At 55.8% G+C, this 139922-nt stretch overlaps 3 protein-coding genes across 6 annotated transcripts; 1 reads left to right on the top strand and 2 right to left on the bottom strand.

Moving 5' to 3' along the window:
- Positions 1-2815: 2815 nt before the first annotated feature.
- Positions 2816-8451, bottom strand: SSTR3 (somatostatin receptor 3). Its single transcript, XM_074983872.1, has 3 exons — positions 8193-8451; positions 6266-6434; positions 2816-4776 (listed from the first exon to the last, which is right to left on the bottom strand). Exon 3 carries the CDS (start codon positions 4745-4747, stop codon positions 3506-3508), a length of 1242 nt encoding a protein of 413 aa, XP_074839973.1. The 5' UTR covers positions 4748-4776; positions 6266-6434; positions 8193-8451; the 3' UTR covers positions 2816-3505.
- Positions 8452-12920: 4469 nt separating this feature from the next.
- On the bottom strand, positions 12921-35008 carry RAC2 (Rac family small GTPase 2). Of its 3 annotated transcripts, XM_075008659.1 has the most exons (7): positions 22782-22921; positions 19312-19383; positions 17481-17598; positions 16170-16232; positions 15177-15336; positions 13844-13980; positions 12921-13747 (listed from the first exon to the last, which is right to left on the bottom strand). In XM_075008659.1, the coding sequence occupies exons 1-6, from the start codon at positions 22814-22816 to the stop codon at positions 13850-13852; spliced, it is 579 nt and encodes a 192-aa protein (XP_074864760.1). In that variant the 5' UTR covers positions 22817-22921; the 3' UTR covers positions 12921-13747; positions 13844-13849. The 3 variants fall into 3 exon arrangements, with proteins under 3 accessions (XP_074864760.1, XP_074864768.1, XP_074864754.1); XM_075008667.1 differs by lacking the exon at positions 22782-22921 and adding an exon at positions 34964-35008 and having other exon boundaries at positions 12921-13980; XM_075008653.1 differs by having other exon boundaries at positions 12921-13980.
- On the top strand, positions 33497-57337 carry CYTH4 (cytohesin 4). Of its 2 annotated transcripts, XM_075008640.1 has the most exons (13): positions 33497-33562; positions 40125-40207; positions 43322-43386; positions 43897-43963; positions 45516-45634; positions 46189-46269; positions 47239-47351; positions 48116-48264; positions 51845-51956; positions 52297-52373; positions 52749-52820; positions 55401-55555; positions 56120-57337. In XM_075008640.1, the coding sequence occupies exons 1-13, from the start codon at positions 33544-33546 to the stop codon at positions 56190-56192; spliced, it is 1185 nt and encodes a 394-aa protein (XP_074864741.1). In that variant the 5' UTR covers positions 33497-33543; the 3' UTR covers positions 56193-57337. The 2 variants fall into 2 exon arrangements, with proteins under 2 accessions (XP_074864741.1, XP_074864731.1); XM_075008630.1 differs by lacking the exon at positions 33497-33562 and having other exon boundaries at positions 39491-40207.
- The last annotated feature ends 82585 nt before the right edge of the window (positions 57338-139922 follow it).

Genomic DNA, 139922 nt, shown 5'->3' on the forward strand with positions numbered 1-139922 from the left:
CCTGCATGCCCTGAATCTCCTCTCTCCTGTTGCATCCTCTCCTGGCTGCTACGCTCATTCCTCTCCCTGCCCACAGAAGGCCATACCATCTCTATACTATGTCTTCCAGAGGTGCTTTCTGCTTCAGAATTCCCCAGCATTCCCTTTGACTTGCTGTGATGCCATACTCTAGCAGGGGCAAGACAGCTACCTATTACAAAGCACCTATCATTGTGGGATCTGGGCCTGTTCTTCTCCAGTGCCTGTTGCCTCTTGTACCATGCCACAAATGGGAGCTCTGGAAGTTCTTCCTGACTCCGTAGGGTGCCTGTGGTCTCTTCTCTTGCTGGTGACCAGATGACCGCAGGAATTCTTTCCACTGTCAGAAAGAGGATGGCGAGAGGCTGTTCTCAGCAGCGAGGGATGGCAGAACAGGGAGCAGTGGTCTCAAGTTGCAGTGGGGGAAGTGTAGGGTGGATATTAGGAGAAACCATTTCACTAAAAGAGCAATGAAGCACTGGAATGAGTTACCGAGAGAAGTGGTGGAATCTCCATCCCTCCAGGTTTTTAGTCCCGGCTTGGCAAAGTCCTGGCTGGGCTGACTTAGTTGGAGTTGATCCTGCTCTGGGCAGGGAACTGGACTCAATGATCTCCTGAGGTCCCTTCCAGCCCTAGGATTCTATGATTCTATGAATGGTCTTTTTGCCCTAGCTATAGGGTAACCATATTTTCCTATCCCAAATACAGGACGGGGAGATATGGGGCGGGGGTCTCCCCACCTGTGGCTGCCAAGGGCTGCCGCCCTGGCTGACCTTCCTGCCTGTCCCATGCCTCGGGGCACTGGGATGGAGGCGGCAGCCACTCTGGTGCTCCTCCCAGCTTCCCAAAGGAGTGGGGAGCTGGCAACCAGGCGGCAGCCACAGGGGTGGGCTCCTGGCTTCCCCGCACCTCAGGGAACCAGAGAGGAGGAGGCAGCCACCCCCGCGCCCCCATACCTCCCCCTCTGCAGGGCCCCTGATGGCTCCCTCTGGTGTGGCCAGAGAGCAGGTGAGAATGTGCTCTCCCCGTGTTCTCCATCCAGCAGCTGTGCCCACACACCAGCAGGGAGCCAAATACGGGCCAATTAGCCCCTTTGTTAAAACACACACACACACACACACACACACACACCCCTTATAGGACTGGAAGGGACCTTGGGAGGCCATTGAGTCCAGTCCCCTGCACTAAAATAAGTCAGGGTGCCCTTCTGGTGCCTGAAATACGGGCTGTCCCACCACAAACGGGCCAGATGGTCACCCTAGCTAGCTACTGTGGATGTGCTCCTGCTCTAGACTTCCTGAGAGTCCACACGGATTGAGCCTCCTGAGGGATAGGAGAAAGGAGGAAACATGAAGAGCCACCTCAGTGAGTGACTTATGAGGCAAGAGATCCATGACTGAGGCACTCGCATCCCATGATGTTCCTCCACGTGTTCCCCTTTTTCAGCCCAGAGAAAGGAGCGCATTTCCCCGAAGCAAGATGTGCAATGGCTGCCACAAGGGGCGGGGGGATGCTTCAGGAATCAGAAAAGGGGATTTGTGAGGATTTGCCATCACTTGTGGATTGTCGGGTGCCACGACGCCAGGTTCAGGGAGGAGAAAGGTGCGTCTGGGGAGGGCTCTTACTCACAGCAAGGCCAGTGCTGGGACCATAGGATCTGGAGATCCACCCCAACCCCATCCCCAATCACAGACAGCGCAGCCCCAGGACAGCGGGGTCATTACCCATCCTTGGTAGTCCAGCAGTGGCCCAGCCCTAGTACACACCTCACCCAATCCTGGGTGCTTTCCCTGGGCTCAGTTTCCCTTCTCTGACCAATCAGTTCTCTTTTAGCCACATACTAATTTGGAGTGAATTTGCTTCTCCCGTCTCCTCAGGGATGTGATTGCGTTGTGCTGCTGATCTCACCAGTAAAGCCTCCTTTCTCTGCTGCCCCCGCTACCTTTTTAACTTTGGCAGTTTGCTTCCAATCTCCTTCTGGGGGTTTAGTTCCTTGGCTTCTCCCTAAGGCAACACAACTAGCCCCAGCTAATCTCACCCCCATCCCCTTTTCAGAGATGGCCTTTGAGCTGAGAAGCGTTACTGCCTCAGAGTGCCACGGTTTTCGTACCTCCCAGGAGTCTTCCTTGGCTCTTGGAGCACTTTCTCCTTTTGGTTCGTCTTCAACCCCCTCCCGCAGTGTCCCCTCAGGGCCCCTGGAGGAAGGTTGCCCGGAACCCTACTGAAGGCTCTGGATTAAAGTTGCTCTTGCTGATTGCCGTAGCTTAGCAACAGCATTTATAGAAAAGTTCAAGGTATAGGGAGAGGCATTTCTCAGAGCCTGCAGGAAAGGAGCAAGGCAGAGGGAGAGATGCTCTCACACACCTCCTATATGCCATCATGTCTCCGCGACATATATGCAGGCAAATCCACCTTCACGCCTAGTCACCCCTGCCTGGACACCCCAGGCACACCCCAGCCAAATCAACCCCCCACACCTGCACGGCCACACCCACAGAGGCAAAATCAATCCCAACACCTGTCCAAGCATCTCACATACACACACCAGTCCCAAACCCCTGTAAATACACGTGTTCAGGCACACGCACAGCTGTCTACCAAACACCTGTGCAAGCATTACCATAGTCACAAAAATTCCTCCCCTCGCTGCCGCGTAGCTGCCCTGGATGCTAGGCACTCCTGTGTCTCACACACTCACCCTCGTCCTCCCAGCACAATCGTACTCGCGCACAGACTGGGCCTTTGAAACTGCTCATGGAGTCCTCTTTATGTTTATTCACCATAAGATGGAGGAAGAGGCTAGAAATTACAGCTTGCAGAAAGTCTTACCCCCAACCCATGGTGTCCTGGTCTCCTCCCATCATCCATCCAAGACCCTGAAACCCCTGGGATCTAGAGATGACGAAGGGTATGTCTCAGACTGCCTCTCCACCCTCAACCAGCCCCATCCGACCTGTCTGCACCTGGGCCATGAGAATCCTTTGAAGAGCCAGGATGTTTCATGTGCAATTGGGATGGTGTCAGGAGGTGAGGAGCTGCCCCCAAGGGATCCTAGAGCAGCTGCAGGGGCAGAAGGACAGCTCTAGGGGCACAGGCAGTAAGTGTTGGGACAGAGAGAATGTCCTGCTTCAGGGAGTATGGTTCCCATGGACACTGGGACATCTTGGGCAGTAAGGACATGAGAATAATTAGCAGCCATATTCTGTGTTGGTTGTAGGGGGATTCAGTGCTGGATCCTCTCTGAAGCTCCCCCACCCCACCACACTCCCTTATCTGGTCCCCGATTCAAGCCCCACCCAGATGTTGGTGCCCTTCTCCCCCGCAAAGAAATTTCTGACGTCGCAGGCAGCGCTCTGCCCTTCCACGCACTCCTCAAGCTCTCCCCATCTTCAGGTGGTGTGTTGGGCCACGCTGCCTCCCTGCCCGCAGCTCCCACTAGGTTGGAGTGTCCAGGGGACAGAGGGACAGCACCCCTCCTTTCCATTCACTATAGATAACTGATGTGCAGCGCACTGGGTTTATCACAGCTCCCAGGCTCCTCTGGGAGCGGCTTCTGCTCACTGCCTCCTGCTGCTCCACTGGTCAGGGGACGCTCCTGTCTGCCATTGCCATTCTGGGCAATCTTGCTGACCCCATTCTCCTCTACCTCCTCCTCTTCCTCCTCCTCCTCCTCCTCCTCCTCTTCATCTTCAGTCTTCTCCGGGGGACGTGCCACCACCTCCTGGCTCTGCACGCGGCGGGACGGCCTCATGAGGGCCCTGCGGAAGCCCTGCTTGAAGCGGCAGGAGAGGAAGCCGTAGATGATGGGGTTGGCGCAGCTGTTGGCGTAGGGCAGCACCACGACGAGGAAGTAGACCCCGAAGAGAGAGGGCTCCTCAGGCAGCGGGCAGACCACGTTGATGATGTTGAGCACATAGAAGGGCAGCCAGCAGAGCACGAAGACGGCCACCACGGTCACCACCATGCGAGTGACTCTGCGCTCGGAGCGCTTGCGCTTGGACGAAAGGGCCCGCACCCTCCTACCGGAAGATCGGACCTTGACGAGGATGAGCAGGTAGCAGAGGCAGATCACCAGCAGGGGGCCAAAGAAGCCCAGCGCGGCCGTGTAGATGATAAAGCCAGTTCTCCACATGGAGGCTGGCTCAGGCCACTGGATGTGGCAGGTGCTCATCCCCAGGGGCACATTGGAGAACACCACCACCGGCAGCACCACCACTGACGACAGCACCCACACGGTGGCACTGACAGCTTTGGCCACCCGGGCCGTCCGCCACTTTAAGGATTTCCCTGGGTGGACCACGGCCAGGTAGCGGTCGACGCTCATCACGGTCAGGCAGAAGATGCTAGTGAACTGGTTGATGGCGTCCACGGCCATCACCAGGCGGCACATGAAGGAGCCGAAGGGCCAATAGGACAGCGCATTCTGCGCAGCCAGGAAGGGCAACCCCAGCATGAAGAGTTCGTCCGCCAGTGCCAGGTTGAAAATGTAGACGTTGGTCACCGACTCGCTCACCGAGTGGTGCAGGACCACGTAGATGACCAGGGAGTTCCCAACCAGCCCGACCACACAGACAATGAGGTAGACCAGGGGGATGAGGATTCCGCTGACATCCAAGCCGGGGCTGGCAGCTGTGGATATGTTCCCCGGGATAGAACTGGTCCAGCTGGTGGAGGTGTTACCCTCCTCCGAAGCCACAGTGGTGGGGAGGGTGAAACCAGAAGAGTCCATGGCAGAGGAAGGTTGGGGCGGAAGATCAGCTGGAAAGTTGGAGGCAGGAGGAGATGAAGAAGAAAGGTATTTACACTGTGAAAACCAGAGCCAAACAAGCCACATGTAGGACAGCAGGCGTAAGGGCACGAGGGCAGAGACATGGGTGGGAAGGAGATAGGGGCAGGATTCAAATTCTGGAGCGTCTGTAGCACTGGGAGAATGTCAGACCAACTGGAAGGGACTTCCCAGGGTGAGGGCCCATGGGTGCCATCGCAGGCCTCTGTTTGCTATTGAAAACAGCTCAGGGCACAGTGGTCTTAATTTCAGGGGGGCCCAATTCTCGTGTATGCTGAACCTTCTTTGTGTAGCCCGGGAGCATGTTTTTTCTTTACATCCTGGGAAAAAGCTCCACAGGAGGGTCCCTCAGTGCAGCCACCCTACCCAGACCTAGCCTCTCTGCTGCCTGTCTGCTCTCTGCATCATCACTGCTGCTGGGCAACTGGACTGGATCTGTAAGTCGCCGTGACATTAGTGGCCACCCCTCACTGCTGCGGCTGAGAAATCCCCAGGAAGTCCTGAGCAAATGTCAGAGGCTTGGCTGAGTGCCCTGGCAGAGGGGGAAGTAGGTTTGCTTCATCCCTGCCTATGAAGGCAAGAGGAGATGGAGAATTTATAACATTCCCATTGGAGGCAGATGGAGTTATACAGTCAGAAACCACCTGCTCTTTCTCTCTCTACTCCCCAGCACCACCCAGCCTGCTCAAATCCAGGCTGCTAATGGAAGGGGCAGTCCCTGCCTTGCCACTCCCTAGCACCAAAGCAAACTTCAAGTCCTCTTAATCTTTTGCTGCCCAATCGCCCATTGCAGCAAGCTTTGGCATGGAAACGGCACTCCCTTGCTCAGCATGAACCCTGAACAAACAGGCCTCCGTGCATCTGCCAGCTCTCCACCGACATTAACAGAGATAGAACAGGGAGCAGAAGGGACAGGATTCTCATTTGTCACCTCTCTGGGGCAGGGCTGCGGCCATCAGCACAACCTGGGCAAAACTTAGAGACACAGCCCCGTGCCTCAAGCTAGGCTGGGGGAGCTTATGGTGGCATGGCTGCAAAGCTCTTGGGTAAGCATGGATCTAGAAAGGCCCTTCTGAAATTTTAAAGAGAGTCTCATGCCTTTGTCACTGCCTGGCGTATTGACCCCACTGCCTGTCTAGTGCAGCAAACAGCCATATGTGGCAGGGTGAGAAGGGGGCTTACGTGGAAAGGGAGGGATGCTTAACCTCGGACTAGGCAGCATCTTCCCTCTCAGTCTCACCTAAGAGTTTGGGCAGGAGACCCCCTCAACATTTCAAAGCTTAGCCGAGCTTCTTTTCCCTAGTAACAAGGGCTGGGAATTTCATAGGACATGATTTCCAGTCCCGGACACCTCCAGCAGCTCAGAAATACACTGAGAACTGTTTTCCCTCATGGTGTTTTTCAAACCATACAAGACATGCAACAGTTTAAAAATCTACACTCTCCCCTCAAATTACTCACATTTCTGGAAGCCTCAGGCAGAGTCTGAGGTTCGTGGTGGGTTCTTATAGTATGGGAATGTGTTCTGAGGTGCCCACAGAGACACCTCCTCTGGCCACTACCATGCCTTCCACGCTGCACACCTTCTGCTTGTACCCACATTCCAACGGGCATCCTTTGCCATGAGTCTCTGCCAAACACAAGTGAGACATCTTTACTTTGTCCTTCTTATCTGCCTTGAATGAGCTGCTCGTTTCTGACGGGGATGGAGAGGAAATGCCCAAGGAGCTGGATTGTGCAGGAAAGTCCAAGGAGGACGTAATGGAATGAAGCTGAGCCATGGGAAATTCAGGGTGCATAACCAGAAAGGTTTCCTGACAGTGAAGTCCATTGGCTGTAGAATAACACTACGATGAAAGCCCCATCACTTGGGCTGTTTAATAGGAGGCAGGCAAAGCCTTGAAAATACACTGCTAGGGACCACTCTGCAATGTCTGCGGAAGATGGGCTGAATATTAAACACATCCTGCATCATGGCAAGGGGTTACACTAGGTGATCCTTGTTGTCCCTTCTAATCCTGAGGTTCTGTGATCTGATCCTTTCCAAATTCTAACTTCTATACTTTGAGCTTTCCCAGAACCTGCTCAGTAAAGTACATAGGTGTTCAGTTTTTCAGCAGAGCAGCAGGGTTAAGGTTAGAGTTAGGGCTTATGGGGCCAGGTAGTATGATAGAAGGTCTGTCCACTGCATGGTAAAGCCCAGATCCGTGGGAGCTTGGATTGTGGTCTCAAGCTTTCCACACCTGCACTTGAGCAGCCGCACTGCATTGTAAGCCTGGGTTTACAATCCCTGAGCCCGAGTTGCACAGCCACGCTAACGCATCCATACTGCATTACTCATGCCTCCTGGCTTGGGTCTGCAGCTTGACCTGCCTCCATGCTACACAACGACAGGGCTTGGGCCTGAGTCACAGTGGGCCTCCGGCTCAGCTCCAGCCAGGTGCTGAATGCTCACTGGCTTGGGGCAAGCTGATTGATGTGTGGATGGAAGGAGACTTGGGTTCCAACCTGAGTGAGAGCCCAGTCTTGGTGTGCTGTATAGACGTACGCAGAGACTTGGGCTAGGCTGAAGGCCGGAAGTAAGGAGTAATGAAATGTACCTCCCATACAGAGCAGCAAGTAGAAGCAAAGGATCTGAGTGAGTGCCCAGACGGCAGGCACAGCATCTCATGTGAGCCTTGCTGGGGCTGGACCTCTGGGATAGGGGTGCAGATGTGGTGGACCCAATGGTGGACCCAAACTATTGGGAGATGCCTGGGAGCAGGATCAAGACCCTGGTTACTTGGCTGACTTTGGGACAGGGACTTTTTGCTCTGTGGTGCCGGACAGGGCCTGGAGGTGCTGCAGGAATGCAAATCACTGACAACAATGGCAGGAGTGTGTTTGTGCTTACGGGTTGGGGTCCCAGGGAGGTGGGGGGTGTTCACAAGTTCAATGTCAATTGCTATCTTTAATCAAGAAATCCAAAGTCTGTAGGAATAAGGAACCTCCCCGCCACCCCATCCCACACTTTGTCAGTGGGAAACAGAGGGAGAAAAGGGGGTGTGGGGAGCAGAAGGAGGAACCAGCCAAACATAGACCAGCTTTGTAATTGATGAGAAACCCACCTAGAATTCCCTGAAACAATGTGCATAGCATCCCCCTCAAACCCTGCACCTTCTGTATCCCACCCACCTCACCGGCACCCGTTCATTCCTACTCCAGTTCCTGACTTCCTCAGCCCCTGCCCTGCGTGGCCTTGCCATGGCCATCACCGGCACTCCACTCTGTGAGGACAGAATGGGGCAGGGGAGGCAGCAGGTTCTGTGCTGGCTGCAGAACCAACTTCTGCCCATGACAGCGCCTGGAGGAGAGGATGGAAAGAGGAGGCAGATTGCCTGGTACTTACACGTCAATGGGATTTACATGTTCCTCCATGCGCCGGGAGAATATGTGTCATATTGTTCCTTCCCCTTTGAAGAAATGCCCGAGCAATGGAATCCCTGTGTAGTTTGTGTCCTTTGTGGGGCTGGAATTCCTTGTCACACTTCTCTCCAGAGGTATCTGCTACCCTCATCTCTTCTGCAGCTCCAGAGGTGGTGGGACTTTTCTGCCTTCTTCCAGCACTGCCACCTCTGCCTGATCGCACTTTCCCATCTGGTCTCCAGGGCTTACCTGCTGCAGGGACCAGACCCAGCTGCCAGCACTGCTCAGTGGAGCTGGGCCTCTCCTCTCCAGCACTCCATCAGCTGAAGTGGGGGCTTGGCAGAGGGGGTGAGGTAGATCAAGTGTGTCAGTTACTCCCGGGAATGATCCCACCAGCCAATCAGAACAGCCTTGGGAGGTGCGAGGTCGGGGGTGGGGGGAAGACGCGATCATGAGAATGAGAGAGAAAGAGAGAGTGAATGGTAGGGGAGGGAGGAGGAGAAGAGGGGAGTGTCACAGTGGTTATGATGGAGGGAGGGAGGGAGGGAAGGAGAATGAGGGGGCGGCTGTGACAGATGGTGACGGAGGGCGAGCAGGAGAGGGAGAAGGAATGAGTGGGAGTGGAGGAGAGTGAAAGCAGGAAAGGAGAGATGCAGAGTGCGGCTGTGTGCAGTGAGAACGCAGTGCAGGGGAGGCAGGCTGGCTGGAGCAGGTGGCTGAGCCCTGCTCTCCAGAGGGAAGTTTGCTACTGGGCCGCGTGGGGGCAGGGGTGTTACAGGCACGCAGGAAAAGAGCTCCCTGCCCTGAGAAGCTTACAGTCTAGGCAGGCACAATGGGTGTCCCCCAGTGCACCATCGCCATCACAGCACATTGGTATTGAAAGGGTTTGGGGAGGGGTGAACCCCAGCTGTTGCTGCACCTTTCTCCCTTCCTCTGTCCCACAAGCATTTCCCATAGGACAAGCATAAGTGAATGTCGAGGGGAGGGGGTCCTGCCACCTCCAGCCCATACCAATCTGCACAGTCCCAACTCCCTGGAGCCCCCCGCCACCCTTCTGCATCCTGGGGATCTGATCTCTGGCACAGAAAGGCATTGGCTCCTAGGGGAGAAATCCAGCCCATCTGCAGTTACGCTCCTCTGGGTAAAAACAATAACCCCGTTCTTCCCACTGGTCGTCCCACCAACAGGTCTCTTGTCCCATCTCCTTTCCTCACCTCCGTTAGAAGAGTGATTTCCCTTTGTTTCCTGTTCCACTCTGGGGGTGCACGTCTCTCTTGCTCAGCCCCCGGAAGCCTTCTGGCTGCCATTCGCCCCTCACCCTTCAGTGTTTCAGCCCGAGGGTCACGTTAGACCCGATAGGAAGGGGTGCAATGCCACAGACAGACTGTAGAATCATAGAAATGTGGGGCTGGACAGGACCTTGAGAAGCCATCAAGTTCAGCTGCCAAGCTGTGACAGGGCCAAGTAAACCGAGCCCATCCTTGGCAGGTGTTTGTTCAACTTCATTAAAACCTCCAAGGATGGGGTTTTACAACCTGCCTTGGAAGCCTGTCCTAGAGCTTAATGCCCTTGATTGTTTGCAAGTTTTTCCTAATAGTTAACTTAAATCTCCCTTGCTGCAGATTAAACCCATCTTCTGCAGACATAGAGACTAACTGATCCCTGTCGTCTTTCTAACAGCCCTTAATGTATTTGAAGAGTAAGCAGCAGGAGAAATGTAGTGCTTTACAGACTAACAAAATGATTTATTTGGTGATGAGCTTTCGTGGGACAGACCCACTTCTTCAGATCAATTTCATTTCTAATACAGACTGACATTTGTAAGTACAGAGGACCAAAAAGGGGGGAAAAATGCAATAAAAACTGACAAATCAAATAGGACTGAAGGAAGGGGGTGAGAGGTTGTGGGGGGTGTTAATTGTTCTGTCTGAGATCTTTTTTTTCCTCTCTTTTTGGTCCTCTGTACTTATAAATGTCAGTCTGTATTGGAAATGAAATTGATCTGAAGAAGTGGGTCTGTCCCACGAAAGCTCATCAGCAAATAAATCATTTTGTTAGTCTTTAAAGGGCTACATGTCTGCTGCTTTGTTTTGTTGGAGTACAGGCTAACACGGCCACCTCTCTGTTACTATTCAATACTTGAAAACTGTTCTCAGGTTCCCCCTCAGCCTTCTTTCCTGAAATTTCTCTTACCTTACTTCCCAATTCGCATTTTCTAGACCTTTCTTCATTTTTGTTGTTCTCCTTTAGATTCTCTCCAATTCGTCTATATCTTGCCTAACGTGTGGAGGGTGACCATATCGCCAAACACGGGGCACTCTGGGGGTCGGGACGACACCTTCCAGGTGCCTGAAATACAACCGTGCAGGCCAAAATGGGTGGAGTGGTCACCCCACTCAGGTGGTGGCTGCCCTGTGGGTGCTGCCACCTTGCTGGGGGGGCGGGAAGCCGGGCTTCCCAGCTGAGGGGAGCATCTGCAGATGCCGGCTGCCCCATGCCTGGGGATGCTGGGAACAGGACGTCAGCTCCACTGGCGATGGTCCCGGCTTCCTCAAGCCATGTGGAACCAGAAACCGGGTAGCAGCTGAATATGGAGCAATTAGCCGCTTTGTTAAAATAAACTGGGATGCCTTCCTGGGGCTGTCCCTGCCAAAACGGGACGGATGGTCACCTTATTAGCGTGGCACCCAGAATTCGGCCTGGTACTCCTGTGGAGCACTACCTGCCAGGACTGAGTAGAGCAGGACAATTACCTCCTGCCTCTTACATACAACACCGTTGTTCATGTACCCCATATTAGCCTTTTTTTTGCTACTGCATCACACTGTTGACTCGTGTTCAACTTGAGATCCACTATAGCTGCCAAGCCTGTTCAGCTGCGCTACCCCCTACACAAGCATCCCCCTTTTATAGTTATGCTTCTGGTGTGTCCTTCCTGTGTGCTCATCTTTCTTGATTTTCCTCTGATTGATTTCAGACCAATGCTCCCATTTGCCAGTGTCCTCTGGAATTCTAATCCTGTCCTGCAAAGCCCTTGTAACCCCTTCCACCTTGCAACCCCTCCCAGCAGGCTGGCAGCCTGCAGATGGGGAGCTCAGTTCTGGGCTCTGCTGGCACCTTTGGGTGCCAGCTGAGCTGCAATAAAAAGCTGCAATGCTGGCTTAGGGCTGGCTTACACTTGAAATGTAGCTCAATATAGCTGTGTCCCTCGGGGGTGTGAACCAGTCATTGTTTAATGTATCAATTAGTTCCCAGACCTCCTCTGTCAACAACTTAGCCTGGGACAGTCTCTGATTTTCAGCCACTCTCACGACTTGGGGGCCTGACACATGGGTTTTGGAAGCTTGGGCTTGGTGATAGATTCTGGCGTTTATAGCCCCCCCGCCCCACCGCAGGCATGAGTAGGGAGCCTGAGACCAGAATCCATTGAGTCCTGCCTCCAGTGCTAACACCAGCTGTGAATCAGGCCCAGGCACCTCTGTTCACAGCCCATTAACGCCACAGGCATCTGCAGAGCCCACTGCCACAGAATGTCATGGGGTTGATGCAGAAAACGTAGCACCGCAGGCTATCCCTGAGGTGGGTTTGCTTCTCTGACCTACCCTGACTTTAACCTGTTGACCTCACCACCACCGGGGTCTAACCCTTTCTGGTACAGCCCGTCGCCATTATTAACCTGTGAAACTTCCTGAAGCAAGATAGAACTCATGGGGAGCTTAAACACAGGCTTGTGTGGCAGAGAGGAAACGTGGTCCAGTCCAGCCCCCTGCCCTGTTCTCCTGCCATCGTCTTTGGATTTTTCTTTACCATTGTTTTATCCTGTACCCTTCTCCAACCTGTGAGGCCCTTGGTAGGGGGTGTAGGGAGCAGGGAAAGCTGGCTGAGGCCATGAGCTGCAACCTGGAGTTGTCCAGGAGAAGCCGTGCTCTGAAATCTGCTCTAACAGCCATCACACGATGCTGCTTTTCCTGTTCTTAGCAGCAACCAAGGTTCCCAGCACCCCTGCAGTGAATCAGTCATCCAGGTGCCGGCAGATGCAGATTCTATCAGCCGCTAGGGCAGCTCTCGTCTAGTTGACTTCAGCAACTTGTGGGCTATTTGCCTAGGCTGGTGACTCATTCCAGCCCCCTGCATCTTCCTGGCTGTGTGAGTGAGTGCCGGGGTATGTATGGCTGTCAGCATCACCGACGGTGTGTCTAGGTCCCTGTGTCTTGGGGAAAACAGACAAGTTCTCACAGACAGTACTAGCGCATGCTCTGAGGGATCCGTAAGTTCAGGTGGTCGCAGCTCCCTTCTCATGCCCCTCACTAGGGCTTGCTGGCCTTACCTCTCCTTGGCCTTCGGAGAAGAGACAGGCTTGCCTGGGCTCTATCAGCCTAAGCCCTTCAGCTGGGAGGTCCCCGAGGAGAGGAGACTCACTATCACAGACAGGTAGCTCTGCAGAAGGCTCGCCATAAGTAAATGCAGGCACCTACCACCTCAGCCTGAGGTAGGGGGACTTTCCCCTTCAGCTGACTCTGCCTTCAGGACCCCCAGCCTCAGTCTCCAGCTTAAATCTCCGCTGCGGCAATGCCCTGCCACTCTGAGTGCTGAAGAAAGGATTCAGCCGGCTGGCTACAGTCCCTCCCGGTGTCCAAAGTTTCCACCGCCGCAGCGTGAAACCCAGAGAGTCAGGCTTGCAGAGAAGGGACACAGGACACGGAGAGCAGGAAGGTACAGTCGGTTTATTAACTCTCATTCCCTATTTGGAACTGGACAGGAAGGGGGGAAGGTTGTGCAAATGGACGTGCTAGCACTACAGATTCACACTGGTCCGTCTAGGCAGCAGAAACAAACAAGGGCCATGACCACCAAGCGATACCAGCCCCAGGTGCTGAAACCTTCAACCTCAGCGGTGTCGGCAGAGCCCAGCATCAGCAGTGAGCCGGGAGGTGGGGCTGGTAGCTGTGTCCAGGACAAGAGGAGGCAGGTTGTGAAGCCAACTTGGCCTCTTCCAGCCTGGACTCCTCACCTCAGGCAGCCATCCAGCCCAGCCCAGCTCAGCTGTGGCGTGAGGCGGGAAGAATGCCTTTTCTCTCCTTCACCTGGCCTGCTGCTGTCTCCTCTCCCTGGCCACTCTGTGCCCCTCCTGCCGCCCTGTGGCTGTGGGGAGGGGGAAGAGCAGGGGAAGCAATGTGAAGGAGGAGGTGAGGCAGCAGCTGCCTGGTGATGGGCAATGACAAAGCAGCCCCTCGTGGCCAAGCAGGAAAAATGCAAGGGGAGGGGCTTTCTGCAGTTTTCTGTGCGTTGAGTTGATTTTTAAGGGCAGGGACTTAAGTGCCACAACCCTCCATGACAAGTTGCCCCAGCCTCCAGGGCAGCACTGAGCTACCAGGTCAGAGGCAGGTTTTGGGGTCCCAACGGGGGAAGCCGGCAGCAGCAACCTCTCTTCAGGGTAGAATCAGGAAGTCCAGGAGGAGAGTGGCATGGCAGCAAGGGGAGTCCTCCAAGGGGGTCTTTCTTCAGGGCAGAGGGCTCCTCCCCAGAGGGATCAGGGTCCTTTCAAGGGAGAGAAGGGGCGAGGGGATCCCAGCAGAGCTGAATCCCCTTTGTGCCGACAGCCTGGGGGCTGGAGGGGAAGGGGGCCCTTCTCACCTAGCCCTACAGGAGGCTGCACCCCCGTTTTTTCGGTCTGGTAGGTTGGGGGCAGAGAACCGCTCGGATCGCCTCGTCGAACACCGTTTTCAGGCCGCGCTGCGTCAGCGCCGAGCACTCGAGGTATTTCACAGAATCTGCCGGGGGGGAAAACACAGCGCCATCACGGGGGAGGAAAAGGGGGTGGATCCAGGCTGTCCCCACCCCAGCCCTGCAACTGTGAAGGTCCTCCTGCAGAAGAGACACCATTGATGAAGAAATCTTGGGGGGCCACTGCCAGCCAGAATAGCTGCGTCTCTCTGGCTCTGTCTGTCTGCTCTGGCCCTCCTCACAGCAGAGGCTGAGCGCCTCAGTCTGTGACCTGTCAACCCCTGTGCAGCAGGGCAGCGTTCCTAGGCCCATTTTTCAGGGGAGACCCCTGAGGTGCAGAGGTGCATGGCCCCAGCCCTGCCACAGCTGCTTCACGGCCATGGGAGGCAGACTTGATGGCTCCCCAGCCCCAGTCGGGCTGTCAAGATATGGGTCCAGGCTGGCGGAGCTTTGAGAGGGGGTGGTGAGAGTGCCGTGTGGTGAGCAGGCGTTAGCTGGGGGTGAGTGCTTGTGGTTAGCCCCCTCTTCTGTGAAAGGTCAGCTGAAAACATCTAATGTCTCCCTAGCCTGTGCCTCTGCATCTCCCCCCTTCATCTCACGTAGCCGTGTCTCAGGCTTAGGGCGAGGAAGCTGTACGGTACAGCAGAGAGAGACGGACACTCAGATCTGAACAAAACAGGGTGGGGCAGAGCTACCATCTTCCCCGAGTCACTTGCACAAACTCCACAGCACGGGGGCAGGAAGAGGAAGCAGCGGTTGGGTCTCTCTGCGACGAGTTAAAGACTTCCTTGTCCCTCCTACATCCGGACTTGGGGAGGAGGGTGCTGGCTACAGAGCGGCTGTGGCTTTCACAGCAAAGCCTGACCAGCTCGGAGAGGCGGGGGAGGGACAGCTCAGGGCGGGAGTATGGGTTGGCGAGAGATCCTGGCTGGAAAAGGGTGGAAGACAATACCCTGAGGGTGGGACTCCCTGACAAAGGGTGTCATGAAAAGAAAAGCCTGGGCCTGCCCTCCCTGAATCCCCGGCGCCTTGCTCTGGCATACACCCCTTGGCATTTCTTCCACACTCCCTCAGAGGTAGGCCTGGGAGCTGCTCCCACCACAGCTGCCTGGGATCCAGCCCATGTTGCCCATCTCCTCCCAGGCCCTGCCCAGGAAGCACACGCCAGGCTGGCGGAGGGCACACAACCCCTGTCATCTCCCCCCGTGGTGTCAGCGTGTTGCCGGTCTGGCCTTTCCCCTACCTATCTCCTTGGCCAGCGCGAGGCCCTGTGGGTACGTGATGGGCGACAACTTCTTCTCCTTCAGCTTCTCGATCGTATCCTTGTCATCGCGCAGATCCAGCTTGGTGCCCACGAGGATGATAGGGGTGCTGGGGCAGTGGTGTCGCACCTCAGGGAACCACTACGGGCAGGTTGAGAGCCGGGGCAGGGAGGAACGAGAGAAAGACACACGCCCACACACCGAATAAATCCAGCTGCCACTGTTTCCTCCCGCCCTCTCCTGCTTGACAGTCTAGCCACCTGCAGGCCAGACGCCATCCAGCTCCCTGGTGGGATCCAGAGGCAACGCCCCAACACGGGAGCTCACAGTGGGACTTCCTTCCCCGCCCTGGGCTGACACGTCAGAATGATGAAGGGCACGTGCTACACAAAAGCCTCAGGTTGTGGCCTCAGCTGCCTCCCGTCCCTTTCCGGGGCAGCTGAAAGTTGTCGGGGGGAAACACCCTGTTGGTCTCCCCCATAAACTGAACATGGGGGGAATAGATCCTCATGCCCCATAAATTACCCAGGCACAAGAGCCGTGCTGAGCTGTCCTTGGCTGAAAGGTGCCCTCTGAACACGCAGGCTGTGTGTGTGGGGGCGGGGGGTGCGAGGCACCCCAGTGGGAACAGAGAAGAGCGTCTTGCCTGCTCTCATGTCCTGGAGCAACCCAGTTGGTGGGCCCTACAATCTAGCCTGTTTTGTTCATTAATCTCTCTTAGGCTGACCCGGAGGCTGCGGGAGGCCAATATTCTAGCTACTCTTGAGAGAGGCACAAAGGAAAACCAGCTCTCAGGCTCCAGATAATCCATCAGCTGTTACCGCCCACGCTCACGGCCCAAGTGCAGCTTTTTCAAGGCCACTGCGCGTTCACACACTGGCTCCCGCTGGCTCCTGGAGCTGTGCAGGGCAAGTCGGACAGGCCCCTTCTGCCTCTGTAGAGAGGTACCTGCAGGCCACTCGCGATGACCTTACCTTGGCGCGGACGTTTTCGTAAGAGGCCGGGCTGACCAGAGAGAAGCAGATCAGGAAGACGTCCTGTGGGCACACAGCAGCATTGTGGGGTTAGGTTGTGTGAGGCGGGCCCCTGCCAGTACCATGCTGGAGCATTCTGCCCAGGCTCGGAGAGGGGCAGGCTGGTGAAAGGTGCTGGAGTGACAGCGCTGGGGGGTCCAGCTCTCTTGTCATCCGCCCCTCCGGAAAAAAATACAGCACTGTGCACTTTCCCTCCGCGCCTCCCAGTCTGCACAGCTCGGCCCTGACCCCTGTGAGCCACTGCGGGGAAGAGAAGGTTGTTTGGTCTCCTGGCCCAGTCAGACCTTGGTAAAAGCTGAGAGTGTTAACAAGGGACCCAAACAATGGTAGATGTGGCAATGGAGCGTCTGTGAGGTGGACTCTTGCCCTGCTATGAAGTGGAATGACATTCCCTCGTTCATTCCCCCCACGCCCCAAACAACCATCCGATGGGGGCGGTTTTGATTTTTGCCCAGGTGGCGCCAGATTCAAACCAGTCACTATAAACGCAGAAGGGAGACCAGGTGGGTACTCGGGTGCTGAGAAGACACCTCTCTGGTGGCCCCATCAGAATTTAAATGTTAAAAAAACGTTAAAAAGAGCCAGAACAGGCCTTGCATTTCTAGCCCTTCCAAGCTGTGAAGCAAACCCATTCAACGTGAATGGAAGCAGGGCTGTCTTCTGACTCTGAATCTGATGCGTGCTAACTCTGGAACCTACTGATGGCCCTAATGAACATAATTAGCTATTTCTCTGCTGATTGTTTGAGCAGCCGCATCCAGCTGTTCTGTGACTGTGGATGGAGTGTGAGCCGTGCACCCCCATCCCACCCTCCCTTGACCCGTCAGACCCTGTTTAAGGGTGAGAAGTTCTGTTGCATGGTCCCAGAACCCTCCAGGCTCACAGCAGGGACCCAAGGAGACATCACAGCCTCCCTACCTCATTTGCAAATCCCCTCAGTCTTTCAGACCCAGGGAGAATCACTGTAGTGCTGAGTGATACCGTACGGTATGTAGATGGAGCTCCAAAATATTCCCCATGTTTCCCTCATCCTTTTGGACTGACCCCTGGATTCAGAGCAGACAAATAAGGGGGGTGGGGTCTGCAGAAGCTGGTGAGCTCTCAGAAAGGGGCAACTTCAGAGAGGACCCCTAGCTCCATCACAGGCCAACAGCAGGTCCCACTCCTCCAGCACAGGAAGGAGATGTCGCCAAGGGAACACGCCCTGGATGCAACGAGTGGGGCGGAAGGGCAGAATAAGGAGCGACCCACCGTCTGTGGATAGGAGAGGGGCCTCAACCGGTCATAGTCCTCCTGCCCAGCTGTATCCCACAGCCCCAGGTTTACAGGCTTGCTGTCCACCATCACGTTGGCAGAATAGTTATCGAACCTGCAATGCACAGAGAGGGAGTTGGGAGAAGAGCACTGAGGGGCACGAGGCCATGCCACCGGCCACCTCCGCCTCACGTACCTGGTGGGGGGGGACACAGACACACCCCTGTAGTGCTCCAGAGCTGCAGGCTCACCATGCGCCTACACCCATCCCGCAGAAACCCCCCTCCCATAGCCCACATTCCTTCCCGACTCCAGCCTCTCCCATTGCCTTTGGGGCACCATCCCGCCTGTGAACCGCAACCTCTTCCTTCCCAGGAAGCTCCCCTTCCCGAGCCCTCTGCTCTGTGCTCTCCAAGCCGTCATCTGCACCCTTTTGTTTAGGAGCCAGATTGCCCTCTTAAGCCTTCCCTGTGCCACTCAGGACCGTGCAGCCTGCCAGGCCCCCATGGATTTAGTCAAGCGGACGCCGAGGTTTGCTCCCCTTCTCTTACGAAATGTGCTGTGGTAGCTCCAGTGCCTGCAGCCAGTGAGGCTCCCATGTTTTGGGGCAGAGCAGCCCCCGGCAGCGTGCTGGGACACAGGCTCGCTGACGGCTCAGACGACAGTGCCATCCGCGCAGGTGCTTCCTGTCGGCCTCCCGCCCCGAATGCGAGTTTTAGTTTTCCGTACATAGAGAGCAAACAGAAGCTCTCAGGTTAAAGAGAAGGGAAGGAGCCAAAGGAGAGTCCGCGTGAGGGAGCGCACAGCGCGCAGCTCTCCTCTGGGACAGGCTGCCTCAACTCAGGGCACAAAATGGCTGCTCTCTCCGGACACAGGGCAGGGGTCCTAGATACAAACCAGCAGGTCCAAGGCATTGCACGGCCATCCACACCGCAGCCTCTGGCATACAGGCAGTGACAGCACCGCAGCACCAGCTGGCTGCCAAGAAGACCGGCATCCCATGGCCAAAAGCTTGGCGTAAACGGACCCTGCCAATGGCCAGGGTTTCAGGTGCTGCCAGCCCAGTCTGCACAGGGATTTATCTCCAGCTTCCCAGGATGCTTCGCTTTGCTACTGTGTTATAAAAGCAACAGGCACCTGTCTCTTCCAGGGAGCAGGAAGTTAAGGGCCAGATTCTGACACTCTTCCCCCCTCCCACACAGGTGGAGGGGTCCCAGTGACTTCAGTGGGACTTCTGGTGCAGTGAGGTTCTCGTCACTGCGAACGAGGGCATGTGCTCACATACACGCCAGGGGTGCCCAGGGAGAGGGACATCAGCTTGCTCTGGGCCTAATCAAGAGCTGTAGCGACCTGCCCTTGGGGCCATCCTAAATCGCACCCCTACTTCAGTGACCCATGGGAGTTTGCAATGGTGCAGATCTGTCCTGGCCTTGCGCCTGCCTGCCTGGACACACTCCTCATCTCCTCTGCCCTGAGCCTACAGCCAGGGCTGCACCTGAGGAAGCGGAGTTGGTTCGGTGCCAGGTTTGACATCCCCTGTGGCAGGCTTATGTCTGCCTTGAGGTCCCTTTGGCTCAGGCTTGCTGGTGCAAAGGGGCCATGGGGCTGCGATGAAGTAGCCCCTGGCCTATTTCGCGGCTGGCCACCTGAAGGCTGGGATTAGCCAGATGCCAGCCAGCCCCAGGGCCTTCACGCCAATTAGCTTTCTAGTGTGGAAATTTGACACAGAACTGTGGGTGCAGACGGCTGATCCTCCCAAAGGCTGTGCCCCTCTGCCCTCTCGCTTGCTCTCCTCCTGGCCCCCCAGCCCTGGTTGCCGGATACTCACACAGTGGGGATGTATTCGCCTGGGAAGGCATTGGTGGTATAGCTGATGAGGAGACAGGTTTTACCCACGGCTCTGAAAGAGACAGAAAACACACAGTGACAAAGTGAGGTGTGTGAGGGTTTGATTCCCTTGGCTGGGTTGCATGTGCTTCCTGATGCCTTTAGTAAACCAAGGTGGGTGCCTCAGTTTCCCTAGGAACAGCATCAGTGCATAGTGGTAATGGGGGTTTCAGTGTGATGACTTCTCACATGTAGACAATGGGCCTCCAGGCTCTTTGTAACTTAGGCAGCCAGGTGACACCTTTCTTCCCCAGGGAACAGGACAAAGGATGGAGAACGGGCCTGGCTGGTTTGAACTGGAATTGAGCTGTTGAGTCTCGTCTGGCTGGAGAGGGAGGAAGGATGGCCAGGGCCCTGGCTCCGGGACCATCCTCTGGGCCCCCTCTCCCCAAGACGGATTGTACTGACTGCTCCTGTTTCTGTGCTGACACATCTGTTCTACGCTGTGTCCCTGTCGACTAATAAACCTTCTCTTCTACCTGCCGAGCGAGAGTCACATCTGGCTGTGGATGGGGTGCAATCCTCCCCTCCGTGGCACACACCCAAGATCTGTTACTGTGAGTCTTGCTGGGGAATATCAGCATCCCCCGCCCTGGCCAGGAAGCCAGACATAGCAGAGGGCTGGGGAAGACCAGAGAATCCAGATTCCCAGCCCCAGTCACTACACAGCCAGGTTAGAGTGCAAGAAGGAGAGGGAAGGAGAAAAAATGTTACCTTGTTACAGTGTTCTAGTGCCTCCTAGCCTGAGGGTTAAGGCATTTTATAGTCCTTACACAGCAATCACTCCGCTGAAATGCAGCCCCTCTGGGGTGGAGCACAGCAGCTGTTTCTCAACAAAGAATTTCCCACAGGAAGTGGCGGGATGTATGCATCTCTTTCAGAGAGCAGTGGCAATGCAGGGTAACAGCCTACAGCTGCCCGGATGCCAGCCCCAACAAGACAGCACCCTCTTATACCACACAGCAGCAGTGCTGAGTAAAGGACACCTTACGCTGTCCATGCCATGTTGGCTTTCCTGGGCCTACCTACCCAGAGTCATTACACACTCCGTCCAGCTGAAACGGCCCTCACTGGCTGGGCTGTCGGCAGCGAGGCTGCTTTACGCAAGCAGCCAAAGCTCTCTCCCACTTAAGCGTTAAGGCCAGAAGAAGCCACCAGCTCATCTAGCCTGACTTCCTGTATATGGGGGTATGTCAACACCGCAACTAGACACCTGCGGCTGGCCCCTGCCAGGCTCACAGAGCCGGATTGTTTCGTTGCTGTGCAGACTTCCGGGCTTAGGCAGGAACCCCTAAAGCCTTACGAAGGGCTCGGACCACTGAGCTCTGGCCTGTGTGGGAGAAGTCATGCTCTCTGTGTCCAGAAATGCCACTGGGACCTGAGACACCATCCCTGGGTGTTGGCGTTTCCTGTCCAAAACAAAAAGGGTTCTGTGGGGGGCCAGGCAACCAACTGAGAAGGAAAAAAAGAGCTTAAAGAGAGGGAAAGGACTCACAGCCAAGACAAACAAGGGAAAGATCAATGAACTGGCCTTTACCATCTTGACCTTCCTGGGTGACTTAGGGGAAGTCACACAACTTAGGGGAAGTCACACAACTTAGGGGGAGTCACACAACTTTACAGTGCCTCAGTCTCCCCATCTGTAGAGATAATGGAGATAACGAGAGTGACCTGCCTCCCAGGCGGGTGGCAGCATCTTAAAGCCTTGTGAGGAGCTGATGAGAAATCAGGTGTGATTATTAGGCAGGGGAGACGGGTGGGCTTGCTCTCACCACACACAACACGTTAGTCTCACCCCCAAAGTCTCCTGTGGGGGGCTTTCTTCCCAGCTCCTAGTGACTGTACTCTGCCAGGTGGCCAGGGGGCAAGAGCGAGCATGGGTGAGTCACAGATTCACAGCCCCCACTGCTGCGTTGTGAAGACTCAGGAGGAACCGGAGTGGCTGTACGTGGCCACACACATTTCTGTCCTTCTACCTTTCGCTTCTCCTTTTCCTCAATCCCTCCCTCACCTGACTCTCTCCCCCCACCCTCTCAGCAGAGGTGGGTGGGGGGCAGCTCTCCAGAGGGGAGGGGAAGCAGAGCTGTGAGCAAGGCTGTGGGGTTGATGGGGTTAGAGGAGGAAGCAATGGAACTAGCAGTTCTGGAGGACGGCTCGTGTGCTGGGGGCTGAGTACGGAGAGGGACCTGGGACTAGCAGAGCTCGGGGGAGTTTGTAGGGGCAGCAGTAATGCAGGGGGCTCAGGCTGGTAGAGTTATAGGGCAGAGCACTGCTGTGGTGTTGGAGGGGTGAGAGGTTCTGGAGGCAGCCGTGGGGTTAGTCCCAGAGTGTTTCCTGGGTACGTTGTTTCAGGCAAGGCTCTGTAGCCCTCAATTTCTGGTCTTTACGGTACTTTCCTGACACATACTAACATTTGTCTGGGGTTTGTGCTGTATTTCTTTGGCCCTCCCCCACCCTCGCCGCCTGCCCCGGCCTCCGAGGTGCTTTCTATAATTTAATCGCTTGTTTGCAAAGTTCCTCCTGGGGCCATTTAGCAGGAGGAAGTGACTGAGGGGCACAGGGCCTCTGCCAACTCACTTCATCTGCTCCCGACAGCTACCCCAGATAAAAGCATCACCAGCTGCCAGCCTGCAACTGACTCTTGCAGTGCCAGACTCGGCAGGGGCCTCAAGAAGCTCCCTTGAGCCTCGGTGGCTTGTCTCCCAACTGCCCTGGGTACTGCCTTCAGGAAGCGGCCACTGGCGAAGGCCTCAGCAGGGCCAATTCCCCCCCGCCCCCGACAGCAGGGTGCATGCTGCCTAAGCAGTGGCTAAATCAGGCAACGCATAAGAGTGCACGCAGATGACCGGATTTCATTGCCTCATGCACCTGGGGCAGAAGGAGGACGTTGTGCCTCTTGGCAGCAAATATCTGCTGTGTCCCTCGGAGTCCCACTGACTGACCCCCTGGACAGCTCGTGTGGGTTCTGAGATCCACAGAAGGGCACTCATGGCACTAGCCCTGTGTGAGTCCTTCCCCTCCTCTCCCCTACCCCAGGGGGCGGGGTTGTGGTGTGGCCCAGGAGAACGGAAACCGCAATCTCCCCCACTGTGCCTTAAACCTGACTCCCCTTCTACCCTCAAGAGCTGCGGCAGGGCAAGCACTGTCGTGGTGACAGCTTGATCTAAGGGAGGTCGGTCAGATCTACACCTAGGTCATCGTTCAGCGGGGCCTTTCCACCTGCTCCGGAAAGTGCCCTTCCCCGACCCCGACATAATGCACAGCCCCTGGCGCAGGCTGCCTCCCGCACGACCCGCTGACAGGGAGAGCAAAAGCAGTTCAGAAGAAGGCGACGGCAAAGAAGGTGAAATTTCACCCAGATCCAACCTTCCCCCTTCTCGCCCTCACCTCCCCCAAAAGAAGGATACGTACCCATCTCCCACCACCACACACTTGATGGCCTGCATTTCTCGGGCCTCACAGAGGAGGGCGGCTCCTGGGGCAGGAGAAGACAGGCAGAGCTAAGGCTCTCAGGTGCCCCGAAGAAAGACTGTACAAATGCAATGTCAAACCTTGCAGGAAGGGAGCAGCAGATCGTGGGGAGGGAGGAAGTGGAAGACAAAAAGTTACTTAACTCTCCACGTCAGTCCCCCCTCCCTCAGCAGTCCAAGCCACTGCTAAAGGCGGGGCGTGCACGAACGCACGTTAGGGTTGCCAACTTTGTAACTGCTGGGAACCTACCACTTCTGCCCTGCTCCACCTCTTTTCCCCAAGCCCTGCCCCCACCCACCTCTTTCCACAAAGCTCTGCCCCAGCTCTCCCCAAAGCCCCAACCCCGTTCACAACCCTCCCCACTCCCTCCATTACTTGCTTTCCATGCCTCCCTCCAGCTCAATCCCACCTCTCCAGGGACTCACCCGCAGGGCCACACTGGAAGAAGCTGAAATGCAGCCTGCCTGCCTGAGCGTGGCGCTGCAGGGTTCAGGCCCCATAGTGAGTGGCCAGAGTTGGGGCAACCAGGACACAGCTGGCCAGTGTAATGAAAGGAGAAGGTTTATTTCCTGTAGCCATATGGTAAGACCTAAAGCCTATGTCAGGGATGGGCAACCGCCAACAGTGAGAGTAGCTTACAAAACAAACACAAAAACAAAACAAACAAATAACAAGCCGTCCTGGAGCACCTTAACAACTAACAATTTTATTTCTTAGGTGCAGAGCTTTTGCAATTGAGGTGGACTGAGGATGTGACTTCCTCCTTCTCAGCTAATGGCTGCTGCTCTTTCTCTTACCTCAAAATAACAGCCACTATTTCAAAATGACTTTGGCAGCATCTAAATGACACACGCACTATTCCAAAATAAATATGAAATAGCAGGTGCATTATTTCGATTCTGGTAAACCTCATTCCCTGAGTAATAACACCTAGGCTACGTCTACACGTGCCCCAAACTTCGAAATGGCCATGCAAATGGCCATTTCGAAGTTTACTAATGAAGCGCTGAAATGCATATTCAGCGCTTCATTAGCATGCGGGCGGCAGCGGCGCTTCGAAATTGACGAGCCTTGCAGCCGCGCGGCGCGTCCAGACGGGGCTCCTTTTCGAAAGGACGCCACCTTCTTCGAAGTCCCCTTATTCCCATGAGCTCACGGGAATAAGGGGACTTCGAAGTAGGTGGCGTGCTTTCGAAAAGGAGCCCCGTCTGGACGCGCCGCGCGGCGGCAAGGCTCGTCAATTTCGAAGCGCCGCTGCCGCCCGCATGCTAATGAAGCGCTGAATATGCATTTCGGCGCTTCATTAGTAAACTTCGAAATGGCCATTTGCATGGCCATTTCGAAGTTTGGGGCACGTGTAGACACAGCCCTATTTCCACATAGGCCATAATGGGCTCCAATGGTATTATTTTGAAACAGTGCTGTGGACCCCTGGAAATGCTATTTCAAAATAGTGTTATGGAGTCAGTTATGCTATTTCGAAAAAGCTGGGTGCTATTTCAAAATGCATTTTGTGTGTGGTTGGTTTATCTTGAAATAAGCAATTAATATAATATAATATAATATAATATAACATAATATAATATAATATAATATGTGAGGGGGTGACGCGATTTGAGAGGTCCTGCCACCGTGCAGAGGAGGAGAGGCGGAGAAGAAGAAAAGCGAATCAAAAATTGCCCCATGCCCCTTCAACAGCTACCAACCCCGGCCTTTTCTGTGATAAGATCTCTGGCTCCAGAATTAAGCTGATCAGCCATCAATGGACTCACAAATAGTAGGGTGATATGAAGACGTCCTAGTTGTTATTGAGTGATCACCAAGAATATAATATAATATAATATAATATAATATAATATAATAAATTTCAAAATAGGGCTGTCATGTAGCTGTAGCCTCAGTCTGAGACTATTTACACTGATATTGTTTAATATCAAGCTGTTAAGAAGACCATGTCCTAATAGCACCCAATATCACCAGATATAGAAACAGATTTTAAGATGGTTAAAGAAGTTTGATCTCATTCAGCCTGACCAGAAACTACTTACCAGTAGCTGGGGTTGTGAAATCCTCCTTTCTTAATTGTCCTATTGTTATGGTCCCCACTCCTCCATTGTTTGTCTGTGCACACGCACATTTCATAGAACTGAAAGGGACCTTGGGAGGTCATCAAGTCTGATCGCCATCTGCTATTTAATTGATGTTGCTAGGTGTAAATCAATATATTTGGTTAGACAATAGGCTAGGATTGGTTAGTAAAATTCAGAAAAATAATTGGTGAAATAGGCTTCAAGTTTCACTATATAAAAGGTGGTCTAAATGGAAGTTCTTTGGGAACCAACTCCAGGACACAGCCTGAAGATCGGAGCTGCGACGTAATCCTGTGCCAAGGCCACCGTGCAGTCACTGGAGTTCCCCAGAGGAACCTGATCGGCGTTCTCACTAATTTTGCCCACACCTAAGCGGAATGAATTTTGTTGTGTGCACTGATGTGGTGGTGGTATATGACGCATCGCCTCCATATTTGTGCACGTAACAGAAATCATTATCACAGGCGTGGGGCCAGCCGTTTCTGAGGATGGGAGGGAGCTCAGGGCTGGGGCTGAGGTTTGGGGTGCAGGGGTGGGAGGACTCCAGCTGCGGGTGTGGGCTCTGGGTTAGGGCTGAGGGTACAGGGCTGAGGGTTGAACCGGAGGGTTGGGATGCAAGGACTCTCGGGACAAAGGGATTGGGGTGCAGAAGGAGGCTGCAGGCCGGGGGTGGGACTGAGGGATTCTGAACACAGAAGAGGGCTGCAGATTGAAGCAGAGAGTTGGGCTGCAGGAGGGGGTGAAGGCTCTGGGATGGGCCCAGGGATGAGGGGCTGGGGATGCGAGAGGGGGCTCCAGATTTGGGGAGGGGCTCAGGGCTGGGATTGGGGTGCAGGGTCTGAGATGGGGGGTGGGCTTTGGGGTGGGACCAGGGGGAGGGTTTGGAGTGCAGGAGGTAGCTCCAGGCTGGGGGACTCAGGGCTGGACTAGAGGAGTGGGACTCAGGCGTATCTGGGCAGCTGCAGGGCAGTGGTGCTGAGCAGGCTGCCTGGTGCCTGCCTGTCTGGGGCAGTGCTCCATGGTGTGCAGAGCCCTGCGGTCCCCCTGCCTAGGAGCCAGACCTTCTATACTGGCCCCAGCACAGAGCTGCTGCTGCTGCTGCCTGCCGGGCCGGCAAGCAGCAGCAGCAGCTGTGGGGCCTGGGGGAAGGCATCTCTCCTGGCTGCAGCCAGGGACCCCTGTGCCGGGCTTCATGGGAAGGTGCGTGGGGGCAAAACTTAGTGGGAACGTAGGCCCTGAACCTGACTGGCCAACAGGAGAAGTCCCTCTGTCGTACCACACGTGGGCACTGTTGCGTGTAGGGTTGTGCAATGGCATATTGTCATGTGAGGCTCTCCCGCAGGTAAAAGCTCCCCCGCCAACCTGCGGCGCCAGAGCCCTAGAAACGGGTGGGGGCAAGAGCCCTAGACTAGAGTGCGTGAACGACAGAGTTTTGTGCAGGCAGTGGCAGAAGGAGGGGCAGACAGGTTCTCCCCCCTCGCCCCCACCGCCAGGCAGCACATTCCTCTCAGAGCCCAAGCTGGAAGCCAGCCACCGCTCTCTGTCTGCAGCTCCTCCGGGTGGCTCCAGCCTCAGGGGCTGCTTTCTCCAGCCCCCTCTTCCCTCCCTCGGGTGGAGGCCACTTGCTGCCTGCACACCGATGGGTTCGCTGTTCACCCCCCCACCCCAGTTCAAAACCAGACACCTGGCAACGCTCCGGCGCATGCCGCTTACAAGCAGTTCCTGCCCCCGATGAGTCAAGCACTTTTCCTACACTTTCTGTGCCCCCTTTGAGAAGCAGAGGGCACTGGGCTGCTTCCAGACTGGGGTTACATTAAGGTGGAGAAAGGGGAGGAGGAGGCACCGTTCCCCCGTCTTTGCAGAGGGTAGAGTCCCCTTTGCATCCCGGCCTCCCCAGAGCTCTCTTTCCTTTTCGCTGGGTGCAGGGAGGAGTCACCAGACGTGGCAATCTGCTGTGAGTGCCGGAGGAGAAGCCGGCTCCAGACTGAATGGTTTCAGGGCCTTGTCAAGGAGAGGGACAAAGGATCGCAGAGAAAGCTGAACGAGGAACCTTCCTAGAATCAGGAAAGCAGCCTCATCCCTACGGCTACTCTGCCTTGCCCTCTGCTCAGCTTCTGCCTGGAGCCTTCCTCACCTGCTCTGCCCGGGCTTGGTGCTGTGCAGAAACAGCACCCGCAGCCTCAGATTCACTTGGAGGTGGATCAGCAGCAGCCACTCTGGATGGAGGAAGAAGAGATGGTTCAGCTTGGACAAGTCTCCTATCCATCTCCTTTCCCCTAGAGCAGGGGTGAGTAAACTTCATGCCCTGCATCCCCCAGCTGACAACAACAGTTATTGCACAGCTCTGGGAAGGGGACAGGAGCCTGAGCCTACCCAGGTCTCTCCGCTCCAGGTGGAGAGGGGAGGAAGGGGATGTGAGTGGCAAAAATAAAGCCCAAGGGCTTCGGCCACAAGCAGGGCCTGGAACTTGAGCTCCACCACTCAGGGCTGAAGCCTTTGGGCCAAGGGTCAGGCAGAGTGCTGAAATTTGACCTTTTGACCTCTATAGATCGCCTGAGTGCCAGTGATACTTTTTAAAGTCACTAACAGTCCCACTTACAACAGCTTCATTCACAAATAAATCAAGAAGCAGAACTTTGCCGTTTAGGTGGTCGCTGGCAGCACTAGCTGGTCTTTTGTTAATCCACAGGTGGTATGGCTTTGAGCAAGCTCCCAGCTGCGTGGGGAAGGAGGTACGAGGCTGAGCTCCCACCTCATGTGCCAGTGAAAATCGGCTCATGTGCCACTGTTGACACCTGAGCTGGGGGGTTGCTGACCCCTACATGAGGCTTCTGCTTCAGCCCTAGAGCCAAGCAAGTCTAAGCCATCCTTGACAAGTACCAGAGAGGTAGCCATATTAGTCTGTAGCTTCGAGAACAACAAGAAGTCCTGTGGCACCTTAGAGACTAACATATTTTGGAGCATCAGCTTTCGTGGGCAAAGACCTGCTTCAGCAGATGTATCTGCTGAAGCGGGTCTTTGCCCACAAAAGCTTATAAGCCATCCTTGGCACCCTCTAAAGTGTACAGCTTACAGGGAAAACTGGTCCTTACCCACAGTTTAACAATGCATGCATTAGGCTGACAAGTATCAGAGGGGTAGCCGTGTTAGTCTATAGTGGCAAAAACAAGAAGAAGTCCCATGGCACCTTATAAGCTAACAGATTTACTGGAGCCTAAGCTTTTGTGACGCATCTGCTGAAGTGGCTCTTTGCCCACAAAAGCTTATGCTCCAAAATATCTGTTAGTCTATAAGGTTAGTTTATAAATGCCACTTCTCGTTGATTTTGCTTTAGGCTGTTTCACGAAAACCATTTTGTTGGCTTCACTGATCAGGGAAAGATGGTCAGGCTACGGGCTGAAGAAGTGGGTCTGTCCCACGAAAGCTCACCTAATAAACTATTTTGCTAGTCTTTAAAGTGCTACTTGACTGCTTTGTGTTTTCCCCATTAAAACAGTATCACAACCCACTTTGGGCTCCCAACCCACGGTTTGAGACCAGATGCTCTAGAGGAAGATCAGGCTGTCTCAGCTGATTTCTTATCCTGTGCCTGTCACTGAGGGATCTAAGGGCCTCCTTTGCTGTCTTCATGCTGTATGGAGTCCCAGTCCATCTTAAACGGGAGACATTACTAAACAAGTCTGCTACAACTACCGCACCACTGGGTTTCTGCGCAGCTTGAGTCTCAGCTTTGTCGGCTTCGCTTTCCAAGGATCAGCCCCTGCCTGGACCTTTATACAATCCACAGAGACATCTAGCGGCAATATTACATAACTGCAAGTGATCAGATCATTACAAACTCCTTCCAGCCAATTTGCCTTGTGCTCCTTGGCTTCCCTTTCACCCAACCCACTTGCATTTTTCTTAACCAAGGGCTGCTCAGCTGGTTGGTAAGAATGTGTTTCTATAATAAAAGGGGTAATTAGCTTAGTTTGGAAAACACACACACTCCACGGAGAGCTAGGCTGTGAGCCATTCAGTGAAAATGTAAGGACTCAAATAAAGCAGGGGTTAGCAGTTTGAGAGCCAGGCGCACCAGCTGGGGCTTGAGGCTTTTAGCCCAGCAGGACACGTCAGCCCAGGATCAGGGCTTCAGGCCTGCAGGGCACACCTGTTGGGGCTTGGGGTTTCAGCCTCAGTCCTCCTGAAGCCACAGTAGGTGCCTCCTCGCCACACAGGGCAGAACCACCCCCCCCACCCCCCCGCACACACACACAAGCTCCCTGCCACAGCCTAGAGGCCCTGAGCTCCCCACATTGCAGGCTGGTAGGCGCAGAATGGGGTTGTGGGGGGAGGGCTCTGCACACCACATTTTAACCGTAAAATAGCTGTATTCAGCTCGCAAGCTGCCGTTTGGCCAGCCCTGCTATACATTCTGACGTGCAGAAAGAATAGCAAATACCATATGCAGCCAGCCCACTCCCTTAAGACCCAAAAAGGTCACAGAACCCAGGAGTCCTGTGTTTCACAGTTCCTCTGCTGTCTAACAAATAGCTGGGAAACCCCCTGGCAAAGCATGTGTCTCCATCCCCCTCTAGTGGCAGGTCCACTGAGAAAGTAACTGCCTTCACTTCTGGGGTGAAGGACTGTGCTGTGGGATCAAAAGATCCCAGCCCTGCTGGTGAACAATAAGGTGGTTGCAGGAGGGGTGGGGGACAGCCAGCCAGTGCGGTTCCATGAGGTGAAATGACTGACTTGTAAACGTTTTCAAAACTTTGAAATTTACACCCTGTAAAAGCTGCTAAAAGACCATTATGGTTGCAGGCAAACAAAGCTGTGTTAAGAAAGGCCCACCCTAGAGTAGGGAAATTGGTGACATCAGTTGCCTGGAGACCTACTAGTCCGGGTGCCTAGGGCTTAGAAACCCATAGGCAGAAAAGGGTTATGTCCTGGACCAGCTGTGTCATCAGTAACAACAAGAAGTCCTGTGGCACCTTACAGAGTAACAGATATTTTGGAGCATAAGCTTCCGTGGGCAAAGACCCACTTCAGCAGATTTCGTTATCAGTGATTTACCTTGTGCCCCTCTCCAGCCACCTTGGGGTGTCTTGGCCAGGGTTTGCTGCCCTGTATGTTAGGAGCATGTCTTGTTTCTCTCAGAGTTTGAGGAAGAAGCTGGGAGGAGGAGGAGGAGGAGGAGGAAGGAATGTGTACAGGCTCACCAAGGCCTTGCTGCATCATCGCCGCAGCATGGTGACCCAGAGGAGGCAGGGCTGCTGCCAAACCCAAAGGGGAGCAGGGTCAGACTGTGCGGGAGATGGGGGCTCAAATATGAGGCTTTCCCAGTCTGCAAAGGCTAGGGAAAGGGATGGCCTGAATCACCACATCACTCCCCTTTCCTGCCAAACCAGATGTCACTCTACCCCACTGCTCAACTGTTATCCCAGCCCTTCCCTGTTACCTCAGCGTACCCTGCCCTGCTGTCCCTGGACAGCTGCCCATGCTGGGCACAGCACCCTTCAGCAGAGCACACACTGAAGGAGCTCTCCCAGAGTTGGGGGATGTAGGAATGACTGGGAAAGGGAACTCCTAGCCCAGCACAGAGACATGGGGAAAGGGGGAATTGGAAGCCATGGAGAGGCCTGTGATGGGCAAGGGAAAGGGAGTAGATCAGGGGGAGAGGGATCTTGCACCCTGCCACAGAGAGCTGAGCGAGAGGTGTCTCTCCCTACCCATCCCAGGGAAAGAGACACGTACCTAGGGCTCAAAAGGCAATTACTTCCCAAGGAGGGATGCAGCCTCCTCCAACGCACCCCTCCCCATGGGACTGGGGCACCCTGGACTGCATGCCAGGCCTGGGCAGCTAGATGGGTTCCAGCCCCAGCTTAGGCCAAGAGCAGCCCCAGGGTTATTCCCCTTTTGCCTGCCTCCCTTACCCACCCTCACCTTCCCATCCATTGCCTGCTGCTCTTTCCCTTCCTTGACTTCCTCCCTTCCCGCCTGTGGCTCTTTCCTCCTTCACCTCTTGCTCTCTGTGGGCTTGGACTGACCGAGGCGTTCCTTTCGCCGGGGTGGAATTCAGGCATAGGGTCACTAGGGCAATGTGTGTGTGGAGGGGGGTTCCAGTCATCCCTGGCTGTTAGGCTGCATCACATAGACCTCAGAGGTTTCCCCAAGCTTGGCCGCCTCCAACGAGGAATGGCCCTGGAAGTGGGATGGCAGAGGGGTACCCCGGCTGAGTTGGTGAGGGGCACCACAGGGCAAAAGTGAGGGGCATTGTTATAGCTGCGGAAGAGAAGGGAGAGCTGATGGCCAGGGCTGAGGCACCTCTGAAGAGCAGTGTGGGGTCCCAGGACTGGGATCGGAAGGGGTGCCGCAGGTCAGGAAGCAGACTGGCAGAGCTGTGAGCAGCTTGGGGAGGGGAAGGGATAGCTCAGTGGTTTGAGCACTGGCCTGCAAAACCCAGAGTTGGGAGCTCAGCCCTTGAGGGGGCTGTTTAGGGATCTGCAGTAAATAGATTAAAAACAACCTGTCAGGGATGGCCATATAGGGCCGGCCGTGAGCGCAGGGGACTGTACTTGACGAGCACTCCAGGCCCCGTCCAGTTCTATGACACAGGATTGGAGAGCAGCCCTGAATGAGGCTTGTGATCAGCGCCTGTGGGACTCGAGTGTACTGAAGGTCGGACTGACATGTGGGTCTTGTGCAGTGGCTCCCCCCTGCGCCCCCTCCCCCCCGGTGAGGGGGACCTGGAGATCTCAGCTTGCATTGAATAAAAGCTCCAACAGTAAGTTCCCAGCCGTTTGACTAGAGAAAATGGCCTTTCACATGTCAGCCTGGGGAGGTGGGGAACTGTCACTGCTTCTTCCTAAAAATCATGTTTATTCATGTGCCTGCTTGGGGTTAGTCCTTGTGGTGCCTGTAACCCACAGCTGTGGGGCTTTGGATTTGGGGCCAGGACTCAGACCCCACCTGAGTTGCCCCAAGTTCCCTTCCTGCTCAGAGAGCCCCAGTCCTCCAGCTCCCTCAAAAAAACTATCATTGATGGCAGGGGCTGTGCACAGTCCAGCCCAAGCCACCGGGCTGTGGGAGCCCAAGGAGCACCCGAGGAGTTTTCCGTTCTGCTCTTTTTATATAGCATGAGCCAATTAGCTCTGAGGCTGCCCCTTGGAATCATCTTCCAAAGCCTCCCCAAAGCCCTTAGGCCCACCCTGTGCACGGTGCAGTGAGTATGGCAGGCAGGGACAGGGGAACTGGCTTTGCAGGCAGCTCAAGAGAGGTTATGTTAATGCAGTCGCAAGGGGGCTGGGCACAGCTGGTGGAAGGCAGAACTGTAATGGCACAGCGTGCAGTAGGGACGTGCACAGGCAGAGCAGGGGTGATCTCAGGGCAGGAATTGCAGCGGGGGCTGCAGGGTTGGAGTCAGGGGCACAGAGGGATCTGCTGAAGACGCAGGGAGGACTCCACAGCAGGAGTGAGGTGCTCTGGCAGGACTGCGTGGTGGAGACACCTGCCAGACACCTGGCACACTGTGCTTGGCCTCACCATCCTCAGCCATAAGCCTGACAGAGAAGAAACTGAGCGCAATCCTGTGCCCAGGCCACCAGCTCGCTTCTACACTGAACTGTCAGTCCCAGGGAGCCGCTGGCCCTGCAAGAGGATCAGAATGGGGATGCCAGCTGCCAGGCTCCCCCCTATGGATGCAGTGCCCTTCCCCTCCCCCCCACCCCCAACTGTGTCAGGGACATCGCATTCAGCAGACAACAGACGTGGCAACTCTGCGATTATTACCTCAAAGGGAAGTGTGCAACCTTCCGGGGCAGGGGGAGGGGAGGAGACAGCTTGACACTGACAGCCTGGTGGCTAAAATCCTCTACTTCTCTCCAGAACAGACAGGCACAAGCAGGGCCCAGGCAAGCTCCCTCCGCTGCCCTGCCAGGGCCAGGCTTCCAGAGGGGAGGGAGCCTTTCTCAGGGTGAGAAGGGAGCTCACGCTCCACCACCCAGGCCAAAACTGCTGAGGAGCCTGCCCAGAAGGCTGCTGGCTTGGTGGGGGAAGACAGCAGCCCAGGGTGGATACAAGTCCTGAGGCTGTCAGCAGGGGGCGTTGCAGGACCAGCACTCACCCATTTTGGAACTCTCACCCACCCACCGCCTATTGCTGATTTTGGGTGAGGGGTGGCTTAGAGCAGGGGCAGGGGGTAGATCTTTCTCCCAGCCTTACACCATCCACTAAACAAGTTGGCTCTTGGAGCGCTCAGTTTCCCTCTTCATCTCGCCCTGGTGAGTCAAACCAGGAGACAGTGAATCTTCATCTCAGCCCCCAGCAAAGACCTAGCCAGCTGCTCCTGTTAAAGCAGCCCAGTGTTTGCTGGTGGCTTGGTTCATTTTATTTTTAGAAAGTAACCAGCAAGGGTTGGCGCACCCTTCGCACATGAGTTCATCGCTGCACTCACCAATATGAGCAATTCGGGGAGGAGATGGGGGTGGAGCTGCTAGACGGCAGTCCAGCCAGCTGACACAGTTCTAGCTCCGGGGTTGAAGTTGTGCTAATTCTGGCGAGCACCCACAAGAGCCGTGGGGGAAGAGAAACTGACGGCTGTTGAAAGAATTCTCCTTTCAGCAGGTCTCAGGATGAATTTTTGTCCCACTGGTAAGTCTCCTTTGGCCGTCCTGTCTTGTTGCTGCAGGAGCTGCTAAGCCAATGAGTGCCACCGGCTGGAGTGAGGTGCTGGGGTGTGGGGAAAGGGGAGACAAGGAGTTCGCCAGATGCTCTTGTGGGATTTACAGCCTGCAGGGGTTCTGCGGTTTTCACCTCCCTCCCTCCCAGTTACACAGGACCTGATTCAGGTCCCTGGAGATGTCACTGGGAGGAGCTGACCCACTGACAGTAGTGGGACCTGGGTTAAACCATTACTAAGGTTTGTACAGAGAGGACATCTCCAAGGGAGAAGGTTAAATCCCTCATATCAGTGACTCTCAGACTAGCTAGACAGCAAGAAGCATAGCTTATGCCTGGCCCAGGCAAAGGATCACAGGCGCATGGTAATTGGATTGGGGACCAGCACACGACTGTATACAGCAATTTCTTTGATGCAGCCTTGGTGCGACAGGAACAGAGGTGCAGAAGCATGGAATGCGATTGCAGCCATGAAATTACAAAAGCCTTTGCTCCCCTGCCCCAGCTGGGGCCAGCGCAAAAGGCGTGTGTGTAAGTCCCCAGCATCCTGACTTGGCAGCGTGTGGCATGGGTGTAGATGACTGCCCGTGGGACATGGTAAGAGTAAATCAGGAGCAGAGGAGCATGGGAAAGGCCTGCGGCTATTACCTTCTCCCCATCAGCTGGAAATGGGGGAGGCAGACAAGGGAGCCTAAGCACCAGTAGCTCGGCTCAGTAATAGAATCAACATCTCCCTGCGAACAACAGGATCAGGACTGAATCCAAAAAGAGCTAGAAAGGCAGAAGTGACAGAGAGGAGGTGAGTGAGATCCACTTATTTCCTCGTTCTGTAAGTGGGGGATCCCAAGGGGCGAGCTCAGAGACAAAGGGATCATAACTGGCATCCTGCTGGCAAAGTCAGTTGTCCAAGGAAAAGGGGAATCTCAATCTTAGTAGGGAGCCAGGTGAGCGGCTTCACCTTGCGTGTTCCTATGTGGCAGAGAGCTACACCGGCAAGGCCATGGGCTGGGCTGGGCTGGGCAATGAAGCCTGCAAGGAAATGAAGGCGTCCGCGAGAACAGTGCTGAGGCTGGGAGACAGACCCATTGCAAGGGTGGAGGGTGAGGAGCTCAGGCGTCTGCTGCTGCTTCTCATCCTCTGAAAGCTCAGCCTCATGCCAAGGCAGACCAAAGGCTTGTGTGGTGTGGGTCCTGCATTTAGCCTGGCTTCTAGTACTGCCAGCACAGCGTTGTACCCATTGCTAATGGAGGAAGGAAATTACAGCTGCATGGTTGGTGTCTGCAGCAGTGTGCACTTGAATGCCTTGCTGCAGCAGTGTGTGATGTTAGGCATAGCTGACTTGTTAAAGCCTCGGGGTCACTGTCCGGCACGTACCTTGCGGGGTCACCAAATCTGCACCGTCCACACAGGAGGCTGGTTTTGAACGTGCGGATCTGAGCGTGTCCTGGGCAGATGAGAGGAGCTCATGAAACCTTTGAGGGTTCCCACTGACTGGTGCATTGCAGCCGACTTAACCAGTTCCGCTTCCGCGTGGGTGAAATCGACGCCTGGGCAGAGGACCCATCCGTGGCTTAGGCATCTTTTACATCCCAGTTAAGTCCTCAAAATAGGGCACGTGGAACTTAGCTGGTGCCTAGACTTTGAGTGCATCCTGTGTACTGACAGGGCAGGGATGGTGTCCTTGGCCTCTCTCAGAAGCTGGGCATGGGTGACTGGAGAGAGAGCTGTCCTGTTCACTCCTCTGCAGCACCTGGCATGGGCCGCTGTCAGAAGACAAGACACTGGGCTAGATGGACCGTTGGTCTGACCCAATCTGGTCGCTCTGATGTTCTTACGACATGAACGTCACCCTATGATTGCATTGCTATGGCCAGGTTCAACCATAAGGGATTGGAGTGGCCAGTGGGACGCTCCCTTCCCACGTTCTCTGGCCCCATTTTCTAGAAAAGCAGGAAATGAAAGAAAGGAGAATCATTGTGCTGCCGTCAGCCACCTCCACTGCTGCAAATGTAAAGCCCAGCTACCTGTGCTGGGATCAAAGCACGTTATTATTTATTGTCACTGTGTGTCGGAGCAGTAAGCATGGCTCAGGACCCTCCGGCACTAGGGGCTGTACAAACACAGAGCACAGGTGGCCTATGGAGCTTACAATCTAAGTAGCCCAGTTGCCCTCCTTTAACCCTGTTTTCCAAGGGACAGTTCTCCAAATAAGCCACTTGATTCTGACTCATTTCAGGCTTTGGTAGGCAACAGGGTCCATGTCTGGTTATTTGCTCTCCTTTCCCCACTGATTTAACCACAGAACCTAGAGCAGGCACCACAGCACTTGAACTAGCCACCTTGTGCCTTCCCCACCCCAACGCAGAGTCTGGGAATGTCTGCTACGGCAGCACGAGGAAAGGGAGGCGCAGGCATTAAATTCACTTGCTTGTTAAGTCACTTCCAACTGGAGCTAGACACCTCATCTGCTGAGGCACATCTGAGAACCCCCCTTCACACCGCTCTGCATTGTAGGTGCATTGCAGGGGAGGGATAGTGGCTTGAGCACTGGCCTGCTAAACCCAGGGCTGTGAGCTCAGTCATTGAGGAAGCCCTTTAGGGACCAGGGTAAATAGACATCAGGGATGGTGCCTGGTCCTGCCAGGAGGGCAGGGGACTGGACTAGATGACCTCCCGAGGTCCCTGCCAGTTCTAGGAGATGTGCATCTCCTATCATAATTTATTAAATCCCTTTAGAAAGCTGACCCACCTGCCCTGTTTGTTGCTCACTCTCCTCTTTATTCCTCCTGTTGCCCCTTCCGTGGCTGACTCCGCCTGCCCAGGACTTTCTCCCTGCCCCCTCCTTGCTTGCCCTTTTCTCTTCCAGCCGAGGCCATCAGGTGAGGCATTTGTTTCTTCAGCTGCTGGGCAGCATTCACAAGGAGAGGGAGCCCTGTTATTTCCAGACCCAGCTTGGCCACATGGGTCGGTCTGCCGATGTGGGGGCGGGGGGCAAAAGGGGCAGGTGCCCAGAGCCCAGCGATTCAAAAGGTGCAAGGCTCGTGGCCACCATTGTTGCTTCTGAGGCAGCAGCAGTGAGCAGAGCCCTGGGCCCTTTAAATTTCTGCTGGAGCACCAGGCAGGGCACTCTGGGCAGCTCTGAGGTCTGGCGGGGAGGGCAGTTGGCATGGTGCTGAGGGCTGGATCTTGGGTTCATGACATGCTTCAGGCTGAGGGTTTCAAGCTTCATTGCACTGCAGCCTCCTTCTGGCAACAGACCCCAGGGGGACAGAAGCCTGAGCCTCTTCACCTCAAGTGGGAGAGCCACGGCCAAAGCCCAAGGGCTTCACCCCCAGGCAGAGCCCTGTAACCGGAGCCTAACTGCCCAGGGCTGAAGCTCTCAAGCTTCTGCTTAGCCATGGGCACCAGTGAGTCTAAGCCAGCCTTGGAAACCCCATGAAGACATGGCCCTGACTCACAGTCTGGGAACCTGTGCTTTAGGCTGTTTTAACAAAGAAAATCAACCCTAGCGTCAGCCTCACCACTCAGAAAGATCCACCCCCCACCCCCCAAGTGGTGCAAGGCATCTAAAGCAGCACAGCAGCTACAGCAGCAGCACAGCCACCAGGCTTCGGAGCATAGCTGTGGCCAGGCTAGAGAATCTGTGGCCCCCTATGCTTGCAGCTACCCAGACGCTCCCACAGCCACAAGCGGGGGGAATAGGCCAGAGCAGCCCTGAGGCTGCTGTAGTTCACACTAGGGGCCAGCCTGGTCTTTTGTTGGCCTTGGGATAATGGTCATACACGTGCATCAAGCCACCTTTGTCTCCTTCCCCTCCTGAGCAGCCCAGGACTGGAATTTTGAAGTGGATTGGGGGCAGGCAGTTTGCCAGGCACTAGCCCATCTCAATTCACTTGTCAAGCCTGCAGGTCTGCTTGGCACAGATTGCTAATGCAGTCCTAAGATGCATGAGGAGAGGTATTTCCTGTAGCGAGAGGGAAGTGTTAGGAACACTATACAAGGCACTGGAGAGGCCTCCTCTGGAATATTATGGGCAATTCTGGTCTTATGTTTAAGAATTTGGAACAGGTACAGAGAAGGGCTACTCAGCTGCTCAGAGAAATGGAAAACTTGCCTCAGAAGAGGAGCCTTAAGGAGCTTGGCTTGTTTAGCTCAATGCAGTGCTCTCCATGCATACAACAGAGGCATAAACACGAGGGAGAGAAGCTACTGAAGTTAAGGGCCCCTGCTGGCACAAGGACCAAGGAATATAAACTGGCAACTGGTCAACTGAGGCTTGAAATTAGATGGCAGCTTCCAGCCATCGAAGGAGTGAAGTTCTGGAAGAGCCTTCTACAGGGAACAGTGGGATCAAACAGCCAAACTGGTTTTAAGACTGAGCTTGATATGTTTATGGAGGGGAGGGGAGGAGCGGGGACGACAGCACGGCCTACAATGGCACCTGGCTCATCCATGACGGCTATTAGCAGATATCTCCCAGGGCCAGTGATGGGACACTAGAGGCGGGGGGAGGACTCTGGGTGACTAGAGAGGACTGTTCCTCAGATTTCTGGCTGGTGGGTCTCACCAGCATGCTCTGGGTCTAACTGATTGCCCAGTTTGGGGTTGAGAAGAAATTTCCCCCCAGCTCAGAGTCCGAGAGACCCAGGGCGGGAAGGGGGTAGGCTTCACCTACCTCTGCAGCACAGGGCATGAGTCATTGGCTGCTTTGAGCTAGAATAAATGAGGGCTTCTCAGTACTTGGAAGTCTTTAAATCAAGATGTGAGGGTGTCAGTCACTCAGCCAGAGGTCGTGGGCCCACGACAGGAGTGAGAGGGTGAGGCTCTGTGGCGTGCGGAGTGCAGGACATCAGACTAGATGGTCATGGTGGCCCCTTCAGCTCTACAGCCTATGAGAACAGGCGTCTTCCCACCTACCAGCATTTCATAGGGACTTGGACAATGCAGCTTCCTCCAGGCCCCCAGCAAGGCCCCCAGCAAGGCCCCCAGCAAGTCTGCCTCCAGAGCTGAGGGATATGGTCCTTCCCAGCCCTGGGCTCCAGACTCCCAGCCACTCAGCTGCCTTCTGCCTCAGCAGCTTTAACCCAGTCAAGGCAATCTGTGTGCATTTATACAACTGTTGGCAGGAAGCTAGGGAAGGGCTACAGCTTGGGGTGACTCGGCCCCCTTGGTCCGTGTCGGATGTCTCCATGGCAGGTGAAACCTGGAAAAGGCCAGACGAGTTCAGTGAGCCATGCTGGGGGCAGGGGTTAGAACATGGGATAAGTCTCTAAGGGGCCCATCCTGTCCCAAAGTCTTCCGGGACGCTGCAGGAAATGAGAACCTGTGCTCTGAGATCACTGGTCTTTCTCCCCCTTCTCTTTTTCTCTCCCAGGCCACAGCCGATTCCTTCCCCTTTTCTGCCATATTTTTAGCGATTGTTCCGTGAGCATGAAGCATGCTAAGTTTCCAAGGCAGCTGGTGAGACTTCCTCTTTCCCCTCGACATGGGAGGCCTAGGGGATTTTGGGGTGTGCACCTGACACGGGGGCAGGGAAGGGGCTGGCCTGCCGAAAGAATACAGCCCTGGGATTCAGAGTGAGAGCTCCTGACACACCGGTGAGCAGAGGTTCATTTGTGGCTTCTCTGGAGTCCGCACCTCCCCTCGCTGCTGACGTGGACTCTCAGTTTCTTCTACTGCTGCTTCCTATTTCTCTTCTGAGCCTGGCTGTACGCTGCGCTCAGGCCGGGATATATTTAGCAGTTCTGCCGTCACTCCATTTCTTCTTCTAGGCCTCGAATGATTCATTCTGTGGTCTTCTCGTCTCTGGCATCACTTGTCTTTTTGTGAGCAAGGGGGAAGCAAGAGCAGCCCTCGTTACATCTGTGCATAGCCCGGGGTCTTCGGAAGATTTCCCGCCCCCTCATCAGCCCCATCGCTCCTCTTCCTCCCTCCCCCCATCAAAAATTCCCTCCCTTCAAAATGGAATAAATTTAAATTCTCTCTTAAACCATTTCTGTGCCCCATTTGCATTTGTTTTTTTGCATCTGTTTCTGTGTTTAATAGAATGGCTTCAATTTCTGAGAGCGAAGCAGAGAGAGAGATCAACCCAATCGCCTGTTTTAGTATTTAGGTCACTGCTTTATCAACTTTATTTATCCTGGTCTTGTGCGCAGAAGAAGCTTGTTTGTATGAGAAACCACAAAACAAATGCTGTCAAGACTGAACACCTCGACTTGGGAGAGCCCCGGCAGCCAACAGGGGGTTGTCGCAAGATCAGGACTGAGGGACATCAACATTGAGGCGTGATGCCCAGGACTGGTGTGGTCAGCAGGAGCGTTGATAGGGATTGGCTGGGTTTTGGTGCCAGGACTGGAACTGCAGGGTGGGGTGCAGGGCCAGAGTCTTAGCCAAATGTTAGGGGAGGGAGCAGCTGAGGCCTGCAATGGCAGGGCATTGCTTGGTTCTGCCCTCCACTTTGGGATGTGGGGCTCTGCTTGCCTTGAGACAGCTCCCAGTTCTCGCTGGGATTTATTTTTCCCTTTTGTATTGCCAGAGACATCTGATCTGAGCAAGACTGAGGAGGCTGAACTGGAGGCTATCAAGCAGCACAGGAAGGCACTGCTGGAGGACATCCAGGTATGCGCCACCCTGCCCCTCCCCATCTCTGGACAAGGAAGCCCAGAACCTGGTCTCTAGGGATACACTTGACATCCCATCTAGGGCAGTCCCCTGGCAGGAGACAGTTTCCCAAGCATGATCAGATATGAAATTCTGCGGGACACATGGCACTGGTCCCACTAATAACAAGCATCCTGCCTGGGGAACTCACTACTGCCTGAGCTCATCCAGGCAAACTCTAGACTCAGACCTTTCTAGAAGGCTGGCAAATTTTATGAGCAGTATTACTGGCAACCCAGAGCCTCAGCTGCGATAAATCAAGGTCGCTCTGGTGACATGAATGGATTTTTGCCCATTTACAGCTGCCGTCCCGATATTGGTAGTTACTATTAGTTAGCATGTATTACTTGTCTGGGACCTTAGCTGAGAATGGCACCATACCAAACCAAAAGAGACCATTTCTCTTCTATTCCCAGCCCACTGCCATGGCATCTGAGCCCCTGCCTGGTCTCAAGCTGTCTGGAGTGGCCCACAAATAACCACAGGACTCTTACAAATCAGGGTGCAGATCCCAAGCTGGTTGTGTGCTCTCTCATTAGATTTAACCAGCGCACAGAAAGCACACTAAGGACTTGCCAGACACCCACCACATCTGCAAGAGATGCAGCAAGGACTGTCACTCTCATGTGGGTCTTCACAGTCACAGTAGACGCTGTAAATGAAGTCCTAAATTGAAATCATAAAAGGCACGATCCATAGTCTACGTAGACTGAAGGATGTCTACTACATTAGATTTAACCACCCATCAAGTGTGAACACCACTGGCATTATACCATACTTAACCTGGCATTACAGGCAGGCCTCTTGGGCACTTCATTCTCTCCTGCCACCCAGGCAAGCCTGCCTTTGTGATAGATGGTCCCTTTTTACCAACATTCACAGTATTCAGGTTACTCCGAGTCCCAGAGGGCCAGCTCCTTACGCCAGCTCATTTGTACTTTCGATCCTACACCAAAGACAACGCCTGTAGCCTTTATTTAACTAAAGGTATATTAACTAGGAAAAAGAACTAAGGGAGTTGTGACAAGGTTAAAGCAGGTAAACACACACACACACGAGTTACAATCAGGTTTCAAAAATAGACGCTGCTGTAATGCGCAAGCTCTGTCTGTCCCTTGGGGATAAGCCAGGTAAGGCGCGTGGGGATCCCTTAGAAATATTGCCCTCTCCAAATGCCAAGCTGCACAGCAATAACAGTTCCTTCTGGTCAGGGATTTGTAGTCCCTTCCCCCAGAGTTCAAACAGTGATGGGTCAAGTGTTTGGGCAGGTCCCCTCTTTGTGGGCATTTGGGCGGGATGACAATCAACACAGTCTGATGTTCTCCAGTGGTTCATCTGGTGTTTGTTGGTCTGCCTTTCTTGGGAGGACTATGACTCCTCTTGTGGTGAACTGGTATTTCACACCTGATAATGCTTCTTTCCTGGCTGTGGGGATTTCCAGTTTCATAGCAAACAATCGTATCGTTACCAAGCAAACACTGAAATATTACCTTCTACCACAGGCTACGGATATTGTCAGTGAGATTAATGCAGGCAGCAACTCACGAGCATAAAGTCCAAACACATCTCTCAGAACCTAATGCCCATTTTTGCAAGTGATCCAGCCTGGTTCCCCGCTATGCAGCTGTCCATTTTCAGTGAGGCGCAGAGGCCTGGTCAGGAGCTAGCACCTGGCCTGCCAGCATCACACCCCGAAGAGCTTTTTGATCCAGATCAGTGGAGCTCTGCTGAATTGCATCAGCCGAGAAGCTGGCCCCCAGTCTGTAGGTGCCCAAAGGCCCAGGTGACGAGTGCAGCGCAAGGCCTTAAGAGAATAGAAGGTTAAGCCAGGTTCTACCAGGTAAATAATCCCATCTCATGGGCCCTGGGGTGAAGTGATTGCCAGAGTCAGGAATGCAGCCCCCTGCCCCACCAGGGACAGCTTTGCACAGCTGGCCATGTGCGTTGTTTATTTGCCATCTTCTGAACCAGATAGCACTGCCAACCTAGGTGATAGAAAACCTGAGAAGATGGGCCAGAAGGCTGAACTAGGATGGCAGGAGACAAGATGCTGGCCTGGATGGGTCAATAGTCTGAATCTATCGTTTCCCCAAAGCTGGTTAGTAACCCGTCACCATCTGATGGGGCAGGGCATGCGTGGGTAACTGAGTCCCAGGGTGGAGATTCATCCCTTGGGAACTTCTCCAGTAACCTTTGTGCATTATCACTGGGGCTGAGCAGCTGGTAAATCTCAAATTGCCTGTTCAGAGGCAGGAAGAGGTAGTGCTGGGCAATAATCATAACCATGAACCATTTGTCTTAAAGTGGCCAAACTCAGGGCTCCCTTGTGCTGGGCACTGTACAGACGTGCTCCCGGACAGTCCCTGCCCTGAAGGACGTCCAAACTAGACTCATTGGGCATAGGATGGGAGGAGACACTGAGGCATGGAGGGAACCCCGAGAACTTGGCCCCCTTTGTCACCCAGAGGTCGCTGACTAGGGGCTGGGAGCTATCAAGTGTCCCAAGGAGCTGAATTCCATATTTAAATGGCGGATTCCAGTGAGGAACGTCCCCCTGCGAGCTCATCAGTCTGCGCGGCAACTGCTGAGTAACAGGGGCACAAGCTGCTCTCTCCCTCTGGTCCAGGATCAACACCCCCACACCTCTGCCTGCTTGATAGCTGGTTCCACCATGTCTCTGCATCCCCTTCCTGGCTGTGTGATGTGGCTACACCGTGGGAGGGCACCAGGGAGAGAGGCAGGGTGCAGCACCCAGGGTCCATTCCTAGGTAGATGTGGGTGTGGGCCCCTGTTCTCTTGCTCTGGGCTCTGTCTGCCCTCGACTTGTCAGCTGTATTTGATAATAGGCGTGAAAACATTTGCTCCCCGCCCTCGCTTGCAGCCAGCATCCAACCTGGGTGGACAAGGCCACCTGAGATCAGCACCCTTTTTATAAGATGCTTTGGCTGGCCCCTTTACAATGGCCAGTGAACTGGGCTGGCCCTGCCCATGCCAGCGGGGCTTGGCAGCCACCCCCAGGCAAAGTGAGCCCTTCCTTAACTGTCTCTCACCTCCTGTCTCTTCCTCCCACAGAGGCTGAAGGAGGAGATTGCAGAGGTGTTTGCCGAGATAGATTGCTTCCAAAGCACACAAGAGAGGTGAGGACCCAGCCGCAGCTCACAGGAGCTTGCAGGGAAGTGGTGATGGCCTGGATGTCCCTCTGATGGCCCAGGGTAGAGTGCGTCTTTAAGGTGGTGGTGGAACCAGGAGCCTGGTTTAATGCCCTCACTGGAGCCTTTCCATTGACATCATTGGACTTTGGCTCACAACCCCGGAGAGAGGAATCTTTCCAGACACAGGGGCATGACGGGGGCAGCTTGCTTGCACTCTCCCCTCTCGTCAGATTTCTCTTCATCAGAGAGCAGTGAGTTCAGTAAAACACCAGCCCTTCAGAGATTCCTGGCCCCATGGGGGTGAGCACCCCCTGCCGTAGTATGGGCACAGGCAGGTGTGGGTGAGTGGATGCTCTTTGCAGCCCTGGAGCAAGCCAGAGCTGAGATCTGGGAACCCCTCTTGGGAACTCAGTCCCATCCTGCCCCACCCAGAGGGGAATACAGCTGGCAGCATCTCCTTGGGCCGTGCTTGATTCTCCACCTTTGCACTTTCAGCCAAATAATCCAGAAGGACAAAGATCTGTGCGTGGGCCGGAAGAAATTCAACATGGACCCCACAAAGGTAATGTGTGCTGTTCTGACTGCTCTTCTTGGCATCCCATTCGGAGCCTTCTTTCCTACAGATCCCATGTGAGCAACCTTCTTCCCAGACATTCATTCTGCCATGGGGGCAGGACCCTCCCAGGCAGGACGTAGGAACTGGCGATGGGGAGGGGGTAGGCTGGTTTCTCAGCCTGACCTGCTGCTGTCAGGCAATGTTCCATGCCATGATATCTTCTGAGAGCTCTGAGCAACGTGCCCCCCTCACACACACACACCTGACTTACTGGGCTGGCACGTATCAGTCAATGCACCCCCGAAGCTGAAGAGAAACAGAAGGAGGAAAGCCAGGGTCAGATTTCATCCAACCACTAATGGAAAAGAAGCCTGTGTCTGGAGAGCCCTGGGCTCAGGTTCTCTCACCCCTGTCAGCTAAGGTTTGATGCTGATTCCTCTCAAACCTATTCCTGGGTTGCCAGGGCGGGGAAGGAACTCACCTGACAAGATGTGAGGCTTTCTCGCATTCCATGCAGGCCAAGCCAGGCCACTGACCTGGGAATGAGAGCCCAAGACTGGGACTCAGAGCCAGCCCAGCAGCGCTCACCCAGTGGATGCTATAGTCAACTGGAGAGCAGGCGGATGCTATAGTCAATTGGAGAGCAGGGCTCTGAAGGTGCCCGCGCTTGCCTTGCCCTCCGACCAGGCCTGCTTGGACTGCAAAGCAAGTCTGGGTCTCCGCTGTGCTGGATAACTCCCCTCTCCCTGCCCCCCGTGTGAGCTGCACCCTGACCCCCCCTGCAGAAGGCCCAGAAGTGGGTGTAAAGGCGGAGGTGAATGTGACTAACGAGAAGAGACCGAAGGGCTGCTTTCCCTTCCCTCCTCCTCTGCCGGACCACTCGGTCTGTGCGCTGCTGAGAAAACCAGAAGCTGCACCAGATGCATCCACCACCCATCCCCCGCCCGCCCCACCATTGTTCTAACCACAGCAACCGTCTCATAGGCTCCGGCTCATCTGTCGCGGCTCTGACCAACTTTCCATCAGGCCTCCGCCCCTCCCTGCCGGGATGCAAAAGATGACCTGGCAGCTGAGCTGGTGCTAAGCAGGCTCCCCAATTGCTCAGGCCTCCCGGCAGCTCCCTGAGGCCACCGAGGCCCTTTTTATTAGGTTTTGTGTGTGGAGGAAACATTCTGCTTAGGGTCCCATAGGGACCAGCACAACCTCTGTAACTGTTGGCAGGTTCCACCACAGGGCAGAGCTCAGCCTTGCTGGCAGCCACTCCTGAGCCCCAGCAGCCTGGCCCTTGGACTCCCACCTGGCCAGCCGGTCCCTTGCAGTCACCTGGGTGGAAGACGAGGGCAGAGATTCAGACAGCCATTCTGGCTGGGCACTCGCCACTCCCGAGCCGGGGTCAGGGGAGGGAGTAGCTGGGGTCCCACGCAGAACTGGACTTGGGAGGGAGCCTGCAGAGCTGGGGAAATATGATGTCCAGAGGAGCTTGGGCTGGGCACCCATTAAACTGCCCTTCCGTAGCCCCCCAAAAGCACCTCACTCATAGCCTACGCTCTTCCCCCAGGGGATCCAGTACTTGACTGAGCACAAAGTGCTGTCCTCAGACTTGCAAGAGATCGCCAGGTTCCTCTACAAGGGGGAGGGCCTGAACAAGACAGCCATCGGGGATTACCTGGGGGAGAGGTGAGTCTCTTACGCCTTGTCTACGGTGGGGCGCAGGCCCCCTAGCAGCCCGGCAGAGCTGCTGCTTGCACCCGGCGGAACTCAGCCCTGCCTGAAAGGGAAGTAAGCCAGGGATGCAGCTCAGCTATGGGCGGCTTACTCAGTAGCCCAAGGGGAAAGCCCTGGGGCAGCTGCTCGGGTTGGGGATGGCTGAACCCCCAGTGCTTTTTTTAAGTAAAATCTCTTTGTTCCAGAGCCTTAAATGCCCCGTCAGGGGTTGAATGCACAACCCTAGGTTTAGCAGGCCCATGCACAAAGCACTGAGCTCCCCCTTCCCGTGCAAGGCACGGCTGTAACAATGTTGACGGCCCTGCTCTGGTGTCTTTTTGCCGGGCGGGGGATGGGTGGGGAGCTGAATTTTGAAAGCTGGGCGAGGGGGTGTGCAGAGATGCACCCAGGGGAATCGGAGCTCTGAGGCGTCTGCGCTGGGTCAGGTGGTAAAGCTGCGTCTTAAGGAACCCAGTCACAGTGTCCCTCACCCCCACCCTCACACTCTGCCCTGTTCCCTCTCCCAGGAACCCAAGGACCCTGCAGATCCTTCAGGCCTTTGTGGAATGCCACCCGTTCGCCAACCTCAACCTGGTGCAGGCGCTAAGGTGAGCGAGCAGCAGAGGGCCAGAGCCAGACTGGGCGCTCAGGCCTAGCTGCCAGCACAAGCCAACATATGCCAGAGGGGGCAGGACAAGGGATGCGGCTCAGAACAGGAACCAGGTTTCCCTAGCATACGTCTGGGAAGATCCTTGCCCCTGTTTTCATCCACGGGTGTCTGACTGTACCAATACAGGGCGGCCCGTTTCCTGGGGTGCTGTCCTGATGCTGTGTGGTGCATTAGGGATGTGACCCCCCATTTCCCTGGGGGCATCTTGCTGCAGTCCCCTGTATTAGGGGAGCATCACCGGTCTATCATAGGAAGGTATCCTACTCCTTCTTATGTTGGCCCCCCTGAATCCTCCTGAGGTGTCCCAGCATGCTCTGGTGTGCGGAGGGAGGGGCTGCTGTTTCCAAGGGAGGTCACAGCGGTGGTGTCCATGTACTGTGGGAGAGGGACCCTCCACCATTTAAAGGGAGTTTCACTGAGCTCTCACCTTGCCCATGAGGGCTTCCTGTTAGGCTGTTGTGCACCAGCTCAGAGGGAACCTGTGTGCCGGGTGGAGCCTCATGTGAGGTGGGGCCCCCGCAGTGGGGAGAGACCCTGCACATTGGAGCTGGCGCCCCGTCCTGCTCCCTGGTTTGGGGGAAGGGCCCCGTTTCTTTGGGACAGTGTCCAGTTGTCGCCCTAGTTGCTGGGGGAAGGGTTCCCTGTTTCCCAGGCTGTTGGTCTCAGTGGGTGCTGAGCGGAAAGCATCTGCGCCCCAGGCTGTGTCTCATCACACTCATTGTGGAAAACAGGGGCCCTTAGTTCACACAACAGCGTCCTGCTGCCTCCCGTGTGTTGAGGGAGGACTCGCACACCCAGGGGAGAAAGGCGGGCGTCCGTGTGCCCTCAGGGCATGGAGAAGGGGGCACGTCTCCAGGAGCCTGCCTGGCCATTTTGTGATTGGCCCACGGGCCCGGTGTCCTTGCAGGCAGTTCCTGTGGAGCTTCCGGCTGCCCGGGGAGGCCCAGAAGATTGATCGGATGATGGAGGCCTTCGCCAACTGGTACTGCCAGTGCAACCCAGGCGTCTTCCAGTCGACAGGTAGCTCCCGTAACAAAAGAACGAGGGGTCAGCTCATGAAATGACTGGGTAGCACATTTAAAGATAACAAAAGGAAGGTTTTCTTCAGGCAGCGCACGGTGGGCCTGCAGAACGTCCTGCCAGAGGAGGTTGTGGAGACCAGGACTTTAACAGGGCTCAAAAAGCACTAGATAAATGCATGGAGGTTAGGTCCATCAGTGGCTATGAACCAGGACGGGTGGGAACGGTGTCCCTCGCCTCTGCTTGTCTGAGGCTGGGCATGGCTGACAGGTGAGGGATCGCTGTGGTGACTACCTGTTTGGTTAATTCCCTCTGAGCACCTGGCGTTGGCCTCTGTCAGGAGACAGGATACTGGGCTAGATGGACCTTTGGTCTGACCCAGTGTGGTCATTCTGATGGTACTCCCTCCGCCTGGGCCTTGTGTCCCCCTGAAACTTACAGTGCTGGCCCTCTTCAGGCCCCGTGTGCTGGCCATCAGACCCCAGTGGGGTGAGCACCCTGCCCTGCTTTCTGAGGGCACCGTGAGATCCAAATCCTCTATACTGGGGACCAGAGGAGCAGGCCATCCAAGGGCCATTAACCAAGCTCAGGCGAGTGGGGACAGCCCCCTCCCACTGTGAGTGGGACCTTGCTGGAGCCCCAAAGGGAGTGGGGACATCTCTGCCCCACCCCACCCCCACTTCCCCAAGAAGCCTTGGGGAGTCAGGAGTGGCGATGCTGCCAGACACACACACATCCCTGGGCACTCTCTTGCTCGCCGGCAGATACGTGCTACGTGCTGTCCTTCTCTGTCATCATGCTGAACACCAGCCTGCACAACCCCAATGTGAAGGATAAGCCCCCCTTCGAGAGGTTCATGGCCATGAACCGCGGCATCAACAATGGAGGGGACCTACCCGAAGAGCTCCTGCGGGTAAGTGCTCCTGCCTTCGGCCTGGCCTGCTCCTGGGCTCTGATCTGGGAGAAATACCCCACCCAGCCAAAGGAATACCCCTCCTTGGGTGTGCTGGCTCCCATCTCTGCATGGTCCCTTCCCCAAGAGAGGGAGAGTCCATGGATTCCTCCCTCCTCATTGGCTCTGGGAGCACAAAGGTGTGTTGCCCAGGTGATGACAAGGGAGGGATGAGTGGATTGTACCATGCTTGGGGGGACAGGGTGCTGCAGAAGGGGGCATGGGTTTCTGGAAGGTGAGAGAATGTGCCATGGCTGCGGGAGAGGGAGGGTGCATTTGAGAGAGCCTGCCGGTGAGGCCTTGTTGGCCAGTGTGTGCCACAGAACGATGATGATGATGATGATGATGCCAACATGGTGGTTCAATTTCTGAGCCCCTTACTCACTCTGGTTAGCACCCAGGAACGTCCCCTCTGGCTCCCAGGCTCTACTCGCAGGGTAAGGTGCTGACATGAATAAAGGCCATAGAGTCTGGCTCTATGATTGCAATGTGTCGGGGTGCCAGAACGAGGGTGGGGATGGGGCAGGCCCATGGCCCCATCAGTTTTAAAAGTGCCCTTGCCCTTTTTTCCTACCTTGAGGGTGAGCAGTGGGAGGAGGGGCAAGGCCTCTGGAGAAAGCCCTCAAGGGAAGAGGTGGAGTGGGGCTGGGAACAAGTAGTGCACAAGTGGGACCTTAGGGGAGATACTGAATGGGTCAGGGCTTGGGGTGGAGCAGGGGAGGATGAGGAGTGGGCCGTGGGGGGCAGAATGGAGGCAGGTGGGAGGGGAACAGGTGTCTCCCCCACTTCTGAGGAGCTTCCAGCACTCCTCCAGTGTGTCCTCACTTGGTCAAGGAAGGACTTTGATGTCTCTTTCTGCACATTGTGCTATTTGTACACCTTGGGGTCATGGGTTTCTCTGACCCTGAATGGCCTTGTGCCCTGGCCCCAACCCCAGAAAGCCCAAAGGGGTTTATTTGACTTGTGAATTCCTGTATTACCACTGCTCCCACTCACGAGGCCTCCCTCTTCTGAAGACCCTGGTGGCACCTCCTGCAAGTTCCCCCTTGGGCTGGCTTGGCAGTGTCAGTCCCCAGAAGGGGAGCCGTGGTTACAAGAAAGAGTTGTGAGGCTTGGGCAATGTACGGCCTTAACGACTAGATTTCCAAAAGAGCAGAGCCGCTCGGGGAGCCTTGTGCCGGGGCCTAAGTGGGGGTAGCGCTCTTTCGAACATCTGGCCCCAAAGGGAGACCGAATGCTGGCCTGCCTCAGCAGCTGTGCCTCCGTGTGAATCAATGTGTGCGCCCCTCGCTGCTCCCAGGCAGTTCTCATAGCTGTGGAGACCAGTGGCGGACCACATGGCTGAGCCTCAGGGAAGCAGCATGACAGCTCTTCCCTTCTCACCCCATTTCCTAGGGAGGAAGGGCTAGTGTTTCCAGCTCGGCTTCAGCCGGCGGAGAGGGGTCCTGGACACTGCTGCTATTGGGACTCCTTCTCAGGGTGCCCAGGGCTCAGCTCTGTGAGCGTGTCATCTCCCTGTCCAGCTCACTGGAAATCTGAACCTTCTCTTGCCACTGGCATTCAGTGAACCCCTTCTCACCCCCCTGGAAAAGTGCTTCTCTCGCATCCAGCTTCCCTCCCTGGCTGGATACCCATAGAAATACCAAGTCAGCTGCCTCGGAAGAGACAGAATCCACACCAGCCTGCTGGCTCACTGAGGTCACACGCTTTACCTTAATACACTGCCCTGAGGTGGGTTAGAACAGGGGTCAGCAACCTTTCCAAGGCAGAGTGCTGAAATTTGACCTTTTGACCTCTATGTATGGTCCGAGCGCCAATGATACTTTTTAAAGTCACTAGCAGTCCTACTTATAACAGCTTCATTCATAAAGAAATGAAGATGCAGAGCTTTACCGTGTAGGTGGTGGTTGGCAGCATTAGCTGGTCTTTTGTTAAGCCACAGGCTTGGAGCAAGTTCGCGGCTGCTTGAGGGAGGAGGGGCAGGGTGAGCTCCCGCCTCGTGTGCGGATGAAAATCTGCTCGCGTGCCACTCTTGGCACCTGTGCTGGGGGCTGCTGATCCCTGGTTTAGAGTAAAACCAAGCCTAAGAGTCTGAAGACAGAACAAAGATTTAAAGGATCCTCCTAAGCAAGAGGAAAAGAGATGGCAACAAGCACAAAAACCACACCTTTTCTAGAGAGTCAAACTTCACGTTACCTTCGCCTGAGCAGCTTTCCCACATCCATCACACTATCAGCATCCACAGCCCCTCAGAGTCACAGGGCCCTGCCCCCTTGATCCCCTCAGTGAGGGGTAACGAAGGCATCCCCTTGCTAGTTTTTGCAAGCCTGGAAAACCTTTGGAATGTATTCTCTGAAGAGTAAGCCCTCTCCTCAGCAGCTCCCTCTTTGGAGTGCAAGTCACAAACCTGTTCGTCGTCCTCTGATCAATTTGCCTTCTTGATTGGCTTGAGCACCTGGGCTGCCAATACCCTTCCCTTGCCCTTTGTGTGTGATCGAGCAATGCTGTTGTCTCAGAGCTTGATCCAGGCTGACAGGTTAAAGCCGCATTGCTTTGTCCAAGGCTGGCTTCTGTATCAACGGCCTCCACAACGTGCTGTAAGAACATACTGCCTGCCTCCAGCTGCAAGTCTTTATACGCTGCCCATGTAGAGGTCTGGCACTGTGAGCTTCATGATCAGAGTGGCGCCGGTTTTCATATGATACCTTACAAGAGAGGCGTTAGCTAAATATACAGATAACAGGGTGTTGAGTGTAGTGAGTTTGTCAGGCCTGCAGGGGTTTATAGTTACAGAGCTGGGCATGCTTTGCTGGTTAGCATCAGGAGGCCCTTACACGCCAGAGATGATTTGGTAGTCAGAACCCTGCGTCAACTGTATTCTGCTCATGAAACTCACCCCAGCCGCAGCTCTAGCTTTGTTACGCACTTCTCCCCTCCTCCCTCAGTGTGATGGGCTCAGATTTCTGGCATCACGTCACGTCCTCAGGCTGGTTCAGAGGAAATTGCAGGAACCTTTTGGCCAGAACCTTGCACAATAAACGACGTCAAATCCCAGGAGTACAATGCAGTCCCTGTATAGGATGAGATGCTGGATTCCCGCCACAGCTGCGCAATGTGCTGCTGGGTGCTCCTGTGTGGGTCTGTCTGCTTCCCTCTGCACCTGGGGGTCTCTGTTCAAAACAGCCACTGTCCATGTGTGTGCGTGTGTGCGTGTGTGTGTGTGTCCACGCACCCAGTCGTTCTCTTACAGGAATGTTCTGCGTGGGTGAGATATACAAGTGTCTGCTCCTATGCACCTGACTGTTCACTTGCAGGAGTGTTCCCTGTGTGTGTGGGTGAGAGAGAGAGACTAGGGCCTACTTAAGGGACGCACACCACTCCCATTTTGTCCCTGTGAGATGAACACTGAGGGACGCCACATGGTCATCAACCCCTGGCCACCTGCACATAGAGAATGTCAGTGCGATAACTCCGGTGTGCCCCCTCCCCCCCATGCTGGATGAAGCTTTTTCATTTCTCTCTCCCTCTTTCTGTATGGCAGAATCTGTTTGAGAGCATCAAGAACGAGCCCTTTTCCATCCCGGAGGACGATGGGAATGACCTCACACACACTTTCTTCAACCCCAGCCGTGAGGGCTGGCTCCTGAAACTGGGTGCGCATCCCTGTCCTGTGCAAATCTCCCCTCGCGTTTCCTAGGCAGCAGTGTGGAGGTCTGCGGTGGCAGCTCTTCCTTCTGCTGCTGCGGGTGGAGCCTGACCTCTGGTGTTCAAACCTACCAGCGGTTTTCTAGCCAGCCCACTCCTGCACCTGCCAAAGCCTGGGAGCTCAGAAAACTCAGCTCTCCCCCCTCCGCACCCCCGTTCTGAGCAGTGCCGGCTCCCTGTGTGCATTGAGCATGGGCTGGGAAGGGGGTGTTATCCTGGGGGGTGATTAATTAGAGTGGGGAGGGGGACTGTCAGGGGCTGATACATTTTGGGTCTTGCTGTCCCTAGGAGGCCGGGTGAAGACCTGGAAGCGACGCTGGTTCATTCTGACTGACAACTGCCTGTACTACTTTGAATACACCACAGTAAGGGCCGCACTCTGGTTAGGCAAATCTCTGCCTGGGGGCTGTATTTTCCGGGGGTAATGAGGGATGGGGATACACCCACCCCCTCTGCGATGCCCAGGCTGAGGTCCCACTGAGCCCAGGCCTTCCCACCTCCACAAGGCTGCCATGCCAGACTGACTAGAAACAATCACGTGGTACCATCCATCAGGCAGAACTTGGGCCAGCTATACCCATGGGCACCAAGCGCCCTGTTAATTTGCCAGTGCGCTTCTATCAGGGGCCTGCTCTGCCCTCATTCTTGGCGAGGAGTACAGCAATGCGGTGGGGAACAACACTTTGGCCCAAGCACGGGGAGCACATAAGACACTCATCTGTCTTTTCATTGGCTTCCAGGATAAAGAACCTCTGGGGATCATCCCCCTGGAGAATCTCTCGGTTCAGAAGGTGGACGATCCCAAAAAGCCAGTAAGTCTCTCCTGTTTGGTACTGTGACAAGCTATGTCATCCGAGATGCTGGCCGATTGGTTCTGCCAGGCAGCACTCGGCTGCCTTCGGCGCCAGAATGTGAATGGCCCCACGCTGGGACCCTTCCCCAGGCAGATCCTCCTCTTTAAAACTCCCGCAGAGTGCAGGGACAACGTGCTGGAGCCACAGCGGCAGGGACCAAGCCCTCCCTTTATCTCCCAGCCGGGGGCAGTGGCAGGATAACCTTCCCACACACCCGATCACTGCTGCTGTACTTCAGGTCTACCTGGGATGGGCTGCTACGAAGGCTGGGAGGGGAAGATCAGTTCCCATAATCAACTCAGGCTCTCTGCTGAGTTTGTCAGCACGGTTGCAGTTTTCATTACATTGCTATCACCCAGGCGTAAGACCCTGGAAGTCAATGACCCTTTATCCCAGTTAAACTGTTGGAAGACAAATATCAAGCCCTGTATGTTTGGATGGTCTGTTTGCAGCCCTGTCCCTCTCTGTAGATGCTCCTTGTACTCTGGAGCAGGGGCTGTGATTGCTTGATTGCTCAAGGCCCAGGGGCCGTGACTCCAGGCCAGAAGATTGTGGTTTGGATACAGCTGGGTGGAAAAATTCCAGTCAAGTTTATCATGGGAATTTGCCAGTCAGTTGAAATGGAAACATTCTGCAGTGATGGTTCCATTTGGACTGAGTTCCTCCAGAAACTGGGCAGCTTCTGAAACCTGCCTGGTATCCTAGCAGCTCACTCACCCTGGACCTCTGCAGCTCACTTGGCAGGCTGCTGGGGATCTCAGGTTTGCCAGGACTGCAGCTCCAGAACAGCCAGCCAGGCAGACTGGCTCTGAGTCAGGAACCCTGGGCTCTCCCTTTCAGGGACAATGCTGAAATGTGAGCAGTGGGGGAGGCACTTCTGAGTCTGACTGGAGCCTGGCTTTGCAATGTTGGAATCGTCCACAAAATGAAAGAACCTTTCTCTCCCCAGCTTTAGATGTGGTTCTTGCCTCAGGCGCGTGTGCCATGCCACAGCCTGCTGCTTTGAAGGGTGTGTATAAACTGCCCATCAAGAAGTTTAGGCCTGGAATTAGACAAAGGTGTCTAACCACTGGAGGAGTGAAGTTCTGGAGCAGCTTCTCCAGGGAAGCAGTGGTGGCAGACTTGGCTTCTAGCCTGAGCTTGACAAGATTTTGGATGGGATGAGATGACTGGTCTACCTACAGTGGTGTGTGGCCTGGCTGTGGCTGCCAGCAGCAGCAACGTCCTATGTCTGGAGAAGGGGCACTCGATGGGAAGGGCTCTGAGTTACTGCAGAGGATTGTTTCCCAGTTATCTGCCTGGTGGGTCTTGCCCACCTGCTCAGGGTCCAGCTTACGGCCATGCCTGGGGTTGGGAAGTAATTTTCCCCTAGGGCAGATTGACAGAAAGCCGGGGATGGGGGGAGGGGGGTGGAGGGACACTTCCTTCTGCAGCCCAGGGCGCACGCCACTAACATAAATGGTGGAGTCACTATCACTTAAAGCCCTTTTAAACCATGATATGAGGACTCCAGTAACTCAGCCAGAGGTCAGGGGCCTCTTTCAGGGGTGAGAGTCTGAGGCTGTGATGTGCAGGAGGTCAGATTTGATCACAAAGATCCTTTCTGGCCTTAAAGGCTGAGTAAGAAACAGTGCTGTGCAGTTTGAGAGGTTCCTCAGAAAGCTGGCTTCAAATGGCCGTCCATTCTGTCTTTTGCACACAGCCAGCGTGGGCTGCAGTACGGCAGGTGATGCTGTGCTGGTAGAGGTTCCCAGAAAACATTAGGCAGCACTCCAGTCTGACAGGCTGCGTGGGGGGGCAGGAGAAACCGCAGCATGTTCTCCAGTCTTGTCCCTTTTTCTCTCTCTCTTGGTAAAATGTGGTTTAGTGGCCGAGACAGCGCAGGAGTCACTGAGGGCAGAGGGGGGCTGCATTGACATGCAAAGCCTCTGACCTACTGGAACTGAATTCATCAGGGCTGTGATCCTTAGAGCGTGAAAGGCAAAATCAGGGCCATCCTTACCGATATGCAGAATTCCTGGAGCACCCAAAAAGGAGGGGCAATGAGGGGTCTGAGTGCCTGCCCACCCGCTGCCCTCTTCCAATCCCTGCGCTGTGACTCTGCTCTCTCTGGAGAGCATCTAGTTAATTTAAAAGTGCAGAAAATGGCCCGTGAAAGAGCCATTTGGGTGGTAATGAAATCATTTCACAGGCGTTTGCCAGCCCCAGCTATATACTGTCAGTCTCCGAATTTCCTGTGTTAGTCAACAGGGGCTTAGTTTAAAATTCACTTTAAAAATATTTCACTAGTGTGCTGCTGAAGAGTATAAAATCATGTCTCTAAAATATCATCATGGCCTCCTCCCCTGGCTGTTGTTAGTCCCAAGGACACTCGTTAATAGTATTGCGCTTGGCCCTGTAAATCCTGCAGACGGCCCTGGACAAAGTCCGGACCCCAGTTCTGGAACAGAAACTCCCACTGCCACATCTGCACACTCACTTAGTATGACCTCCCGAGCAGGACCCCTGGAACTTACTGCCTGACCCTCTCCCCTGCAGAACTGCTTTGAGCTCTTCAATCCCAAGTGCAAGGGGCAGAAGATCAAAGCCTGCAAGACGGACGGGGATGGGAAGGTGGTGGAAGGCAAACACCAATCCTACAAGATCTCGGCAGCCACGCCAGAGGAGCGCGACCTGTGGATTGAGGCCATACAGTAAGGGGGGAGATGGCTCCCGCTAGCAGGGTGAAACGGGGTGGTGTGGGCTCAGGTCCAGGGAGACGTGGCACGAGCAGAGGCCAGAGCTGCCTGTGGTGCACTGGTGGACAGAGACGCAAATACAATGCTGAGCCACCATGTAAAGTGGGGGTGGGGGCACTCACCTTGCTTCTCTGGGGCACTTGGGCAGCAGCTATTTTAACTGCCAGGAAACAGAGGGGCATAGGCCCCAGGGACTTGAAACCAGGGGGCTCTTTGTGAGGGAGGTAAATGTTGACACTCTAGCACCTGCTGGCATCCCTGGCCCCCTCATCTGTCCATGCCTATGGTTCCAGTGGCTGAGCCCTCTTGGGCCTGGAGGTCCTTGCAGAGAACCTGCAGGCTCCTCTGGTGGCCTGCAAGGCCTGGATCTCCCGTGGTTGTAGGCACTGGGTGCTGCTGAGGAGCCTGCCGATCTCCTGTGCTGGGGAAGGGTCCATTGTCTCTGGGCTCAGAGAGACCCAGAGGTTTTCCATGTCATTTCCCAGCCCTGAGTCTCTCTCTCACTCTTCGTCTGTCAAGGACCAGCATCACCCAGGATCCCTTCTATGACCTGGTTTCAGCCCGGAAGAAGAAGATCGCCAGCAAAAACTGAGTTGGCTGCTGTCCTGCTAGCTTATGCCCAGATGGTCTTTAGTCAACGGGTCATACCCTCCCATGCTGGGCTCCAGCAGTGAAGGATGCTCGGGGCCCATTGCCTTCTCCTACCTCCTGACTGGTGAGAAGACAACTGACAGGCTCCATTTGGCTCCTTCTGTTCGAGTCCAGGAGCTCAGCTCTGAAGGGGAGGAGGCTGATGCAGATCTGCAGGCTACGGCTACGAGCACAGCCTCTCCCACTCTCGAACTCACAGCGGCACTATGACAAGATGTAGCCACGTGTACACTGCTCCCTGATCTTCTCACATTGGACAGGCTGCAGGGGTCTCAGGCCCCCAACCTCGGACAGGACAGTCCTGCGTAAGGCTGATTTCTCAGCCACCTTCCCCAGACACTGAGCTGGGCAGTGGGCTATGGCATCTTCTGGGGGAATCCCAGGAAGGTTTCCTCTCCCCAGAACTGTCCAGGCCAGCAGCTGACTTGAAGAACTGGGTACTGTCTTCTGTACAAGTAAACCTGAGAAGTTAGAGGCCGGGATCATGGAGAGGTCATCACAGGAGTAAAGAACCCCCATGGGAAATCAGCACCTGAGGGACATGACCCCATGCACTGAGGAACCCTCTCTGTCCCATGCCATTCCAGGGTCCCCCACCCTGGGCCCCCACAGACAACAGAGTTAGTTTGGAATCCCCTGGTTATATGTTGATAATGGGTTGTGGGAAGCCAAGGGGGCATGGTGGGACCAAGGAGAAATGGTGTGTGCTGGTACTGTACCATTCGGCCAGGGTAACAGCGTTGGTTTTCTGTCTCCCATGTCTCTCCAGGCCTGGCAAGCAGGCCTCTGTGAGGAGCTGAGATGCTGGAGAGAAGCCTTAATATTGGCTTTTGGTCTTGCTGGTTTTCTTGCAGACAGCAGCACTCCTAGGGGTTACTCAACTGCATTTTTTGGGGTGTGGGGGTGGGCACAGATCTCTGCCTCCCAGATGCCCCCAGCCAGAAGCGGGAGAGAAGGGACTGACCTACACATACTGTGCCCTGGTGTTTTGAACTCTGATCTCTTGTGTAAAAAGCCCAGCCAAAGCACTGGGTGGAATGGTTATTAAAAGGGAAGGACTGCGCACCCAGGGCAATGGGCTGCCACCTGGCCTTCTTTCATATGCTGCGTGCCCAGCGCAATGATTCAGCACAGTGTCAGGACACGGAGAGGCGCTGAACTGCTGCGTGCAGGTGAGGGGTGAGGGTAGGAATGTGGTAACTAACAGGCAAGGAAAGAAGTTGCAAAGAGCCAGGGAGGACCATGATGCCCATTGAGGGAGGTCCACACAGCCGGGCAATGGTAGGTAGGTGGAGGAATTGCAGGCTGGACTCACATGCGCTCCTGGGCTAGGTGACCTAATAAGTCCTCTTCTGATTTCCTCTCTGCTCCTGAATCTTCCCCTGGCTCATACCAGCCCTCCTGGTTTCTAGTCTCTCCCTGGCTCCTGCCTGTGCCGCCTTCCTCCCCCTTTCCTCCTGCAGGGGGCTCTGTCCACAAGGAAATTTGCGGCAAGCCAAGCGCAGCCCGATTATTTATTTTGCCGTTGCACCAGGGACGGGGAATTAATTTCCAGAGGCAGGGCCGGGATCTCAGAGTCGAAGCACGCACTCGCCCACAAGAAGGAACGTGAAGGTTTTTGTCTGGTCGCTTTCATTAGCATGTCCAGGATTGAACCGCCAAGCCGCTCACACCCCTCTGAACCTGGAGGGGCTCCAGTGGGGGGTGGAAGGCTGGATCTTAGGGGGCTAGGGGGGAGGTTTAAGAGGGAGAGGGTTCGAATCTTGCCCTCAGCTGGCAGCCAGCTCCCCGGCCTTGCCTAGAAGCAGAGATTCTGGGGTTGTTTTCAGTCTCTGTGCTTACCACATTCCAATCCAGGGCCCACAGGGACCCCAGTCAGCATCTGCCCATCCTCCCAGAGCCATGGACCTAAAGTCTGTTCCAGGGGCACGAGAAACCGAGTGCAGGGCTCTTATCTCAGTCCTCCCTTGGTTAGCTCCTGCCATTCCTGTTGGGCTGCCCGTGCATGTCCAGAGCTAGATACCTCCAGAGCAGGGTTATTTCCTGGGGGTGGAGAGGCAACCAGGGCGTTGAGTGGGTAACAGTGTTCCCTGGAAGCTGAGCTCTTGTGTGGTTGATCAGGAGAGACTGTGATACTGCCCAGCTGATGAGCACAGCCCCCTCAGGTAGGTTTTGTTTCTGCTGGTGGTGGATGAAAAGAAAAGAGGGGGGATTGGTGGGTAACACACAAGGCGATAGGGCAGGAAGTGATTTGAGTCATCCAGCCAATTAATCCAGCGAGACAGGGATGGGGGTAGCAGGTTTCCCTTCGCCCGGGGGGGCTGAGAAGCGTAGGATGGGGCAGAGTTTGTCATCCTGCCAAGTACATGCGACCCACTGACAACACAAGCTGCACTAAGTTCACTAGACTGCCGTACTTGCTACCCGCACACCCTGCATGAGCACATGCCTACAGAGAGAACAGCCCAGCCCCTACACACACCCAACGGGCACAATTAGCAACACTGGCCCCCTGGGGTAGGCTGCCTCATGCTGGACATCCAAAAGATGAGTTCCCTGAACTTCAAATCAGCACACTGTTGGCACCTCCATCGCACAAACTCACTACGTGAATGAGTTATGTGGCTCCAACATCCCGGACACTGGCCATTCGCAGTGGCCACAAACACCCATTCTCCAGCATCTCACTGCTAGAAAGCACAGCACGCATGCGCGCACACATGCACGCACACACACACACACACACTCACCAATAGGTAGCAAATTTGACAGAAGGGTGGCTTGCAAAAGGGCTCCTCTCCCTCTCGCATCAGAGGCGGCGTGGGTGACGCACACGCAGCTGACACTTGTACCCCTCCCCTCAAGGACTCCTGCATGCAGCTGGTAATTTATTTTCATAACAAAGTGCCATTGACCTTGGTAAAAGGCCAGGAGGAGAAAAGCACAAAGCCAGGAAATATGGCGGCTCGCTGCCTCCAGTGCCTGGTTATCCGCTCCTCCTTGGAAGGCTAATACATTTTAAAATGCTTTCTAGAAATCATTTGCGAGCAAGAGAGGTGGAAGCTGGGAGAGGAGCCAGGGGCTTCAGGCAATTCAGCGCAGCGGGCGTGTATAACGCAAGGCACATAAAAAACAAAGCACAGAGTAGGGGGTGGGGATGCTAGACAAGTGGCTAGGCCCAGAACTTCAGTGCCAGCTCACAACGTCTTGGTTTCTCTGAAAAAGGGCAGACTGGGTCCTCAAGTCTAGCCGGGCCTGAACTTGGGGGTGGGGGTCAAACTCAGAACCACATTTAGTTCTGAAGTTTGTCATCGGGGCAGTGTTTCACCCATCCTAATGAGTTAATCGGTGCATTTCTCAGGTAGGTCAGTGTCCCTCACTGCAGTATCTCAGTGCTGTTGTAGCATATGAGCCCCTACAGGGTGGAAGCAGCACTGCTCAACTATGTGTCATACGCCCTACACTGCTGAAAAAAATAATTGAGGTGTCTCCTTTGGTGGCAGGGGGAGGGTGTTTTTGAGTAGGAAGAGCCACGTTTCATCCCTTCTGTCGCTGAGATGTTCTGAATGAGCACATTATTCAGTGCGGCCACAACGCCCAAGTCCTAGGCACCCACAGGTTGGTTAGCAACATGCCCTTGGTATACAGAGGAGTGGGTGGCAGCTGTAACTGTGTCCTTAGCCACCTGGTTAGACCCTCTGGGCCCCTCTCCTGACTGCGGGAAATACGACTATCCTACCTCGTTTGAGCTGGCTCCTTCGTTCGAAGGCTCCCTATGCATTTTACAGAGCTCACAGCAGAGCAGCCCGAGTTGGGAACAGGACAGCACGGGGGAAAGCTCTGACTGGGGCAGCGGTTGAGATGGTGTTCAGTCACACTGCTTTCCACCCACCCACTCCCACTCCTAAGGTCACTCTGTCCCAGTGGCTTGCCCCAATCCTAGGGCGTACCCGGTGAGCTCTGGCTGCCAGAGGGAGCCGTGCCCAGGTCCTAAGCAGACAGCGCTGTGACTGCCCACGCGGTCTCACAGTGACACCATAGCGAGGATCTAACTGGCCGTGCCGGGGATGTGCCGCAGTCGACTCCTGCCCTGCCACTTCCCATTCTCCCCCTGCCTACCGAGAAAGGCGAATTGGGGCTGTCGCAGACCAGAGGGACTCACACATCATTTCGTTCTCACTGGCCCAGATCATGCCCCGGGCGCTTCTCTTCCCACAGGATGCTGCCTGGGGCAGGCTGCACTCTGTGCATCGGGTGTTGTGCAGTGGTAGCGGCAGGGGAGCATGTGGGTCCTCACTAGCCATCCAGACCCCCATGGGGCCCTAGTTATCTGTGTTGCCTGCATGGCCAGAGATAGCAGCACAAGGCCTTCCTGGCGATGGGGCCTTCTGCTTAGCTCCTGGGGGCTGTGTCTTACCAGGGCATTGGGGTGCTGTACAAACCAGGAGAACTGGGCACAGGCGTAGTCCCCTCTGTGCAGGGAGAGGGCCACGTAGTCCTCTCTTCAACCTCCAGAGCCCCCCCCGCCACGCGCTCCTCTGGCCAAGGACTCCCTGCTGCTGCCCGCGGGCATTGCCTTTCTCCGCACACTAGCTCCCGCTGCCCAGCTGGGGGCAGCCACCAAGCCAGCAAGGTGGTCCCTGTCACAGCGCAGAAGGGAGCTGGGAGCTGACCCCTCCTGCGAGAGGAAGCAAGGGGGCCAGAAAACTGCCTGTTTCCACTCAGCTCTGTCTGCAGGCCTCAATCCACGCCGCTCGCTTTCAGCCTTCCAGGGGGCCCCAGCCAGGTGGGTCTCTGGCCTGTGGAGGCTCACGCCAACGGGGGGAACGGGGAGGCCAGATTCGCGAGAGGGCTGCTAAGCGCGGGGCAGAGGGGAGTCTGAGCACAGGTGTACATTGCAGAAAGGTGTGCGCCTGACCCCTGAGCAGGGCCCTCTGCAGTGTAGAGATATCCCAGCTGAGTTTGGCAAAGATAACGATCTATAGTCACGGCCCCGTTGCAGCCTGGGAGAGGGGAGATTCCTGGGAGGGGGCAGCTATTGAGACAGGCCTAGTCCTGGCAGGCAGCCTGGGGGCTATGCTGGGATAAGGAGCTGTGGGGTGAGAAGTGCCATGACAGTCTTTTCCTATAGGCTCCCAGCCCTCCTGCTCCTCCGCGCAAGCGAGACACTGCTGGCTGCTGTCTTTTCTCCCCGTGCGGGTCACAGACTTGTTGAGCTGGGTGACAAGGGAGTGCTTTCAGTCGCAATTATGTCTAATCAACTGTATGAATATTTATCTCTATGAAGTAAACTTGTCAGCTGCAGTCACAGCCCTGCCAGGCTGGCACCTCAGGCACAGCTCCCCCACATCCACTCTCCTTTGGGTAGCACGGGGCCTCTAAGGGGGAGGCGCCCAAGGAAAGTAACCAGTGTCCAATCGCCCACACACACGGATGCTTTGGGTGCTGGCTGATCCTTGCTGCACAATGGGGTGGGGAGGGGGTGTAAAAATGTCCAACGATGAGCTCTTCCGAAGGGTTCTCCTCTTCCGCCCTAGCTACTGGCCCCTCCAAAACAATCAGCTTTTGGGTCCTGCTGGGTCTCCTGCTTCTTTCTCTTTCCCTTGCCCTTTTCAGTCGCAAATGGGAAAGTGGGGGTGGGGGGAGAAGGGGATGAAGAGAAAAAAGGAAACAAGAAAAAGATCTGGGCCAAATGTTTGGTTTCCAGTGTCAAACCAGGTTCCGCATCTGAGTGTGTACAAAAATGGGGCGTTTTGTGTTGCGATTGCTTCAGGCAAACTAGCGGTTTTCCCATGAAATGCCCTTATTGTTTCTGGGCTAGCTGTTCCTGTCACTTCTCAGCCCTCCCCCCTCCCCAGAACTCTGCCGGCCCCCAGGATGGTTGCTGCTGCCGCTAGAGCTCTTGGGGTGACAGAGGGTTCCCCTAGCAGGCCCCACTCAGGGAGCAAAAGCCCTGGGAAAGCCCCAGATTACCACTGGAAGGCGAGAGGCCGAGCGGGAGCCAGACCCCGCAGTACCAGCTGATCACCTGCGGCTGGGCTGCGTGCCGGAGGCTGTGCCAGCAGTCTGTTATTACCTAAATGGGAAAGATACACAGCTCTCCCCAAGCAGAAGGAAGCGGCAGCCAAGATTATAGTGATTTGTCTGGAGCCGGCAGGGCTCCACAGCTTCAGCAGCTGCCTTTAGCCTGGAGTAAACCCCCCACTGTTCTTCCAGGCACCAGTGCTGCACAGGGCTGAGCACCCTGAATGCCCGGGCCTGGAAGGCGAAAGGGGAAAACTAAGGCATGAGAGTGAGAAGGCCCCGAGTCCCACTGGCTGTGCTGAGCTGAGTCCTGGGGAGTCCCTCTGGATTTACACCGCTGACACCCAGCCCAGGGAAACGCCATGCTTGGGCCAATGCCGGCGGAAGAGGCGACGAGGCGGGAGGGGCAGCCAGTCAGGTAGGAAGTCTTTGGCGAAAGGGGAAAAGAATTTCATTCATGGCCTTGTTTTTTGTGCTGTAGCCTGTCGCACTCTCTGCCAGCCCCGCTGCGCTGCTCTGCTCTGCTCTGCTCTGCTCTGGAGTCACCTCATTTCTGTAGCCAGGAGCTAATCTGCTGCTGGGCCTTTTCTCTGGTGGGCACTCTGCAGGAGACAGCATGCCCCCCGGCGCCAGAAAGCCCTGGCACTCAGGGGGAGGGGAAGGGCTACAACTGCTCAGACGAACAAGAGCCGTTTAGCTGGGTGGGAGACAGGTACACCCAGCCCTGTCATCTACTCAGGCAGCTCCTAAACACCTCCTAAACACACACCGCCCCCCAAACCACACAACCCTTTGCCCTACAGCACCCTGCTCCATCCCTGCCAAATGCTTACACTCCTACCCTGAGTATTCAGCAGTCACAGCCCCAGCTCCTGAGATTTGTACTTTGTCTGGCCTTTGCCTTCTGGTTTCTGAGCCGGGATGGTGCACTCGCTTCATTGTTTCCAAACATTGCTCTGTCACCACCTGGGCTAGGGACTTGCTTTTTTATTGAAATGCAAGCCGAGCATGTGAGCTCATCCCATGACACCAGGAGCTGGGGCTTTATGGAAAACATCACCTGTCATGGGAGTCGTGACAACACTGCAAGTGTTGGCAACAGTCTCCACCCCCCTGCGGTCTCCAAACATAGCCGCCCCTTCTGCTAACCCCCTTACAGACCCCCAGTGCCAACAAGACTGTGCCCCTAAGGATACTCCTATAGCCTAAATGCACCAACGCCTTTGCCTCAAAACACACATTTCACTCCAGATAGGAGCACGCTCCTCTGCTCACTGCGATAAATACAAGCCCTAAACACACAGTGCCCTACACCTCCTGTTCACTACAAAAAAGCCTCACACTCTAAGGTTTGTCGGCCTGGCTAGAGTTTAAAGTAAAGCACCTGGTGTCTATTCCCCTGTGACCTTGGGCATGTCACTGTGCCGCTCTGTGCCTCAGTTTCCCTCTATCTGTCAAACAGTGATCCTGATACCCAACTAACTGTAGGGGGATTGTGCGTTCAAATGAGTGAGTGCACAGCACATGGGCATTCTTGGCAGAATGCATTAAAAGTGTTGCTGTGGGAAGTTGTAGCTCTGGCCTCTTTCCCCCAGGCCAGGCATTAAGAAAATGTATTAAGTAGTTCTCCTAGAGAACACCGAGAGAACTAACATGTCCCTTCCACCTCTAGTCTGTGTACCTACCTGGCGCTCCCTGTCACACATCTACATGTATATTCCTGCTACCAGCAAAACCATGCCCAATGGAGCACCGACGACCTGGCTGGACTGGCTTGCCTTCATTTTTATCTTAGACCCACCCAGAGGCGGCAAATGAGATCAAGCCTGCACTGTGCTAGGAGCTGTACAAACAGCTGGATGCAAGCCCCACTTTCAAAGACCTCACAACCTAGTCAGACATAACAAGACACCCGGCCTCACATCGCAGACCTTGAAAGTCTGGCGTGTCCAAAACAAGGGCCTTGACACACAGCTGTTCCCTCCTCTCCAGTACCCCAGTGGCATTCAGCATCTAGAGGGGTGGGAACTCAGCAGGTAGCACTTGGATGCGGGACATGGTGGGTGTGAACTCCAGCCTGGCTATGGGCCCATCACAAGTACATCAGTGCAACACCGGGCAGTGCAGATGTTCCCGGGGCTCCCAGAGGAGACATCTGTGTCTGTGCCCCATGGCCCTGCCCCTCAGTGGTGTGATTTCCCCACTGCTGAGCAGAACCCTCGCTGGAGGGAGCTGCCAGCGTTTGCTTGTCTTTGCGCTGGGTGTTGGGCCCTACGGTTCTCTCCCCCCGGCGGGGAGCTCCTGCTCCCCTCCCTTCGGAGCGGTGCTATGGCCTGCCAGCTCGGAATTGCTGAGAGATTGAAACCTGTTGGTGTGAATTACGGAGGCGCCAGGCAGGGGCAGCTGGAGCAGCAAAGGGCCCAGTGTATTAAACTCACCGTAGTAAAACCATAATGGGATTTTGCACGCTGCCGCGACCAGAATGCCCAAACCGGCTCTGCAGCTTGCTGGCCTTGTGCTATGACAGCCGCAGCTGCGACAGCCCCTCTGCCGCACGTTCCCTGGCCTCCTCTACGGCAGGACTGGTGGGGGAGAGGGGTGCCAAGAAGACAGGGCAACCAGGGCCTGCTTCCCCCAAAGCTGCAGAGAACTCAAAGGGGTGTCTGCTTCCTGCCTTGGGCCCTGTGGGAGGACGATAATGGCCCAAGAATCCCTGTAGGAAGGGAGGAGAGATATGGGTAAAGAGAAAGTTGTTCGAAGTGGGGACTGCTTCCTGGGTCGTGTCGGGAGGGGTGGCTGCAGATAGCGAGGTTACGGGGCGGGTGGGGCGGGTGCGGGGAGATCTCTAGGGAGAGGGTTGCTCCAGGGGCAGAGGAGTTCTGTGGGGGAAGTGGGGAGATGATCAGCAGAGAAAAATGTGAAGTTCTTTCCCTCCCAACCTATTGCAGGGCCCTGTTCCCTCCTCCCCGACCCCCACCCCAGTTCAGTGCCACCTTGAGGGAGGAAATGAAGCCTCAGCGGTCAGGCCTGCCGGGGGCATGAGTCTTGTTGCTCTCAGGGCTGGACAGAGGGTGAGGCACCCTGGCACCAGCACCCCAGGGCAGTCACAGGCTTTGTGCTAGCCCCTGGGAGGAGAGGGTGCTGCACAGTGCTGCCTTTCCCTCCTGCTCTGGGGATGGGGAGCACCAGTGAACCGGCCTGGACCAAGGGGTGTGTGCTGGTGCCTGCTTCAGAGATGGGGCAAGCGAGGGGCAAGGATGCAAGGGGGCAGAAAAGGGGAAGGAAGGGCCAAGCAGGTTGGTGGGGCAGAGCCAGAGGACTTACGTCAGGAGGCCAGACTGGGAGGGCTCAGTGTGAGAGACTCAAGGGGCTGCTGCATTCTAAGGGGTGATTTCCAGCCCCGCTTGCTTTCTCTGTAAGCTTCCTGGGGCAGAGACCTGTCTCATGGGGGGGTATGTACAGCATCTGGTGCAGTGGGGCTCTGACCGCTGCTTGGGGCTTGAGATGCTACTGCAAAGCGCAGAGGACCAAGAGGACTGGGGGAGGGGGGTCACATTCAGGATGGCTGGTTCTTTGCACTACAAAAGCTCACTAGGTAAACCAGAGGCTCGGGAGTGTGTGGGGTGGCGGGGGTCTTGGTTCTCCCCCCCTCTTTTCTCAGCCTCTTTCCCACTCCCCCTCCACTCTGCTTTTCCTGCCCGTCTGGCTCTCTGCTCGTTTATGGCTTCCCTTGTTCTCGCTTTGATTGCCACCTCCTCTTCTTTCTCGCTTCCCCTGCCCGCTGACTCTTCTGAGGTCTGGAGTGGGAGGGACCAGGCCATGCTTCCTCAGCTGCTTCCTAATAAACGCTGTCCATTGAAACTGAGGTTAGCTCCTTATCTTTTGGAGGGGTCTTGGTAATGGCGTCATTGTTATGGAAACTAGCCCACCAGTCGCATTCAGAGCACCCTGCTCCAAGATGCTGGAGCTGAAGACCTCTCCCAGCCCATTGGCCAAGCCCAAGCCATCCTGAAAGAGCACCGCCTGGGCAGACCCCAACCCCACCTCTCCTGCAGAGCCTCTCCTCTCCAGAAAACCATGTTACCTCCAGCACGAGGCAGGGCGAGGGCTGCAGGGGAAGTGCATGTGTGGTGGGCATGGGGGTGGCTTTCTCGGGGCGAGGCTGGAAATAGCCTCGCGTAGCCCACAGTCAGGGAATACCTGTGTTGTGGCACTTCGGAGCGGGCTGTGGGTGGGGCGCGGAGGGAGGGGAAGCTCTGCCGTGGACACGTCCCTCCCAGAACTGACCATAACAGCTTTGGCCACCATCAGCTGCCATCACTGGGGTCACTGGCCAGAGCCCAGGAGGAAACACTCCTTGGGTGGCTGGGGGTGGGGCCGTGGCTGACGTGCTGTCCCTAAATGCTGGTGACGAAGGCAGCCAGCCCTGGCGAGGAGACACGGGCGAGCCAAAGGAGGCGGGCGGCGCGGGGTGACATTTGGGAGTCCCTCAAGCAAGGGACGGCTGCTGGTGGAGCCCATTCAGGGCCACCCTGCTGCACCCTTCTTGCTGGCGTGGAAGCGTACGCAGTACCCCAACTGGCCACTGGGTGTCGCCATTGCTCCACTGCTAGCCCCAGCTGCAGGTGCGGCGCAGCTGGGGAGGCCGGGGGGGTAGTTGGAGGGAGGGAAGTGAGGGCTGCCAGGCGCTCGGAGTGGGTTCTTTGGGATCCAGTTCTTCCACCTCCCTCGCCAGCTCGGAGGGGGTAGAGCCCTCCTCCCTCCTCCCTCCACCTGAGGAGCTCTGGACCGAGGTTCTTCCACCTCCTCTGGCTCTGGCTCTGGCTCTGGCTCTCTCTGGAGCCGCTTGGTGCCCCTCAGGGCAGGGTCCCGAGCACCTGGTCACCCAGTGCTGTGCTGGGAAGCAGGGTAGCCGGCAGCCTTCGTCTCCAGGCGGGAAGGCAGGAGAGCCTCGCCGGGCTCCGTGACGGGAGACGCGCCCAGGAGACATAGGCTAGCCCCAACACCGAGATGGGGCAGATGGGGTGGGCTCCAGGCTGCCACTGAAATTCAGACCCTGCCTCCTTCTCCTCTCCTTTAGAGGGAGCCGGGCGTAACCTGCCCCTACCGACCTAACCCGTTGCCCAGGCCCAGCAGGCCAGGTGGGAGCAGAGAGCAGAGACACCCAGCCAGGAGCACAGCGCACTCAGTCAACAAGCCCACCTAGGCATCCCGCCCCTTGCCGCCTCTGTGTCCCTCCCTCCGCCCAGCCATCGCCCCCTCAACACACTCAGTGGGTTTGCCATAGCAAGGTGAGGCCTCACGCGCGTCGGCTGCTGGGTGAGGTGGGAAGTGGGCTCTGCGACAGGCAGGCACAAGCTGTTGGCTCTTCTCTCCCCCTTGGGGCGCCGCGTGCCAGGATGAGATGGATCCGGAGAGGTACCGTTTTGCTAAATCTTGAAGCTGACACTTTTAATATCCATTAGCGCCGCCACTCTGCCGGAGCACATTAGCCGAGATATATGGATGGCTCTCTCCCTGCTCCCCTCCCCAGCAAGCCCACACAGCAGCTGCATTCCCTACTGACCAGCCAGAGGCCTGGGTTGTTTTTTAACCCTCACTCCTCGGGCCCCTCTTGTTTTGTCTTTTGGAGAAAGGCTGGTGCCCGCCTCCTCCCAGGTTGAATGGGAGCAGGAGAGTGAAGCTGGGTAACTCCCAGGTGGGTGGCACTGGGCTCCGTCCACCCAGGTGGCTGTCATTGGCTCACAGAGATGGCAGCAGGGCTAAGGAAATACATGGATGATGGTGCATGGAAGGAGCGGGCCCTGAGAGCAAGGCACAGGGGACAGACTGACTGAGGGAGGGGACAGATAGGATGGAGCCAGTCAGTCGAGGTCACACGCTGCCCCTCCTGAGTGTGTTTAGCAGCTAAGGGCCAAGGAAGGAGGGAGAGCCCTGGAGACTGCACATTCCTCCTTTTCATCACTGTTCTTCATATGACAGGGATGCCCACAACGGAGCCCCATCCCCACTGCTGTCTGTGCTGGGGACACACACCCTGGAGTGCTCACTGGGTACGGAAAACCTAGAGTGTCCTGTTTACTGCTGCAGAGGGGGCCTGAAGGCTCAGAGAGGGGACGTGACTTTCCCCAGCTAGCAAAGAGAGTTCGTGGCAGAGCCGGGAATTGAATCTAGTGCCACCTGGTCTCACAGGTCAGTGCAGTGCACAAATCAGAACTCAGCCATCCTTTCCTTCAGCCACTGACTCATTCCCCAGCCTCGGGCACATCACTTCACAGTTCCGTGCCTCGGTTTCCCGGCCAGTAAAACAGGGCTGGCCTCACAGGGGTGTCGCATGAGGTTGCAGTTGGTCATGATCGATTGCAGCGGGGTCTCTGGTGGAAGCTGTCACTCACTCATTCTCATAAAGCTCTCTTTGGGGTGGGCGAGGGCACTAGAAGCCCTTGATTCAGTCAGGGAGGCACTGCTAGGTGCGAAGGGCCAGAAGCATGGAGCAAGAGGCTAGGGAAGGTGACTAAAGGTAGCAAGGGAAGGGAAGCCTGTTGACAGGCTCTGCACAAATGAGGGAACCAGAAAGAGGACTCTTCAGCTGGAAGTCCAGCTTCTGGGTTGGCTCCAAGCACCAACCTACATGCTCATGCAAGGCCAGCTCAGGTACGCTTCCCCAAAAGTCATTCACTACTTCTTCCTAGGCACATCCTGAGTCATCCTCCCACCCCCCATAGGGTTTTGTGAAAGTGTAACCCACACACCTAAGTGTGACTAGTGACAGAGAGGTAGCCGTGTCAGTCTGTATCTTCACAGAACAAACCAGCAGTCCTGTAGCACTTGAAAGACTAACAAAGTAATGTATTGGGGATGAGCTTTCACGGGACAGACCCACAGTTCACTGCCCCATGTAGGGGCACGTGGACCACTTACTGAGAGAAGGAATGAGTTTCCTCCACAGCCTTAGCTGAGAGGCAGCTGGCTTTTAGCTCAACCTGTAGAGGCTCCTGCACTAAGCTCCAGAGAGCCCAGGTTGGTGACCCCTGTGTGGGCAGCCTCAAAGACACTAGGGAACCTGCAAATGCTAGAACTGAGGCAATAACCTTCTGTCACACCCCCGGAAGGGCAGGAAAGACCCATTCTTAGGAAACCAAGGCACAGAGTGCAGCTGTGACTTGCCCAAGGTCATGCAGGCCATCTGTGCCAGGACTGGGACTAGATCTCACACCAGCTGTAACCACCCTGAGCAAGCAGGTCGCAGTAGCTGATAGTAGCTAAGCGCTGGGCAGCAGCTGCAGGGGAGGAGAAGTTTTTGGCTCCCTGACACCATCCACCTTGTTCCCTCACCCTCAGTTTGCTCTGAGAATCCTTAGCTGCCTGGTGTTGGCACTGCTGCTGCCTTGCGCCCCACGGCCCAGCTGGTGGCAGAGGTAATGCTGCCTTACGGGGGCCCTGCCTCAGACAGAATGCCATCTGGGCACCGGTCATTGCAAAGGCCTGCCTTCTGTCATTCTTCTTGGCACCGTCCCCCCACAACACCTGGGACCCAGCAGCAGCTGCCTTCTTGTTCCGTGACTCCTTTGAGGCAGTTACCCAGGGAAGAGGGAGCCCTTTCTCTCAAACTCTGTGCTCCTCTCTGCTTCTCTCCGACCTCGGCTGCCTGCCTGGGTTGTGGAATGGGGAAGCTTGTGTGGGTGGCCGGCAGGCACAGGAGAGACTTGTATGTGTGAGGATGACAGACGCAAGCTCCTGTGTGTGTGTGATGTAGGGCAGCGTGCAGGCCACAGAGTGTTCGTGTGACACGGGGGCATGTGGTGAGGAGGACCTGTGTAGGTCAGTGCTTGTCAGCATGAATGTGTCAGAGTGCGTGTGATATGGGATGGCATGTGGCGTGGGAGTAGCAGAAAAAGAGGGAGTTAAGAGAAATATGCAGCTGTCAGACCAGGAGGGCAGTAGGAGGTGGGAGCACTGGATTGTCAGGGTCGATATAATACAAGCCTTATTTCCCACAGGCTGGTACCCACAATTGGCATTGACTTCAGCTGCCTGGGGCAATAGGCGCACAGGACTTCTGCATACAAGACCTCCTCTTTGTGTGTGTGTGTGTGTGTGTGTGTGTGTGTGTGTGTGTGTGTGTGTGGTACAACAGACTGTGTGTCTTGCTGGAGTACAGACTAACACAACTACCTCTCTGTTACTTGTGTGTGTGTGTGTGTGTGTGTGGTAAAACAGACTGTGTCTTGCTGGAGTGCAGACTAACACAACTACCTGTCTGTTACTTGTGTGTGTGTGTGTGTGTGTGAGTGGTAAAACAGACTGTGTCTTGCTGGAGTGCAGACTAACACAACTACCTCTCTGTTACTTGTGTGTGTGTGTGTGTGTGTGTGTGTGAGTGGTAAAACAGACTGTGGCATGCTGGAGTGCAGACTAACACAACTACCTCTCTGTTACTTGTGTGTGTGTGTGTGTGTGGTAAAACAGACTGTGTCTTGCTGGAGTGCAGACTAACACAACTACCTCTCTGTTACACGTGTGTGTGTGTGTGTGTGTGGTAAAACAGACTGTGTCTTGCTGGAGTGCAGACTAACACAACTACCTCTCTGTTACACGTGTGTGTGTGTGTGTGTGTGGTAAAACAGACTGTGTCTTGCTGGAGTGCAGACTAACACAACTGCCTCTCTGTTACGCGTGCGCGTGTGTGTGTGCACACTAGTGTATGTGCTCCACAAATGCACGTACTAGTGTGCATGCTGAGGGAGAATGTGGGTATGCCTGCCTCACTGAGGAGGAGAAAAGACAGTGGGTGTGTTTAGGTTAGTGCATGTTTGAGAGGGGCAAGCAGACGCCGATGTGCAGTGACACAGGCAGCGAATACTGTGTGTCGCACCCTTGTGCAGAGGCACCTGTGTGTGGAATGCAGAAGTATGTGACTGGGTGTGCCAGTGCATGGATACTGATGGAAAACGTGCACGCGCTTGTCTGTCGTTCGAAGGAACATACGTGTGAGCCAGCGTCCGGGGCATGATGCAGCGGGGCCTGGATTTGTCCATACCATATATCTGTAATACTAGGGCACAGGCATCTGCCTGTTGCTATCTGCATATGAAGTAGCAGAACATGCATGTGCGTAGCGGTTTGCGAGGCGTCATTACGAAAGCATGTGCAGGCATGCTTCCGTGTGATACCATACACGCACGCCAGTGTGCAACATAGATATGGGGGGGAAGGGCAGCTCCTCCCTGCTGCACCAAGCCCCAGGGGGCTAGCGCTCCTCACCCCCAGCCCCGGGAAAGTGACAGCCCCCCCCCCAGCCCCCAAGGGCCCAAATATGGGACAATTTGTCCCTTTTAAAAAATAAGTAGGGAGCTCTTTTTGGCATCCCAAATACAGACCTGTCCCTCCCAATATGTGTCGGTTGGTCGCTTTGAATGTAGACGTGCCCGCGTGTGCCTGTGTGGGACACAGGTGTGCATTCGTTATTCCGTATGTTTGTGTGTGCCACTGCAATACAGAGGTGCGTATGTGTGCAGGACGGTACGTTTGCAACCCCCGTGCACGCATGGGGAGGTGAGAGCAGAAATCCTGGGCACACATGTGCATGTGTTTGATACAGGAAGCTGTGCTGACCTGGATGGAGAGAGACTCCACCACGGGCTCACAATGTGGTGCATGAGCCCAGCTGCCCGATCGTATCAAGAGCAGAGTGGCCACAGGGGACGGCCCTGAAGGGTATCAGTTCCCAGGCTGGCCCTGTCTCCAGAGCACTGATGAGTTATTTTCACCTGCCTGACACTCCCAGACCTGGTAAGATGATCGCTGAGATGAGTGCACGTGTGGTACGCCTGGGAGCCGCGCAGAGACTCGCAGGCTGCAAACCATCTGGGCAGCGTTCTTCAGCCCACCTCTTGAGAAAACCCTTTCAAGGGCTTGGCTGCCTGGGGTCTGATAACCCCTCTAAAGCCTCTTGTGAAGGCCCAGCCTGAGCCCCAGGAGGGCTGCTCCCCTACCCCCTGAACGCCTGCTCCCTGCTCTGAGCTGCTGAGGAGCCTTTGACGCAGTTTCAATCAGGGAAGCTGTCAGTCACTCCATTGCTGGCACTAGATGTGGAATTGTACATGTTCTTGAGTCAGTGCCCTTCTGAAAGGAACTTAATAGCTTGTCAGAGAGTCAGCTTCACAGCTATGGGGAAGTCAACAGCTCCAGACTTTCTATATGGAAAGAAATTACACCCCCACCATGGGCGTCACCCTCAAATTAATCTAAATTTCAGCTTGGGGGGGAAAATGTCATCTTCTTCCCGTCAGCCGATTCTCATCTCCTTCTGGTGCAGAGCACGGCTGAAGTACCGTGGCAGAGCCAATAGTAGGGCTGCTACAGGTGAGGATTAAGAGTCACCAGCAGGGTTGCACTGGGAGCCAAGGACTAGAATGGCAGGGGAAGCGGAAGGCTGGGAGAGTGAGGTGAATCCGCTGAGCTGTGTGATGACCTGGGACTAGATTAGGAGAGGGTGGCAGCAGGGCATAGGTAAGGGGCACTGAAGGAACAGCTGTGGGGTGTCTCAGCGCTGGAGCAGCGGGGCATGCTGCAGAGCAAGACTGAGGGGAATCAGCAAAGGGGGTGAGGGAAGCTTCTGAAACTCTTTGCCAAGCTCTGCCTGGCTCCTCGCTTGGTTGCATTGTTTTGTCCACCGGTGCTATAGGTGGGCATGGTGATAAAAGAATACGTGGTCCCTGTCTTGGAGAGCTCCCAGTTCCAACCAGCAAACTGGCCCTGTTTCCTGCCTGAGGCCTGTAGGTTGTACTGCACCCCAACTAATGCCACTAATAGACTCAGCACAGTAACAGAGCCATGTCCTCGCTCTGTCGCTGGTCTTTCAAAAGTCCTTGTAATTTATTCAAAACGGAGCAATAACCAAGAGGGAAAAAAAATCAAGGACAAACCCTTTTGAAGAATGGGAACGTTGTTGCGAGAAGAGGAAATTACCTGGGTGACCAGCCCTGCCTTTATTTCAACACACTCCTGAGGGAAGAAAATGGGGGCCCTGATCCCTCCCCCTCCCAGGCACACAAACATGATCATTTACCACGTGGGGGTTCCCAAGAAAGCGGGGGTTGGTTAATACCTGGAAACACACACACAGCAGCAGCATGTTGCTCCAGTGAGTCAAGTGCCTGTCAAAGGCAGAGAAGAGGTGGACAAGTGACTCTCTTTGAGGGACAGCCACTGCTGGGCTCTGCTTCTTGGGCTCAGCTTGGGATGAGATTAATTCCCATTTCGTTTGTTCCCCTGCGGGGCCCTCTTAGCTGCTGACGCCCCCTTCCTGTCTTGCTTTTCTCAGCCTTCTCTTGCAAAAGGCAAACGGATACCCACAAACCCAGAGGGGACCCAGATCACCAGGCGGGCTGTTGGCTTTTTGTGCAGCTGCAGCAAGCCTGACCAGGAGCATGTCTTCCCACCTTGTCTCTGAGTTGTGACACAGGCTTGGTCAGCTGTCCTGAGATAGGGGACAGGCTGTGAACATGGGGCCTGCATGCAGATTTTGGGGGGGCAAAAGACACTCAGCTGTTTCAACAAGATTTCTCCCTTGCTTGTGAAAAGGCACTACAGCATGAATGCTGCCATATATTCATCCCTCAGTGATCTCTTAATGTGGACAGGTCTGGGCCTCTGTCCATTGTGTCTGTCTGACTAGGCTGTCCAACCTACAGGAGCCTAGAATGTGATCTGTACCAGAGAGGGAGCCGTGTTAGTCTCTATCTCCGAGAACAGCAAGAAGTCCTGTGGCACCTTAGAGACTGACAGATATTTTGGAGCATCAGCTTTCATGGGCAAAGACCCGCTTCAGCAGAGGAGCCACCCAGTGCCATGTGCTCACAACGACATCATGGCATGAAGTCCTGCTGTGCCCCTTTGTCACCAGAAGTCATCACCCCATCAGATGAAGCGGGTCTTTGCCCACGAAAGCTTATGTTCCACAATAGCTATCCGTCTGCAAGGTGCCACAGGACTGCTTGTTGTTCTAGAATGTGATCTGTTCAGCCACCCAGCTGACTTCTTCCCTTCACCGTGGTGTCCAGGCACCAAGAAGCAGAACTTCCGCCACTCCTCTGTTCCCTGTGAAAGCTCTCCCCACCCACACAGTGGGATCTACAGGCCTGGCACACACGGGGAGGAGGCCTTTGGGGGTGAAACAAGGATGTCAGGGCATCAAAGTATTCGGGGGCCAGGTTTAAGGGGTGACAACTTCTGATGACAATGGGGCACAGCAGGACTTCATGCCATGCTGTCGTTATGAGCACATGGCACTGGGCGGCTCAGACTGACGTGGACCCTGAGGACCATCCTGGAATGTGGGGGAGAGCAGCTGGGAGCAGTGTGACAGTGGGAGGATATTGTACCCTGGTGGTGTGTGTAGAATATCAGCTCCCGCTGTGGGACCTCTGGAAGCTCGGGATGTCAGGGTACGATGGTGGCAGAAGTGCAAGAGTGGTGGCTTTAGGCAGACAATAAGAAAACTCGGGGATCTAGCTCTGGCCATGTCACTGACATTAGGTAAACCTCCACGTGAGTCAGCAATACGATACTGGTGTAGAAAAAGCAGGTGCAGTGTTAGATGGTATTGACAGGCAGAGCATGAAGGTCACAGAAGGTGATAGTACTGCTCTATTCCACAGGTTAGTCTTCAGCTGGAGTACTGTGTCCAGTTTTGACCACCAATATAGAGAAGAGATGGAGTGAAACTGGAAGGGACAGAGGTGAGCCGCAAAGCTGACCAAAGGGATGGAATACAAGCCCTGTGAGCAAAGGCTGAAGGAACGGGGTAGGTTCAGTTTGGAAAAGAGGAGGCTGAACGGAGGGGCACATGACAGAAATCTTCAATACTTGAAAGGCCACCATAAAAAATGGAGAAAAGTTGTTCTCTCAGAGGTCGTGACAGGAAGCAGTGGGTCCAGCTACCCCAGACTGAGGTTAAATCTCCGGGGAAAACTTCCCAACTGTAGGACAACAAACAGATGCCTGGGGAGGCTGTGGAGGATGCTTCACTGATGGTTTTCAGGAAGAGGTGTTAAGAAGCTTGCCTCCGGGTAGGGCTTTACACATCTGACGAAGCAGGTCTTTGCCCACGAAAGCTTATGCTCCAAATAAGCTGTTAGTCTATAAGGTGCCATAGGACTTGTTGTTTTAGATGGCCCTTGTGGTCTCTTCTAACCCTGTGATCCTATATGACACTAGCAGCTTGAACTGAACTGAAGAAGTGGGTCTGTCCCACAAAAGCTCATCACCAAATAAATCATTTTGTTAGTCTTTAAAGTGCTACATTTCTGCTGCTTTGCCGTACTACCAGCTGGAGTTACTGCCCAGTGATGACCACTTGACCCTTTCTCCTACAAAGCCAAGGGTGTGTACACACTATGGCATAAAGTTGATTTTAAGGCACTTAGCTCGATTTTACAATGTGACTGTCTTCACTGCAAATACTATTAGGTCAAATTTAGTGAGCACTAAGGTTGACATTCTTGCGCCTATCATCCTATGTGGTATAAGGCCAAGTTGGAATTTAAAAGGTCGGATTAATGCCAGTGTGGAAACAGCAATACTTTAAATCAGTTTTATTGGCCTCCAGAGGTGTTCCATGGTGTCCCACAATGCCCCACTGGTGTATGTTCTGTCCACATTCACCTCCCCTGCTCTCCAGGTGTGCACGAAGTAGGAAACAGGAAGTCAGGCATTTTAAATTCATTTATTGATGATCAGCATGACAATCACATCTAACCATGAAAGAGAGCCCCAGCATGGAGCCGGCTGGAGAGCCAGGGTTTCAGTTCGCCTGGCAGACAGCCCCAGCCTCACCACACCACGTGGCAACTTGGCTGTTGGGACCCAACAGCAGCACATCAGACAGTACGGTGCCATGTCCAGCTGTGCATGGGGTGAAGCTTCTTCCTTGCACAGAATGTAGCAGGAAAGGCCAAGAAACTTTTCTACATTTCACATTTGTACAGGGCAGCCCCTGCCTGCCACACAGGCGCCATGTGGCTGTCAGACTGGCTCCCGCCCCTCCACGCCACGTGGCTAGCCCCCACCTCCACGCCATGTGGCTAGCCCCCACCCCACCACACGATGTGGCTAGCCCCACCCGTCCACACAATGTGGCTAGCCCCCCCCCACACCATGTGGCTAGCCCCCGCCCCTCCATGCCATGTGGCTAGCCCCCCGCCCTCCACACCACATGCTGGCGGTGCAGTGTGGACCATGTTTTCAGAATGGCTTCCCCAGTTGGGAAATACTGTCAGGGACTGTCGCCAGATGGATAGCTCCCCTGCCCCCCAGCAAAGATTTTCAGGGTCTCGCTGGCCCCTGTCAGGCAACACACACCGGGGGTGGGGTGGTGGGAGAGGGCGGCTCATAAGACACCAGTTGACTGCTCCATGTCAGCAAGAGCCTCAGCCGGCCCCTGAGCTTTGTTGTGGGGTCGGCCCTGGCCCCACCTGTTTTCTTGGCCGGCCCCCTCATGCAGGCACACACGTGATGGAGCAATGTCAACAGGTAATGGGGGTGCTGGCCCCACAGAGGGCAGCCTAAATTTTCTGGGCTGGCCACCCTGCCTAGGCAGACCGCTCCAGTACTCTCCCTTCCCAGAGTGTGGCTCAGGGAGTGACAGTCTCAGCCGTGGCCTGTTTGCTGCATTTTTTAAAGCTGAGGTACCTGTTGACATGGCACAGTCCTGTGGAGCACACACGCCCTTCCCAAATCGTGTGGCTTGGGGGAGGATTTCCTAGGACAGAATGAAGCTTGTGGGCTCTCTCTGTCCCTTCCCTCTCTCACACAGGCAGTCACAGGCGCTAGGCTAGACGCTTCACTAGAAGAGGCAAGGGGAATCCCTTCAGTCTTTCCTCAACCTTTCTGTCTTCGAAAGCTTCCTTAACTTTTCCTTCTACTTAGTCTCGGGGATTCATAACCAGTCTGGAGCTAGTAGGGTCTCCTTGCCTCAGGCAGGAGACCTCAGTGCAATGGACTCCCTAAACCAGTAGTGTTCCAGACAAATTTACCCCATCGCCACAGGCCTCCCGCCCCTCACCCAGCCAGGTGCCGTCCCAAACAGGCACACCCCCACCCCCACCATGAGATCACTCACTTAGAGCCGCACGAGCCACCCTGGGCGGAAGCCAGGCCATGGCTGGAGCCACCACCACATGAGCTGCCCCACTGCTGGAGCTCGGAGGAGCTGCCTCTGCCCTGCGCTTGTCCCACCAAGTGGTGGGGCTTCTGCACAGAGTGGCCCAATGGATGCCCCACATAGGCGGCTCTCCTGAGCCACAGTCACCACATCCCGCTGCCCCTTTTGCCATATGTGGCAAACAGGGAGCGTACTGGACAGCGCGGCCCTAGAGCATTATTTATTGCCGTGTGGTGACTACTCACAGATTTCTCTCTCTCTCCTTCAAACCAGGCTCCTTCAGCCAGATACACTACCACTTTTTCATTGTATCTTCTTTCCTTGAGAATAATATGAAGTATTTCCCTAGTCACATGGCTCCTGTCTGGTGTATTTTCACTGAGGGAAGAGACACTAACCACTAGAAACCAACATACTGTGTCTTCTTCTTATGAGTAATGCTAACTACTAGACACCAGTGCCCTCTGGGATTCCCTACGTTTCCTTCTTTCCTTCTGAAACAATGGCTGTTTGTTTTCAAAAGGTGGGGATTGAGGGCAATACAAGGTGGGAAGATGACATCACACACCCACAACCACTTACGAGGCTGTTTTTTACCATAGAGCACCTGTGCAAAATCCCAGAATGCTATGGGGCTGAGAGAACTGTGGGATAAGTTCCCACAATTCACTGCTGCCACAGTCAAACTTTGGCAATTTGGTGACTATGGACTCATTAAGTCAACTTTATGGGGAGGGGCGGACACTCAACTTCAGATTTATAAAACCCAGTGTTGCAAAGTCGACTTTGATAAATTCAACTTTAATTCGACTTTCTTTCGTAGAGGAGACGTAGGCCAACTCACAGGGCTGAGTGAGTGCTTGGCTATTACAGAGATGAAGTAGGAGTTCTGAAAAGCAGGTAAATTGTCAGATAAACCTTAAACAGCCCTGAATTCACATCAGGCTTAGCAATATGCTGCTCTCGGCCCCAGGCAGTCACAAATCAATGACACTTCATCTCTGACCTGCAACTACCACCAGCTGTAATGCCCGCCAGAACCAGGTAGGAGTTGCAATGACTGAAGTTGATAATACAAACCCCAGAGGAGTGAGTAATGGTCCTTCTCATGGCATCTCCTCCTTATCCAGCCTCTGTCTCCTCCTGCAGCTCTCACCCCATTTGAGGAATGAATACATTTTTTTATGATTGAAACAACGCTGATAAGAGGCAGGCCTTCAAATTAAGAATCTGCAACTTGATTGCAGCTCTTATCATATTTTTCCATTCCTCCCCCAACCCCCACTTCCCACCAGAAAATAAATTGCTTCAATAAATTACATCTGTAATCTGCACAAGGGACCAGCGGGTTGGTCTCTCCTTCTAGCACGCTGTATGGTGAGATAATCATCCCCTTCCTCTTCCTGCACAGAGCAAAGTAGTAGATTTTAAACAATTCCATTATTTGACAATTTCTGCTATTATTAATACAAATTGCCTCCACTCGCTTTCAATTAGAGGGTTTTTATTTTCTAATAAATCCCAATCGGATTCTCTTAAAAGCCACCTAAAAATGGGGAGGATGCAACAGCTTCCAGTTAAAGAAGGAGCATGTGAGATGCTCAGCCCTTGTCTCCGCCCGTGTTTTGTCTTTTTCTGTCTAGTCCTCCCATGGTCTTCTCTCCTTCAACCTCTTCTTCCCTCAGGTTCACACATGCACGCTCCTGCCCCACCTCCTCTGAACACAAGCTGCTTTCTTCTTTCCCATTGACTTCAAATTGTGTCTCCCAATCTCAGACCAGGAAGTCGATAATGTTCCCATTAACTCCATCGATCGCTTCCCTCTTCCATTATTCTGATTGGGTTTCCAGGAGCTCTGCCCACAAGATTGTGGCTTTGGGGCTGTTCTGTTGAGGTCCCTCTGGAGGTACTGATGTGAAGAAACCGAAAACTTGCAAGCTGCATTACCTCCAAGTGACAAGTGCTGCAGGCTTGGTTTCCAGCCAATGGCGCCCCTATTTTTGGTGGCATATTAATTATTATTAGCAGTGCTTTTGTTGTGATGGTACATGCTGGTACATGCCAGTACAGCATAGTGGCACCCCTTTTTTCAGAACTGACACAGAGTCCTGCCGGCAGCTCCAGCTGTGGGAACCCCAACCAGGAGGTGGGGGGACCCTGCAGGCCCGTGGTGGGAAGCCAGCTGGGGCACAGAGTACCGACACCTGGGTTTTTTTGTTTTTTACCAAAAAAAGAGCACTCAATAATAATTCCATTAGGGTCTAGAAGCCTCCCCTGAAGTCAGGGCCCCACTGTGCTGAGGGCTGAGCATTCAGAGTAATAGACCCTGCCTCAAAGAGCATACAGAGGTGGAAGAAAGAAGTGACCCCATCAGGACCATCCAAGGGAGCGGAGGGTGGGGCCTGAGGCAACCTGCCCCAGGTGTGGGACCCAAGGCAATCCTCCCCCACTCTGCCCCGCCCTGCTCCCTAAGCCTTCTCCCCCAGGCAAAGGGCCCAGGAGTTACCTGAGGCTGAGGGCTGGGTGGGGCTGAGCCAGGAGGGGGTCGCCTTCCTTCCCCCACACACTCACCAAGTGTGCAGTGGAGCCTGTGCTGCCCTGCTGTGCCACCGTCCCGGCCCACTGCTCCTGGCTGCTCCGCAGGTGGTGGGAACCGGAGGGACGTGCCACTTCCCGAGCAGTGAGGCGCAGCAGGGTGGGAGAATGATGTGGCACGGCACAGCAGGGTGGAGCAGGCTGATGCTCTCACTGCCCACATTGTGAATGGAGGGGAGAGGGCCCACTGGAGATTTTTAAGGGCAGGTTAGACAACCACCTGCCAGGGATGGTCTAGCTGGTGCTTGGCCCTGCCATGAGTGCAGCTGACTGGATTAGATGACGACTCGAGGTCCCTTCCAATCCTCTGATTCTGTGACTGTATTAATGTTATAAATGTCCTGAGTCCTATGAGGATGGGCCGTTAGAGAGGCCTGTGTTAATGTAGTGCAGCACTGTGATGGTATCACATAATGACTGCGCCCCAGGCCAAACAAGTGTCTTCCAGTGAGGCATTATTGCAACCGGCAATGCAATACACATGCACAATAACACAATGCAATATCATAACCACTGGGGGAAGGTCCATCAATGGCTATGAGCCAGGACGGACAAGGACGGTGTCCCTAGCCTCTGTTTGCCAGAGGCTGGAAATGGGCGACAGGGAATTGATCACTTGATGATCACCTGCTCTGTTCATTCCCTCTGGGGCACCTGGCATTGGCCACTGTCGGAAGACAGGACACTGGGCTTGATGGACCTATGGTCTGACCCAGTATGGCCATTCTTATGGCACCAGCATGGATATCAGTGCCAGAAGGGTACCAATACTTGCTGCTGATGCACTTCACACATTGTGCTCTATAGAATACGTATGTGCTGACGTATGTCCATCCCAGCCTGAAATGCTGCTGCTTCCGGGGTGGAACTTGGCACCCGTGTGCCCCACCAAGGTATGACACAGGTGACCTAATGGAAAATGTCTCTCCCCTGTCACAACGGCAGGAGGAAGATGGGTCAGCAGGATGCAATCACCCATGTTGGAACCTGGCCAGAGCAGGAGGCTTAAGCCCTGAGGAAACAGGCTCTTTAGTGACCACACGTGGTCAAGGCATTGGTTTCAAGCCTCCTCCGAGAGCTGGTGGCCCACTGTCCCCTGAGCATCGTGCTGGGGTGCTGACCCAATACTGACTCCAAGGGAAGTGCCAAGCCTGGTGCATCAGCAGCCCAGGAGACAGCGCTCAGCAGGACGGCTTTGGGGACGGCCTCCCGAGAGGCGTTTGGCCTCTCCACTCTGAGAAGGGCTGACTCCAGTGGGACGTGTGGGGTGGGTGTTCCAGGAGGCACTGACACGGCCCAGCTGCGGGCCTCTGCCTGCCAGGGCGCCTTGCTCAGTGGCTGCTTTTCTCCCTGGAGGGGGGGCCCAGTGAGGCAGCAGCTGCTATGGCAACAAGCTTTGGCTGGCGAGAGCAGGAGAGAATGAGAGTAGGGGTGGCAGCTGTGGGGCGGGGGGGGGACGACACATCCTGCTTTGGGGGAATTGATATGCAGAGGTCGTTCCCTGTTCACCATCTTCCATCATTAGCACACCAGCCAGCTACCGGGGACGCCTGGCTGACTGTCAGAGGCCGGGCTGAGGCGATGCTGCTGGGAGCCACACAGGTGGGGAGGGGAACGCAAGGCTCTCACCCACCCCCAGGTCACTGGTGGGGGCACGGGGGGGGCAGTTGCCCCTGGGCCCGGCATTTCAAAAGGGCCCCGAGCTCCAGCCACCGCTGCTGCCAAAGTAGCAGCAGCGGCAGCCGGAGCGCAGGGCCCCTTTGAAATGTCACAAGGTGCTGCGTGACACTCCGCAAGCATCTCTGAGGGAGAGCGGCTCCCAGAGCGGACTGCCCTAAGCTCCACCCCTTCTGCCCTTGGCCCCGCCCCCTCCCACCTTGCCCCCGGGCCATGGCGGTTGTCAGTGCCACTGCCCACCCACAGGCCTCTATGCCAAAGTACCCCTGGCCCACACCCCAATGCACACTCGCCTGCACCCCCCGTGCGCCCCCATGCTAACACGCCCATGCACCCCAGAACACACGCACCAGCTCTAGCCACAGACTTGTACCATTCTCCACCCCCCATCTGCACCCACAGTCAGGTCATTCCATCACTTGCCTGCTCACACCCCTCCGTGCCCACCCAAGTGTACTTACATCACCTGCAGACCCACACCTCACCCACACCCACACCCACACAGCCCCACCAACACAGGCGTCTCCCACACAGGTGCCCTCATCGACTTGCATGTGCATCTGGTCCTGTCACGCCAAGCTACACACCTTTCCATGGACCCCGCGCCTCCCCACACCATGACATGCACCTGTACACCAACCCAAACAGACTTACAACCCCACATCCATCCCCACTCCAGCCGGCTCCATCCACCCACGCAGACACACGCATGCTCCCTCTTAGCCCTCGGTGAGCCAGTGGAGCAGAACAGATGGCTTAGCAATGAAAAAACCAGTCTTTCGCTCCCCGAGTTCCTTCCTCCACGTTCTGTTTGTTTTCAGAGCGCCACCGCCACCGGAATGAAAACCAGACAAGATGCTCTGATGCAAACACCCCACCCCTGTTCCCACCAGGTGTGAAGTCCCACCCCGCTTCTGGCACCCTCTCCTTCTGGCTCCCAATTCCTTCTTTCAGCAATCCCTCTCAGAGCAGGGCTGCATCCTCAGCCCAGTCCCTTGCTTGCCACAGGCTTGCAGGTTAACCCTTTGCTTGCTACAAACCAGTTAAGGCCTGGGCCCTCTGTCACAGCCTGGTGCCCAACTCCCATCAAATGGAAACTCACTCCAGTAGGTACAGGCACATACCCTGTTCACTCAAAAACGTCTTCCTTGTCCTGCTCCCTTCTCCGTCCCAGCGGCCACGCTGTGAAATACCACCACACATCCCCTTCCCGCTCTCCGCCTTGACCACTCACAGCAGACCAATCCCCATGTGCAGTCAAGAGGAAGAGAGGCCCTGATCCTGTCCCCTGAGCAGCAGCAGTACCAGTTCCAGGCCCAAAATTCCTAAGCCCAACCAGGGTTTTTGCACTTTCTGCTGCTGAGAAGAGAGGGCATGTGCTACGCCAGTGGGTCCATATGACAGAGGAGACTCCAAGCATCCAGGAGCTGTGAGGCTGGGTGTGAGGACCTTGCTGCAGGCATCCCATGCCCACGCTCTGCGGATTGCTGCATGCAGAGTGGCAGTCATGTGGGAGTTAGTATCCAATCTCCGTCAGTGGTGGGGGTTGCCATCTTTGGCTGGCCATGTGCCTGCAGGTGTCATCAAACAACATAACCTTTAATTAAAGATGGATCTTACTTTCCTGGAGATTCCAGGACAGTCCTGGTGGGTTGGCAACCCTAGTCACTGGGGCACACCCCCCCCCTAATGCTGGGCCGTCAGTGGGCAAGGGGCAGTCAGGCACTTTACACCATCAGTGGGCCCACACTCAGCGGGCTGGCCCAAGTATCTATCTCCACATTTCAGCAGCTGACCTTCACTCTCCTGCACACAAAAGCCTGCAGTGGGTGAGCAGCAAAGGTTGCCTCGCCACCCTCTTTGAGTCAGGAACTGGACAGAGCATCACCAGTCCCAGCCTGGGAAATTCCCACTCCTCTGGGAGAAGGTGGGGCTTTGTGTCCCTCTGATGGCTGGTCAGCAAAAGAAAGTTATGGTCTAATACTGCCCTGGCCTCTGGGGCACCATTGTTCAGCTCAACCAGCAAAGGCTCTTGCTTTTTGCACAGAAATCGAGGGTTCGCACCCCACGAGCCCCCCAGCAACGTCAGACCCAGCAGACCAATCAGCTAAGTCATATGGCCTCTTTCCAGGCAATGCCTGATGCAAGGACTCAGCTCAGGCAGCCAAGGGGGTGACAAAGAACTGGCAACACTTCTGTGGGAGCCAACAGCTGGGGTCGCTTGTCTCCAGATCTTACAGACTGTATCATCTCGACTCCCCTCATCCCCGGTTAGAACAGAAGGTTCTGCCTTTGCCATCTTTCCTTATAGAAAGGAGCAGCAAAGCCGAGTTTCCTGGCCGCAAAAAGGGCTGATGTGCCAGAATGCAGCCAGTTAAAAACTCTGCAAGAGATAAACAGCCTTTGTATTTCTAGACGGGCCCATGTCCCCTCCTCCCATGCTGTCTCTCCCCTCCCTCTCCCCGGGAAGGAAACAAACCATAAAGAGCAAACCTAGTGAGAGATGAAAAGGAATTTTTGAAAAGGAAGGCTGGTGAAGGAGGTAATTGGTAACCCAGCTGGTGTGAGGCAAGGCGTGGCGGCAGGATGTATGGTGTGGGGGAAGAGGCGAGGGTTGGAGTCAATATTTCAAAAGGAGGAAGCAGGTCAGAGCTCTGTAACTGGGCACATCAGTCAGGTAATTAGCAGCTGTCAGGGCAGTGGAGTTGAGAACACACATTTGGATTGCTCTGGGAAGCAAAGGCCTGCAGGGAGAGGGTCTGGAGCCTGGCAGGGGAGAGAGGGAAAGGATCTGGAAAGAGGGCAAGTGGGGACTTTTGGAGCAATGGGCGTTCAGAGTCTACTGTCGGTGGGAGTGCAAGTGAACCCTAAAAAAAGGCCTGTGTTGCCAGAGCAACAAATATGCCAAGCCAATTCCCACCATCTACAGAGACACCTACAAGGACTATACAGGTGGGTGAGGAAGGGGCATCACACATGGCCTGCAGAGCAATGGGGAAATGACAGCAACGAGGCATGTGTGATATTAAAAGGTGACAGGGAGCAGCAGAGACAGAAGCAGGTGGCATGTGGACAGCAGGCAGGTGAAAGTGGCCTGTCAGGTTGGTGGCTCTGCAGTGGACAGTGTAGTAGCTACTGCATGAGCGTTGCTGCTTTTTAGTGGAGGGGCTCAGGGTGGCTCACTGGTGTATCACAGACCCTACATTGCTAACAGCTAAAGGTGCTTTTTCTTCACACCAAGTGCCAGGGGCCTGTGCCTTTGGAGCAGGAGAAGCCGAGACCTGTCCTTGCTGCAGGTCACATAGCGACCACACTGAAGTCCTTGCTGGCCACAGCTTTGTGGTAGTGGGATGCACGTGAGCCACAACAGGGCAAACAATGGGAAGGGAGAGGAAAAGGAAACTCAAAGAATACCTCCCATCCTTTTGTCACGTGAACGGGAGGCCTGGAATAGCTGCTGGGCTAAAGCCTGGCAGTCCCTCTCAGGAGCTTGACCCAGCCAGATCCGGATACTGTCTGGGAGAGCAGCAGCACTTCGGACAGCTCCAAGCGCGAGCTGAACTTAGACGTGGGCGAGGCCCAGGCCCAGTAGCCGAAGACTGGACACAAGCCTAATTCAAGAACCGGCAGCACCATGGACAGGTCTGGTCGGCTCCTAGCCTCAGAGCCTTGGAGACAACCAGGCAAAGACCTCACAGGGTGCCCCTTGCCACAGAGGGGCACTCACAAGCAGGGGACCCCATTAGAGGTGGTAAGAGGGGAGGAATGGTCCCAAACCTCCACCACGCAGCGCAGGGGAGCCCCGTTGCCAGGCTGTCTGTGTCTGCCCTGATTCACACTTTGAGGGGATTGGGCCGTGCTAAGGGCCCATGGCAGAGGCCCCTGCCCCCCATGTTGCAGGGCTGTCTCTGTTCTTCACTTATTCCCCCCGTCAACCTGTGTCTCTGCCCTGTGGGAAAGTGGGGTGCTGTCTATTCCTCCCCTGCCCAGCATGCTCCCTCCCCCTGCACAGGCACCAGACGCCCCTTGCCTCAGACTTCCAACGTGCTTCCTGCCAGACAATAGCTCTGCCCTTCAACCACAGGAGTCCCCGTGTGGCCTGTAACGGAGGGGGGAAGGGCTGCTCTCACCTCGCTCCAGCTGAGAACCCCTCTTTCCTTCTTCCTCAGCACTTACACAGCACCACAGATGTTTCAGAGCGCCGGGTAAGCCTCCACTGGCCAGCCTAAGGGTAAGTCCGCATAGCCACTGGTTGCTGCTCATCTGTCTGGCCACACGAGGAAATACCTCCCCGCTGCAGCACAGACCGATCTTAGTAGCAGTTGTTATTGGCAGTGTAAGTGCCCTGATCACTGTGCTGGGCACTGTGCAAGCCCTGCTCCTGACTGCTGCTCAGCACAGCCCTGCGAGAGCAGAGCCTGTCCCAGCCCCCAGACATAGGAGAACAAAAAATAGAACTCTGGACTGCCAGAAGCCTCCTGTCCCATTCAACCCACTAGATGTTACCTTCCTTTGGGCAGAGGCCTTCACAGATCACGCTTTTGCTCTCCTGTGCTCGATGCTTACCCACCCCCTTAGCCTCCGTTGAGGAGGGCTCCTTCCTCCCCCTTTCCTCTCCTGGGCACCCTATGGCAGATCTCCAGGAGTGAATCAGCACAGGGATGAGCTTTCCTGGCTGCCTCAGCAGAGCACGCGGGTGCAAGCTGGGGCTGAGTGCACAACCTTACAGCTTCCTAGCTCGCCTGTAGCAGTACCCTCCCCTCTCCTGCTCGTTCACCATCTCCTCTCCTCTGGAGGGACTCCCTGCTGCTGGGGACTGGGTCGGCAGGGTATTGATTTGCCATTTACACTGATAAGTGACCGTCTCTGGTTTTTCCGGCTATTTATTATGGCAATGGGTCATTATGTATAACTGTACTCACTGTGACTGGGCTTCCCAGGGCATGCAGGGGAGGAGAAGCCCCCATTCCAAATGACAGCCAGCTCCTCAGGAGAGATGTATGGGCCGGCCTTCATGCGCAGAGATGGGGCCCATGCAGGTGGTGCCTGGGCAAGGCTTGAAAGAGAGAAAAGAAAGAGGGAGGTGGGTGGGGAAAGGAGGGCTGGAGGGGAAGGAAAGAGGGGGATGACACAGACCTGCTGCTCATACTGCCCCTCTCCTAAACTCCTGAGATGTGCAGCCCATCTTTGGGGGTTTCTAATAATTCCTAATTCTGGCAGCTTTTGTTTTGCTCTCGGCTTGTGAGCCGTGACAGCCCTTTTTGTGATGTTAATAATCCCTCCAAAGCAGGGCCTCTGGGGAAGCCAGCCAGGAACTTGACCCCTTCAAATGTACGCAGAAGCTGCTCTTTACCCAGCTGGGCAGCAACGGCTTTCCCAGTATGTACATATGTCCCTGCCCCATGTCCTGGGGGGACGATGTGGCTGGAGGAAGGTGCAACAAATGTGGGAATTTTGCTATCGTTTGTATGGTGCCAATGTGTGCCTCAGGCTACGTCTACATGTGAAGCCTACATCGAAGTAGCCTATTTCGATGTGGCGACATCGAAATAGGCTATTTCGAAGAATAGCGTCTACCTGTCCTCCAGGGCCAGCAACGTCGATGTTCAACTTCGACGTTGCGCAGCCCAACATCGAAATAGGCGCTGCAAGGGAACGTCTACACGCCCAAGTAGCACACATCGAAATAGGGATGCCAGGCACAGCTGCAGACAGGGTCACAGGGCGGACTAGCGCTTCCGGGGCAACAGCTAGCCGCTCCCTTAAAGGGCCCCTCCCAGACACACTCAGCCTGCACAGCACGCGGTCTGAGGAGCCATAGGCACACAGACCCCGGGCGCCGCAGTCATGGGCCCCCAGCAGCAGCAGCAGCAGCAGCAGCTAGAGGTCCACCCAGCCCTCCCGGCAGGAGCAGGGCTTGCCCTGACCCATGCCATGCGGGAGGCAGCTGAGCACCTCCTTGCCCCAGGGGAGGAGATGCCCCCAGGGCAGCAGGGCTCAACCCCTACCCCTGCAGCACCCCGCCCCACCCCCCGCCTCACACGCCGGCGGCTGTGGGAGCGGCTGGTGCTTGGGGAGTGGGACGACGACCACTGGCTCAGGAACTTCAGGATGACCCGGCAGACATTCCTGGAGCTGTGCCAGTGGCTCACCCCCGCACTCAGGCACCAGGACACTGCCATGCGGCGTGCCCTCACAGTGCAGAAACGGGTCGGCATCACTGTCTGGAAGCTGGCCACTCCGGACAGCTACCGATCCGTGGGACAGCAGTTTGGTGTCGGCAAGGCCACCGTCGGGGCTGTCCTCATGGAGGTAAGCAAACCCACGGGGGGAAGGCAGGGCAGGGGAGGGCATGGGGGCCAGGGCATGGGGGCCAGGGCAGGGCAGGGCAGAGCAGGGGGGCCAGGGCAGGGGGGCCAGAGCAGGGCAAGGCAGGGCAGGGGGGGCAGGGCAGGGGGGCCAGGGCAGGGGGGCCAGAGCAGGGCAGGGCAGGGCAGGGGGGCCAGGGCAGGGGGGCCAGAGCAGGGCAGGGCAGGGCAGGGCAGGGCCACGCACACCCTGCTCACCCCTCATTGGTGCTGTCCCATTTGCTTTCCCTGCAGGTTGTGCGTGCCATCAATGCCATGCTCCTGCACAGGCTCGTGAGGCTGGGGGACCCAGATGCCACCATCGCCGCCTTTGCCACCCTGGGCTTCCCCAGCTGCTTCGGGGCTCTGGATGGGACTCACATCCCCATCCGTGCCCCGCATCACAGTGGAGGACGATACCTGAATCGAAAGGGCTACCATTCTGTCGTCCTCCAGGCCTTGGTGGACAGCCGGGGATGTTTCCAGGGCATTTACGTGGGCTGGCCTGGCAGCACCCACGACGCCCGGGTTTTCCGGAACTCGGGCCTGTGCCGCCAGCTGGAGGCGGGGACCTACATCCCCCAGTGGGAGATCCCTCTGGGGGACACCACCATGCCCTTCTGCGTCATCGCAGATGCCCTCCGGCCGTGGCTCATGCACCCCTACACGGGCCATCTCTCCGCTAGCCAGGAGTGCTTCAACGACCGCCTGAACCACACGCGCCAGGTGGTGGAGTGCTCATTTGGCCGCCTGAAGGGACGCTGGAGATGTCTCCTGACCCGCCTGGATGCGGGCCCCAACAACATCCCCCAGATTGTGGGTGCCTGCTGCGCCCTGCACAATTTGGTGGAGAGCAAGGGGGAGCCCTTTTTCCAGGGCTGGGCTGCGGAGGCCGGCAGGGCAGACGTCCAGCCACCTGCTGCCCCCAGTCGGCAGGTGGACCCCGAGGGGACCCGGATCCAGGAGGACCTGCGGGCCCACTTCGATGAACAGGCCACGGGGTGAACTCTGCCCAGGCCCCCCTACTGCCCGCCCCTTCCTCGCCCACACCATGGAGCACCCCACCGCCCCCCCTCCACTTGTCCTGGACAAATGACAGCACGCACTTGTGGCTGAATGTAAACTTTTTTTTTTCTTTCCGAACCTTTTTTTTGTAACTGTAAATAAATATTTGAACCAAAAACCAAAAACTATGTACAAACATGTTGAACAAAAGCAATATGTACAAAAATAAAACAATACAAAGAAACAACAGTCCTCAATAATCAAAAGAAAACCAGGGAGGATAAAGGGGAGAACTATGTACATGGGGGGGACGGGGCAAACGGGGGGGCCGAAAAAAACAGGGGCCAACTATATACGGGGGGGGCCACGTCCCGGGCCCCTCGCCCCTATAGCCCGGCACTGGGCGTGGCTGGCCGGGAGCCCCACCGCGCTTGCAGCCTGGTCCGTGGCTGGGTGGGAGCGGGCTGGACCGGAAGGTATGGTGGCCGGCGAGTGTCAGGTGGCTCCAGGGGTGCCTCGGCGCTCCGGCCCTCGCGGGTGGGTGGCGGGGCGACGGCGGACGGGCCGGCAACGGGCGGAGCAGCTGGTGGTGGGGCTGCAGGAGCAGGCAGGGCAGACGATGTTTCGGCCAGCAGGGCATGGGGGGCCAGGTAGTCCACCAGGCGATTAAATGTGTCCATGTAGGCCCCCCCATGCCTCCTGGCGCCAGGCCAGCGCCCACTCCTGCAGCTGGAGGTGCTGCTCCGCGACCTCCAGCTGCCGACGGTGGATGGCCAGCAGCTGGGGGTCCGTCGCCGTCGGCGGTTGGAGGCGCGGGGTCCGCCGTCTAGCCCGCCGTGGGGCCGGTCGGTCCTCGGCCGAGGGGCTGCCCTGGAGCGATGGTCCCGGAGGGCTCTCCGGGAAGACTGACGCCTCGCCGGCGCTCTCTTCCGGTCCTTCTGATGGTGCAGGTGCAGGACACAGGAGAGGAGGCGGGGAAGAAGAATGGAGACAGGCGTTAGTGTGGGCCCCGAGCCGTGGCCTTTGTCCCCCCAGCCCTGTGCTGCAGCTTCCCCATCCCCGTCCCCGGGAGATGCTGCTGTGGTGGATGGGGTTCAGGGGTCCCCCTGCCCTGCACCCCATCCCCTGGTGGGAGCGACTCTCACTTCACCCCGCAGGGTCTGAGAGCGGGAGAGGTTTCTTAGGCCACAGATGCCCAGTTTCTCCCAGGAGTGACAGCACCAGCTGTCGGAAGAGACAGTCCTTCCAACCCGTCGTGGGGAGAAGACCCCAAGGGGTGCCCCTCGGGGATGCAGCTTTCCCCCTCCTCAGGCTGGCTACCTTCCAGCTCTCCCTTCCCCTAGCCTCTACCTGTGGCCCCCGCCCTCGCCCCCCAAGTCCAAGCCAGCTCGGCTCCTCCCTCCTGTTTGTTCAGGGCAGAGGTGTCACCTGCCAGCTGTAGCCCCAGGATCCTCCTTTGCCCCTGGGAGCTATTCGGCTCTTGTTGCTCATATGTAGCCTGAGTCTCCCTTTGGCACTCCCCCCACTCCATCACATGCTGCTGTTGCTGCTGCTGCTGCTGCGGGGTGTCCCACCCCCTCCTCCCGGGGGCCCCTCGAGGTTCCGCTCCCCCCTGGCCCGGGGATGGGGCATGGCACTGTCATGCGGGGTGGTGGGGGGGCAGGGCTGATGGATGCAGTGCTGTGAGGGCCATGGCCCTGGTGTCCTTGGGGCCATGGCCATGTGAGCATGTGGGGGGCCCTGGACACATATCTCTTACCCCCGCCCCTCAAGCCCAGGGGTGTCCACCAGAGAGGGGTACCTACCTGTCGGTCTGCTCCCACGGTCCGGAGATCCCCGGGGGGCGGAGGCCCTGCTGCTGCTCCGGGATGGCAGGAGGAGGATCTGCAGGCTGGATTCTGCGGAGGAGGAGCCCCCCTCCTCCTCCTCCTGCCGCGATGTCCCGGGGGTGGCCTCCAGGGGGGGCCCCCAGGGTGCGGGGCTTGCCTCCGGGGCGGACTCCGTCTGCAGGGCCTGCTTGGGCTCGTCAGCCGAGGTGTCAAGGGTGGCCGGAGGGGAGGAGGTGTGCCGGGAGCCCAGGATGTCCCTGAGCTCCCTGTAAAAGGGGCAAGTGACGGGGGCGGCCCCAGATCGGCTGGCTGCATCCCGGGCCCGGAAGCAACCCTGCCGCAGCTCCTTGACCTTACTCCTGACGTGGTCAGGAGTGTGGGCAGGGTGACCCCGGGCAGCCAGGCCGTCGGCCAGCCGAGCGAACGCATCCGCGTTCCGCCTCTTGCTCCCCATTACCTGGAGCACCTCCTCCTCGCTCCAGAGCCCCAGCAGGTCCCGCAGCTCGGCCTCCATCCAGGAGGGGCCCTGCTGCCGCTTGCCAGCCCGGCTGCCCGCCTGGCTGGGCTGGCTGCCCTGGCTCCCCTTGGGGGGGGGTCCCCTGGGGGCGCTGGGGGGGCTGCTGGGCAGCCATCGCAGCTCTGTGGGGCTGAGGGTGGTGCAGGCTGGCCGCGTGTGCAGGCACGTTCCCTCAGCTTCCTGCAGAGGAAGGGAGGGGGAGGGGACCTTTAAGGGGCCGCTCCACGCGGCCAGCAGTGAGCTGAGGGGCTGGAGAGAGCATCTCTCAACCCCCCAGCTGATGGCCGCCATGGAGGACCCGGCAATTTCGACGTTGCGGGATGCGGATCGTCTACACGGTCCCTACTTCGACGTTCAACGTCGAAGTAGGGCGCTATTCCGATCCCCTCATGAGGTTAGGGACTTCGACGTCTCACCGCCTAACGTCGAAGTTAACTTCGAAGTAGCGCCCGACGCGTGTAGCCGCGATGGGCACTATTTCGAAGTTAGTGCCGCTACTTCGAAGTAGCGTGCACGTGTAGACACAGCTTCAGTCTCCCTCTGTGGTCTGTACTGCTCTGAACTGAGTGTAAGTGGCAGGAGGCATGGGATGTGTGGTTATGTACTTGTGTATGGTGATATGAATGGGCCACTAAGAAGCAGCTGGGTCCAGTCCATCTCAGCACAAGATCATAGCGAGACAATGGAAACCCCGATGACTGAACAATTGATTTGCCTGGATGATCTTAGAAGGGCAATGGGAGGAGATGGTGGTGAGAAATGGGTTCAGAGAGATTGACAGCTGTTCCTGGACAAGGGAACAGACACAGTGAAAGGAAATCAAGATAGTTCCTAGCAGCCAGGGTCAAAGGTGCCCTTTCTTCGGCCAGTGGGAACTTTGTCTTAACCTTTGCTTCTTTGTGCTAAGCCAGTACTCACTCTGGTTGATCTGTAAACCTGTTCTGTTCTGCAAGGCTGCCTGGTGTTTGCAAATACTTGCTGAGTTGCACTGGTCCCTGAAGAAAAAGTCTCTGATCAAGAGCCCACCTTCTCAGTTGGACCCACTGGACAGAGTTTATGAGATGAAACAGGAATGCCAGACCCAAGAGGCTCCCTCTTGGAGGTGCTGAGAATACATGACCTATCCATAAGGAAGACTGTGGTCCTTTGGGGGTCTGGCACTCTCAGAGCCCCTCCCAAGGCATTGTTGGAAAGCCAGGGCATTGCACAGCTCATTGGATCCATGACAGAAGGAAAAGGAAAGATGTGGACATGTTGGGATTGTGAACCCAGGGCATCTAGCAGCCTTGGTGAGCATGGCAGCCAACGACAAAGGTGACTTGGCCCTCCAGTTAAGGATAAGCTGACCACTAGATAAACAGGGGGTGGGGTAGATTTAACATTTAACTCAACACAATTATGTCACTCAGGTGTGAAAAACTCACTCCTCATGAGTGTCACAAATACGTCACCCTCACATGGGGTGCTGGCCTGGTTAGGTCAACGGAAGGCTTCTTCTGCTTGGGGAGGTGACTTACCTACAACAGGGGCAAAATCTCTTCCATTGCTGCAAGACATTTCTACACTATGGCACTAGCAGCACATAGCTACAGGTCTGGAACAGTCACACCTGTAGCGTAGACAAGCCCAGGAAAATGAAGCCAACATGGCTCCTGCAACAGTGTGTCTCCTTGAACCCCAGTCTGAAGCCCTTATGGACTGTGTCTTAACTTTTTCAGCTCTATGCTAACCTAGGGGTTTGCTGGTGGTGTATTCCAGCTGAATAACAAACCCTATTCTGTTTGGAAAAGGCTGCCTGAGCATTGCTGCCACTACCTCCTGGGACTCACAGGGCAGTGCTCACAGCATGAAACCAGAGCATGAGGGGCTGAGTAGGCTGTGCAGCATTGAGGAGCACCCTTATGGAAAAGTGTGACTTCCTCGGGGTCAGAACACTGAAGGGGTCCTCCCAGGGGCCTGCCCAGCGGCCGGGGGCCTAGCACAGAGCCTGTAAAGTCCACACCTCTTTGCCCATGCTTTAAGGGATGTGTACCCTGCAGTGCCATGCATGGGTGTGGGGCGCACACATCTATGTGCCCATGTGGTGTGTGTATATATACACCCATGTGTCAGGGGATGCACACATCTGTGTGCACATAGTTTAGAGCAGGCGTGTGCAAAAGGCAGGGCAGGCCTTCGTAAGGGGTGAGCAGCACGATCGGCTGCTGGGTCTCAGGCTCATCCCTCTCATTGAAGATGTTGCAAGACGCTACTGGTTTTAATGTGTATGCCTTCCCATTTATATATAGCGTGACGAAGTTTTTACATGTTACAGCCTTACTTACGTGTGCCAAAAGAGGTGTTTTCATACGAACACAACCAAAACTTCCACTGGCTTGCATGAAGTTCACTGCAGGGATGAACCGAAGGGCCGGATGTAAAAAGTTTGCTCGCTCCTGGCTGACAGTATGTGTGTCTTATGGAACGCGGGTGTGCTTATGCGATGGACGTGCACCTGTTGGCAGGGGCTGTGCACAGCTCTCAGAGCACATACTGGGGTTGTGTGGGTGGGAGTGTATGTCCATTGGGGCTCGTGCATGCCTGTATGTTGGCAGCTGTGTGTGTGTGTGGCCTCCTTCCTGGGCCAGCTGAGTGCTTGCGGAGCTGCAGGGCAGATGACGTCTGGACAGCAGCACTGAGTTCATGGATGCTGTGAACGATACAGGCCGGCTTTGACAGTTCTCAGCCGCTCAGGATGAGATGCGTAACTCACATAGACAGTCGGCTCGGGGGGGCAGCTGGGAGGGGCTGGAAGCTGATTGGTTGTGACAGGGCTCTTTGAGAGGTGGCTGGGGGCTTCAGCTTGTCTGGCTTCCACCACGTTGGTTACCTAGTCTGAGGCTAATGGGGAGGGCTCCGACTCAGGCAGAAATAGGATCCAAGGGGACAAGCGCAGAGAGAGTTAAGCAGAAGACTATCAGGAAAGCCAAAGCATTAAACAATCAAATGCTCCAGCTCGTAGCACTGCAGACCCTGACTTCCTGCCTCTCCCTCTGTCACCGGCCACCTTGTACACCGCCACTCCCTCAAGTAGTTCTCTGTCCCTCCCCTCTCCCGCTCCCTCCCTCCTTCTTAGCCCTCTCTCTCCAGCCTCACCATACACACACTCCCTAAGCACCTTTCCACCTACCCAGCCCTGCTGCTGCCAACACCTGAGCTGGTGGCTTGTGGGCGCTTGTCCCTTCACTGCTCTTCAACAGAATCTGTATCTCCAGGAGGTTTCCCCACCACAGCCCCTACAGTTCTGACTGTTGCCATCTCTAGTTAAGTTCTCCCTACTGTTAGCCACAGTGAGAGCCCGATTATCTGACTGTCCCAGGCCTCAGCCATTCTCAACACCCTGTTTCACTCTGCCTGCACTCTGGTGCTATTAAAGGGCCATGGAAGTGTCCAAGAAGAGGAAAAGTCCTAGGGTCTATCTGCCAGAGCCTGCTGAGGAGACCCCCAAGCAAGGGGTGAGCCTCAAAGGATAAACAGAGAGTGTCAAGGACAGGGCCCAAATCGCACAGCACTCCATCTGACAGCTGGTCAGCCCAACTTCCCCGGTCGGACAGCTGCAGCTGGCGTAATTCAAACCATCCCATAACAGCTCCTTTTACACCAAGCAGTGTTCCTGCTAAGCTGAGTGCCTGGGCAGTCACCCAGCAGAGATTCGGACGCTGCCCAGCTGATTAGCAGAGCACCCACAGCATGCAGCCTGTGTTTCTATTGGCGGTGCACCTCCGCACAGGCCCTGGTGCCCATAACAAAATTTAGAGGGAACACTGCTGCCCAGGGCCATTTTGGCTCCCAGTGGTCACGATCGAGGAAGAGGAAAGGCGGCCAACGCCCAGTGCAGCTGCAGACCTGCCTGGCTATTGATCAAATGCGGCCTGTGGGGAGGGGCGGGACAAAGGCTTTTGTCCTGTCTACCCTAGCTTTCAAACTGCTGTCAGTCCCCTCTGAGGGGATGCCCAGGCCCTCGTTGCTAACCGCCTTTGTCAGGGATGGCAAGGCAGAATGAAGCAGGGGATGGCAGGACAGCGAGGAGGTGAAGAGGTAATGGAGAGGAAAGGGAGAGGCAAAGAAGGGATGGAAGAAATGAAGAGTAGTAATGGAGGGGAAGGAAGATGGGTAGGTCGGCCCTTATTTTAGTGCAGGCCTCTTCCATTCTCACTCTACTCTTTGGCAATATCCTCCCTCCACATTCCCTCTTTGCAGTGCCCAGCATCCCACCCTCCCCTTCCCTCCTCTCAGGAACGAACCTCATGGCTGCCAGCCCTTTCCCATCCTGCGTTTCCCAGCTTGGCCGGACGGCCGGTTTCTCCTTCCCAGCATCTCGCAGCCGGAGAAAGAAAGGAAAGGCAGCGGCAAGCCTGACTTGGCTGGGAGAGCAGCTGTGCCAACCACCACCTTGCAAATCTTGCGTCTGTCGGAGCTCGTAGTGCTGGAGTCACTTTAAACTGCTGTATTTTAGCAGGGTAAATTGATTAATGGAGCAAGACGAGGCAGTGTCCAGAAAGCACCAGTGGGGGACTCTACAGGTCCTTGCGAACGGCCGAGGCCCTTCCTTGGTCTTGTTCTGCTTCTCTTTGCTGTCGCTGCCTTGTCTCTGGAATAGACAGAGTCCTGCTGCAAGGAGACCCAGCAGGAGTCACACTTATGTTCCAAGCTGGTCAATAGAAAAGGCGCATAAGGGAGAAACAGCTCCCGAGGGCTCCTTGGACAGGGGTTTCTGGGCCAGCTCCCTCCATGCCCTGTCACTGCTTCTGGGGCGGTTACACAGAGACAGGCTTCAATGTCAGTGTGGCAGTCTCAGTGTGGAGGGAACGTAGGGTCTGTCCAGGACAGAGCGGGGCCCCTTTGCGAGAGCAGTGTAGAGCGAGTGGGGGTGGGGGAAATAGCTTTCCTGGCTCACAAAAACATTCAGTGTCTTGACACTTTTGCCTGCTTTGACTCAGGCTGAAACGTTGAACTCCCCCACATTTCTGCAAATCAAAAATTGGGGGACAGGGAGAAGTCAGTTCAGATCAACCCCAGCGCTTCATTCGGAGCACTGGAAACATCCCATTGGGATTTTACCCACTATTTATACATGTTGTTTTTTCTGATCACTCACTTACAACTAGACAAACATTGCGTTGTGCTGGAAAACCGCCATTTTTCATCTCGAAAATGTCAACACCAAATTCAAAAGGTGTTTGAGTGAGGAATTCTCTCTCTCTCTCGTGCGCGCGCGCACACACACACACACACACACACACACACACACACACACACACGCCTTCCTCACAACAAGTTTCAGGGACAACAAATCAGGTTTTCTGACCAAGAAGCCCAAACATTTCATCAAAAATATTCCAGCCAGCTGTAATGTGGAGGGCATTGGAGCCCCAGCCTCAGCTCCACATGGCTCCCCGGTGCTCTGTCCCTGGCTCCACACAGCTGTTTGGGAGATGCTGGGGTTCTGGCCCCAGTCCCTTGTGGGGCTGCTGGGGAAGCTGGCTCTGGCCCTAGCCCTGCTGCCCTTGCGGGACTGCCGAGAGGCCAGCTCTCCTTGCCCTTCATGCTCCAGCTCTCTGGGATGTTACCAGCTCTCAGGGATGCTGCCAGAGCTCAATGTGCCAGTTTTAGGGGGCAGCCTGTGTTGCTCTCCGCCAGTGTAAGACACCATTTCCCTTGTGTTTTCCATTTCCTTCTGCTATGGAATCAGCCCTTGCAACTTTCAGACTTTACCTCTTCCCCAGTTCTGGCCAAGGAGAATCACAGAATCACAGGGCTGGAAGGGGCCTCAGGAGGCCATCTAGTGCAGCCCCCTGCTTCAAGCAGGATCAACCCCCACTAAGTCATCCCAGCCAGAACCTTGTCCAGCCAGGACTTAAAAACCTCAAGGGATGGAGAATCCACCACCTCTCTAGGCAACGCATTCCAATGCTTCACCACCCGCCTGGTGAAGTAGTTTTTCCTAATATCCAACCTACACCTCTCCCTCCTCAACTTCAGACCACTACTCCTTGTTCTGCCATCTGACACCACTGAGAACAGTTTCTCACCCTCCTCTTTAGAGCTCCCCTTCAGGAAGTTGAAGGCTGCTATTAAATCACCTCTAAGTCTTCTCTTCTGTAAACTAAACAAGCCCAAATCCCTCAGCCTATCCTCATAGGTCTTGTACTCCAGCTCCTTAATCATTTTTGTTGCCCTTCGCTGAACCTGCTCCAGCAAATCCACATCCTTTTTATACTGGGGGGCCCAAAACTGGACACAATATTCCAGATGTGGCCTCACCAATGCCAAATAAAGAGGAATAACTACTTCTCTAGATTTGCTTGAAATGCTCCTCCTAATGCACCCTAGTATGCCGTTGGCCTTCTTGGCTACAAGGGCACACTGTTTACTCCCATCCAGCCTTTCATCCACCATAAACCCTAGGTCCCTTTCCATCGTACTGCTGGTGAGCCAGTCGGTCCCCAGCCTGTAACAATACTGGGGATTCTTCCACCCCAGGTGCAGGACTCTACGCTTCTCCTTATTGAACCGCATCAGATTTCTTTTGGCCCAGTCCTCCAATTTTTCCAGGTCCCTCTGGATTCTCTCTCTACCCTCCAACAAATCTACCTCTCCCCCTAGTTTTTGTCATCTGCAAATTTGCTGAGGGTGCAATCCAGTCCCTCAGCCAGGTCATTAATAAAGATGTTGAATAACTCCAGCCCCAGAACCGAGCCTTGCAGCACTCCGCTTGAAACAGACCGCCATCCAGATATTGAGCCATTGACCACCACCCGTTGGGCCTGACCTTCAAGCCAGCTTTCTATCCATCTTAAGCTGCGTCTACACGTGCACGCTACTTCGAAGTAGCGGCAGTAACTTCGAAATAGCGCCCGTCGCGGCTACACGTGTTGGGCGCTATTTTGAAGTTGAAATCGACGTTAGGCGGCGAGACGTCGAAGTCGCTAACCCCATGAGGGGATGGGAATAGCGCCCTACTTCGACGTTCAACATCGAAGTAGGGACGTGTAGACGATCCGCGTCCCGCAACATCGAAATAGAGGGGTCCTCCATGGCGGCCATCAGCTGGGGGGTTGAGAGATACTCTCTCTCCAGCCCTTGCGGGGCTCTGTGGTCACCGTGTGCAGCAGCCCTTAGCCCAGGGCTTCTGGCTGCTGCTGCTGCAGCTGGGGGTCCGTGCTGCATATACAGGGTCTGCAACTAGTTGTTGGCTCTGTGTATCTTGCACTGTTTAATGAAAGTGTGTCTGGGAGGGGCCCTTTAAGGGAGCGACTTGCTGTTGAGTCCGCCCCGTGACCCTGTCTGCAGCTGTGCCTGGCTCCCTTATTTCGATGTGTGCTACTTTGGCATGTAGACGTTCCCTCACAGCGCCTATTTCGATGTTGGGTTGAGCAACGTCGAAGTTGAACATCGACGTTGCCGGCCCTGGAGGACGTGTACACGTTATTCATCGAAATAGGCTATTTCGATGTCGCTACTTCGAAATTAGCTATTTCGATGTAGCGTGCACGTGTAGACGTAGCCTTATAGTCCAAGGATCCAATCCATATTTCCTTAACTTATGGACAAGAATATTGTGGGAGACCATATCAAAAGCCTTGCTGAAGTCAAGGTATATCACATCCACTGACTTCCCCATGTCCACAGAGCTTGTTACCTCATCATAGAAGCTAATCAGATTGGTCAGGCAGGACTTGCCCCTGGTGAATCCATGTTGGCTACTTTTGATCACTTTCCCATCTTCCAAGTGCTCCAAAATGGATTCCTTGAGGATCCCCTCCATTATTTTTGCAGGGATTGAGATAAGGCTCACAGGTCTATAGTTCCCTGGATTGTCCTTCTTTCCTTTTTTTAAAGATAGGCACAACGTTTGCCTTCTTCCAGTCACCCGGTGTCTCCCCTGATCTCCAAGAGTCTTCAAGGATAATGGCCAAAGGTTCAGCAATGACCTCTGCCAATTCCCTCAGTACCCTCGGGTACATTATATCCAGACCCATGGACTCGTGCACATCTAGTTTTTCTAGATAGTTCAGCACTTGTTCCTTCCCCACAGATGGCTGCCCTCCACCTTCCCGTACTGCATCATCTAGGACCATCACGTGGAAGTTGACTTTGTCCATGAAGACTGAGGCAAAGAAAGCATTGAGTACTTCAGCTTTTCCTGCATCGTCTGTCACTAGGTTACTTCCCTCTTCCAGTAATGGCCCCACACCTTCTCTGATGACCTGTTTATTGTTCACATGCCTGTAGAAACCCTTCTTGTTACTCTTCACACCCCTTGCCAGCTGCAGTTCCAACTGTGCTTTCGCTTTCCTGATCACTGATCCAGCCATATGTTTATACTCCTCCTTAGTCAACTGTCCATATTTCCATTTCTTGTATGCATCCTTTTTTAATTTAAGCTGACTAAGGATTTCCCTGTTACACCAAGCTGGTTGCCTACCATGTTTGCATTTCTTCCTATGCAGCAGGATTGTTTGTTCCTGTGCCTTCAGAAAGACTTCTTTAAAATACTGCCAGTTCTCTTCAACTCTTTTCCCCTTCATCTTTGTTTCCCAAGGGATCCTGCTCATCTGTTCTCTCAGTGAGTCAAAGTCTGATCTTCTGAAATCAAGGGTCTATACGTTACCTTTTTACTGCTCACCTTTCTTACTTTTGTCTGGATCATGAAATCTACAATCTCATGGTCGCTGCAGCCCAGGTTCCCTCCCACTTCTATTTCTTCTACTAGTTCTTCCCTGTTTGTGAGCAGCAGGTCAAGTTGCGCATGGCCCCTGGTCGGTTCCTTCAGCACTTGTACCAAGAAGTTATCCCCAACATTCTCCAAAAACTTCCTGGATTGTCTGTGTGCTGATGTATTGGTCTCCCAACAAATGTCCCCTGGTATTACAGTCCTGCACCCTCCCCACCCCACCATTTCCTTGCCAATTCACCTCACTCCCCACCTCACAACACTACCTTCTAGCCCTGGCCCTCATTCCCTGACCTTCCAATGACCTCAAGCCCCATCTGAAGCCCACCCCTCGCCCCGTCCCAACACTCACTTCTCAGCCTTTCCTGCGTAGAATGTTTTTCAATAGAAGCTTCTACTCCCATTTCCCTTTTAAAGTTCCCTTTCCAAAGGTCCCCGGGGCCCCTACCTCATTGTTCTCACAGGTGTGGAGCTGATTCGTGATCAAGATCACTAATCTCATTTCCCTCCTTGGTTCTGCTAGGACAACAGGGGTCACAGACCTGAGCTTCATGTGGCAGCTGCTACCCACATTCTCCAGGAGATCTTGACCCCACATTGCAAGCACAGGTTGCAGCACAAGACAGGATGCTTTGGGCTCCTGGGGCCAGACTCTCTGGCCAACTGAGTTGCCCTAGACCCAGAGGCTAATGAGATGGAGCAGGTAAGGTGGCTTTAAACTAGGGGCTGGCCTAGTCCATGAGGCAGCTCTAAGTTATTCCAAGAGCTGTTCTGGCAGCAGGGGTCCGAGTTTGACCCCTTTTGACTGGTCCCACCTCACTAGTCTGCACTTCTTCACTGACTGGCATAAGATTTCTTTGTGCCTCAAGAATGGCCTTAAAACACTGAAGAATCCAGGCAAGTGTGTTTACTCTAGTGGCCCAGAAATCTCAGCTAGTAGCTATGTTGGCTTAACAAAGGTTCACAAAGACAGGTTGGGACCCGATGGGTATGTCTACACAGCAAAGTTATTTCAGAAGAAAAGCCACTTTGCGAATGTCTACACAGCAAAACCAGTATTTCAAAATAATTTTGAAATAGTAGACGGCTTATTTCGATTTCCATTAACCTCATTCTGGCTGCATCTACCCTAGAGCACTACTTCAAAGTCACATCTTTTGAAGTAGAGACGTCGAAAGAGGCTACTTCGAAGCGCATTGTCTAAATGTGCAGGGGGGCTGGCGCCGTCGATGTGCAACGCCAAAATAGCAATGCAGCAAGTCAAAAGGGGCCCCCCTGGATGCCAAAAGAGAGTGTCTACACACACAAGCAGGCCCTTTCGAAATAAGGGGTCAGAAAAGGCTGCGGATGGGCTCGCAGGGTGGACAAGCCGTTCTGGGGCAGCAGCAAGCCGCTCCTTTGAAGTGCCCCTCCCAAACACACTCTGCCTGTACAGCACAAGGCCTGCGGAGCTGCCAGAAGCCCAGCAGACACACTGCCTGCAGGAATGGATGCAGAGCAGCAGCCGCTCAATGTCCTGCTGGCCACCACCAGCGGAGCAGGCACACTGCTAGCTGCAGCACAGGTGGCCACCCAGCAGCTCCTGGCAGGGGAGCCCTCCCCAGGGGCAGAAGGGGATGCCCCAGACCATCAGGTCCTTCTGCCCCCCTGACCCTCCGGGTGCTCTGCCAGCTGTGGAGCCACCCCACCAGCTCCAAGGGTTGAGAGCAACTCTTCGTGGGGGAGTGGGATGATGACACGTGGCTTCAGAATTTCCAGATGAGGCAGCAAACGTTCCTGGAGCTCTGCCGGGGCTGACCCCCACCCTGAGGCATCAGGACACCTGGATGTAGTGCGCCCTCACCGTTGAGAAGAGGATCGCGCTAGCTGTCTGGAAGCTGGCCACTCCAGACAGCTACCGCTCCGTGGGACACCACTTTGGTGTGGGCAAGGCCACAGTTGGGGCCATCATCACGGAGGTAAGGAGGCCCGGGCATGCGCCCACAGGGGAGTGGGGGGGTGCAGGGAGGGGGCCGGGGGTGGAGGGCCGGGGAGGGCTAGGCACAACCCGCACACCCTCATGGGTGCCTATGTCCCCTCCCCGCAGGTGGGCCACACTCTGAACGCCCTGCTCCTGCAGAGGGTCATCCGCACCGGGAATTTGGACATGGCCATCGTGGGCTCCGCCACACTGGGGTTCCTGAATTGCTTCAGGGCCCTCGACAGGACCCACATATCCATCCACGGCCTGGAGCATAGCGGGGGACAATTCATAAACCGGCAGGGCTACCATTCTGTGGTCCTGCAGGGCATGGTGGACAGCTGGTGCCGGTTCCAGGACATATATGTGGGCTGGCCCAGCTGTACTCATAACACGTGGGTCTTCTGGAACTCAGGCCTGTGCCACTGGCTGGAGGCAGGGACCTATATCCCCCAAAGGGAGATCCCACTGGGGGACACCACTGTGCCCCTCTGCCTGGTGGCCGACGCCACGTACCCACTCCAACCCTGGCTCATGTGGCCATATACGGGCCACCTCACTGCCAGCCAGGAGCAGTTCAATGGACAGCTCAACCATGCCCACCAGGTGGTTGAGTGCAGGCTGGGAGGTGTGGGGGGGCCCCGGTCGTGAATAGTGCCCCTGCCCCAGGTGCCCTGTAGGGTACATACCCAAGGGTCCACTGCTGAGTTTGGGAGATGCCCGTTGAGTGGCTGCCCGTTGGGTGGATGCCCAACTGCAGAGGAGGGAGGTCCATCACCAGCTCCCTCTTCTCACTGGACCACCCTGCTGCCTTGCTGCCTGGCTCTGGCCCTGGTGGTGCGGGGCTGGCCTCTGGTCCTGCTCCTCAACCTGCTGGGGCTTCTTGGCCATGGTGTCAAGGACAGCTGGTGGGGAAGAGGTGTCCTGGGGGCCCAGGATGGCTCTGAGCTCCCAGTAATAGGGGCAAGGGGCAGGGGCAGCCCCCGACCAGCTGGCTGAGTCCCACACCTGGGTGTAACCCTGCAGCCACTCCCTGACCTTACGCCTGACAGAGTCAGGAGTGCGGGCAGGGTGACACCAGGTGGCCAGGCCCTCAGCTAACCAGGTGAACAAAGCCACGTTCCGCCGCTTGCTCCCCATCACCTGGAGCACCTCCTCCTCGCTCCAGAGCCCCAGCAGGTCATGGAGCTCGGCTTTGGTCCAGGAGGAGCCCCGCTTCTTCCCCCGCAGCTGGACTGCTGTGAGCCCTGGACATGCTCAGATGGGGGGGTCCTGACCCGCCCGGGTGCTGGCCATGCTGCTTTCAGCTGTGCCAGGGGTTCTGCCAAGGCATCCAGGGACAGTGCGTGTTGGGGCTGCTCCCTGACCGCTCTCAGCTTCCTGCCACAGGGTTTCCTGGTCTGTGCAGCTTTAAGAGCCGCTGCATGCAGTGATCATAGAGCCCTGCAGGGGCTAGACAGCACGTCTCTGCGTCCCACCTGCCATAGTGGACCCCGCTTTTTCAAAGTAGCGGGATGCGGACCGTCTACACACATCAGTTTTCAACATTAGATGTCCAAGTAGCGTGCTCGTCCCGTTTCCTCACTGGGATAGGGGTTTTGATGTCTCTGCGCCTACCGTCAATTTCAACTTCAAAGTAGCGTGGGGCGTGTGGACACAACGCATGCTGCTTTGCAGTCGCGCCTGCTACTTTGAAGTAGCCGGGTAGTGTAGACCTGGCTTCTATGTGGAATAGCGCTAATTCTGAAACAGATGTTGCAGAAGAGGGGCTGTATAACCAGGGAAGAGGGGTTATTTCAAAATCAACTATTATGGAACAGCTTATTCCAAAGTAATGCTGCTGTGTAGACATAGAATAGCGGCTGCAAGTGCCTATCTTTTATGTGCTTCCAAGGGCTCTAATCCAAAATAGGCTCTATTGTGTCTGGACACACTATTTCAGAATAGGTTTTGCTTATTTTGGAGCTTCCCTGTAGTGTAGATGTGTTGTTCCGGAATAGCTTATTTTAGAATACTAACTCTGGAATAAACGATGCCAGAATAACTCTGTAGCGCAGCTGTGTCCTAAGAATCCCACAGTGCCAACTGGCCAAGGGGTTACTGCTTCTCTTAGACCAGACAAACTTACTACACCTAATGCCTCCCTTTCATGGTACTTATCCTAAAGAATGTTGCCTGAGATCTTAAACAAAAGTCAGAATCACAACAGCCATTTATATTGTTCTGAAACAAATATAGTGACATGTAAGAAGTCTGGTGTATATATCCTGGGAAATATCTTTAAAAGTCTGAATCAAGGCAGAGCTGACAAAAATAAAAAATCTGCCAAATGGAGGCTGTGTATTCACCTGTCCACTTTGGTTCACAAGTAAATTTATGCATTGCCAGCCAACACAATGGACCTCTTGCTTACATAGGAAGTCAATGCAAGGCTGTGAAGTCAAAATGGAGTTAGCCCATTGAAGAATGAATTCTGGGAATTATCCTGACTCTCATCAAATGATGAGTTTTGGAGAAGGGAAGGGAAAGGCAAAAGGTTTCCCTTCATCCTGGACTGAGGGGCTACGTCTACACGTGAACGCTACATCGAAATAAGCTATTTCGATGAATAACGTCCTCCAGGGCTGGTGCCGTTGACGTTCAACATCGACGTTGGGCAGCACCACATCGAAGTAGGCGCTGCAGGGGAACGTCTACACATCAAAGTAGCACACATCGAAATAAGGGTGCCAGGAACAGCTGCAGACAGGGTCACAGGGCGGACTAGCACTTCCAGGGCAACAGCAAGCCGCTCCCTTAAAGGGCCCCTCCCAGACACACTCAGCCTGCACAGCACGCGGTCTGCAGAGCCATAGGCACACACACCTCGAGCGACGAAGTCATGGACCCCCAGCAGCAGCAGCGCAGCAGCAGCCAGAGGTCCACCCAGCCGCCCCTGTAGGAGCAGTGCTCGCCCTGCTCCATGCCATGCAGGAGGCAGCTGAGCACCTCCTTGCCACAGAGGAGGAGCTGCCCACAGGGGAGGAGGACACAACCCCCAACCCTACAGCACCCCACCCCCCGCCCCCGCCTCACACGCCGCCGGCTGTGGAGCTACCCCACCAGCACCGACTGGTGGGAGCGGCTGGTGCTTGGGGAGTGGGACGATGACCGCTGGCTCCAGAACTTTAGGATGAGCCGGCAGACATTTCTGGAGCTCTGCCAGTGGCTCACCCCCGCACTGAGGCACCAGGACGCCGCCATGCGGCGTGCCCTCAGCGTAGAGAAACGAGTCAGCATCGCTGTCTGGAAGCTGGCCACTCCAGACAGCTACCGATCCGTGGGGCAGCAGTTTGGCGTTGGCAAGGCCACCCACGGGGCTGTCCTCATGGAGGTAAGAGGACCCACGGGGGGATGGGGAGGCAGCCCTTGCAGGGGAGGGGAGGGGAGGGGGGGCCGGGGCAGGGGAGGGCCACACACACCCTGCACACCCCTCATTGGTGCTCTCCCATGTGCTTCCCCTGCAGGTCGTCCGCATCATCAACGCCATGCTCCTCCACAGGCTCGTGCGGCTTGGGGACCCGGATGCCGCCATCGTGGGCTTTGCCACCCTGGGCTTCCCCAATTGCTTCAGGGCTCTGGATGGGACCCACATCCCCATCCGCGCCCTGGAGCACAGCGGAGGACGCTACTTAAACAGGAAGGGCTACCACTCAGTGGTCCTACAGGCCTTGGTGGACAGCCGGGGCCGTTTCCAGGACGTTTATGTGGGCTGGCCTGGCAGCACCCACAACGCCCGGGTATTCCGGAACTCGGGCCTGTGGCGCCGGCTGGAGGCAGGGACCTACATCCCCCAGCGGGAGATCCCTGTGGGGGACACCACCATGCCCCTCTGCGTCATCGCAGATGCGGCATACCCCCTCCGGCCCTGGCTCATGCACCCGTACACGGGCCATCTGTCAGCCAGCCAGGAGCGCTTCAACATGCACCTGAACCACGCGCACCAGGTGGTGGAGTGCACATTTGGCCGCTTCAAAGGGCGCTGGAGGTGTCTCCTCACCCGCCTTGATGCGGGTCGCACCAACATCCCGCAGATTGTGGGCACGTGCAGCGCCCTCCACAACCTCGTGGAGAGCAAGGGGGAGGCCTTCGTTCAGGGCTGGGCTGTGGAGGCTGGCAGGGCCCATGTGCAGCCACCCGCTGTCCCCATTCGCCAGGTGGACCCCTAAGGGACCCGGGTCCGGGAGGCCCTGCGGGCCCAGTTCGATGAGGCCACGGGGTGAATGCTGGCAGGCCCCCACTGCCCCCCGCATCCTCCACAACACTCCCTGCCCCTACGCCCACACCACAGAGCACCCAAGAGCCCCCCCCTCCGACTTTTCTTGTAAATAAAAACAGACATGTTGTTCGCCAAACCAGAATATATGTTGAACTCTTATTATTATTATCATAACTATTTACAGGCAAAATAAATATTATATATACGTATTGTAATAACATAAGATGACATTAAAAAAAGGGGAAGACAAGGAAGGGGAGAACTATTTACATGGGGGGACAGGTATCATCATAACAACATAACAGTGGTCTAATACAAACTATTTACAAAAGATAAGTGAAGGGGATATATACAAAGGGGGGGGGCCACATCCTGGGCCCCACACCCCCTAATGTCCAGCGCTGGGGGTGGGCGGCCACGACCCGCGCCTTGGCCTCAGCCCTGGCCGGGGCTGGCTGGGGGCCGGGCAGACCAGGAGATATGGCCGATGGGTGTCAGCTGGCCCCAGGTCCCCCTCGGCGGAAGGGCCCTTGGTGGCGGATGGCGGTGCGACGGCGGGTGGAGCAGCGGGTGGAGCAGGCAGGGTGGGCAGAGCGGCGGCCGGCGCAGCATGGGGGGCCAGGTAGTCTGCGAGATGCTCGAATGTGCGCATAAAGGCCCCCCATGCCTCCTGGCGCCAGGCCAGCGCCCGCTCCTGAAGTTCAAGGCGCCGCTCCTCCACCCGCAGGCGCTGCTCACAGACCTCCAGCTGCCGACGGAGGATCGCCAGCAGCTGGGGGTCCGTCGCCATCCTGGAGTGCTGGCTCTGCCGTCGTCCCCGCCCTGGGGCCAGTCGGTGCTCCGCCTAGGGGCTGGCCTGGACTGATGGACCCGGTGGGCTGTCTGAGACCACTGACACCTCGCCGGTGTTCTCCGGTCCTTCCGATGGCGCAGCTGCGGAACACGGGGGGGGGAAGAAGAGTGGAGACAGCCATTAGTGTGGGCTCCGAGCTGTGGCCCTGGTCCCCCCACCCCTCTGCTGCTGGTTCCCCATCCCCGCCCCCGGGAGATGCTGCTGCTGCTGATGGGTGTCCCCCCCCTCCCCCCGGGGGACTCTAGAGGTTCCGCTCCCCCCATCCCCAGGGATGGGGCATGGCACTGTTGTACTGGGGGGCAGGGGCTGATGCACTCCTGTGAGGGACATGCCACTGCTGTCCTTGGGGCCATGGTCATCTGGGCATGTGGAGGGCCCTGGTCATGTCTGTTACCCCCACCCCTCAACCCCGGGGGTGCGCACCGGGGGGGGGTACATACCTGATGGTCCACTCCCACGGTCGGGGGACACCCGGTGGGCGGACGCCCTGCTGGAGCTCTGGGACGGGATGTCTATCCAGAGCCCCCCATCGCTGGAGGAGGATCCCTCCTTCTCCTCCTCCTCCGGTGCCCCAGGGGTGGGCTCCGGGGGGGAGCCCCCGGGGTGTGGGGCTTACCTCCGGGGCAGACTCCGCCTCCAGGGCCTGCTGGGGCTCGTCGGCCGAGGTATCAAGGGTGGCCAGAGGGGAGGAGGTGTGCTGGGGGCCCAGGATGGCCCTGAGCTCCCTGTAAAAGGGGCAAGTGACAGGGGCAGCCCCAGATCGTCCGGCCGCATCCCGGGCCCGGGCATAACCCTGCCGCAGCTCCTTAACCTTACTCCGGACGTGATCAGGAGTGCGGGCAGGGTGACCCCGGGCGGCCAGGCCCTCGGCCAGCCGAGCGAACGCATCCATGTTCCGCCTCTTGCTCCCCATTCCCTGGAGCACCTCCTCCTCGCTCCAGAGCCCCAGCAGGTCCTGAAGCTCGGTCTCCATCCAAGAGGGGCCCCACTGCCGCTTCCCTGCCTGGCTGCTGGTCTGGGAGCCCTGGCTCCCCTTGGGGGGGGTGCCCTGGGGGTGCTTGGGGGGCTGGCAGGCAGCCATTGCAGCGGGGGTGGGGTGGCTGCCGAGGGGCGTGCAGACTGGCCGCGTGGCTGGGCTGCCACCTGCACGCTCTCTCAGCTTCCTGCACAGGAAGGAAGGGGGCGGGGACCTTTAAGGGGCCGCTGCATGCGGTGACCATTGAGTTCAGGGGCTGGAGAGAGCGTCTCTCAACCCCTCAGCTGATGGCCGCCATGGCGGACCCCGCTATTTCGATGTTGCGGGACGTGCAGTGGCTACACGTGCCCTACTTCGACATTGAACATCGAAGTAGGGCACTATTCCCATCTCCTGATGGGGACAGCGACTTCGACGTCTCGCCGCCTAACGTCGATGTCAACTTCGAAATAGCGCCCGCCACACATCGCCTTGGCGGGAACTATTTTGAAGTTGGTGCCGCTACTTCGAAGTAGCCGGCTCGTGTAGACGTGGCTAGGAGGCAAAGGACTGCATTTCTGCACTCAGGAAAGAGAGCTCCCAGCCATGTTGATTGGAGATGCTGGGAGATTGCCTTAGGTGAGAGAAACTACTTTAGACAATGTTTGAGCCTCTCAAGTTTAGACCCTAGGAAACACATTATGGTTTTGGTTGTACAAAAGAACAATTCTGTTTCCATTATCCTGACTCACTGCTCCCCTGGATCCTGGAGCTTCAACTATTTGTCACTAAACTTCTTTTCACTGCTAACATATTTCAGTGCCGGGGATTAAGCAAAAAGTTGCTGGTGGATTGAAATCCATCTATGCAGTGGGTGTATTTTCCCTCTGGGACAGCAGGCCTGGTAATTCTCTGAGTGTCTGGTGGAGAAGAGGTCTGTAGGCAGAGGCATCATTTTGGGCAGTAGGGGGTGAGGGAGGGGAGTAGCCCCCTTCCCAGAAAAACCCTGCCACTGCAGGACGTTGGCTTCTGCCTCCCCTCTACCCAGGAGCGAGAGGCATGTAGGACAGTTTCTTTCTTTAGGCATCCCTGGCTCTGCTGTTTTTCTGAGGCTCCCCCTAACCCCACCTGCCCCCAGCCATGCTGATTGAAAAGTTAGTTCACTCTTCTCTCTCCTTCCCCTGCTCCCAGGTAAGCTATTCTTTGCTCCATCACCAAGGAATGCTTCCCTGCAAGAGCAGCAGAGCCAAAGAATGACCCCCTGCTGGGATCTTTCCCTGCTGTTGAGAAACAAACATTGCTTAAATTACACTTAAAACTGTCTTATTTTTTTTCAACTCTCCAATTCTGGGGGGATGACAGTACCCCAGGGTGGGGCATCTATTCTTCCATTTAGTTCCACCTCACACTTGTCGGAGAGACTCTTTCGTTTACAAGGCGCTGGCTCAGACTACCAACGAGAGCCCCGACTGTTACACACAAACGCTGAAGCCTCCGCAGGACAGCAAATGCACTTTGAATTCCGAGGACTTTTTCCCAGACACCTTTGCTACTGGTCACGGGGCAGAAACAACAAATCCTGCCCTGAGCGGCCAGACACTCCATAGCAGTGTGTCTCCTGTAACTGTAGCTCCCGTTTGCTTTGCAATATTTCTGTAGGGAGCAGAGTCTCTCACACTTGAGCACCCTCGGTGAGTGTCATGGGGGTGATGTTTATACTCTCCGATCCTTAGAGAAACACTAGGGTTGGAACCTCCTTCCAATCCTTTGTATTTAGGCCTAAGCAGGGGTGAAAGTAACACTTTCCTACAGGTACTGCACTATCACGACCTAGCCCCACCGCCTTGGGGGGCATGGGGGGAGGGCAATGAGATAAAATAGTGCCCGTAAGAAATTTAAGTGTTGGTTGGAGTGCTGGGGCTCAGGCAGAGGGATGGGGTGTGGGTGGGGAGGTTCAAGAGGCGGGGGGAGGGTTGGATGTGGGGTGCTGTTCCCTCTAAGATTTTTCATCCATGAGGGGAGTGAGTTTTGCCTTGTGCACTAACACTGAAGTCACACGTGCTTGTTCAGATGTGTGCTGCCACGGCACCGCACCAGCAGTTACTAACAGAGGCGTATTTAAAACAGGTATGGGCAACACCCCAGAAGGAAGGGGGAAGCCCAGCCATACATACAGAGGGAGAGGGGAGCCCTTCAAGGGTGGCTGGGATCTCCTGGCCCCTTTGAACAACCATATGCAGCAGTTCACAGGGGCTGGAGTGCCTTGTGCCTCTCTGCCTCTCCACCAGGAGGGAGGATTGAGAGCTGATTGCCCTCCACCCTGCCCCTTCCACCCTCCTGCTCTTCCCACCTTGCCTGGGGGCTTGGCGTGGCTGTCAGACCCACTGCCCTTGCCCCATCAAAAACCTGAAATGACACCCCATCTACGGAGACCCCTCCAAGGACTTGGGGCCTGGGGTGTGCCTGTCACCCCCGTGCATGAGCTCTGCTGGGGTAGGAAGGCAGTACTCCCATGGCCGGGGGCTGGTGAGTTCAAGGAGTTGAGCTCCTAGGGGTGCAGACAGGATTTCTGGCAGGCTGGTTGTGAGGTGCTTCGCAACCCTGGGGAATGTCACAAGGGTGCATACAGATGCTCCCACTGCCACGCAGCTCTCCCTCTGATTCACCACCTGTCGAGGCCCATGGCATACTTCAAAGGCCCAGCCTCAGGGACACACCACTGTCACCCATGCAGGAAATTTACTGTACAGTGGGGCCCACTCCTTTCATGTCAGTGACATTCTAGAGCCTCCTGTTTGGGGGGGTCACTGGAGGGAAGGGGGAGGGAGCGTTGGCTGGGGGGGGGGTCACTGGACGGAAGGGGGAGGGAGCGCTGGCTGTGGGGGGGGTCACTGGAGGGAACAGGGAGGGAGCGCTGGCTGGGGCGGGTCACTGGAGGGAAGGGGGAGGGAGTGCTGGCTGGGGGGGGTCACTGGACGGAAGGGGGAGGGAGCACTGGCTGGGGGGGTCACTGGAGGGAAGGGGGAGGGAGCGCTGGGTGGGGGGGGTCACTGGAGGGAAGGGGGAGGGAGCGCTGGCTGGGGGGATCACTGGAGGGAACGGGGAGGGAGTGCTGGCTGGGGCGGGTCACTGGAGGGAACAGGGAGGGAGCGCTGGCTGGGGGGGGTCACTGGAGGGAACGGGGAGGGAGTGCTGGCTGGGGGGGGTCACTGGAGGGAAGGGGGGAGCGCTGGCTGGGGGGATCACTGGAGGGAATGGGGAGGGAGCGCTGGCTGGGGCGGGTCACTGGAGGGAACAGGGAGGGAGCGCTGGCTGGGGGGGTCACTGGAGGGAACGGGGAGGGAGTGCTGGCTGGGGGGGTCACTGGAGGGAAGGGGGAGGGAGCGCTGGCTGGGGGGGGTCACTGGAGGGAACGGGGAGGGAGTGCTGGCTGGGGGGGGTCACTGAAGGGAAGGGGGAGGGAGTGCTGGCTGGGGGGGGATCACTGGAGGGAACGGGGAGGGAGCGCTGGCTGGGGGGGGTCACTGGAGGGAACAGGGAGGGAGCGCTGGCTGGGGGGATCACTGAAGGGAAGGGGGAGGGAGCGCTGGCTGGGGGGGGTCACTGGAGGGAAGGGGGAGGGAGCACTGGCTGGGGGGATCACTGGAGGGAACGGGGAGGGAGCGCTGGCTGGGGGGGGTCACTGGAGGGAAGGGGGAGGGAGTGCTGGCCGGGGGGATCACTGAAGGGAAGGGGGAGGGAGCGCTGGCTGGGGCGGGTCACTGGAGGGAACAGGGAGGGAGCGCTGGCTGGGGGGGTCACTGGAGGGAAGGGGGAGGGAGTGCTGGCTGGGGGGGGATCACTGGAGGGAACAGGGAGGGAGCGCTGGCTGGGGGGGGTCACTGGAGGGAAGGGGGAGGGAGCGCTGGCTGGGGGGGGTCACTGGAGGGAATGGGGAGGGAGTGCTGGCTGGGGGGGGATCACTGGAGGGAACAGGGAGGGAGCGCTGGCTGGGGGGGGATCACTGGAGGGAACAGGGAGGGAGCGCTGGCTGGGGGGGGTCACTGGAGGGAAGGGGGAGGGAGCGCTTGCTGGGGGGGATCACTGGAGGGAACAGGGAGGGAGCGCTGGCTGGGGGGGGATCACTGGAGGGAACAGGGAGGGAGCGCTGGCTGGGGGGATCACTGGAGGGAACGGGGAGGGAGCGCTGGCTGTGGGGGGATCACTGGAGGGAACAGGGAGGGAGCGCTGGCTGTGGGGGGATCACTGGAGGGAACAGGGAGGGAGCGCTGGCTGCGGGGGGGTCACTGGAGGGAAGGGGGAGGGAGCGCTGGCTGGGGGGGGTCACTGGAGGGAAGGGGGAGGGAGCGCTGGCTGTGGGGGGATCACTGGAGGGAACAGGGAGGGAGCGCTGGCTGGGGGGATCACTGGAGGGAACGGGGAGGGAGCGCTGGCTGGGGGGATCACTGGAGGGAACAGGGAGGGAGCGCTGGCTGTGGGGGGCTCACTGGAGGGAAGGGGGAGGGAGCGCTGGCTGTGGGGGGATCACTGGAGGGAACAGGGAGGGAGCGCTGGCTGTGGGGGGATCACTGGAGGGAACGGGGAGGGAGTGCTGGCCGGGGGGGGTCACTGGAGGGAACAGGGAGGGAGCGCTGGCTGGGGGGGGTCACTGGAGGGAACAGGGAGGGAGCGCTGGCTGTGGGGGGATCACTGGAGGGAACAGGGAGGGAGCGCTGGCTGGGGGGGGTCACTGGAGGGAACAGGGAGAGAGCGCTGGCTGTGGGGGGATCACTGGAGGGAACAGGGAGGGAGTGCTGGCTGCGGGGGGGGTCACTGGAGGGAAGGGGGAGGGAGCGCTGGCTGGGGGGGGTCACTGGAGGGAACAGGGAGGGAGCGCTGGCTGTGGGGGGATCACTGGAGGGAACGGGGAGGGAGTGCTGGCCGGGGGGGGTCACTGGAGGGAACAGGGAGGGAGCGCTGGCTGCGGGGGGGGTCACTGGAAGGAAGGGGGAGGGAGCGCTGGCTGGGGGGGGATCACTGGAGGGAACAGGGAGGGAGCGCTGGCTGGGGGGGGTCACTGGAGGGAACAGGGAGAGAGCGCTGGCTGTGGGGGGATCACTGGAGGGAACAGGGAGGGAGCGCTGGCTGGGGGGGGATCACTGGAGGGAACAGGGAGGGAGCGCTGGCTGGGGGGGGTCACTGGAGGGAACGGGGAGGGAGCGCTGGCTGTGGGGGGATCACTGGAGGGAACAGGGAGGGAGCGCTGGCTGTGGGGGGATCACTGGAGGGAACAGGGAGGGAGCGCTGGCTGTGGGGGGATCACTGGAGGGAACAGGGAGGGAGCACTGGCTGGGGAGGTCACTGGAGGGAACAGGGAGGGAGCGCTGGCTGCGGGGGGGTCACTGGAGGGAAGGGGGAGGGAGCGCTGGCTGGGGGGGGTCACTGGAGGGAACAGGGAGGGAGCGCTGGCTGCGGGGGGGGTCACTGGAGGGAAGGGGGAGGGAGCGCTGGCTGGGGGGGGTCACTGGAGGGAACGGGGAGGGAGCGCTGGCTGGGGGGGTCACTGGAGGGAACAGGGAGGGAGCGCTGGCTGGGGAGGTCACTGGAGGGAACAGGGAGGGAGCGCTGGCTGGGGGGGGTCACTGGAGGGAACAGGGAGGGAGCGCTGGCTGGGGGGGTCACTGGAGGGAAGGGGGAGGGAGCGCTGGCTGGGGGGGTCACTGGAGGGAACAGGGAGGGAGCGCTGGCTGGGGGGGTCACTGGAGGGAAGGGGGAGGGAGCGCTGGCTGGGGGGGTCACTGGAGGGAACAGGGAGAGAGCGCTGGCTGGGGGGGTCACTGGAGGGAACAGGGAGAGAGCGCTGGCTGGGGGGGTCACTGGAGGGAACAGGGAGAGAGCGCTGGCTGGGGGGGGTCACTGGAGGGAACAGGGAGGGAGCGCTGGCTGGGGGGGGTCACTGGAGGGAACGGGGAGGGAGCGCTGGCTGGGGGGGTCACTGGAGGGAACAGGGAGGGAGTGCTGGCTGGGGGGGGTCACTGGAGGGAAGGGGGAGGGAGCGCTGGCTGGGGGGATCACTGGAGGGAACAGGGAGAGAGCGCTGGCTGGGGGGGGTCACTGGAGGGAACAGGGAGGGAGCGCTGGCTGGGGGGGGTCACTGGAGGGAACGGGGAGGGAGCGCTGGCTGGGGGAGCTCACTGGAGGGAACGGGGAGGGAGCGCTGGCTGGGGGGGTCACTGGAGGGAACAGGGAGGGAGCGCTGGCTGGGGGGGGTCACTGGAGGGAACGGGGAGGGAGCGCTGGCTGGGGGGGTCACTGGAGGGAACAGGGAGGGAGCGCTGGCTGGGGAGGTCACTGGAGGGAACAGGGAGGGAGCGCTGGCTGGGGGGGGTCACTGGAGGGAACAGGGAGGGAGCGCTGGCTGGGGGGGTCACTGGAGGGAAGGGGGAGGGAGCGCTGGCTGGGGGGGTCACTGGAGGGAACAGGGAGGGAGCGCTGGCTGGGGAGGTCACTGGAGGGAACAGGGAGGGAGCGCTGGCTGGGGGGGTCACTGGAGGGAAGGGGGAGGGAGCGCTGGCTGGGGGGGTCACTGGAGGGAACAGGGAGAGAGCGCTGGCTGGGGGGGTCACTGGAGGGAACAGGGAGAGAGCGCTGGCTGGGGGGGTCACTGGAGGGAACAGGGAGAGAGCGCTGGCTGGGGGGGGTCACTGGAGGGAACAGGGAGGGAGCGCTGGCTGGGGGGGGTCACTGGAGGGAACGGGGAGGGAGCGCTGGCTGGGGGGGTCACTGGAGGGAACAGGGAGGGAGTGCTGGCTGGGGGGGGTCACTGGAGGGAAGGGGGAGGGAGCGCTGGCTGGGGGGATCACTGGAGGGAACAGGGAGAGAGCGCTGGCTGGGGGGGGTCACTGGAGGGAACAGGGAGGGAGCGCTGGCTGGGGGGGGTCACTGGAGGGAACGGGGAGGGAGCGCTGGCTGGGGGAGCTCACTGGAGGGAACGGGGAGGGAGCGCTGGCTGGGGGGGTCACTGGAGGGAACAGGGAGGGAGCGCTGGCTGGGGGGGGTCACTGGAGGGAACGGGGAGGGAGCGCTGGCTGGGGGAGCTCACTGGAGGGAACGGGGAGGGAGCGCTGGCTGGGGGGGGTCACTGGAGGGAACAGGGAGGGAGCGCTGGCTGGGGGGGTCACTGGAGGGAACGGGGAGGGAGCACTGGCTGGGGAGGTCACTGGAGGGAACGGGGAGGGAGTGCTGGCTGGGGGGGGTCACTGGAGGGAACAGGGAGGGAGCGCTGGCTAAGGGGGGTCACTGGAGGGAACAGGGAGGGAGCGCTGGCTGGGGAGGTCACTGGAGGGAACGGGGACAGAGCGCAGGCTGGGGAGGTCACTGGAGGGAACGGGGAGGGAGCACTGGCTGGGGAGGTCACTGGAGGGAACAGGGAGGGAGCGCTGGCTGGGGGGGGTCACTGGAGGGAACGGGGAGGGAGCACTGGCTGGGGGGGTCACTGGAGGGAACGGGGAGGGAGCACTGGCTGGGGAGGTCACTGGAGGGAACAGGGAGGGAGCGCTGGCTGGGGGGGGTCACTGGAGGGAACGGGGAGGGAGCACTGGCTGGGGAGGTCACTGGAGGGAACGGGGAGGGAGTGCTGGCTGGGGGGGGTCACTGGAGGGAACAGGGAGGGAGCGCTGGCTAAGGGGGGTCACTGGAGGGAACAGGGAGGGAGCGCTGGCTGGGGAGGTCACTGGAGGGAACGGGGACAGAGCGCAGGCTGGGGAGGTCACTGAGGGAGCAAGGCAGGACTGCCTGCTGTGGGGTGGTGCTGCGCAGGAGTGAGCAGGGCGGGAGTGCTGGCTGGAGAGGAGTCATTTTAGTTCACAGGATGGAAGCCCCATGTGGGGCCCCCACTCCAGGACCGCGTGATCCCCACAGCTGTCACAGGCCCTGCTGCAACCCAGCCCTGTGCACTGCAGCGTGTGAAATCTCGGTACCATTCCGAGTGGGCGCCTCCCCTTTCCCTTTGGCCATGCGCTACTGGCACCGTGCACAGACGGCACAGGCTGACTCACTCCTCCCTATGTCAGGGCTGCCTGGTCCCTCCCCTGGTATAATCCTGATGAAGAGAGAATCAGAAGAGCCCCCCCCCACCCCCGCTACCCCTCCCACAAAGCCCAGCTCTCCCCCCCACAGTCAGTGGTGAGAACATTTGGCTTCTGTCTCTTCCTCTCTCCATCTCTGCCCTGCTCTCTGTGCTATATTTGCTCTTCTTCTAATGAGGGCAACACCTGCTCCCAACCGCACTGCAAGACCCCCGCAACCTTCTCCCTTGAGCATGAAACAGCACAACCGGTGCAGTAAGCTGAGCAGACACGGGCAGCTACTGCTGCAGGACGCTGCAGAATCTCAGGTCCCTGTCCGACGCCCCTGGCCTCCCAGCCTTGCTCCCGCTGCCCTCCCGCCCTGTCTGGAGCAAGCTTGGAAGGAACTCCGGCACACCAAGGAAACGGGGAAAGGGCAGCAGGAGAAAAGGCCGATCTGTAATTAGCTCCCCGGGGGAGGAGAGTGCTGGAGGCTGGCGGGGAGCGACGTGGGGGCAAACGGCGCCAAAACGTGCCTGAAGGCATGATGGTGAGCTGGTGAAAGCTGCGGGAAGGAGAGGTGGCTCAGCAGAGACGGGGTGAGCCCCAATATGGGCTGCATGGAGGGGTCTCTCCTGGCTGGAGACGGAACCTGGGGTTCCATCGCTTGGGACTGGTTACGAAGGACCTGACCACGTGGATGCAAAGCTGTAACAGCCCTACTGCCTCCAGCCTCCTGTGTCCAGTATAATCACACACACACGGTGCACCGTCAATCCTTCCCTGGAGGCTGGCCAGAGAGCGACATCTCCTGGTAACGCCCGGGGCCAGGTTTAGAACCTGTCCAGCTTAGGGATGGTGGAATCAGGTTGAGCATCCAGTCTGCACATCTTGTGCCATCCTTACGGGAGACCTGGCTTCTCTATCTACCCCACCCGCCTGTCCCCACTGAGGTAGTGTCATGCCCATAGTCCCAACCCCTGGTTTAATGAGGCCAGAATCCAGGCCAGAGCACCTCAAGCCTCTGGAGGAGAGGGACAAGGAGACGTGTTTCAGTCTATGGGTCATGGGCTGAAGGATGGGGTGGGTGAACTTGAAAGAGATGTCCCCAAAGAGTCGGCAGCGGGAGGCTCGGCTCTGCTGGCCGGCGGGGAAGCCTGAGGCGTGGCGTACACGGGAGTGGCATCAAGGTGTGTCAGACCAGCAGTGAGCACCTGTCTAAAGAGAAACCCGGATCTTTCACTCATGCTGCACTCAAGGCAGCAGCTGCTCGGAAGAACCTGGTGAGCGCACACCTCGGGGAGCTGCGCTAAGTGGAAGCGAAGGGAGAGAGAGGCAGAGACAGGCAGGGACGGGGTGATGGTGGGGGAGAGAGACAGAGGGATGAGGCGACTGCTGGAAGGACATGCTGGAGGATGGAGGGTCTGAGAGAGGCAGCAGCGGGAGACGCAGGAGAGGGAGTGAGTGAGCGAAGCCGAGACGGGGAGAAACAGAGAGAGAGCTGGAGGGAGAAAGGCAGCGAGCGAGGCCCGGTGTCATTGGCGAGGCCTCTGCTCGGTGGCAATATAAATGGAGATTCTCTCCGAGCCGGATCAAGGCAGCACTGGCAAATGAAACAAGGAGGCTGCAGGAACAAACAAAAACAAGACAGCCGGGGCAGCCTGGCTAACCCTTCCCCAAGACCCCTCAGACAGCTTTGCCCCCTTCAATTAGTGCAGCCTGCCTGTCTGTGCCTGTGCTGTGTGAGGGGGTGAGCTGCCTGCAGATCATCTCACGGGGGGGCCAGGCCACCGTCTCCAGCGCTCTCCTTGTCATTAGGTCAGCACATCCCGCTTCTGGGCTCACTCTCCCTTCCTCCTTTCCCTCTCCTGCTCTCTCTCTGGTCACTGGCTGGGCAGCCCTGGTAACTGTGATAACCCAGCGAGGCCTCATCCTTCCCCACCTCAGCTGCCGCCACCCCTACCTTCCACCAGTCTGTTATGCTGTGTTGGCATTTCTAAACACGCCCCCCAGGGGCCCATCAAACACACTAATGGCCCCTGGAGCCGTAACCACTAATACACATATTTACCCTCAATAATTAGTCCTTCCCCACAGGTCCCGGGGGTGATGCACCGGCCAGGCCTACGTGCTGCTCATAACACACAGGCTGTGTCATTGTTTAAAGACCAGACGGTGCCTGGAGAGGCGCTGTAACCAGTAGGACTGGTTGTGTGTACGTGGCAGGATAGATGAGGAGATCCCTTACAGGCTAGATGAGCTGAGGTAGCCCCGGAAGGCCTCTGTGTGCTGCCAGAGGTGTGCATAGGCCTGGGTCAGAAGCACTGGTTTAGAGTGCTGGAGTGCCCCAAATGAACTGGTACTTCAGGCATTGCAGTACATTGCAGTACCTGACCTAGAACCCCGATCATGACCTTTTCCCTTCTCCTCTGCTCTAAAGCTCTCCTGCACTCTCCCTCTACTCGTGCCTGAACACGGGCACTCCACTCTCTTCTGGCTCCACAACCCGCTCAACGCCCCCGTGCTCTTCATCTCCTGCAGTCCACTCCCATAACCACCTTTAAGCCCCTGTCTCCCGTAGGCCTTCCCTAATCTCATGGTGCCCACTTACCCAGCCCTTAGTTTCTCTAGCTCCTTACCTTCCCTCTTGTCCCATCTCCTGCTCACAATCACTCGTGCTGGAGCTGGACTTTACTGCCTGGAACAGGGGGTGATGGTCACGTGCCTTTGTCTCTCTTACTCTCTCCCTTCACTAGCTGCTCGTGCCTTTGAGTCCTGTCCAAGGGGGGAAAGGCACTGCTGTAGGAAAGCCACCATTGTGGCATCAGGGAAATGGGTCTCACAAATTCTTAGCCACCAATACCTCTTCACTTGGCTACAGCAAATTTGCACCTGGGCCTCGGGCTGAGTAAGTCCTGGAGCTGGAGAAAGGCTTCTCTGCATCCCCCTAGAAGAGGAAGTGGGGAGCCCAGCTACTGGCAGGTTTTATTAACGTACAGGTGAGTGTTGCTTACCCATCATTCCACAGGACCCGGGTGGAGACATGCATTTAGCTGAGGGTGGGGGGAATTCCTCATTCCTCAGCATAGGAATGACCCTGGCTCCGTTTACTGCCATTCCCACCTGGTTACATCCAAGCAAGGCCACATCAGTGCGAGTCAGGTAGCCACACCCGATAAGCACTGGAGAGTCACTCCACGAGATAGGGTAGTCCCCAAGACAAGCACTGTGGAGTGAGACATGGAAGCCTCCCCCCTCTGCCACGCCAGCTCAATAGCTCTAATTCCACAGCCACAAGGCCTTGCTTGCAGGAGGTCACAGCAGATAACGTGGCATTCACAGCCACTTCCCTGGAGCAGGGAGCTGGGCCCCCCATCCTGCCTGATGTAATCCAAAAGGACAGAAATGTCATATGAAAAACACCCGTTCAGCACATGTAAGAAAGAAGCACGCTGAATGTATGAACTGTATTAGTCGGTGCATCAGTGTGAACGCAGTACAGAAAAACAGTAACAGATTTCAACACTTGTAGTGAGAGGGATGAGCCTGAGACCCAGCAGCTGATTGGTCTGCGTCCCCTTATGAAATTTCACACCTCTCTGAGGGAGCCCGCCCCCCACTTTGCACACCCCTGCCCTGGAGCAGCCTTAGAGAGAGTGGGCTTCCCCCTGGCCAGGGACCGGGTGGAAGTGGCATGCTGAGAGAATAAAAGCTGATCAAAGGGAGGGTGGGTTGGTGGATGGGGGTGCCTTCATGTTAGGTGGCTGTGTATGCTCTGTGTACTGGCCCTGGTAATCAAGCCCCAGTCTCATAGTGCAGCAGGATCTATAGTCAAGGGCTTGTAAATTGAACTCCACTCTCTCTAAAGCACCAGAAACTCTTTCTTGAGCTGAAGGAATGATCCCCAGTGCAGTAGCATCTGTACTGCAGTCTCTATAATCAACCTCCCTCTCTGCAGTGCATAAGTCCATGCCCACAACTGGGTGGTCAAATCCCAGTCTCTTCCCTGACGTAGGAGCTCAGGTAGGAGCCAAGTCCCAGTTTCCCACGTGCAGAAGCTTCGCCCCTCTGAGGAGAACTGCAGTCTGCCCTGTGTGTCTGAATCCATGGCCCCACCAGGTCCTGGATTAGCTCCCCAGGAACACCTCCCCAGGCCTGTCAGCAGCCGCGCCTCTGCAGCTCAGAACCAACGGCGGTGACTTTGGAGCTGTTTGGCTCTCTCTTGATTTTTCACAATTGATTATGAGAGTCAGAATTTGTCACCCACATAATGAAAGGAAAATGAACCTTTAATCACAGAAATGCTGATCGACCAGCTGAGACAGAGAGGACGGGGGAAGGGGGAGGAGCGAGGAGGGGGGCAGGGGAGGTGGGAGAAAAGAGCAGGGAGAAGAAGGGCAGAGAAGAGAAAGAATGAAACAGACACAGCAAGGAAATGATGCAGGGATGTGGGGGGCAGCACAAAAATGAGGCTGAAGTGGAGATTGAAAGAAGAGGAGTAAAGTGAAAAGTGTACTGGAGGGATAGGTAGATACTGTTTTAAGATGGAGGTAACCAAGTCAGTCTTCATGTCCATCTGCTTCCCCCTCCTCCCACCTGGCCAAGCTCCTTGGCCCAGCTCAGGATTGTTCCCTGCAACTTATTTGTCAGTGCTTGTCCCATCTAGTTTTAAATACCCCATCCCGCCCTGTCTGATTTTCCTAGGACTAACAGCTCATTCTGGCCAGTGGTTCTTACTGCCCTTCCACGTAGCTGGTTTCCTCCCCCTTGATACAGCTTTACCCCACAGACTGCCCCGAATAATACCCTCCCTCAACCTTCCAATGTATCTCTATACAGAGGGCTATCACACATGCTCTCAGTCATCACTTAGGTGAGCTAAATGTATTTAGTTCTTAATCATCCCTGGCAAATCAGCTCCCCTCCAACCCCCAATTTTGTGGCTCTTCCCTGAATGCTCTCCACTTTCTCTCTGGTCCGTTAATAAGTTGTCCAGCCATGCAGAGCCCTCTAGAGGGGGGCCCTTGGCTCCCTGCTCCGTAACCGTGCCTCCTCTGCACAGGCAGCCCCCAGACGGCAGCCAATTGACAGTGCTGCCCTCTTGCCTCACGCCCTCCTGTCTAATTTGCCATCCGCAGCATTGCCAATTCTGGAGATGGTAACACATTCGCAAGCTTTGTTGTTCTCCTCCAAGCCCCAGCACCCACAGTCAGATGATTAGGTGAGACTCGCAGCTTTCAGTGAAGAATAAAAGTACCTTTTCAAGCTGTTTGATCTGCAGAGAAAGGCTTGAAAATGTGATCAGTGCGTAGAGCAAAGGCTTAGAAACCAGGGAAGGAAACAGAAAGAACTCCAGGTGTATTATTACCTTTTAAAATATCATGATTTTAAGCAAATCCTTTTTTGATTTCTTTCTTTGCAGGAGGAGACTGACAGGAATTTGAAACGTTTTGGGTTGGTGATACCGCCTTTGGTATCACCCTACGCCTCCGTAGATCTCTTTTATAATCAGCCCCCTGCACACTGCTCCATGACACACATACAAGGTATTCTGCCCCTGTATAGTCCGCTGCCCCATGCCTGCTCCAAGCACAGAGAGGGAGGAAATCAGTATCAGAGCCTCGGACATGGAGCCAAACAGAGAAAGGGCGGTAGAGAAAAGGAGGAGAGAGTAAGAGGCAGGGCTGAGGAATGGGACTGAGAAGGGAGACAGGAGGAGAGGTTTCTCCCTCCCCTCCAGGCAACAGTGCAAAGACAGTAGCGCATATGGGTGGTGGATGCTCCCAGCCCTACCACAGGCAGCAGAGGAGACTGGGAACGCAGTGAGGTAGATAATGAACTGTCACAGCATGAAGGGGCCATGCCTCTGAGACAGGAAGGGGAACGATGAACCAGCTGCTCCCCCTCTCTTTCCCTTTAACCCTTCTCTCTGTCGTCTCCTCCACAGAGCCACACGCAGCACTTCAGAGGGGCCCCTTGGAACATTCATGGTGAAGAGACCAGGTCCTGAGCTGAGACTCGTTCTCAGGAAAAATCTGGAGAGCCAGGGCTTGTCCTCCCTTCCCCTACCCTGTGGCTGGCCAGAGTCCAGCGTAGAATCAGGTCCACTGCATCACTCAGTCACTACTCTGAAAACCCCACTGCCTCCTCCAAAGGTCCCGGCTGTTCACCCTGGGCCTCCTCCTGGAGGCAGGCAAACGAGGAGCAGTGTTCCTGGTAAGCTGAGCGTTCCGGGGACAGCTGCTCAGAAGAGATTCAGGTGTGACCTCACTGGTTATCAGAGCACCCACAGCTCGCAGTGTGCATTTCCACAGTGCAGCACAGCCCCATACGCCTTGGTGCATGTATCAAAATTTATTCCATCCAGGGGCAGAGAAAAATAGAGGGACCTCTGGTAAGAAATGACTGGGCCCAGCAACCAGCTCAGTGGGAGGGCAGAGCCTTCAGGGTGGAAGGAGCTGGGTCCAGGTGAGTTGGCCCAACCCGAATGGTGCGCTAGGTCTGGTGCTGGAGGGGGTGGCAGCAGCTCATCCCAGCGTGGCTTGGGTGGGCAGGCCAGTGGGTCCTCTGGTCTGAGGGGCCCTGCAGGCTTTTTGTTTTATGTGTGGAGAGGCTTTCAGGGGCGGGGCCTTGGACTGAAGGGGCGGGGCCAGCAGGCTTGCCTCCACTAAGCGGGGGTTCACCCCGCTACCCACGGTGTAACCTCAACAGTCAACAGCTTCAGTAGCATCCTAGTAAGATTCAACACACGAACACTAATACCACACTCACAGCAAACACACACTAGCCGTGCAATAGGGAGACAAACACACGCCCACCCCAAGCCCAGTTAGAGGCAATGCACACAACTCTACAACACATCACCCAGCTAGCCCAGCACAAATGCTTTGCAGTAACCACATCAGCACGTCATGCAGCAAACGTACACACTGCAACCCAGCGCAAAGGTCACCGCAACTAACCATCAGTCCAGACACACACACGGCACACGCTGAGACTCAGCACACGGACATCACAAGAGCACATGTAACAATGCACTGCCCAGAGCAAACATACTCTGCAACCCAGCACACATAATGCAAACGCCTCAGGCTATTGCCCAGAACAAACGAAGCCAAATCCCCTGTCGTGGAATAAACGCAACGCAGCCAGGCACAACACAAACACGAACACATAAAGTGCCAACACTTAGAGCAACACAACCTAGAAAGTAAACAAGCTGATGCACACTATGACCCAAACCACGACACAGTGCAGCTAACTACAACACATTCTAGTAGAGCATACACAGATACACAAACATGAATTAGCAGCACTACACATGCACATTGGCAACATACAATTACACTGTCAGGGCAAGGGTAGGCTCCTTTGGGAAGAGCAGAGTGATAGTGACTGTAGAGGTGTTTCATGATTGCTGCAGGGCACAAATTACTGTTTTATTCATCCAAGTAGCAAAGTCCAACGAGGTGTCAGCTGGAGTATTTGTCTCGGGCTCTGGTGTAGACCCCAGTTATGGGTAACGTATGCAGTTTTGTTCTCTCCTTCTGTAGCCAGACAGAATCCCCCCTGCTCTACTCCATCTTGCCTCTTTTAGGTGCTTCAGAGCACAAGGGAGCAAAAGGACACAGCCCAGTCTTGGAATGCCTGAGACCCCAGATGTGCTAATCTCAAGCATAGTCTTTGATGCCTCAGAGCACAGACGGACTGCCTCATCGTGACCCTGAACGGACTGAAACCAGACAACAAAAGACAAACGGGCTAGCAGACGACCAGGGCCTCAGGCTGCCCTTGGCTAGTACCGGTGATTGATACACCTACATGTCGTCCCAGGAGAGGAATCTCCCGATCATAAGAAAAGAATGCCTAAATTATCTCCACCTCGCAGGTGTGAATTAAGCCTTTGAAACTCCCTGTAGCCGCGTCTACACGTGCACGCTACTTCGAAGTAGCGGCACTAACTTCGAAATAGCGCCGGTCGCGGCTACACGCGTCGGGCGCTATTTCGAAGTTAACTTCGACGTTAGGCGGCGAGACGTCGAAGTCGCTAACCTCATGAGGGGATCGGAATAGCGCCCTACTTCGACGTTCAACGTCGAAGTAGGGACCGTGTAGACGATCCGCGTCCCGCAACGTCAAAATTGCCGGGTCCTCCATGGCGGCCATCAGCTGGGGGGTTGAGAGACGCTCTCTCCAGCCCCTCAGCTCACTGGTGGCCGCGTGGAGCAGCCCCTTAAAGGTCCCCTCCCCCTCCCTTCCTGTGCAGGAAGCTGAGGGAACGTGCAGGCTGCAGCCTGCACACGCGGCCAGCCTGCACCACCCTCAGCCCCCCACACAGCCGCGATGGCTGGCCAGCAGCCCCCCCAGCGCCCCCAGGGGACCCCCCCCAAGGGGAGCCAGGGCAGCCAGGCTGGCAAGCGGCAGCAGGCCCCCTCCTGGACGGAGGCCGAGCTGTGGGACCTGCTGGGGCTCTGGAGCGAGGAGGAGGTGCTCCAGGTAATGGGGAGCAAGAGGCGGAATGCGTATGCGTTCGCTCGGCTGGCCGACGGCCTGGCTGCCCGGGGTCACCCAGCCCGCACTCCTGACCACATCAGGAGTAAGGTCAAGGAGCTGCGGCAGGGTTACTCCCGGGCCCGGGATGCGGCCAGCCGATCTGGGGCCGCCCCCGTCACTTGCCCCTTTTACAGGGAGCTCAGGGACATCCTGGGCCCCCGGCACACCTCCTCCCCTCCGGCCACCCTTGACACCTCGGCCGACGAGCCCCAGCAGGCCCTGCAGACGGAGTCCGCCCCGGAGGCAAGCCCCGCACCCCGGGGGCCCCCCCCGGATGCCATCCCCAGGACATCGCGGCAGGAGGAGGAGGAGGAGGAGGGGGGCTCCTCCTCCGCAGAATCCGGGCTGCAGATCCTCCTCCTGCCATCCCAGAGCAGCAGCAGGGCCTCCGCCCCCCGGGGATCTCCAGACCGTGGGAGCGGACCGACAGGTAGGTACCCCCCTCTGGTGTACACCCCTGGGCTTGAGGGGCAGGGGTAAGAGATATGTGTCCAGGGCCCCCCACATGCTCACATGGCCATGGCCCCAAGGACACCAGGGCCATGGCCCTCACAGCACTGCATCAGCCCCTGCCCCCCCCGACCCCGCATGACAGTGCCATGCCCCATCCCCGAGCCAGGGGGGAGCGGAACCTCGAGGGGCCCCCGGGAGGAGGGTGTGGGACACCCCGCAGCAGCAGCATGTGATGGAGTGGGGGGAGTGCCAAAGGGAGACTCAGGCTACATATGAGCAACAAGAGCCGAATAGCTCCCAGGGGCAAAGGAGGATCCTGGGGCTACAGCTGGAGTCGGCAGCTGGAGGTCGCGGAGCAGCACCTCCAGCTGCAGGAGTGGGCGCTGGCCTGGTGCCAGGAGGCATGGGGGGGCCTACATGGAGACATTTAACCGCTTGGTGGACTACCTGGCCCCCCATGCCGCACCGGCCGCCACATCGCTCGCCCTGCTCCTGCAGCCCCACCACCAGCTGCTCCGCCCGTCGCCGTCCCGTCCGCCGTCGCCCCGCCACCCACCGGCGAGGGCCAGAGCGTCGAGGGACCCCTGGAGCCACCTGACACTTGCTGGCCACCGTACCTTCCGGTCCGGCCCACCCCCACCCAGCCACGGACCAGGCTGCGACTGCGGCGGGGCTCCCGGCCGCCAACGCCTGGTGCCGGGCTATAGGGGCGAGGGGCCCGGGACGTGGCCCCCCCCCTTGTATATAGTTGGACCCTGTTCTTTTCTGCCCCCAGTTTGCCCTGTCCCCCCCATGTAAATAGTTCTCCCCTTTATCCTCCCTGGTTTTCTTTTGATTATTGAGGACTGTTGTTTCTTTGTATTGTTTTATTTTTGTACATATTGCTTTTGTTCAACATGTTTGTACATAGTTTTTGGTTTTTGGTTCAAATATTTATTTACAGTTACAAAAAAAAGGTTCGGAAAGAAAAAAAAAAGTTTAAGTTCAGCCACAAGTGCGTGCTGTCATTTGTCCAGGACAAGTGGGAGGGGGGTGCGGTGGGGTGCTCCATCGTGTAGGCGTTGGGGCAGGAGTGTGGTGGAGGAAGGGGCGGGCAGTAGGGGGCCTGGGCAGAGTTCACCCCGCGGCCTGTTCATCAAAGTGGGCCCGCAGGGCCTCCCGGACCCGGGTCCCCTCGGGGTCCACCTGCCGACTGGGGGCAGCAGGTGGCTGGACGTCGGCCCTGCCGGCCTCCGCAGCCCAGCCCTGGAAAAAGGGCTCCCCCTTGCTCTCTACCAAATTGTGCAGGGTGCAGCAGGCACCCACAATCCGGGGGATGTTGTTGGGGCCTGCATCCAGGCGGGTCAGGAGACATCTCCAGCGTCCCTTCAGGCGGCCAAATGAGCGCTCCACCACCTGGCGCGCATGGTTCAGGTGCTAGTTGAAGCGCTCCTGGCTAGCGGAGAGATGGCCCATGTAGGGGTGCATGAGCCACGGCCGGAGGGGGTATGCCGCATCTGCGATGACGCAGAAGGGCATGGTGGTGTCCCCCAGAGGGATCTCCCGCTGGGGGATGTAGGTCCCTGCCTCCAGCCGGCGGCACAGGCCCGAGTTCCGGAAAACCCGGGCGTCGTTGGTGCTGCCAGGCCAGCCCACGTAAATGTCCTGGAAACGTCCCCGGCTGTCCACCAAGGCCTGCAGGACGACAGAATGGTAGCCCTTGCGATTCAGGTATCGTCCTCCACTGTGATGCGGGGCGCGGATGGGGATGTGAGTCCCATCCAGAGCCCCGAAGCAGTTGGGGAAGACCAGGGTGGCAAAGGCGGCGATGGTGGCATCTGGGTCCCCCAGCCTCACAAGCCTGTGCAGGAGCATGGCGTTGATGGCACGCACAACCTGCAGAGAAAGCACATGGGACAGCACCAATGAGGGGTGAGCAGGGTGTGCGTGGCCCTGCCCTGCCCTGCCCTCCCCTGCCCTGGCCCCCTGCCCTCCCCTGCCCTGCCCTCCCCTGCCCTGGCCCCCCTGCCCTGCCCTGCCCTCCCCTGCTCTGGCCCCCCTGCCCTGCCCTGCCCTCCCCTGCTCTGGCCCGCCTCCCCTGCCCTCCCCTGCCCTGGCCTCCCCTGCCCTGCTCTGCCCTCCCCCGTGGGTTCGCTTACCTCCATGAAGACAGCCCCGACGGTGGCCTTGCCGACACCAAACTGCTGCCCCACGGATCGGAAGCTGTCGGGAGTGGCCAGCTTCCAGACAGCGATGCCGACCCGTTTCTGCACTGTGAGGGCACGCCGCATGGCAGTGTCCTGGTGCCTGAGTGCAGGGGTGAGCCACTGGCACAGCTCCAGAAATGTCTGCTGGCTCATCCTGAAGTTCCTGAGCCAGCAGTCGTTGTCCCACTCCCCAAGCACCAGCCGCTCCCACCAGTCGGTGCTGGTGGGGTAGGTCCACAGCTGCCAGCGTGTGAGGCGGGGGGCGGGGCGGGGTGCTGCAGGGGTAGGGGTTGAGCCCTGCTGCCCTGGGGGCATCTCCTCCTCTGGGGCAAGGAGGTGCTCAGCTGCCTCCCGCATGGCATGGAGCAGGGCAAGCCCTGCTCCTGCCGGGAGGGCTGGGTGGACCTCTGGCTGCTGCTGCTGCTGCTGCTGCTGCTGCTGCTGGGGGTCCATGACTGAGGCGCCCAGGGTCTGTGTGCCTATGGCTCCTCAGACCGCGTGCTGTGCAGGCTGAGTGTGTCTGGGAGGGGCCCTTTAAGGGAGCGCTAGTCCACCCAGTGACCCTGTCTGCAGCTGTGCCTGGCATCCCTATTTCGATGTGTGCTACTTGGGCGTGTAGACGTTCCCTCGCTGCGCCTATTTCGATGTTGGGCTGCGCAACGTCGAAGTTGAACATCGACGTTGCCGGCCCTGGAGGACGTGTAGACGCTATTCATTGAAATAGGCTATTTCGATGTCGCTACTTCGAAATTAGCTACTTCGATGTAGTGTGCACGTGTAGACGTAGCCTGTGAGAACTAGTGTCACGAGACGATCTAACACAATTGGCATCTTTAAACATAAGGAAGAGTGTACATGACCCAATGGGTATAAAGTAGGGCCCAGCAACCCCCTCTAATTGAGCTCCAATTACCTCTACCTGCTTTGCCTCCCGAGATCCGAGGGGACGCCCTCCTCCTACTTCTTCTTCCCAAGGGATTGAGTGAGAGACACTGGCCACACCACGTTAGGTAACGCAGGGGTGAGAATAAGACCTGCTATGTGTCTTTGTTTGTTTTTGCGCACATTTAATAATAGATCTATGAATTAAAAGTACTTTTCTGCTATATGCTAGCTATTTGTAATCTAAGAACATAACATATAAGTCTTGTAACCATAAAGTTAAGTTCTTCTTATCAAATAAATAGTAACTGTTTAAGTTTTAACCCGACTCTTCTTGTTACTGTGCAAACCGAACACAAATAAAAAGAACCCAGCCAGTTTTCGGCTGCTTTAGCATGGTCGTTGGTGAGGCATACTGAGAGCTGAGCACTGAGTCATGCTGCCTCCACGGGGTAGACTCTTGGGGCACCTGTCAGCCTCCCTGGCTGCCTGCTGCGAAGGGACTTTGTCCTAGCAGTTAAAGACTCGGGTGGTAAAACCTTGGGGCATCCATCAGCCATCCCTGCCTGCCCGCTGCAAAGGGACTGTATTTCCTAGCAGTTAAAGAGTCGGATGAAATAAGGGCACACGTGGTACCTCACCTCCGGCCATTGGCTAACACCTTCCCACGATTTCACTTCTGTCTCCCGGTCTAGCCCAGCCTTTCATTTTTTCCCTCTCACTTCGCTAGTCTCAAGTGAGACAACACATGACCAAGCCAGACGCTTTGGGTGTGTCTATGTAGCAAAGTTATTTTGGAATAAGGGCCTCTATTTCCAAAGAACTTGGCAAGTGTCCAGCCAAGGCAACTGCTATTTCGAAATCATTTTGAACTAGTGGACAGCTTATTTGGAAATTGGTAAAACTCACTGAACAAGGAACAGCTCCTTTTTCAAAATAGGTGTTTCGAAAGAGGGGCCGTGACCACAGGAAATAGAGCCTATTTTGAAATGAGCCACAGTAAGGCCAATGGCTCTATTTCGAAATAGGCTCTGTGTGTAGATGCTCCATTTCAGACTAGCTGAGCGCTATTTTGATGTGCGTTTTGTGTGTCGCAGTGCTATTTCGGAATTAGCTAGTCTGGAAAATCTCTTTCGGAATAGCTCATTTTGAAATAATGCCGTTGTGTACACATAGACGTGGAATCTCTCTCTTTTTTGAAGCTAGCAGCCTGCTCTCTCCTCTCTCCCATCATATGTGCGTGAGGTGGGAGGATTACCACCAACAGCCACCAGAGATCATTAGCTGCCCCCAGCCTCTCTCGCTGGGCAAAGGAAAGTGGGAGGAGGTGGTGGACAAGCACAGAGCAGGATGACAAGCCTCTCCCCACACTCAAATGCTGCCCCGATAGAATCAATGGGATTTTTGCTGTGCCTACTCTAATAGGTGTAGGAGCAGACCCCTCATTAACAGTGTGGCCTGATGTTGTTAGACCTTGGGTACCCGGGGCAGGGGAAAAGCGCCTGCCAAAGGATCAGTTTCATTAAGGGGAAGAACAGCAAAGATCCTTTCCTGACCTGACATCCATCTGTCAGCGGCGCCTCCCTGCAGAGACAGCGCTGACAGGGGCCCCAAGGAGAATCTCATTAGGAAGGTTCGGAGGAGCGTCCTGAGATGGGGCTTGTTTTCCATCGGCAGGGGGCTGCTCATGCCTGTCAGGTTGTTCCCTCACCCCAGTGGCTGAGTGGAATGGACGGGTTATACCAAGGGAAGTCACAGGCACAGAAACATGACCAGGGAGTAAGGGGCCCTGTGCTGTACCAGGGTGGGAATCAGAGGACGACGTTCCAAGGGTGGCCCCTGGCCTGCCTCTGAGCAGATCGATCTAGGGCAGAAAAATATAGGAGGCGAGGCAAGTCAACTCCCCACTGACTGTGCGGGCAATGGCTCCGGTGGACTTTGGATATTTTGCCTGTAACAACACCCCTCCCCTCAGCCCCAGTGCTGGCCGGCCTTAGGCAGCTCTTTACTCTCTGCTTGTGTGGTGTGGGTAGGTTGAGCATCCACAGGGTGTGCGTTGCCTCCCTTGGGTTTTTATACTGGTCTCCAGGAGGGATGGAAGTGCGTCAATTGAGTGCTCCCCTCACCTCCCCCTTCACCAGAAATAAGGAGGAACTCTTCCATGGCTTGAGTTATGTGCATCATACCTCAGGTGGCACCTGGCCAGGATTCGTTACCAAATCTGAGCTGCTGCTTGCATCAGTTGCTTGCCCAGCCGGGCTCAGGTACTGATGGGGAGTGCAGGGCGAATGCTGATCCATCCCCCCACTCTGCCAGTCCCTGGGCAGCAATGGAAAAAGGGTGGTATGTGCATGTACTCCCAGACTGAATCTTTACGTGTAGGGGTCTAATTCTTCTGCAGCCCCTGGTGGGGTGGGATGTAGGGGCATGTGCTCACTCCAGTTCTCATCCATCCACATTAGGGCAACTGATACGACTGGCCCAAGGGCGAGAAGACAGCCCTCTGGCTGTGTGCTCTGGAGCTTACCCTTACCAGGGTTCAGAGGAAACAAAAAGAAAGGTGAGGGCAGGGAGGAAACTAAACAGATCCCCAAGGAGCCACCAGCCTTCAGGGGGGCCTCAGGCAAATCACAGTCTGGCTCAGTGCCTTCCAGTCACCCCCTCGGGGAGTTCCTTGGTAACGGTATCTAGCCCAGACCTCCTTTCTCTCAAGGAGCTCTGGCCTCTGCAGCACTCTCTGTCCTCCAGCCAGCTCTCCCTTAACACGTGCCTGTCAGGTTCAGGACTTGTACATCCCCATCGCACGCAGGAACACCTGGCTGCCATGGCCAGAGCCAAAGACTATCTAAGTCAATGTGTATCTTTCCGTTCACTTCAATCCGGCCTTTGTTTTGTAAGCACTTCTGGGTCAGCAGCCCACTGTGCGAGTACCACTGGAATACAAACAGAACGATGAGCTGAGACTGTCAAAGCCATTCTAGGGTTGTGAGACACACATCCCCCCATTAGAACTGGCAGGCAGGTGTCTAAATCTCCTCACCAACTCTCATTCATAATGTCTGCGGTCATTGATGATGTCATCCCTGGGTACTGCCCTTGTATGGGCTGGTGGTGCCATGTGGATAGTTACCTGCCAGGCTTGCTGTGAGGTTGTCACACTGGGCCTTTAAATGAGCATTGCCCCATGGGTCTGAGGGATAGCAGGTTTCTATATCAATTGACGGTATCACTTGGTGTCTTGCCTAAAGGCTCATATGGCAAATAACCACTTGGGCTGCGTCGACACTAGAGAGTTTTGTATGCAAAACAAGGGTTTTCTTTATAAAACTCATGGAGCATCTATACACAAAATGTGTTTTGAAACAAGCCATGTGGATGCTCTGGAAGGCCCTGTTGTTGACAGAGCAGATCACAAGGTCGATCCGCTTTTATGTGTAGACGTGATCGGTCAACAGAAGTTTCGTCGGAACATCTCTTCTGCCTGTGATTTCTGTAGACAGATGCTTCAAGTGTAGACATAGCCTTGGTGTTTTGTAAAGACTTACATTGGCGGTGATGCCAGGGGCTTTTAAAAAATTGACACTGATGATGCCTTTCTCGGTCTTTGAAACTGCTCAGAGTGCAGTGATCTCTGGTCAGTACCTGCTCCTGTCTCAGCATGGGGAGGTGGACAAGGTGACACATTTGAAGGTCTCCTGGGTTACAGTGATTGTTCTTCTGCATCCTTAATGGGCTTGCACAGAGCCAGGCACTGCGTCTGTAAAGGCTTATGGATATGATGCCGCTCTGTGTCTTTCAGGGTTCACACAGATGAAGTCGCTCTGTCTCTGTATGCATGGATGACATCATCCTGCCTCCTTCAAGTCTCACATAGGTGACATCACACACTGGCACTTTCTCCCAAATTGATGGTGTCATTCATATCTTTAGGCTTGCACTGATGCTGGCACTCAGGGTCCGTGCAGGCTGCCCCAGGGATGTGTCTCGCAGTGTGATGGCTGTGTGAGAGTACAGCTAGAGCAGGCTTTGTTTTCCCTTCACATTTTGTTTTTCTCAGTTTTCCGCGGCTTAGAGAGGATCCGTCTCAAAGCCCTGACCAAGACTAATGAGCCTCGGTGCTCCAGCCTTGAATCCCTAACCTCCCACAAGCTGTCAGCACTGGCAGAGGCACCAGCGGGCTGATCAGTGCCTGGAATGTAACCTCTGTCCATCAGCAGCTTTATCTCTGTTCTCTCTGAGTCCTTGGGAACTTCCATCTCCAGATCAAACAAGCCAGGGGAGCGCAGGGCTGGGGAAGGTGACGCCAGCCGTCAGCACACAGCTAACACGCTGCTCTGCCGGATGCTGCATGCTTAAGTCACTTACTTCAGCTCTGTCCTCTACGGCTCCTTTCCCCCTGGTGCCGGCAGTGCACTCTGAGCCAGCCAGCGTATCCTGGCTAGTGCCCAGGAGACACTTCCATTTCCCAGGCTCTCAGTCTCAAGGGACCCCACACACACACACACACACACACACACACACACACACACACACACACGTGTGTGTGTATGTGTCATGGAAGTGACTCTTCCGTTGCTACTGCTACTGAGGGGTGACTTCCTTCTGCTCCAGTGTGCAGGCTTCTGCTTCTGCAACTCAAAGACCAGGCTGCGGTCTCAGCTCCCCAGTGTGACAATTAGTAGCTGATTCTGTTGCCTGCACCTGGTGGACTCACTACAAGTGCCACTTGACGTAGGGAGAGGGATTCTGTGCTGCCAGCAGGCAGCCTCTGCTGCTCTCAGTTCTCTGGAGATGCTGTGGGGGCTGACTGAGTGGTGGGTAATGACCAAGCTAGCGTTGGCAAAGGACAAGACATCCCTGCTCTCTACCCCTGTGACACCAAGGCTTTCCCAGGCTGATTTTGCTAAGGGTGGGACCCCTATTGACTGCACTTGGCAGCTGACTCCAGAGCTGGTGTCCCCGCTGGGTGGGGTAAGGCCGAACCTTTCACCTCCTCCAGTCCCTGGGGAAATGCACAGATCACACACGTAGGCAGCTAGACCAGCAATGCAAGCAAGAAAGCAGCTGCTTTCTGCAGAAGACATGGCTTCTGAGTCCCTGGCTCTCTCTGCCGGGGGTGGGGGGAGAACGACTTGTGGGAGGTGGGTTACTGTCAGCCTGCCACCTCCCTCTCCCAACCCTACCTGTCTCTGATACAGCACAGAGGGCGAGGACCAGCACCAGGCAGCTAGCTGCATGAAAACGAGGCTGCTGCTGCAGGCCGGCTGCTGCTGACAGAACTGATGGGGCTCACAAAGGGTGAGTGCTCATGCCTCAGCCCACCACATCACCATGAACTTCAATCACCTGCTGCCACCTCCAGCCCCCCGGCCTTCTGGGAGGCCAGGGAGCAGGCAACAATCACTGCAACAAGTTGTGCTCAACCTCTGCCTCTTGAGCAGTGTGGCGTTGCAGCCAGAGCACAATGTCCTGGGAGCTGGTGAATAAGAAGTCCTGTGGCACCTGATAGACTAACGGATATTTTGGAGCATGAGCTTCCACGGGCAAAGACCCGATTCATCGGATGCATGAGTCTGCTGAAGCAGGTCTTTGCCCCGGAAAGCTTATGCTCCAAAATATCTGTTAGTCTATAAGGTGCCACAGGACTTCTTGTTGTTCTCAAAGATACAGACTAACACGGCTCCCTCTCTGATACTTGGAGCTGGTGGAATCCACAGGAGATGCAGAGATGGTGGAGGAGGACCTGTCAGACTCCTTGCTGGTCCCTAACATTCTGCCCAGCCAGCTGGACTGCCAGGGTGGGGGTAATGTGCAGGTTGGTGGATAACACTAAGGGGAAATGAGGAGTCAAGCTGGAGGCTTACTTCCCCAGTTTGCAGTGCTTTGCCCTCCTCAGGACCAATCAGTGGGCAGACCAGAAGGGCCATTGGGCTTTGGTCTCAGGTTCAAAAGGAGCCTCAACTTTAGCCCCGTGTTAATTTTTTGGCATTTCATAAGCTTCTCAAGAAAAGCATTTGTTCAATAAAAAAATAGTCAAAAGATGTCTCACTCTCTTTTTGGTGCCTTATATGGTTTTCATGTGTTGTCATTCTTTATTTTTATTACAGCTAGGGGCCTCCAAAGCTGCAAGTAGCCCAGGCCTCCATGGACCTCTGCGAGGGCCCAGTCCTCCTGGGTTCCCTTGATTTTGAAGGATGCCTTGTTTCATGGCTGGAAAATGTTCCTATCTCAAGAAACAGCTGTGCAAAGCTTGGAAGCACATACACACTGCTCGGAGCATGTAGATGACCAGGCTCATGCTTCCCATCCTTTCTCTCTGCTCCTTGGCATGTTCCCACTGGTTTCAATAGCCCTGCTCTTGCTCGCTCTTTAAATGCTAAAGGATGCCAAGATGGCCCTAAAAGGCACAGCTTCCTGAATTCCTCAGACAAAAAAGGGCTAAACCTCTTTCTTGGCAAGATACATTCTGATCCCAGTAACTGGGGGACTGCTTGATGGAGGGGAAAGGGGAAGCTTTCCTGAGCCACGGCTCAGAATGCCAGTGCTGGGGTAGCTGATCTTTTCTATTGAGGGGAGCTGGGACACAGCTCCTGTATGGCGGAAGGAGACCGGAGGAACCAGCCCTGCATAGAGGCACTTACTGGTGTTGTGGATTTTATTTTATTTTTACTGTCCTTGCCCCTATGCTGACATTGTATTTTTGCAGATGCTTGGCCCTGTTTGCTTACGATCCTGGTAGCATTATTGTCCTGGGTTAGAGAGTGGGACATCATCTGTACCATTGACTATGTTTTAGACACGACTGGTAAAAAGCCAGGCTCTCATTCAGTAAGGGAGCATGGTAGCCTGAAGGTATGTAGGGGCAGTGGGTTCTCACCCCCGGTAGACAGTGTTACTGGTGGAAGACCGCTCCAGGGAGAAGATACTCCTTGCCGATAAAATAAAATTTCCGTTCACATTTCAAAATGCTTCATATTTTACTTGTCAAAACAACACAGTATAATCATACCAGCTTCAATTATTTTGGTAATTTATTTTAAAAGATCTGTCAGCATGTATGTCTGTAAAAGTACAGAAAATAAAAATATAAGACATGTTTTGTTTTTTCTCTAATAGATTCCTTAGAGGGCATATTAAGATAGAAGTTTGAGTAATAATTTGTTTAAACTATAATTCAGACTTCAAAGTACAGAGAATTCTGTATTTACTTGAGTTTAAACCTTTGTCCAATACCGCAGAGCAAGGTGTCACGTGGCTGGGCTTTTATGCTGAGTCTGGAAACTATTTTATACGCCCAGTGTGGCTGTTGGCCCCAAATATTATGCTAGAGGTGCCATGAGTGGTGTCAAATGAAAGCTGATGATGCCCTGAATCTATGTATGCTACTTGTGTGTCTGTATCATGTGTGTAGGTAAAGTTATAGATTTCTAGCTCTGCCGCTGTGTGAGAAATGTTTCAGTGCTGAGGTTCACAAATGGAGGTGGGGCTCCACCCAGCCAGGACAATAGGCCAAGCAAAGGCCCAGACAGCCAACACCCATTTTGTGATGGTGAGGTTTTCCTACTGGGACTGCAGCAAACAGAAACTCAGCACAGAGACCCACCTGCTCAGGTGGTAAGTTTTGGCTTATGGAGAAGAATGGAATTTTCTCTCCACGTATGAAAAGCTATAAAATGGGCCCTGGCTGGTACTTTCTTTGTTCTTCAGTCCTCAGGAGTTAAGCCTGTCTGAACTGCGGGTCCACCCCTCGGAGGGATGATGTGGATTTAGCATTGGCCATTTTGGATCTTTCTTTTTGTGGTCTCCAAGGGTCCATGTCCCAGCATGTGGATGCCAGCTAGCCAGATCTACAATGCTCCAGTGACTGAAGCTATGTAACCTGAAATGAACTTTCAGAGACTCTCAAGAATATTTTTTATATTTTTAATCAGCAAATAACATTGCTGGCCTGCATCAGTAGTTATGACTGATCATTGTAAAGTATTGCTTTAGCAATTCTTCTTTCTAACCCTGTTCTTTCTTTTGTATTAATAAATCTTTAGATATTATATCTAAAGAATTGGTGAGTGTGTTTGTTGGGTAAGATCCAAGTATATATTGACCGGGGCCCAGGGCCGGGCCCTTTGGGGTCTGGAAGAATCTGGGTGGTGTTTGGTGAAACAGGCTTAAGAGCCTCTCACCTGAATTTCAGGGTTGTTGGTCTGGGCTGGTAGAGCAGCTGAGAAGTCTGTGGGTTTCTTGTGTGGCTTCTGGATGGCCAGTGGGACTGGCAGAAGTGCAGTTGAGGCTGGTTGGATTTGCTTTAGTAAGAAGAGAACCCCAGCTGGTGGCTGCAAGTAGCCTGGATTTTAAGCAAAAGTACCCTGGATTGATTTCTCTAACTGTGTCCCGCAACCCTTACGCATGTAAGCTATTACATCCAAAAAAATTGGGGCCCTGCTATTACAAGTAGCACTTGTCCTCCAGTCTATGGCATGTGGCCAGAGGGACCCCATACAGAGATGTGTCTAGTAGTGCCTCCAATTGCCTTAATCCCGGATGCTAACCATGGCTGTTGCAGATTGTGTTGGCCTGGTGCTATAGAAAGCTCACCTGTGAAGGGCGAGAACTGGGCAGGGGGCTGTGGGGGGGAGGAGACAACTTGCTTATACTCCCAAAAATGCCACCCCTTCCCCACACTGACTGACACACAGACTCACCCTTCCCCAGGAAAATTCCCTACCTCATTAGGCTCAATTGAGTTAGAGCCTGAAAGTTTTGCAGGGAATGAACCATCTGGGCCATGTATATTTCCTCCAGTTTGGTTCTGACCATGGGCTGGGGGAAGTGCAGTTATCACCTAGTGCTGGGAGAAGGAGAGAGGTTCACGTTCCTCTTCCGAAGACAGGCACTGGACAGCAACTGATTAGAAGAGAAAAAATCTTTCCCAAGCCCTGAGCCACAAGGATTTACCTATCAGGCTGACCAAGAAGTGGTTGTATCAGAGTAACTTCTTTAAGGAAGTATACCCTGAATGGGAGAAACAGTTCAGGTTTAACTGATCCCAGTAACTTGACAGGGGAAAGCAAACTGGTATGCTACACAATCCCATGGCTGGATGTCCATGACAAATGTGGAACTCAAGAACTCTGAAAGCATGAGATGCTGGTTCCTGAGCTAGAAGGACCAGCTTTGCTAGCTCCCAGGCACCACCCAAAGTGTGTGGCCCAACAGCTAGAGGCAGACAGACTATCACACTGAGCAAGCACGTTACTTGTGCAAGCACCCTCGTGGGGAAGTTGCACTGGCCTAGCTACATCGGTGCAAAAAACACCCCAAGCGCAGGAAGGAAAGGTGGCATTTCAGAGCAGACACTGATGAGACAGCTCATAGGAACCACAGGGCTTCTCTATCCACAGAAGCTGCACGGGCATAGCTTAAGTCCCTGCAGTTCAGGTGATGCAGCTGAACCTAGCTTGTCTGTTCAGTACAAACCACGTTGCCTGTGGAGCCCCATGTCTGCCCAACAGCACTGCATCAAGTCAAGTGTCTCTCTCAGGCAGGGCTGGGAGCCCAGCTCGGTGTTCAGTGTGGCCAGGGGTTGCAGTATTTGATGCAAATTTCACAGCTGACTGGGAAATCCATGCTGGAGGCTGCAGCAACTGTGGGAGGAGAGTCAGATCCCCATGAGCCCTCCTGCTGTATCGCACAAGTCGCTGGATGCCCCCAGATAGATCAGGAAAGACCCGAGAGATCAGTCAGCCTTTGCCCTGCTCTCCAGTGAGGGGGAGGGGGCAGGCACAGAGAGTGTGCGTGGGAGGGCCCCACTCTAGTTTTCAATATCCCAACTGTTGCTGTTCCCTCCCTTCATTTTTGGGAATCTAGTGCACAGCCTAATAGATTCCCCCATTAGGGCAATTTTCTGCTACTCAGCCTTAATAGTCCCTTTCTTCTAGTTCAAACCCTGGGAGGTTTCACCAACCTAAATAAATCCCGTAGCTCATCAAAGCCTGCGCCCTTGACATACTTGGCACTGCTGCGGTTTCCTGCCCCTTAGCTGTTGCTGGGCTGAGCAAGCCCCCAGGTCTCTCCTTGTGCCTCACACCATCTCAACTGCCCCGTAGACCAGGTGCTCTCCTGAGAGCCTCTGTCAACTCGCTGAGCTCTCCCTGGGCCCAGCGCTGACTGCAAAATTCTCGGTGCAGTCAGCCCAAGGCCATACAGAAAGGAACTATTATACACCTGCTCTGAGACAAGGGCTGTGTGTGAGCAATCAGAATCTTCATTTTGCCACCCCAGCCGATTACCTGGTCCCTCAGGGCGTGGCTGCAGAGCAGTTATTTCAAAATAACGGCCGTTAGTTCGAAATAACTTTGCCAGCATCTTCACGAGGCAACTGCTATTTTGAAATAACTTCAAAACAGAGGACAGCTATTTCGAATTTGATCAACCTCATTGTATGAGGAATAGCGCCTATTCCAAAATGGGTATTTCGGAAAAGGGGCTGAGGAGAGAGGAAATAGGGGCTCTTTCAAAATAAGCTATTCCAGAATATCTTACTCTGAAGTAATTCTGCTGTGTAGACATAGTATTTCCGATTAGAGCCCCTGGAAGCATTGCTTCCAGTGTCTCTAATCCAAAATAGGAGCTATTGTGCATGGATGCTCTATTTTGGAATAAGTTTTGCTTATTCTGGGACTATTCTGTAGTAGAGATGCATTATACTGGAATATCTTACTTTGGAATTATAACTCCGCAATAAGAACATAAGAACATCAGAATGGCCATACTGGGTCAGGCCAAAGGTCCATCCAGCCCAGTTGCCTGTCTGCCGACAGTGGCCAGTGCCACAGAGGGGGTGGACCAAAGACAATGATCAAGCGATTTGTCTGCTGCCATCCATCTCCAGCCTCTGACTATCGGAGGCCAGGGACACCATTCCTACCCTTGGCGAATAGCCTTTTATGGACCTCACCTCCATGAATTTATCTAGCTCTTTCTTAAATTCTGTTATAGTCCTAGCCTTCAGAATCTCCTCTGGCAAGGAATTCCACAGGTTAACTATGCGCTGAGTGAAGAAGAACTTTCTTTTATTAGTTTTAAACCTGCTACCTATTAATTTCATGTGGTGTCCTCTAGTTCTTGTATTATGGGCACAAGTAAATAACTTCTCCTTATTGACCCTCTCCACACCTGTCATAATTTTATATACCTCTATCATGCCCCCCTCAGTCTCCTCTTTTCTAAACTGAAAAGTCCCAATCTTTTTAGCCTCTCCTCATATGGGACCTGTTTCAAGCCCTTAATCACTTTAGTTGCCCGTTCCTGAATCTTTTCTAGTGCCAGTATACCTTTCTTTAGGTGAGAAGAACACATCTGTACACAGTATTCAAGATGTGGGCATAGCATAGATTTATATAGGGGCAGTAAGATACCCCTTGTCTTATTTTCTATCCCTTTTTTAATAATACCTGACATCCTATTTGCCTTTTTGACAGCCTCTGCACACTGTGTGGATGTTTTCAAGGAACTATCTATGATAACTTCAAGATCTCTTTCCTGATTAGTTATAGCTAAGTTAGCCCCCATCATATTGTAAGTATAGCTGGGGTTATTTTTTCCAATGTGCATTACCTTACACTTACCCACATTAAATTTCATGTGCCATTTT

This window comes from Carettochelys insculpta, chromosome 1 (assembly GCF_033958435.1).
Source record: "Carettochelys insculpta isolate YL-2023 chromosome 1, ASM3395843v1, whole genome shotgun sequence".
NCBI lineage: Eukaryota > Metazoa > Chordata > Testudines > Carettochelyidae > Carettochelys > Carettochelys insculpta.

Coding starts and splice junctions, on each gene's coding strand:
- SSTR3 (XM_074983872.1), bottom strand. CDS start 4,747: ATGGACTCTTCTGGTTTCACCCTCCCCACCACTGTGGCTTCGGAGGAG.
- RAC2 (XM_075008659.1), bottom strand. CDS start 22,816: ATGCAGGCCATCAAGTGTGTGGTGGTGGGAGATGG. Junction 16,233..17,480: donor CCCTCTCCTATCCACAGACG/GTGGGTCGCTCC, acceptor GTGTGCCCACAG/GACGTCTTCCTGATCTGCTT. Junction 15,337..16,169: donor ACGAAAACGTCCGCGCCAAG/GTAAGGTCATCG, acceptor ACCTGCCCGTAG/TGGTTCCCTGAGGTGCGACA.
- CYTH4 (XM_075008630.1), top strand. CDS start 39,983: ATGTTAGGGGAGGGAGCAGCTGAGGCCTGCAATGGCAGGGCATTGCTT. Junction 40,208..43,321: donor CACTGCTGGAGGACATCCAG/GTATGCGCCACC, acceptor TTCCTCCCACAG/AGGCTGAAGGAGGAGATTGC. Junction 51,957..52,296: donor GGGCTGGCTCCTGAAACTGG/GTGCGCATCCCT, acceptor TGCTGTCCCTAG/GAGGCCGGGTGAAGACCTGG.